General features: G+C 39.5%; 2 protein-coding genes across 4 annotated transcripts; both read left to right on the top strand.

The window, feature by feature from the left end:
- The first annotated feature begins 7,409 nt into the window (after positions 1-7,409).
- LOC127440817 (gastrula zinc finger protein XlCGF57.1-like) lies at positions 7,410-9,353 on the top strand. Its single transcript, XM_051697748.1, has 2 exons — positions 7,410-7,535; positions 7,837-9,353. Exons 1-2 carry the CDS (start codon positions 7,439-7,441, stop codon positions 8,925-8,927), a joined length of 1,188 nt encoding a protein of 395 aa, XP_051553708.1. The 5' UTR covers positions 7,410-7,438; the 3' UTR covers positions 8,928-9,353.
- Positions 9,354-27,497: 18,144 nt separating this feature from the next.
- LOC127440726 (gastrula zinc finger protein XlCGF57.1-like) lies at positions 27,498-137,233 on the top strand. 3 transcript variants are annotated; one of them, XM_051697503.1, is made up of 5 exons: positions 27,498-27,828; positions 85,984-86,238; positions 86,496-87,732; positions 135,424-135,670; positions 135,755-137,233. In XM_051697503.1, exons 2-5 carry the CDS (start codon positions 86,154-86,156, stop codon positions 136,712-136,714), a joined length of 2,529 nt encoding a protein of 842 aa, XP_051553463.1. In that variant the 5' UTR covers positions 27,498-27,828; positions 85,984-86,153; the 3' UTR covers positions 136,715-137,233. The 3 variants fall into 3 exon arrangements, 2 of the variants coding, with proteins under 2 accessions (XP_051553463.1, XP_051553464.1); XR_007897179.1 differs by lacking the exons at positions 85,984-86,238; positions 86,496-87,732; positions 135,424-135,670; positions 135,755-137,233 and adding exons at positions 34,569-34,824; positions 35,096-36,784; positions 59,220-59,690 and having other exon boundaries at positions 27,498-27,898; XM_051697504.1 differs by lacking the exons at positions 27,498-27,828; positions 85,984-86,238; positions 86,496-87,732 and adding exons at positions 114,951-115,048; positions 134,664-134,917 and having other exon boundaries at positions 135,195-137,233.
- Positions 137,234-144,179: the final 6,946 nt, after the last annotated feature.

Below are 144,179 nucleotides of genomic sequence, written 5' to 3'. Positions count from 1 at the left end.
ACCAAACCTCTCCAGTGTTAGAAATAGGATCCTTTTGAAGGCCATTTTGGCATCTAGATTGATCAGAGAAATGGAGCTTGTAATCCACATTAAGTAGTGATATTGGTGTGGGTTAGGGTTAGAAGGGATAGAAGTGATGAGTTCTTTCTATACCATTCTGAGGGAAACCCGTCACGGCCTGGTGCCTTGATTTTAATTTGCCCATTGCTTTATGGAGCTCTTCTACAGGTATTTCTGCAGTCAGACATTTATTTTGACTCTTGCCAATAGAGGGCAGATCTAATGAATCAAGACACTTTTTAACATACTCTTTATTTGCTCCAGATTCCCGTGTATATAGTTCTTTGTAATAGTTTTTAAAAATACTTCCAATATCTTTTGGTTCGTATTTTACTCTATTTGCTTAGGATCACGTGGTTTAAAGGGGTCATGAATTTACCATGATGTCTTGACATACAAGTTCATAGCACTATAAAAACATACTGTAAATTTAAGAACAGAAAACTACTTCATTAGTCCAAAAAAAGGCTTTATTGAAACCAAGGTGCCAAAATGGCTTGTTCTCTTCTTCCTCCTCACTAATACGTCACAGTGAGGTATTACATCAGCACAGGCCAGCCTCTGCATAAACAGATCAACGCCTATTTTATCATCGACACTGCTTAATCCCGCCCACCGGTCTTAAGGTTAGAGTAGAGCAGTGAGATTATTTTTGGAGCAACTGGAGAGATCACGATGGCCACGAAGATGTCAAGATGTTGCAGTGCCAGGTTGTGGGAAACTAGATCTCTTGCATTTGCTTCGCAAGGATCCCAACATTAGTGGCTGACGTTTATTTTTAATGAAGTCCCGGATCGCGTCGGTAAGAACGTGTTTGTTTGCTCGCTTCATTTTACTGATGATTCTTTCAAAAACAAGACACAGTTTGACACGGGCTTTGCAGAGAGACTTAAAAGTTGATGCAGTGCCAACTATATTGGACCTGACAGCGATGTTGCAACAAACAAGTGTGAGTATCCATGTTAATTGTTTTGCTTCGTATGTTACAGACTGTTAGATGTGTACTGAGTGTTTGATTTGATCCTAGTGATTTTAGACGCTCGTGTATTAGTTTTAATTCACAGGGATCTCTAAGCAGCTTATATTTTCTTGTTCTGTTGGCATGATGGCACAATTGCCACAGATGCACCTAAAAAGTACTGATATCAAAATACATAGATAATCTCTTTCCTTTTTAATGAAAACATGACTCATTGTAATGAACAATGTATGTGTTTGTCACTATACTGAATATATGATGAAAGATGATTATGACAAATGACATTGTGACAAACACCGGTGAATGTATCCTGTATACGTATACATGTTGCACAGTATGTGTATCCTTTCACAGTTATAAATGTGATTTGCACCATGTATTTACACTTTATTTGGTACTGTCATGCATTACTCAGCATTTGTAAAACATGGAAATGTTTCACCGTTTGAAAATGCCCCAACTATATAACAAGATACACACCGTTGTGTCACATCTTGGCTTAAACAAGAATAAAAGTAATACCTATTACACAAATAGACAAGTAAATTACAGTGATTACTTAACACACTGTCACAGACTGCAGAATCCATGGTGTTTGTGGAGGGGGTTAATTTTATTCAAATTCGGGATCAGACTCTGGCTCAAACATGTATGGATGAATTCCTACTGTTGTAATTGTTTTTTTTTTAACCATCAAAAGTTTTCAAAACAACCCCACATGCGCGTAATGGCGGGGGTGTTTACATTTATCCACATGCAAAGATGTTACCCAATCACAGCAGTGGGCGTTTACACTTAAGTCTTAAAGAACACATGCCCCCAAAAATGGAGCGTTTGAATCGGAGGCACAAAAACTGGATAGAAAATGACCAATTATTCCTAAATTATGACTACTTTTAATAGACAAATCACACTAACATTATAAGTGGCCCTCAAGGAACATTATAAAATAAAATAATCCAATTCATGACACCTTTAAAAACAGAATTATTTGTTTGCAGTTTCCGCAATCGTCTTGCCAGAAATGTGGTTGCTTTCGGACCCATTTCAAAATAGGTTTGTTTCTTTTTCTCAACCTCTTGTTGTAGTAAATCGTTGATCTTCTTTCGTGTCTCATTTGGTGTACCACCTCTTGATCAACATGTTGTTTGTGCATAAGCTCCAGTCGCTTTAAATCTGAAGTAAGCATCTTGTATTGTGCTGCTTGTGGTTTTATTTTTAGTGGTCATAATCGCTATTATTTTACCTCGTATCACAGCCTTAAGTGCATCCCACAATATAGAGAGATCAACCTCACCATTATCATCCAAATACCTTTTTGATTTCAGCTTTTAATTTGTTCAACTATTGATTTATTATGCAATATATATATAAACGTATATGTCACATTGCATGACGTTGCCCCATTCTCAGTTTGAAGGATACAGAATCACTAGTTCATGCTTTCATATCACGTTTTGACTACTGTAACTGCCTCTTTACTGGCCTACCAGCTAAAAATATTGCCTGATTACAATACATCCAAAACTCTGCAGCTAGAGTTCTCACTAACACCCAAGCGTTCTGCACACATTACTCCCATTTTGTTTAGTCTTCACTGGCTGTCTGTCTCATGCCATATTATGTTTAAAATTTGTCTCCTGACATACAAAGCTCTCAATGATCTGGCACCTCGTTATATATGTGATCTGCTGCATCCATACACACCAGCACGCACTCTTCGTTCTTCTGATTCCAAATTGTTGTCTATCCACTTTTGGTGGGAGATCCTTCAGTGTAATTGAACCTAAACTGTGGAACTCTCTACCTCAGAGCCTCCGTGAAATCTCAATTTCTGTCTTTAAATCTCTGCTTAAAACACATCTTTTCTCAGCGCATTATCTATCTATTACTGATTAATGTTTTCTTTCCCCCTTTGTAATCGAGATTGTAACTTCTGTTGAAATGTATATTAATGTACTTTGTCCTGTTAAAGGTATATGGAGTGAAAAGTGTCCTTGAGCTTGTGGAAAGGCACTATATAAATAAAACGTATATCCCTAGATTTAGTCTCCACAGTGTTTCTCTCTGTCCCATACTGAGAAGAACCATCAAATAGCACTATGATCAGACACATCTGCCACCCCAATTCAGCATTCCTGTATCCTGTGTCTAATCTCTTTTTGCATGAGGAAATAATCTATTCTAGAATACACCAGATGAGTTGCAGAATAATGACTATAGTCCCTCCAAACATCAATTAACCCCATTTCATTACAAGCATTATTCACAAGCTTGGTTATATATTTCTTATTTTTAAGCCTGGTTGTCTAAATCATAATCTAGAACCACACTGAGGTCCCCTCCACATATACAGACACCATCCATTTCCATGGCAATAATATAAAATAGAGATTTGAAATACTGTATCACTTTCTGGTGGGGCATATACATTCACCAAAGTTACCACATCACTATTAATTGCTCCCTTAATAATCACCGCACATTCTTTGTCTTTTTTTTTTTTTTTTTTATGACATTCAAATTTTGTAATATTTGATATTGAAATATATTTGAACTATAAAATGTATTTTTGAATCCAAATGTTTTCAATTAACAGAGTTGTTTCTTGTAAAAAATTTTTTTAAAAAAATTCGGTTATATCTTTAGCCCTTTTAACTGGATTTCCCAATCCATTCACATTTAAGGACATTATCCTAAATTCTCCCTCCCGCACTTGCATCTTTCTCCATTTAATCCTCTTAAAATTATGTACCCACTGACTAGCATTTAAACAAACATGAATATTAAGCAACTACTAAATAAGCCCTAAATTTTAAATAACTGAAAAAATTAATAAAAAAAAAAATAAAAATCAACAACTGGTCTCCAGATGGGAGTATTCACCCTTAACTTGGGGTTAGGGTTGAATGATTTTGACAGTCTAATTACGATTATTTAAAAAATTGTGAATGCGATTTGAACCTCGATATGATAAACCTAAAACAAAAAACGTGATTCCTTTTAACCAAAATTAAACCATGTTTTGTCCATGCTTTACTGCCAACCAGAAATACTGTTCTAGAAAGGGTGTTCTCACTTGAGTCCTCTAAAAAGAACATTACTAAATAAATGAAACGGTGAAACTGAGGGGGTGGGGGGGGGGAAAATGTTGTCCAATTTGTGAAAGGGTCAGTTCACGCATTCTAAGTCCTCATGGTGGCGTAGTGACTCGTCTCAATCCGGGTGGTGGAGGACAAATCTCAGTTGCCTCCTTGTCTGAGACCGTCAATCCGTGCATTTTATCACGTGGCATCTTGAGCGTTACCATGGAGACGTAGCGCGTGTGGAGGCCCACGCTATTCTCCGCGGCATCCACGCACAGCTCACCACGCACCCCACCGAGAGCGAGAACCACACATTATAGTGACCACGAGAAGGTTACGCCATGTGACTCTACCCTCCCTAGCAAGCGGGCCAAATGGTTGCTTAGGAGAACTGGCTGGAATCACTCAGCATGCCCTGGATTCGAACTCACAACTCCAGGGGTGGTAGTCAGCGTCAATACTCTCTGAGCTACCCAGGCCCCACTATTATAATTTCTTATTATTTAATAGTCATTTTATTTCTTTAATTTCTTAACTTAATATGCAGTCCTGGTAAACCCTCAAGCCTTTATTTCGGTGGAAGCTTTTATTTTGAAAATTGAAGTTTCTGTTGTTTGAAGTTGAGTGGACAACAGCATTTTAATGCAGTTAAATGCTCTCATCCTCCTTGCTGTCGTGAGAGTGCACAGCCACTGCTGAGTCAACTGATCAGTGGGAGAGCAAGATAAAGGGGAGCCAGAGACACCAGTTTGAGAGCGAGAGAGAGACGCACATGGCCGCTGTGTGTGCGCGCCTTATGTTTTATGTTGTTTTAAATTGAGTTTGGCATTAAAGTTTCATTGACTGCTCAGCCGGTTCCCGCCGCCTCCTTGCCCATCCCTTACCCCGTTACAAATATAAATGCATATTCTCCAGGAGCCGGGCTAAATGAATTATCAATGTCATTGTAAACTCAGCAAAAAAAGAAACATCCTTTCACTTTCAACTGCTTTTATTTTCAGCAAACTTAACGTGTAAATATCTTTATGAACATAAAAAAGATTCAAGATGACCCTGAACAAAGGGGGGGTCAAAATCAAAAGTAACAGTCAGTATCTGGTGTGGCCACCAGCTGCATTATGTACTGCAGTGCATCTCCTCCTCATGGACTGCACCAGATTTGCCAGTTCTTGCTGTGAGATGTTACCCCACTCTTCCACGAAGGCACTTGCAAGTTCCCGTACATTTCTGGGGGGAATGGCCCTAGCCCTCACCCTCCGATCCAACAGGTCCCAGACGTGCTCAATGGGATTGAGATCCGGACTCTTCACTGGCCATGGCAGAACACTGACATTCCTGTCTTGCAGGAAATCACGCACAGAACGAGCAGTATGGCTGGTGGCATTGTCATGCTGGATGGTCATGTCAGGACGAGCCTGCAGGAAGGGTACCACATGAGGGAGGATGTCTTCCCTGTAATGCACAACATTGAGATTGCCTGCAATGGCAACGAGCTCAGTCCGATGATGCTGTGACACACCACCCAAGACCATGACGGACCCTCCACCTCCAAATTGATCACGCTCCAGAGTACAGGCCACGGTGTAATGCTCATTCCTTCGATGATAAACGCGAGTCCGACCATCACCCCTGGTGAGACAAAACCGTGACTCGTCAGTGAAGAGCACTTTTGGCCAGTCCTGTCTGGTCCAGCGTAGGCGGGTTTATGCCCATAGGTGATGTTGTTGCCGGTGATGTCTGGTAAGGACCTGCCTTACAACAGGCCTACAAACCCTCAGTCCAGCCTCTCTCAGCCTATTGCAGACAGTCTGAGCACTGATGGAGGGATAGCCTACCTCCAAAACCATTCTATAAATAATATTGTACACAGGGTATGTTCCGCTGATGGCACAGTGACGGAATGTTTGGTATTTAACCCTGTGATAAGCTGTTTTAGTAATGTGGTTATTAAAATGCAGTTGGGTTGAGTGGAACAATTTTTGGGCAGATTCCTGTAGACCTCCCTTTTGATGCTTCCGGCCTAAAAGCATCCATCCACTTAACACATATCACACCTCCCTTCTTGGGCAGGCTTCCAGGGCGGTGATGCCCTGCCTTAGGTTCCGCCTAAGGTACCCCTTTTGGCTACTGGAGAGTCTTACTTGTCATTGGGTCATTTGTCGCTTTGTTTCCTCTGGCAATCTCTGATCATTTGGTTTTAGTAAACAGATATTCTCTTGTTTAGGGGAATTGAATATTCACCCCTTCAATAGTAAATTGTTGCTATTAAAGTAAATCTGGAGCACTTTAAATGCGCTCGGTGCACGTTAGCACACCTAAATGAACTCCGAACACATCTGTCACTCAGGGCACCAGATAGATAGAGTTTGTGAGTATGGAGCACAGAACCACTCTGTATTACACGTGGTTTCAATGATCCCGTTTACATGTATCTAAGAAAGCACTACAGAGTTGAGAATTTATTTATTTAATTATATCGCAGTCCTAGCTGTTTGAAAATCGCACTGGGTCGCGATTTCTATTTTATTTTGGTTAATTGTTCAGCCATGCTTGGGGTGTTGAGTCACTGGCTCTGGTGAGGGGTAAAGCCTCACCTGAAGAGAGGGCCCCTTCCTAGTAATGAGATATAACCCACTACAGGTTATTGTGTTCATACTATACCTGTAATGTCTTCCTCAATGTCCATGTCCTCCATCAGTCAGTAAATGCAAAAAGAAACCTTTTCCATTCATCTTAACTGATCATTTACTCAACTCCTGTCCTTAATCAAATTATTTTCATCACCATGGCATTGCATGTTACTCATGTTTCTGGTGTATATTACCATACACTACTTTTTACAACAATCCCACCGGGCTCCTGTGCCGAAAATATTGCAGCTGTTTTCTCACCCATTTTCTTATCTCTGTATGATAAAATGTATACTTTGAATGCAGTAAGTCGCTTTGGATAAAAGTGTCTGCCAAATGTATAAATGTAAATGAATGTTGAATAATCCCCGCTTTAATCCATATAATTGTTGAGGGTATTTTATATGCCATAAAGCTTAGCTATGGTGATAGCATTTCCTACAACAATAGGATATTGTATAAATTAAGGAAACTGGTCACTACTATTTATTTTTATTTTTTGGCAGATGTGCTCCTCCATCACACAGTGATCCTGATTCACTGCTGTAGCGAAGACACTCCCACAGGAATTCAGTAATAAATAATGTGATTATTTCCATCATCCTACAAGTGAAGAAAGAAAGAACGTGGTATAGAATCAACTCCATGTAACCACTGAAGTCTATGGATATACTATTGCAAAAATGCAGTCTGTTAAAGAGGAGTTTAAAGAGGAGAGTGAAGACATCAGAATTACAGAACCATGCAGAATGACACATGAAGATACTGAGAAACAAAGAGGTTGGTGTCCATTCTTAATTCTTCATGACTGTTGAGGAAATTGAGATAAAGCTTCATACAGTTCACTAGATCTGGCAACTGTTGTTTGAAAATTATAGAAACAGTACAATTATAGTTAAACAAACAAATAATACCAGAATCTACATGAGAATGAGAGAACTAACCTTCAGCATATTAAATATCACAAAGGAGATACTCAGCCTTTGCTGCTTACAGGTGTTATGTTGGTGTTTAATTGTATTTCTTTTTTTCAAATTTGTCTCAGGTTACATTTTGTCTCAATTTACTGTTTTTATTTTAGACTTGATAGAAGTAAAAGAGGAAAGGAAAGAACTGAATGACGTGGAGAAGTATGATCATAAATCTGATAATTTAATCACTAGTGAAGTATCTTTAAGTGGCTCAAAGACTGAAAATAATTTCTCACTAAAAAGAACTCGAAGAACAAGAGACAAAAATTCTTTCACCTGCTCTCACTGTGGAAAGAGTTTATGTAATGCAGATATTAAGCGTCACATGAGAATTCACACTGGAGAGAAGCCATTCACATGCTCGCAGTGTGGAAAGAGATTCACACAAGCAGGACATCTTGAGGTTCACATGAAAATCCACACTGGAGAGAAGCCTTTCACCTGCCATCAATGTGGAAAGCGTTTTACACATAAAGGAAGTCTTCAGCGTCACATTAGAATTCACACTGGAGAAAAGCCTTTCACATGTCTTAAGTGTGGAAAGAGTTTCACACAACCAAGCCATCTCAGAGTTCATCAACAATGTCATTCTGGATTAAAGCCATTTAACTGTGATCAGTGCGGCAAGACATTTATGTGGTTATCAAATCTAAAGTTACACCTGACATCTCATGCAAATGAGAGTCCTCACGTGTGTTCTTTTTGTGGAAAGAGTTTTGTTAAATCAGGAAACCTGAAAACACACGAGAGAGTCCATACTGGAGAGAAGCCATACCACTGTACTTCATGTGAGAAGAGTTTTGCACATAAAGGAAATCTTCAGCGTCACATGAGAATTCACACTGGAGAAAAGCCTTTCACATGCTCACTGTGTGGAAAGAGTTTCACACAACCAAGCCACCTCAGAGGTCATCAACAAATTCATTCTGGATTAAAACCGTTTATCTGTGATCAGTGTGGAAAGACATTTACTAGGGCATCAAATCTAAAGTTACACCTGACATCTCATGCAAATGAGAGACCTCACGTGTGTTCTTTTTGTGGAAAGACTTTTGTTGCATCAGAGAACCTGAAAAACCACGAAAGAGTGCATACTGGAGAGAAGCAGTTCAAATGCACTTCATGTGGGAAGAGTTTTGCACATAAAAGATATCTTAAGCAACACATCAGAATTCACACCAGAGAGAAGCCTTTCACCTGAAATTACATCTTTTTCTCTACATTTTGGCCTTCTGTCCACACTGAAGTGCATTTTTGTCCAGCAAAAACTGAGCTTTTCGAAAATGCTCTCCCAAGTGGATAAATGTGAAAACGCCGTCTTCAGGTTTTGATGTGGACAGGGAAAACAAAAGGTGTGTTCGACTTGAACTGCATCTCGATTTGCCAGTTGAAGAGAAGTTGAAGAGAGCCGTCAAGCTGAACACTTGCACTTCTCATCGTCTGCTGAAGCCACACCAGTCACGGAAGATCACGCAATGTTTGTTTTCTTTATTGCAGACGAAGTTGAATACAGATAGACAGACAGATGTTTGAATTTTAAATAAAATAACCAGAAACATTGTTTATTTGAAAAGGTTATGTGCTGCTTAAAACAGTGCCTGTTGTTTGTATAAGAAAATCCAATAAAAGCCTGTATTATTTTAATAACAATAATAGTCAGTATTTTTAATAATGTAATTTTTTATGAATAAACATATTACTATGACAAACATAATATTGCATGATATAAACATGATGTACGGTTATAGTGAGTTTTCGCAGAACTGAAGGCGTCAGAATAAACACCATGGTTATGGCATACTACCACGCTACTCTTATTTCTGCCATAGACAGATATAGAAGTAGTAAGAGTTGTATGTGAAGTATGCAATTGTGAACACAGCCCATGAAATACTTGTAACCGTTGTCATGTTGTGAGTCTGGCCAGTCATGAATGAACTGTGTTGACATTAGAGCTTGTGCAGCTCCCCTGGAGCAACTGCAGAGGCTGCATCAGCCAGTTGCTCTCAAATCGCTCGTGGTACTTTGATGGCATAGGTAACGGCGACGCGGCGGTGCGCCGGTTCGAGTCGGACAAAATTTCTAACCGACATGCACTGCTACAAGTCCAGTGCCGATTGGACTGCGCAGCGCTGCATGAAGTCGAACACACCCATTGATATCTGATAACAATGCTGTATTTGTTGTCATGTGACACAGTCTTTGATCCATCCAACCCAAAACAATCAAGATGGCGGCCCATGTTTTAGTGGCGTTGTTTTGCCTGATATTCACTTTGATAGTGTTGTTAAAGATAAATGTTACTTTGTACAACCTTCAAAGTGTGTTCCTTCAAATGTGACGGGAAGTTTACTTGAAATTGCTGGCTGGCGGTGGAACACGAGGACGATTGGGTTTCAGACCATACATTGAACCAGTAATTTTTGCATGTGCAATAAGGGGATTTAAGTGTTTTCATACATTTAGGTGTGGACGAGCAACTTTTGGAAAATGTTTAAAAACAGCAGTGTGGACGGAGTGTGCTTTGAAAACTGAAACGTGTTTTAAAATGTATCAGGATTAGTGTGGATGTAGCTTTAATTTTATATACAGTGGCTTACAATTAGATTTACTTTCGTGGCTTTGTAGTTTAATTCCTTTCATCAATTAGCCTTTTCTTTTATAATGGTCCAGCAATATATCAACACAAAATTTCTGTAAATGTTCTAGAAAATTGACACCTCAAAATTCATGCGCATTTAAGATTTTTATGTGATGACAATAGCATGCGGGCCTCAAAAAGATTGATTGGGATGCCTGTTGAGTACCATGGCACTAGTCTAATGCCTTTGACCATTGTCATGCATCTCGTGCCACTTAAGTTTTTAAGAATTTGCTCTCTCATTCTGAATTATAGCCATTTAACTCTGATCAGTGTGGCAAGACGTTTACAGGTGCATCACAGCTAAAAGAACACCTGCACATGCAAATGAGAAGCTTTACGTGTGTTCTTTTTGTGGAAAGAGTTTCAATGCCTTTGGAACCCTGAAAAGACTTGAGTGAGTGCATATTGGAGAGAAGCCATACCACTGCACTTCATGTGGAAAGAGTTTCACCCAATCAAGTAACCTACACATTAATTTAAAAATTACTGTCCAAAACATTCATTGTAAGCAATGTTAATTTCAGGGTCAATACTTCTTTAATGTTACTCCAGTTTAGTCAGTTCACTATCTCTGGTGACTGTAGTCATGAAGTCATTAGGGAAGAGAAACAGATGCAGCTCACTGAACAAGGGAGAAGACAGAAGCATGAAAAGGATGTGCAGAGATTTAGAAACATTTTGTTTTTATTGACAGTGAACTCTTATATTACCTGAAAGGCACTCACGTCAAAAGCCAGCAAGAAGAGCCTTTCTTCAGGAGAGAATCGTGTCACCTCTGCAGTGTACTTTGACCATTACATGATCTGCAAACGCAAGATCTAACTTAAAGACCAGGATTCCTCTTGTGGAAATTACTGTTAAAATAGCAACATTTTCCAGTGAAGTGCTGAATGCATACCGTATATGTGATCTACATGTCTTTGAGGACATAAAGAAAGCAGATGGCTGTTTAGTTTGATGTCCACATTTTTCAGTGACAAAGTTAAATAAAAAATGGCTGGAAAGACAAAATGATAATTTAATACTGTGCAAATTATAATGTTATCTAAAGCAATTAAATGTACAGAATATGTAAAGATATGCCAAACATATCCTGCAGCATTAACCTCCTGAGACCTGAGGGTGACAGCTGTGGGCATTTTCCATTCCCCTTTTTGATTTGTAACTAGTAGCACCTAATAAACATGCAAATAAAATAACATTTGCTTTTAGAGCAAATGGTTTCCCCAAAAATCGCAGAAGGGCGTGGGGTCACACGTGGAAAAAGTGCAAAAGAGACAGATAAGCAGTAACCACCCAGATAGCAAACTGACATAGAATAAATGTAGAATCAATGTCTCTCGTGTCATTGAAACTACGCTGATCTCCAACGTTGATTCTACATCTTTTTGCTCATCGATGTCGTTCACGCCATTGAAAACGAACATAAAATTGATCTAATTGGTTTGTTTAACTTGCGTTGAAACCACGTTGATTTCAGTTGGGTAAAACGACGTCATAGATTATACACTAAAACTGTGTTGATTTTATCTAATTGGTTTGCTTACGTGCCATTGAAACGACGTTGATTTCAGTGGGGTGAAACATTATACAATCAATATATTTTCTATTTTTGTTTTTAAAATCCCAAATACTTTAAAATGAATAAATCAACCTATATATTTACTCTTTACTAAACACACAGCACATTCAGTTACTCTATTTATAGAAAATATACATTCACAAATAATTTTTTGAAGTTACTTTTTCTACTGTATAGAAATCTTAAGACTTAAGTCACTTATAGAAACAAATGTCTTCACGCTTTTGCATTAAAAAATGAATGTATAATAACAAATTATAGGCTAATTTAAAGCTAGTGTCAATGTTACAGATTTAAGAGTTAGCTCATCCATAAAATTAAAATGCTGTCATCATATACACACCCTCATGTTGTTCTGAATCGTAGACATTTTTATTCTATGAAACAAAGGAGATAAGGCAGAACATTAGTGACTGACATTCTCAGTCACCATTTTCTTTCATTGCATCTTTTCTTTTAAAGTGAGTTCTTAACTGAAATTCAATATTGCAATATCTTTTGTGATTCACAAAAGAATAACACAGGTTTAAGAGGACAGAGAGAGCGATTTTTTTTTTTTTTTTCCCCTTGAAATATTTTGCATTCCCTCGCAAAAAAAAAAAAAAGATTATTATTTTAGTACAGTAACCATAGTTGAACAAAGGTATTTGTAGTAAAACCATTGTAATAACACAGGACAATGAAAAGTATGGTAATAACATTAGAATTTTGTGGTTCCTCTGGATTTATTACCTTAATTAAACTTGTTACTGCTGAAAAAAGAAATTGAACCTTTATGAATATTAAACCTTGTTTTACTACAGAAACCATTGTTTAACTATGGTATTTGAAAAAAACCTCACCACAAGATTTACCATGGTTAATAAAGTAATGTTTTATACAATATTACTAAAGTAAAACCATGGTTAATATATCACGAAGGAGCGCAAAACATATTGCAAGGTTTTTTTATCTCTCACACAGTAGTCATTTTATAAATAATGTTACCCTTGAAAATAGAGGACAGAGTAAAATAATTGATAAATTATTTTCCTTTGCAAATAACATTTATTTGCAAGAAACCCCTTAAGTAAACCCTTAGTGACAATATGCTTACAGTTATATCTAAAGGTTTTCTTGAAGGTGTAGTTCACCCCAAAAAAATTATAATTCTCTCATTTACCCACCCTCATGCCATTCCAGATGTGTATGACTTTCCGTTGTCTGCAGAACACAAAGGAAGACTTTTAGAAGAATATCTCATCTCTGTAGGTCCATACAATGCAAGTGAATGGTGGCCAGAACTTTAAAGCTCCAAAAAGCATATGGAAGCATCATAAAAGTAATCAATAAGACTAGAGTGGTTTAATCCATGTCTTTTGAAGCGATCCAGTCGGTTTTAGGTGAGAAGAGACCAAAATATGATTCCTTTTTCACTATGAATCACATCAGCAGCCTCCTTGGCGATCATGATTTCAAGCTCGATTACACTTCCTTGCACCATCTAGCACTCTGTGCATACGTCAAGCACTAGGAAGTGTAATCAATGTAGAAATCATGCTCATGCACCGAGACTGCAATGGCAAGATGTACAATGAAAAAGGAGTTATATATTGGTCTGTTCTCACCCAAAACCAACTGGATCACTTCAGAAGACATTGATTAAACCATGAGACTCATATGCATTACTTTTATGATGCCTTTACCTGCTTTTTGGAGCTTCAAGTTCTGGCCACCATTCACTTGCATTGTATGGACCTACAGAGCTGAGATACTCTTCTAAAAAAATATCATTCAATAAAGATCTTGTGTATGTGAGGCGAGGAGTAAAGGAAGGCTTTTTTGGAAGAACCACAGCATTTTCTTGTTCCCAGACTTTGCGAATTTGACAAGAGAGAAACGTGACTGATTCAAGGAATGCAAGAAACTCTTACATCAATGGAAGGTCGCTTTTGCACTGAAGTTCCCGGCCAAATTGAGAATAGATGCTAAGCATGGATGTAAAACATTCACATGACCACAGCAAGTGATGTCCTTTATAAAGTCAATGGAGTAAGTTATTTTGTGGTACTCACATTGCAGCCGAGTGGACCGACTCACTGAACATTCACTTGACTGTTCGAGGATACTGAGCGCTTTTTGCTTCTTATTGTGCTGGTTCCGCCTATTAGCTGGAGTTTGTTTTATAGATTATCTTTTGTTGTGTAATTCTGTCTCAATTTTTATAGAAACACCGGACTTGAGCAATCCAACGGCAAAGTTGTCGCGGGGGCTCTCATAGGCGTACATGGACTGTTTGAATTCAGAGGGATGGATGCCAGTTTTTCTTTTTGCTGTTTGTTTGGTTCTGGGGGAAGTTCGGGGTTTGATTGTTGCACTAATGTTGGAATGTGGTTTTCATAATTTTGTTTTTGACACAATCTAATTTTTCTCAAATTTTTAATAATGTCAAATGTTAATATGGGTGGACATGTTTTCTTTAGTGTTGGCTGAAGTAAGAGCAGGGGAGTCATTACACTGATAAGTAAGCATCTACAATTCAAATATCTCAAACAAATTAAAGATAAATTAGGAAGAGTCATTATAGTTTTAGCAGAAATTCAGGTGCAAAGTCTTATTTTGGCTAATATTTACACACCTAACGTTGATGATCAGGGCTTTTTTTTTATAGATCTTGAAGGGATGTTGCAAGCTGCTGGCACCCCTCATGATACAGTTTGCATACCCTGGCAGAAATTGTGAAATGTTGACATTGATTTTGAAAATATGACTGATCATGCAAAAATATAAAATATCTTTTATATAAGGATAGTGATCATATGAAGCCATTTATTATCACATAGTTGTTTGGCTCCTTTTTAAATAATAATGATAACAGAAATCACCCAAATGGCCCTGATCAAAAGTTTACATACCCTTGAATGTTTGGCCTTGTTACAGACACACAAGGTGACACACACAGGTTTAAATGGCAATTAAAGGTTAATTTCCCACACATGTGTCTTTTTAAATTGCAATTAGTGTCTGTGTATAAATAGTCAATGAGTTTGTTAGCTCTCACGTGGATGCACTGAGCAGGCTAGATACCGAGCCATGGGGAGCAGAAAAGAACTGTCAAAAGACCTGCGTAACAAGGTAAATGGAACTTTATAAAGATGGAAACGGATATAAAAAGATATCCAAAGCCTTGAAAATGCCAGTCAGTACTGTTCAATCACTTATTAAGAAGTGGACAATTCTGAGATCTCTTGATACCAAGCCGAGGTCAGGTAGACCAAGAAAAATTTCAGCCACAACTGCCAGAAGAATTGTTTGGGATACAAAGAAAAACCAAAGGTAACCTCAGGAGAAATACAGGCTGCTCTGGAAAAAGACGGTGTGGTTGTTTCAAGAAGCACAATACGACGATACTGCATGGTCGAGTTGCCAGAAAGAAGCCTTTACTGCACCAATGCCACAAAAAAGCCCGGTTACAATATGCCCGACAACACCTTGACATGCCTCACAGCTACTGGCACACTCTAATTTGGAGTGATGAGACCAAAATAGAGCTTTAGGGTCACAAACATAAGTGCTATGTTTGGAGAGGGGTCAACAAGGCCTATAGTGAAAAGAATACCATCCCCACTATGAAGCATGGTGGTGGCTCACTGATGTTTTGGGGGTGTGTGAGCTCTAAAGGCACGGAATCTTGTGAAAATTGATGGCAAGATGAATGCAGCATGTTATCAGAAAATACTGGCAGACAATTTGCATTCTTTTGCACGAAAGCTGCACGTGGGATGCTCTTGGACTTTCCAGCATGACAATGACCCTAAGCACAAGGCCAAGTTGACCCTCCAGTGGTTACAGCAGAAAAAGTTGAAGGTTCTGGAGTGGCCATCACAGTCTCCTGACCTAAATATCATCAAGCCACTCTGGGGAGATCTCAAACGTGCGGTTCATGCAAGACGACCAAAGACTTTGCATGACCTGGAGGCATTTTGCCAAGACGAATGGGCAGCTATACCACCTGCAAGAATTTTGGGCCTTATAGACAACTATTACAAAAGGCTGCATGCTGTCATTGATGCTAAAGGGGGCAATACACAGTATTAAGAACTAAGGGTATGCAGACTTTTGAACAGGGGTCATTTAATTTTTTCTTTGTTGCCATGTTTTGTTTTATGATTGTGCCATTCTGTTATAACCTACAATTGAATATGAATCCCATAAGAAATAAAAGAAATGTGTTTTGCCTGCTCACTCATGTTTTCTTTAAAAACGGTACATATATTACCAATTTTCCAAGGGTATGCAAACTTTTAAGGACAACTGTGTAATATTGGGAGGAGATTTTAATCTTTTGATTGACTCAGTCATTGATCATAGTGAAGCAAAAGTGTGCCAGCCCCCTAGAGCAACATTGACGCTTCACAGGATGTGTACAATTCTTGGTTTTACAGATATTTGGAGACTTTTGAATCCATCTGGTAGGGACTATAAAAAAAAAAATTCAACAGTCCATAAGATTTTATATATATATATAATCTAAGTCCCTCATTTCATCTGTTGTTGATTGCTCAATTGGAAACATTTTAGTCTCAGTCTCAAACTCGGGTGAGTTTAGAGGTGTTGCCATATATGGAGAAAAGGAAATCATATAGTTGGCGCTTTAATGTATTCCTTTTGCAAAATCCTGAATTCAAACAAATGCTAAAGGCTGAAAGCAACGTTTGTATGGAGAGCAACTGGTCCTCAGTATCCTCTGTGGGCATGGCTTTGGAGGCACTTAAGGCAGTTCTTAGGAGCCGGATCATACAGTATGCCTCATTCACCAAAAAATCCAAAGCACGAGAACTTGTGGAGTTGGAAGGGAATATGAAAAGTGCCGAAGCAGAGCTGAAGCGCAGAATGTTGTCTGATGGCCTCAGAGAACTGACTCGATTGAAATACAGATATAATGCTATTTTGTCGCGGAAGGTGGAGTTTTGGCTATTCAGGGCAAGACAGTCATACTTTGAGTCAGGGGACAAGGCAGGAAAACTTCTGGCTAAATATTTAAAACAGAGTCTTTTTCTACCATTCCCTCAGTGAAATCTGCTTGATCTCTATAGTTCCACATCTTCGTCTACTGATGAGGATATTAGAATCTTTGTGGAACAATTAGAACTTCCTAAACTGACGGCTGAGAAAAAAAAATTCTCTTGATTCTGAGATGACCTTGGAGGGGCTTGGCAAGGTAATTAAGGCCTTGATTACAGGCAAGGCTCCGGGGCCAGGTGGTTTTGCCACTGAGTTTTTAAGATCTTATGCCACAGAATTGGCTCCACTTTTGCTAGAAGTTTATATGGAATCATTAAAGAATGGAAAGCTTCCGCCAGCCATGATACAAGCCCGGATCAGTCTGATTCTTAAAAAGGACAAAGATCCAAGCGAGTGTAAGAGTTACCATCCAGTTCCCCTGATCCAGCTAGACCAGGGGTCGGGAACCTTTTTTCACTAAGTTGCCAATTTTTATTTTTATTTTTGGTTGATGCATTTATTTTGAAAGAGCCATAGCACAAATGAATAATTTAGTATTTTCAAAAACAAAGTTTTTCAATAAAATACAATGTTTATATTGCCCATAGACTATTCAAACAAATATGCAAAAATTAATAGGTAACATATAGCAATATGGAATTGAGTACACGTGTTTGTGCAGGTCTCCATAAAATTACTTCATTTTACAATTGTTCATGAAAAATGTAACTTCCCTTTTGGGCTGGATGATATGTAAAAATATTTTAACGATAATCGCCTTTAAAATATTGTGATATCGATTATATTGTCAACCCCCCTGCCAAGGGACGGTGAATTTATTGATTTCATTTTAAAAATGAAAATTTATTGAAACGCAAACTTAAAACACATTTCTAAATTCAAATGGCACTTTAAACAAAAAGTAAAAAGCAATTAAAATAATGAAGTGATTAAAATATTTTGTATATAACCACCTCCCCAAATCCAAACATTTACCATCTCCAACGGCCCCATTTGCTATCACGCAAGTATCCATCAAGGACACCAGGTGAAAAATTACTAACAGCCTACAAATTAATAACTAACGACAATTATAAATGTAAAGATAATTATAATAATCATCATCATAAATGATCCTAATAACGTCCCTTGTGTTCCCAAATAATGCTGCCAAATGTGTGTTCTTATCGAATGTGTTTGTATTGCGTTTTGGTAATACAGTTAATGCTGCCTAAAGAAAAGAAAATAGAACTAAATTTTAGGTTTAAGGTGAACGTGTTTTGTATTACTTTATTATTTAACAACTTTCATCTCTTTAATACAAATATACCTGTATATATATATTACTGAACCTACAGAGTTGCGTTCACAATGTGTAGGAGCGAACTAATCCATGGAAATAAAGCAAACTAAACTCACAGCACCTCATGAGATGATCGGAGATCATTTGCAGCATTCTTATAGATGACATTATTCTTGCAAACAATTTTATGCATAGTCTTAAGTTTCCATCTTTATGCTTTAACTTCTATCAAGAGATTATGGGAGAAAGATTTAAACTTGGTATTGGAGGAGGGATTGTGGGCTAGGATCCTTAAAAACATCAAGTCTGAATCTAGAGATACAAGAGTACGCCTTATGCAATTCAAGATTTTACATATTCTATTGGACACCCTCTAGATTGTATAGGCTTGGTCTTAAAGACACACCCACCTGCTGGCGATGCCAATCAGAAGATGGGGAAACAACCCATGTTGTTTGGTGGTGTGTTAAGATCCAAGAATTTTGGTTGAGGGTTCAGAGTTTTATGTGTGATGTATTGGGAACTCAAATGTAATTTTGCCCCAGACTCTGTATTTTAGTCGAAGAAGCGGTCATCAATATAGGGAATAAACACAAAAAATTGGGTCCTAAGCAGTGTTATGATTGCCAGACAAATTTTTTAAGGGGATGGAAGTTGGCTGGAGCACCCCCATTTCAGGAGTGGTGCATGGAGATGGTGGCGGCTTTCGAGGAAGTGTCATCTAGAAGACTGGGGAACTTGGATTCGTTTGTTAGGGAATGGAGCAACTATTTGGCGTTCTTGGAGGGCTCTCAGGGATGGGCAGTGGAGAGAGAGATGTAGTTATAAATGTGTGTGATTTATTATAAATTTGTGTGTATATACTCGTGTGACCACAGAAATATTTGTTGAGGGTCAGGGTGGGGTTGGGGATTGGGAGGGGAGGGGTAATAGTGGGGTTTAAATATTTTGTTTTGTTTACCGTATGAATCAATAAAACATTTTAATCACAAAAAAATGTTGTGTTCTGCAAAAGGAAAAAGTCATACACATCTGCGATGGCACGATGTGAGTAAATGATGAGAGAATTTTCATTTTTGGGTGAACTATCCTTTAACGTAAGGGATTCTCTGCAACTGGATCAAGTTCTTTGCACTTGCAATATTCAGTTTGTTGTATTTGCATACATCTAATTTGAAAGAGAACTAGCAAGTATACAGTCATCCATATAAAAGCAGAAAAGAGTCTTGTGTGGTGTAAGTAGGACTGGAACAGACATCTGTCTAGGTTGACACTGGTTAAGGCCAACATTTGTATGTTCTCTGTCTTGAACTGGGGCTCACAGAAAAACAGAAGACCTGCAATAAAAAAAACAAAAAACAATGCAATTCAAATATTGCCATGTGACCCATTTCAGTATCAAATCTTATGTGGTCACAGGAGAATTCCCAGTACTGTAACAACTCTCTGATGCCTATAAAACCCTACAAAGGTTTTCGTATCCTGAGTGATACAGCACTTGAGAGACTAAAGCGATGAGCAGTGAGTAAGTTGGCCAAATTTCTGTGCGGACAGCGACCGCGTGGTGCTTGGTCGGGTGTCATGGACTGAACATGAACTTTTAATTCACATGAAACTGGGGCTACTTTACAAAAACTCCAAAACATGAGTAATTCGATCTACCAGACACGTGTCTACCAAAAAGCAACTTTTTGTAATGTTTAAGCATTCTAAAAGTGCACGGTATACATTTACGTGTAGATACTGTCGGTGTTTCAACTTCGAGAAGTTGCGTATTACAAATTCACCGCATTCAACAATAAATGTCATTTTTAATCATTATTGGACTTTAAATAGCCTGCTTTAAGCAATGTTCCCGTTATTGTGCATAGTCCACAGGTTTGTGAGATTTTGTGTACAGATTAAAAGACAGTATTTTTATGGAGTCTGTTGTCAATTCTTTATAGTGGGGTGTCTGACAGACAGTGGATCGCTTTAATAAACTGCAGAAGACAAAAATGTTGTATGCCATAAACTACATGTTGTGCATCCACAATAATCTTACTGTTATGCAGCTCTGAAGCGACTCAAAGTACTCCAGTTATATTGAAGCTCAATTTGCACCTGGGATACAGATAAGTGGTGTTGCGTCTCTTAATAAATACCTTCTCTTTATTTATTGTGTATTTAGCTGTGTTTTCCTTTTGTATGGCTGTGCTTAGAGTCCATATATCCCTAAGAAATGCATCCACTTACACATTCAATTGTGATATGATATTCCTTTTTTGCCTCAGTGCTGTTGCGTAAAAAGGAAATTTGCAAATAATTTTAAAACCAGTTAACCGCAATTATTTCTTAGACCGTAATCTAACGGTCAAAGTCTCACACCGCAGCATCCCTGTTCTGCACCATGTATGCTTCATCCATGCATTTGCTAGTCTCGCATAGCCAGACCTTTGACTTAAACAGCAAAGGTCTGGGGTCTATCGCAGCTATCATTGGCAAAGAACCACCCACTTAGGCAGGAAAAGCCATCTAACTGACATGTAAAGCAACCAGTCACAGCTGGTTTTATAATTATGTGATGTTCAGGGGAGGGGTTATCGGAGACGGCTCATATATTAATAAAAAACCAGCATAAATAATTAATAAATAATTTATATAATGGCGCGTGAGTCTCCGCGAGGGATTGCATAGAAAACACACAGGAAAATGCGTAGTGAGTGTAAGTACAACACAGAACCTCATTACAGAGTATTTCACAGACATAACTAAATAAACAAAGCAGAATATACAGCTCTGCTCATGGATATCCACTTTACTTTCTGCTATGTGCCTCAAACCAAATGCTGAATATCTTCAAAAAAGTGTTGATGCGACTAACCTGGCAAACTTGGGCAAATTCTGTGATTATTTAGTCCTCAAAAGCGTTCATTTTATTAACACAGAACCTTGTGAACTCGACTCGTGCTTCCACCTGGACCAGCACAAACTAAGCTTTCAGAAATCCTGTAGAAGTCAGCCAATCAGATTTGGTTGAAAAAGCGTTTCCAGTTTTGTGTGCTGTAAGCATCAGATGGTTAGTACACAGACTGTGGGCATGCCATCTGAGACTGAGACTATGCATTTGCAACCCCCCTTTGGTAAGATAAAATCTACAAAGATGGAAAACTGTAATCAAGGATAAGAAAGCCTTTACCATTCATTGTGCTGTGATGTAACTGTTGAGGAGTTCCTCCCTAAAGGTAAAAGAAAAGGCACCAATCACAGTGAAACTGCATTTCAACAGTGGGTCATTCCGTAATAAAATCAAGTCTCAATGTAAATTCAAGAATTATACAGAAATAACAGGTCATTCTATTTTAACTCCACCCTACAGTATATCAAACATTATTTTGAGATATTTGGCATTACAGTGCAATACTTAAAAAGAATACCACTGTCTTCTGAAGTGGAGCCTCTTTGTGGTGGATTTACTGCAAAGACAATCCCTAAAAAAATAAAATAAAATGGGGGTAAGGCACTGCACATGTCTCTCTGAAATAGAGAAATATGTACAGTTGAAGTCAGAATTTTACATACACTTAGGTTGAAGTCATTAGAGCTAATTTTTTTAGGGCTGCCCCCTAATAGTAAACCAAACGTTAGTCGATGAGAAGAGTCTTGGTTGAACAAGCTTTGATTGGTCGGTTGGTCGAGAGCGAGAGAGGAAAAAAAAAAAACTCCACAGGAAACCGACTGGTATTACCGCTGGTTGGATGCTAGGTGGTACTATGGGGTCATTTTTGTTAAAGGAATAGTTCACCCAAAAAAGAAAATTTGCTTAATTTTTCTTTAGCAGAAATATATAGGCTGTATGACTGTCAGGAATTCAAGCCACACAAGTTGTAGTTAGTGAAACCAAGTGTGAGAGCGCTTCCTGCCTCCTCAACGTGACCTTTCCAACGAGCTTACGTCATCCCTCTCATGAGCGTGCGTCACAGAGATGTACGGAAGCGAACATTTGTAGTTAAAGTATATATTGTTTTGTTTCTAAAAATAATCGTTTGGGTTCAGAAGAACTTTATTTGTCAAGTGGAGTTGTGTGGATTATATTGATGCACCCTAAATATGCATTTTGGACTGTCAAAAAGGTTAGTAAATTATCAGCAAATTTTCATTTTTGGGTGAACTATTCCTTTAAGCAGAGTTAGGGTTAAGCCTACACAATAAAGCAAGACACCTTGATTACAAACTTTGAACTTTATTATTTATTTATTTGAACTTAAAATTCAAATGAAACTGGACAAAAATTAAGTGCATTTAAAATGTGTGTTGTATTTCATTGTCCAGGAAAATACATCATGTGTGTAAATAAATTAATTTTGTTCCCTCCTTGATGATTTATATATATATATATATAAGTAACCTTTCCATTTATCGTCAAGCAAGTATCCGTCTAAACATGCAGGCGTAAAAGTACTTGCACAAATGAAGACAAAAAAAATTATAAATGTACAAATAATTATAATGATAATAATCACGGTTCGGGGTGAACGTGTTTTTGTATTATTTTATGTTTTAATCACAGATGTATAGGCTGTAGAGTTGTGGTCACAATGAACTGCTCTGTGGAAATAAAGCGAACTGAACTCAAAGCACCTCCTGAGCTGAGATGTCTGAGGTCATTTGCAGCACTCATATACGATACTATTATCATAACAAAAGAAACAAAAGAAAGAGTGAGAACCTTTTACATGTGCGTGTTCCACAAGATTGCACGCCTCCGTACAAACAGCGCGTCATACATGCGCGTAGACGGCTGTCATCTGTTCTTAATAATATAATAAAGTGTGTTTCTTCAAGCGCGTGTCTGTGTGTCTCTATGGGCAAATTATTTGTAATATTAATTTGATTATAATAATAGCCTAATAATAATAATAATAATAATAATAATAATAATGATAATTTAATACATGGGAAAACAAGCCAAATATCGTCTTGACAATTTCAAAGGCAACAGCGATCACTCTCACCATCGTCGATCCCCGAGATCATCGTCTGTCGGCACAACCCTAATGTGCATTTCTCTCTATAAATTAACAAAATGTTCAGACAGTCTCCTTGCTGGTTTTAGCCTTGTAAAATGTATATTTTAAAGGCTCATTATTACGGTTTAGTATTTCTCTGTAATGTAGAACAGTGTTAGCAATGTTACTTATAATGTTCTTTCTCAGCCCTAGAACTCAAACCATTTTCTGATGCCCCTCAGGACATCTACTTTGCATGACACCAGTAATTTTTCCAGCAATTGTTTACAGACAGATTGTTTCACTTTTAATTGACTATATCACAATTCCAGTGGGTCAGAAGTTTACATTCACTAAGATAACTGTGCCTTTAAGCAGCTTGTAAAATTTCAGGAAATGAAGTAAAGCCTATTTTAGATTCTGATAGGCTAATTGGAGTCAACTGGAGGTGTACCTGTGGAAGTATATTAAGGCCTACCTTCAAAGAGTGCCTCTTTGCTTGGCATCATGGGAAAATCAAAAGAAATCAGCCAAGACCTCAGAAAAAAAAACTGTGGACCTCCCCAAGTTTGGTTCATCCTTGGGAGCAATTTCCAAATGCCTGAAGGTACCACGTTCATCTGTACAAACAATAGTATGCAAGTATAAACTAGGGATGTGCGCTACGACTAATTTGTCTGTCGTTTAAACGGAAGTTTTGTAACCGACTTGTCGACTAGTCTAAAGAGAAACCAACCTTCAGAAAACAGTAAAAAAAAAAAAAAAGTGTTTATGCGACCCATTTAAAATACTTAATCTATTCCAAATCCGATGCTAAATTCCACTGAAAAGGGGCATTTATCTGCGAAGTGCTCACCTTGAATTATGATCATTGTACATTAAATATAGAACATGACACGCATTCACTGAATCAACATTAGCGAATATTTAATAGACATATTTATTGAAAACAATTGAATGAATAGTGCAGGATCAATGGAACAACCATTAAAAGTCTGTTCTAAACGGAAATCACCAAGTGAAAGTTACTTAACATATTAAAACATTCAGAACATTGTTGAAAATAATTAACAGGTAGACTAAGCCAAATCTATGAGAGAGAAAAAAAAAATGCGCTGAAAAGTTGCGCGTATTTCACGACGTGCAGTCGTGCGTTAACCATTGATCTAATATGACAGCTGTTTGGTAAACGTTAACCAATAACAGTTACGATGTGTAAAAAAAATAAAAAAATAAAATAGCTATAGGACAGAAAAAATAGGCCTGTGATGTACCCTGCAATAAACCTAATGTACTCTTAACATGACGTGCACACAGAATAAAAGATAGTTTAACATGTTAAGCACTCTGCACCTCGTTGAAAATAGCATTCTTAATCAGCAGATTAAAAAAAAAATGGCATACCTAGTCTAAAACAGTTATTTTCTAGGCTACTTACTCAAAAGCATAAATTTTTTGATGAGTAATATTAACATGTCGACATGGTCCGGTGAAAGACGGGACTTAACTCACCTGAGGCGCCTGTCCTGCGCTTGAAAAAGCCTGCTCAGCGGAAAAATAACTTACAAGCATGCACAGATTTAAAGAAGACTCAAATGTGAAAACATCCATAGGAACTTTCAAACATTTGGAAAGCCGATTCCCGCACCACCGAAGTGATTTCACAACTACTTTGCTGAGTTTGCTTGTCTAGCGAGAGGACATTTTCCTGCGCATGCCGCGCGAGAAAGGGAAGAAACACGCGCAGCCTGAGGTGAAATTAAACTCTGTATCTGCTCCAGAAATCCTCTTTTAAATAATATTTGTATTATTAATTCTATTTAAAATATGTAACATTAATATGGCAGTAATTTAAGTGCAGCCTCTGTATAAAGCCAAACATAAATGTGTAAAAATTATCATCAGTTTAATGGGGGAAAATACTAACCGACTAGTAATTCCAGTGTCGACCAGCAGCATCAGAACTGTTTAGTCAACTAGTCTCGCACATCCTTAGTATAAACACCATGGGACCACGCAGCCATCATACCGCTCAGGAAGGAGACGTATTCTGTCTCCTAGAGATGAACATAGTTTGGTGTGAAAAATGCAAATCAATCCCAGAACAACAGCAAAGGACCTTGTGAAGATGCTGGAGGATACAGGTACACAAGTATCTATATCCACAGTAAAACAAGTCCTATATTGACATAACCTGAAAGAGTGCTCAGCAAGGAAGAAGCCACTGCTCCAAAACCACCATAAAAAAGCCAGACTACAGTTTGCAAGTGCACATGGGGACAAAGATCTTACTTTTTGGAGAAATGTCCTCTGGTCTAAAATTTTACTGTTTGGCCATAATGACAATCGTTATGTTTGGAGGAAAAAGGGTGAGGCTTGCAAGCTGTAGAACACCATCCCAACCGTGAAGCATGGGGCTGGCAAATGACCAAAACATACCTCCAAAGTTGTGGCAAAATGGCTTAAGGAAAACAAAGTCAAGGTATTGGAGTGGCCATCACAAAGCCCTGACCCCAATCTAACAGAAAATTTGTGGACAGAACTGAAAAAGCATGTGCGAGGAGGCCTACAAACCTGACACAGTTACACCAGTTCTGTCTGGAGGAATGGGCCAAAATTCCAGCAACTTATTGTGAGAAGCTTGTGGAAGGCTACCCAAAACGCTTGACCCAAATTAAACAATTTAAAGGCAATGCTATCAAATACTAACAAAGTGTATGTAAACTTCTGACCCACTGGGAATGTGATGAATGAAATAAAAGCTGAAGTCATTCTCTCTACAATTATTCTGACATTTCACATTCTTAAAATAAAGTAGTGATCCTAACTGACCTAAGACAGGGAATGTTTTCTATGATTGTGGAAAACTGAGTTTAAATGTATTTGGCTAAGGTGTATGTAAACTTCTGACTTCAACTGTACAACTGACATTATTAAACCATATTATTACCTGTCCACCTACTAATCGTCATCCTACAATCATCATATTTAATCCTTTAGTTAAAATACAAATGACACCAACTGCTTCCCAGGTCAGTTTATATAACAATTTATATTACTCGCCATACTCCGTTGGACCTCTGTGGTGCACAATGCCACAGGGTTTTGTACCTAAATTTAAAACAGTCTTTGAGAAGGTAATGACATTTCTATTCACCTTGTGTATCATTTACTCAGTATGGCACGCATGGCATCACTGCAGGCTTGCGTGCGCGTCATAGGACATTCGCGAGCGATAGACAGATAAATTAATAAATAAAAGTTAAAGTTTAGAAAATATGAGTGAAATTTATTATGTTGAAGTTGACAATGTACAACAACTGAAATGAGTCCAACATTGTGAATTATCTAAATTTACCTCAGTTACGGCTGCCTCATGGAAGACTGGCGGTGTGGAAATTTAATTACATTTAATTACAAAGGTGGAATGTTTTTTTAAAACACTGAAGGATAAAACAATTCAAATCTAAAGTGATATTCAACACAAACCATTGTGTAAAATGATGAAGAATAATACATTTATGCTTACCTTTTTCTAGCAATGCGTCCTCTGAAAGTTGGTCCGTTGTAGATTTAAATACTGCGCATGCGCAGAATTAAGTTTTTTTTTTTTCTAACTATGTTTCAACATAGAACAAACATTATGATTTCGACCAAATGGGTCGGCGGTAAATGTTAATGAGTCAACCTCATTTCGACGTTGAATTGATGTTCTTTTTTCAACCTAATAACATACTGATGTACTGACCAAATAGTGAATGTTGATTCAACATTAACCTAGTTTCCATCCACTTTTCGCACTGTTTTGTTATCGACAAAGTGAAAACAAGTCTTCTACCTGTATCCATTCAAATGGCCTTTATCGATAAAAATGGTGTGCATGATGACGTCAAACTAAATAAATAAATAAATAAACACTTTGTCGCATAGGTTTTTGTTTATCGCAAAATAAATCTGTTTTAATAAATCTGTTTTAATAAATCTTAAGCCGTTTCCATACAGAAATGTGTGATTATCGCTAATTGTGTAGCATACCTATGTCCCTAATTTTATTCAACCTTAAGTTTTGGTAAAATGTGGAGAGTATTGAGACAAATCATTGAAATTAGCCAGCTTACAGCCATTTTAATTTCACAAATAAATGCAATCAAAAGTCGAGGAATTGCAGTGTGTGTCACTGTCCTTTTCTGCATATCGCGACAGCGTTTTGCAGCCCTTTTTAGCCTGTCGTGGCTCGTTCGGCATAACGCAGCAGCCGCAATGGACGAGCATAAGAGTTTCTTTATAACCTCACTCTCTTACAAGATAAAGTGCAGTAAAAAAAAAAAAAAAAGAGGCTTCTTGGCAATTGTTTTTGCGGATCTCACACACACTTGACATCTGCCCATGTCTTCTTCGCCTGCAGAATTTCACTACGAAAGTTAAAGTTGAACACGTTAATACAGGTGTCAAACTCTTGTAACAGTCTCAAGCCTGTTAATGATTCATTTTCATGGGTGTAATACTCATCCCTGCCTCCAGAGGGTGATAAACAGCGAGTATTTCACAGAGTTGTGTAGAAATGTGAGACAGAAGAAGAGTGAAGACGCAAGTATTGTTGTTGTATGTTCATGTTGATTTTGTCAATCCATCTAAAGTCCTGATTGAGGAAATTATTTTGTTCATCACTTATGTAAGTTGATATTTAAATATGCTTGTATAGATACTTTTTTATTGTTTAATCTTTGTTTCTCCAGATCTTGTGAGTAACTGCTGGGGATTGGAAATGTTTGTTTGGTGCAGGATTGTTTGAAACAGCCTTAAATGTGTAGGGACATTTTCTTCTTCTTCTTCTTCTTCTTTTTTTTTTTGTGTATGACTGGCCTGTTGTAGACTTTTATTCTCATGAATTAATTTGATTAGGCAATATAGGATTTTGTTCTGGAGATAAGAGATGTCAAGCTCACAAGAGCTGCAAACTTGAAAAGAAATGAGCATAAATCAATATAATAAAGACCAGTAGGTCTATCAGAAAGTTTTACGATACGCTCGAGTCTGATTGTGTGCACACAATATTTTACCATAAAGAGGAGGACATCAATGATAGTTAAAATAAATGACATGTGCAGAATTAGCTAAATGCAGTGCAATACAAGAGCAAATATTGTGCACTGAAGTATTTGAAACCGCACTCTATGGAGCATTTAAACTTCTTTTTGGAGTAAAGGCGTAACCAGAATAATGGTATTAATTGTTGTTGTACGCAGGGACGTGCACAGTCAAATTGAGGGGCAGTGGCCCAAACCAAGAAAAAAGGCACCATCCTCTCCACCAAAAAAATAAATAAAAATACAATCTATACTGTATAATCAGTATTAATCTCGTCAATGAACATCATGAAGATGTTTCCAAACTATTTTATGAAAGCACACTCTTGACAGAAACAATATGAAATAAAAATAACCCTGCAAGATATTAACAGTGTTAGATATAAACAGAAGAATACATATCTAGAGAAACATCTGGTTAGAAGATGTTAGATATGGATTTATATCCAGTATTTTGTTGTGTGTTTCCCCACTTGAGCTGCTGGAGTTGAACGTGCTGAACACCAACAAAATGAAGCACTATAAAACTGGTTAATTACCACATTCACACTGCATCCTGTTTATACATGAGATTAATCACTATATCCACAATTCATATGTACCATTTCAACCTACACTACCAGTCAAAAATTTTGAAACACTTATTCTTTATTTTATTTATATATATATTATTATTATTCACATTTTAGAATAATAGTAAAGTCATCAAAACTATGGAATAACATAAATGGAACTATGGGAATTACGTTGTGACTAAAAATCCAAAATAAATCAAAACTGTGTTATATATTAGCCTCTTCAAAGTAGTCACCCTGTGCCTAGAATTTGCAGACATGTACTCTCGATGTACATGTTCAACCAACTTCTTGAGGTATCACCCTGGGATGCTTTTTAAACAGTATTGAAGGAGTTCCCATCTATGTTGTGCACTTACTGGCTGCTTTTCTTTATTTATTTAGTCCAACTCATCTATTCAAAAATCTTTTATTTTTTTATTACGTTTTAGTTTTGTAATGAAAGAAATTAATATTGTGGCACAATTATATTTTTGTCTACAAAACTCATTTCAAACATTTAAGCATACGCCTTCAGATCAAAAGATTTTTAAGATCATGAGAAATATTTCAGTCAATTGTTTCAAAAGTTTTGACCGGTAGTGAACATCTACACAGACAATGAAGCGAATGAAAGAACAGGTTAACTTGAAATAAATGATGCATTAGTCAGTAGGGATGCTGGGATTATAAAGTATGAAAATGTGAATAAAAACAAAAAGGAGTGATTTGTAAATTATGTTCACCCTTTGCTATATTAAAAGCACTGCAACTACACATTATATGATGGTTTACCTTGTGAATTTCATAGGTTTTTTTGAAAATGTACAGTAATTTCAAATCAGATGATTGCAACACACTCCAAAAAAGTTGTGACAGGGTCAATTTAAGACTAATAACAATTTGACGAGTTGAAATAACAAGGCGATGTGAAACAGGAAATGTTAAACAGGTGAGGCAGTTGTGCCATAGTACTGTATACAGGAGCCTCCAAAACAGCCTAGTCCTTCAAGAGCAAGGATCGTTCAAGCCTTGTCAATTTGCCAAGAGATGCTTCAGCAAATAATCCAGCACTTTGAGAACAATGTTCCCCAAAGACAAATTGGAAGGATTTTGAGCATTTCACCCTCTACAGTGCACAATATAGTTAAAAGATTCAAGGAATATGGTCAAATCTCAGTGCGTAAAGGGCAAAACGAAAACCACTTCTGAATGTGCGTGATCTCTGATCCCTCAGATGTCACTGCCTTAAAAAACAGCATTCATCTGTAATGGATATCATGAACATGGTTTGGGATAACTTTAGTAAACATTTGTTAGTCAGCACCATTCACAGCCGCTTCCACAGATGCAAGTTAAGACTTTACTATGCAAAGCAGAAGCTATACATCAACACTGTCCAGAAGTGCTGCCGACTTCTCTGGTCTTGGTCTCATCTTAGATGGAAAGTAGAACAGTGGAACTGTGTTTTTTGGTCTGAAGCTTTTGAAAAACACAGCTGTCGTGTTATCCAGGCCAAAGAGGAAAAGGACCATCCAAACTGTTATTAGCATCAGGTCCAAAAGCCAGTGTCTGAATGGGCCAGGGGTGAACCAGTGGGCAAATCACACATCTGTGAGAACACCATGAATGCAGACAGATATGTACAAATTTTGGAGCAACATATACTGCCATCCAGCACCATCTTTTCAACTATGTCCCTATATTTTCCAGCAGGACAACTTCAAACCACATACTGGCCAGATTACAAGTGCATGGCTGTGTAAGCAGAGAGTGTGGGTGCTAGATTGGCCTGCATGCAGTCCTGACCTGTCTCCAACTGAGAAAGTCTGGCGCATTATGAAGCACACCATACGGCAACGAAAACCCCATACAATTGTGCAGCTAAAGACCTACATAATGGATGAATGAGGGAAAATTCCACTTTCTAAACTTAAACTTGTGTCTTCAGTGCCCAAATGTTTAATATGTGTTATTAGAACAAATGATGATGTTTCACAGTGGAAAACACTCAACTGCATATCCTGGCAGAAATTGTGAAATTTTGGCATTGATTTTGAAAATATGACTGATCATGCAAAAAAAAATTAAGGATAGTGATCATATGAAGCCATTTATTATCACATTGTTTGGCTCCTTTTTATATCATAATGATAACATAAATCACCCAAATGGCCCTGATCAAAAGTTTACATACCCTTGAATGTTTGGCCTTGTTACAGACACACAAGGTGACACACACAGGTTTAAATGGCAATTAAAGGTTAATTTCCCACACCTGTGGCTTTTTAAATTGCAATTAGTGTTTGTGTATAAATAGTCAATGAGTTTGTTAGCTGTCACATGGATGCACTGGGCTGGCTAGATACTGAGCCATGGGGAGCAGAAAAGAACTGTCAAAAGACCTGCGTAACAAGGTAATGGAACTTTATAAAGATGGAAAAGGATATAAAAAGATATCCAAAGCCTTGAAAATGCCAGTCAGTACTGTTCAATCACTTATTAAGAAGTGGAAAATTCGGGGATTTCTTGATATCAAGCCAAGGTCAGGTAGACCAAGAAAGATTTCAGCCACAACTGCCAGAAAAATTGTTCGGGATACAAAGAAAAACCCACAGGTAACCTCAGGAGAAATACAGGCTGCTCTGGAAAAAGACTGTGTGATTGTTTCAAGGAGCACAATACGTCGATACTTGCTCAAAAATGAGCTGCATGGTCGAGTTGCCAGAAAGAAGCCTTTACTGCACCAATGCCACAAAAAAAGCCTGGTTACAATATGCCCGACAACACCTTGACACGCCTCACAGCTTCTGGCACACTGTAATTTGGAGTGACGAGACCAAAATAGAGCTTTATGGTCACAACGATAAGCGCTATTTTTGAAGAGGGGTCAACGAGGCCTATAGTGAAAAGAATATCATCCCCACTGTGAAGCATGGTGGTGGCTCACTGATGTTTTGGGGGTGTGTGAGCTCTAAAGGCACAGGGAATCTTGTGAAAATTGATGGCAAGATGAATGCAGCATGTTATCAGAAAATACTGGCAGACAACTTGCATTCTTCTGCATGAAAGCTGCACATGGGACGCTCTTGGACTTTCAAGCACGACAGTGACCCTAAGCACAAGGCCAAGTTGACCCTCCAGTGGTTACAGCAGAAAAAGATGAAGGTTGTGGAGTGGTCATCACAGTCTCCTGACCTTAATATCATCGAGCCACTCTGGGGAGATCTCAAACGTGCTGTTCATGCAAGACGACCAAAGACTTTGCATTACCTGGAGGAAATTTCTAAGACGAATGGGCAGCTATACCACCTGCAAGAATTTGGGGCCTCATAGACAACTATTACAAAAGACTGCACGCTGTCATTGATGCTAAAGGGGGCAATACGCAGTATTAAGAACTAAGGGTATGCAGACATTTGAACAGGGGTCATTTCATTTTTTCTTTGTTGCCATGTTTTGTTTTATGATTGTGCCATTCTGTTATAACCTACAGTTGAATTTGAATCCCATAAGAAATAAAAGAAATGTGTTTTGCCTACTCACTCATGTTTTCTTTAAAAATGGTACATAAATTGCCAATTCTCCAAGGGTATGCAAACTTTTGAGCACAACTGTATATATATATATATATATGTGAGAGAGAGAGAGCATATATATATATATATATATATATATATATATACAGGTGCATCTCAATAAATTAGAATGTCATGGAAAAGTTCATTTATTTCAGTAATTCAACTCAAATTGTGAAACTCGTGTATTAAATAAATTCAATGCACACAGACTGAAGTAGTTTAAGTCTTTGGTTCTTTTAATTGTGATGATTTTGGCTCACATTTAACAAAAACCCACCAATTCACTATCTCAAAAAATTAGAATATGGTGACATGCCAATCAGCTAATCAACTCAAAACACCTGCAAAGGTTTCCTGAGCCTTCAAAATGGTCTCTCAGTTTGGTTCACTAGGCTACACAATCATGGGGAAGACTGCTGATCTGACAGTTGTCCAGAAGGCAATCATTGACACCCTTCACAAGGAGGGTAAGCCACAAACATTCATTGCAAAAGTAGCTGGCTGTTCACAGAGTGCTGTATCCAAGCATGTTAACAGAAAGTTGAGTGGAAGGAAAAAGTGTGGAAGAAAAAGATGCACAACCAACCGAGAGTACCGCAGCCTTATGATTGTCAAGCAAAATTGATTCAAGAATTTGGGTGAACTTCACAAGGAATGGACTGAGGCTGGGGTCAAGGCATCAAGAGCCACCACACACAGACATGTCAAGGAATTTGGCTACAGTTGTCGTATTCCTCTTGTTAAGCCACTCCTGAACCACAGACAATGTCAGAGGCGTCTTACCTGGGCTAAGGAGAAGAAGAACTGGACTGTTGCCCAGTGTTCCAAAGTCCTCTTTTCAGATGAGAGCAAGTTTTGTATTTCATTTGGAAACCAAGGTCCTAGAGTCTGGAGGAAGGGTGGAGAAGCTCATAGCCCAAGTTGCTTGAAGTCCAGTGTTAAGTTTCCACAGTCTGTGATGATTTGGGGTGCAATATCATCTGCTGGTGTTGGTCCATTGTGTTTTTTGAAAACCAAAGTCACTGCACCCATTTACCAAGACATTTTGGAGCACTTCATGCTTCCTTCTGCTGACCAGCTTTTTAAAGATGCTGATTTCATTTTCCAGCAGGATTTGGCACCTGCCCACACTGCCAAAAGCACCAAAAGTTGGTTAAATGACCATGGTGTTGGTGTGCTTGACTGGCCAGCAAACTCACCAGACCTGAACCCCATAGAGAATCTATGGGGTATTGTCAAGAAGGAAAATGAGAAACAAGAGACCAAAAAATGCAGATGAGCTGAAGGCCACTGTCAAAGAAACCTGGGCTTCCATACCACCTCAGCAATGCCACAAACTGATCACCTCCATGCCATGCCGAATTGAGGCAGTAATTAAAGCAAAAGGAGCCCCTACCAAGTATTGAGTACATATACAGTAAATGAACATACTTTCCAGAAGGCCAACAATTCACTAAAAATGTTTTTTTATTGGTCTTCTGATGTATTCTAATTTTTTGAGATAGTGAATTGGTGGGTTTTTGTTAAATGTGAGCCAAAATCATCACAATTAAAAGAACCAAAGACTTAAACTACTTCAGTCTGTGTGCATTGAATTTATTTAATACACGAGTTTCACAATTTGAGTTGAATTACTGAAATAAATGAACTTTTCCACGACATTCTAATTTATTGAGATGCACCTGTATATATATATATATATATATATATATATATATATATTTCGAACACAGTTTTTGCACAATGTGTGGACTTTTCAGGCGGTTCCTTACGCTTACCCACCATAGGGAAACTTTCCAAATTATGTCAATGTTAAATTAGCTATCTGTAAAGATTTCACCATGACGCCATCTGACCAGGCTTAAATAAGGGACAAATTGCATTCCGTATTGATTCGATACGCATCATTTCATCTTTAAATATGGGACGATCCTGTATTTTATGGGACAGGTGATAACCCTTGCTCCAGCATTCTTTTGAGGGTGCACCCCCGTAGAACCTGGCCTGTCTGGATTCATGCTTCTGTTACAAATCATCAACATCAAATTAATGGCATTTCCTACAACAAGTGGTTACTCTATAAATAAAGGAATTTTTTTTTTTTTTTTTTTTTTTGGCAGATCTGCTCCTCCAATTCACACAGCAATTATGATTAACCCCCGCAGTGAAACCACCTCCTCTGCAATTCAACAACACATGTGGTGATTATTTTCATCATCCTACAAGTGAAGAAGAAAAACAAAACCCTCAAAGTGTTACCATTGAACTCTACTGGCATACTATTGAAAAAAATGAATTTTGTTAAAGAAGAGAGTGAAGACATCAGCATTACAGAACCATGCAAAATGAAAAATGAAGATACTGAGGAACAAAGAGGTTGGTGTCCATTCTTGATTCTTCATAATGACTGTTGAGGAACGTTAAGGTAACAAAGCTTCATACAGTTCACTAGATCTGGAGGCTGTTAGAAAATCATAGTAGTAGTAAAATTATAATTAAACAAAAAATACTAGTATCTCCATGAATATTACAGAACCTTCAGCATGTTAAACATCACATAAAATAGATACTTAGCCTTTGCTGCTTACTACCTACCATTAAATTGTTGTTCATTTGATTTTCTTTTAATTTACTTTGTTCATTTTAGACTTGATAGAAGTGAAAGAGGAGAGTCAAGAACTGAAGGATGGGGAGGAGAAAATTCACGATCATACATTTTATAATTTCATCACTGTTGAAGAATCTTTCAGTGGCTCGAAGACTGAAATTAATTTCTCGCACAAAAGAACTCGAAGAACAAGAGCCAAAAATTCTTTCACCTGTTCTCACTGTGGAAAGAGTTTCACACAAAAAGGAAACCTTAATGCTCACTTAAAACTTCACACTGGAGAGAAGCCTTTCACCTGCCTTCAGTGTGGAAAGAGTTTTGCGCATAAAAGAAGTCTACACCGTCACATAAGAATTCACACCGGAGAGGAGCCTTTCACATGCCTTCGGTGTGGAAAGAGTATTGCAAATATAAGAAATCTTCAACATCACATGAGAATTCACATTGAAGAGAAGCCTTTCACCTGCTCTCAGTGTGGCAAGAGTTTCATAGAGAAAATAAACTTTAACACTCACTTAAAACTTCACACTGGAGAGAAGCCTTTCACCTGCCTTCAGTGTGGAAAGAGTTTTGCACATAAAAGAAATATTCACCGTCACATGAGAATTCACACTGGAGAGAAGCCTTTCACCTGCCTTCAGTGTGAAAAGAGTTTTGCACATAAAATAAATCTTCACCATCACATGAGAATTCACACCGGAGAGAAGCCTTTCACCTGCCTTCAGTGTGGAAACAGTTTTGCACATAAAAGAAATCTTGACCGTCACATGAGAATTCACACGGGAGAGAAGCCTTTCACATGCCTTCAGTGTGGAAAGAGTTTTGCAAATATAAGAAATCTTCAGTATCACATGAGAATTCACACGGGAGAGAAGCCTTTTACCTGCCTTCAGTGTGGCAAGAGTTTCATAGAGAAAAGAAACTTTAACACTCACTTAAAACTTCACACTGGAGAGAAGCCTTTCACCTGCCTTCAGTGTGGCAAGAGTTTCATAGAGAAAAGAAACTTTAACACTCACTTAAAACTTCACACTGGAGAGAAGCCTTTCACCTGCCTTCAGTGTGGAAAGAGTTTTGCACATAAAAAAAATCTTCACCGTCACATGAGAATTCACACCGAAGAGAAGCCTTTCACCTGCCTTCAGTGTGGAAGGAGTTTTGCACATAAAGGGGATCTTCAGTATCACATGAGAATTCACACTGGAGAGAAGCCTTTCACCTGCCTTCAGTGTGGAAAGAGTTTTGCGCACAAAAGAAATCTTCACCGTCACATGAGAATTCACACTGGAGAGAAGCCTTTCACCTGCTCTCAGTGTGGCAAGAGTTTCAGAGTGAAAGGACATCTTCAGTGTCACATGAGAATTCACACTGGAGAGAAGCCTTTCACCTGCTCTCAGTGTGGAAAGAGTTTCACACAAGCAAGCCATCTAACACTTCATCTGCGCTCTCACTCTGGATTTAAGCCATTTAACTGATCAGTGGGGCAAAACATTTTTGGGTGCATCACAACTAAAGCTACACATGACAAGTCACATAAATGAGAAACCTCATGTGTGTTCTTTTTGTGGAAAGAGTTTCATTACATCATCAATCCTGAAATCACATGAGAGAGTGCATACTGAAGAGAAGCCATACCACTGAACTTCATGTGGGAAGAGTTTCAGCCATTTAAGTAATCTACACAATCATCTAAAAAAGCATTGTCCAAAGTTGTCAAAATGAACAAAGGTAAAGTTAATGTTTCCCATGTTAATTTACCATAACCAATTTTCACAGATACTGACATTTCATTCTGCTCCGGGTGAGTTTTAAACACTGGTTGGAGTTGGGCAAAACCTTTGTGTTGTGTCCGGCGGAGACATTACACTGATGTACACACCACAAACAAATACAATAGCGATTCAGTGTCAATGATCAAGTGATGGAGACAGGACCTCTTAAATAACAAACACATATGGGACTTTTGACAAATATAAAGTACTTCACATACTTTGTAAGTCGTAATTTTACCACAGAAGCACGTCAGGTCTTATAAGCCAAACACACAACATGGTACTGATGGGGGACTGCTTTGGCCAGTTTGTTTGTTGGAGTTCTCCCAAGGAGGATCTGTCGATGCTTTGCAAAATTTTCATATAATTTAAACTTTGTACTCTTTGTAACTGAGCTTGAGCTGCATTAGCTATTGCAGTGTTTCCCAATGCTGTTTCTGGAGACACACCAACAGAACGCATTTTGGAAATCTCCCCGATCTGATGAATCCATTTCAGGTCTTTAGAGTCTTTACTAATGAGCTGATGAGTTGAATCAGTTGTGTTAAATAAAGGAGACATGGGGGGGAGTCACATGATTCCATGCGAGGATCGGATATGTGAACGGCGAGCTCTGCGCATTTTGCTAGTTTTAATACCTTTTATGGTATAAACTGGTGAGATTTGATTCACTCTGTTCAATAACTGTTCTAGGAGGACAATATGTCAAAGAATTCAAAATCCTCGGGCTCTGGAGACATTAAAAGACACTTACGTGCTCAAGTTGATGCTCTCAAGCAGGCCCCGAGCCTGGGAGCTGATTTAGTCGGGAATGTGCCGGAAATGTAGTGAGAGATGTTGAACATGTCGGCAATGCTGACGAAGGTCGTTGCTGACTTGGAAGATCTTGCTGTGATACGTCAATCGATCACTGCCATGGAGGCAAAATTTACTGTGGGGGATGTCGAGAAACGGATCGAATATCTGGAGTCATCGGAGAGGGAATTATCTGCTAATCTGCTAGCAACCAACGTGGATTTGGAGTGTGTCTGGGAGAAGTTGGAGGACATGTAAAACCGTAGCCGGCAGAATAACGTCCATATCGTGGGAGTCCCAGAGGAAGTGGGTGGACGGGATATGGTGGAATTCCTGGATGGGCTCATTCCAATTCTGCTCGACATAGCAGGCCATAAGCTGGAAATCCAGCGAGCTCACAGGTTTCCGGCTTGGCGATCTGCTGAAGGAGACAGCAATTCTGGCCAAAATTCGGAGACCATCTGATAGAGATTTTGTGTTATATGAGGCGATGTATAAAGGAAGGCTTGCTTGGAAGAACCACAGCATTTTCTTGTTCCCGGACTTTGCGAACTTGACGAGAGAAATGTGATCGATTCAAGGAATGCAAGAAACTTTTACATCAACGGAAGGTCACTTTTGCCCTGATATTCCCGGCCAAATTGTGAATAGATGCTAAGGATGGCTGTAAAACATTCACATGCCCACATCAAGCAATGTCCTTCATAAAGGCAATGTAGTAAGTCACCTCGTGGTACTCACGTTGCAGCCGAATGGACCAGCTCACTGAACATTCGTTTGACTCTCTGAAGAATCTGAGCGCTCTTTTTGTGCTGGTTCTGCCTAGCGGCTGGAGTTTATTTTGTAGAGCAACACACCTTCGGGACGGTTTTGTGGATGAATCTACACGCTCTTTGTGCTTAGTCAGCCTATTGGCTGGAGTTTATTTTGTGGAGTATTTCTGGCTAAGTCATTGGAGTAAGTCATTTGCTTGCACTCATGTTGCAGCCGAATGGACCGGCTCACTGAACGTTCATTTGACTGTTTGAAGAATCTGTGCGCTCTTTTTGTGCTGGTTCCGCCTGGTGGCTGGAGTTTATTTTGTAGAATAATACACCTTTAGGACAATTTTATGGATGAAGCTACACGCTCTTTGTATTTATTCTGCCTATTGGCTGGAGTTTGTTTTATAGATTATCTTTTGCTGTGTAATTCTGTCTCGCAAAATTTGTATAGCAACACTGGACTTGAGCAATCCGATTTTTCTTTTTTCTGTTTGTTTGGTTCTGGGGAATGTTCGGGGTTTGACTGTTGCACTAATGTTGGAATGTGGTCTTTATAGTCCTGTTTTAGACACACAATTAATGTTTTCTTACATGTCAAAATGTCAAATGTTAATATGAGTGGATTGTCTCTCTCCACGTGGAATGTGAATGGGTTGGGGCACCCCATAAAAAGAAGGAAGGTTATTTCTCTTCTTAAGTGTAAGAAATACGATATAGTGTTTCTTCAAGAAACACACCTTTCCCCGCAGGAAGCTGAAAAATTTGGGAAGATATGGGGTGGGCATTAATTTTTATAGTGCTGGCTCAAGTAAGAGCAGGGGAGTCATTACACTAAGTAAACATCTACAATTCAAATATCTCAAACAGTGTAAAGATAAATTAGGAAGAGTCATTATTGTTTTAGCTGAAATTCAGGGACAAAGTTTTATCTTGGCGAATATTTATGCACCTAATTTTGATGATTAGGGCTTTTTTATAGATCTTGAAGGGATGTTGCAAGCCACTGGCACCCCTCATGATATAATATTGGGAGGAGACATTAATCTTTTGATGGACTCAGTCCTTGATCATAGTGAAGCAAAAGTGTGCAAGCCCCCAAGAGCAACAGTGGCACTTCACAGGATGTGTAAAAATCTTGGTCTTATAGATATTTGGAGACATTTGAACCCATCTGGTAGGGACTATACATATTTTTCTTTAGTCCATGAGATTTACTCTAGATTTTTTTTATATATATATCTAAGTCCCTCATTTCATCTGTTGTTGATTGCTCAATTAGAAACATTTTAGTCTCAGATCACACCCTGGTGTGTTTAGAGGTGTTGCCACATACGGAAAAAAATAAATCATATAGTTGGCGCTTTAATGTATCCCTTTTGAAAAATTCTGAATTCCAACAAATGTTAAAGGCCAGCTGGTCCTCAGTATCCTTTGTGGGCATGACTTGGGCGGCACAAAAGGCGGTTCTTAGGGGCCGGATCATACAGTATGCCTCATTCACCAAATAATCCAAAGCACGAGAACTCATGGAATTGGAAGGGAATATTAAAAGATCTGAGGCAGGGGCCTGGGTAGCACAGCGAGTAAAGATGCTGACTACCACCCCTGGAGTCGCAAGTTCGAATCCAGGGCGTGCTGAGTGACTCCAGCCAGGTGTCCTAAGCAACCAAATTGGCCCAGTTGCTAGGGAGGTTAGAGTCATGGGGTAACCTCCTCGTGGTCGCTATTATATGGTTCTCACTCTCAGTGGGGCGCGTGGTGAGTTGTGCATGGATGCCGTGGAGAATAGCGTGAAGGATTGACTGTCTCAGACACGGATGCAACTGAGATTCATCCTCCGCCACCCGGATTGAGGCGAGTCATTACGCCACCACGAGGACTTAGAGTGCATTGGGAATTGGGCATTCCAAATTGGGAGAAAAGGGGGAGAAAAAGGTGCTGAGGCAGAGCTGAAGCGTTGAATGTTGTGTAATGGTCTCAGAGAATTGACCCGCTTGAAGTACATATATTATACTATTTTGTCGCTGGAGGTGGAGTTTTGGCTATTCAGGGCAAGACAGTCATATTTTGAGTCAGGGGACAAAGCAGAGAAGTTTCTGGCTAGATATATAAAACATAGAGTGTTTTTTTTCTACCAGTCCCTCAGTGAAATCTGCTGGTGGTGAAAGATTTACCTCGGCCATTGATATTAATAATTCTTTTAAAGAATTCTATCTTGATCTCTATAGTTCTACGTCTTTGTCTACTGATGATATTAGAAACTTTGTGGAACCATTAGAACTCCCTAAACTGATGACTGAGCAAAAAAATTCTCTTGATTCTGAGATAACCTTGGAGGAGCTTGGCAAGGTAATTAAGGCCTTGCCAATAGACAAGGATCTTGGGTCAGACGGCTTTGCCGCTAAATGTTTTAGATCATATGCTACAGATCTGGCTCCACTTTTGCTAGACGTTTATATGGAAACATTAAAGAATGGAAAGCTTCTGCCAACCATGACACAAGCCCTGATCAGCATGATTCTTAAAAAGGACAAGGATCCAAGGGAGTAAGAGTTACCATCCAATATCCCTGATCCAGCTAGATGTTAAAATATTGTCAAAAATGTTGGCTAACCAATTAAGTAAAGTTATGACATATACTTATAGATCAGGTGTGGTTTATTCGGGGCTGTAGCTCTTCTGATAACATTAGGCGTTTCATCAATATCATGTGGTCAGTGGCGAATGATCAGACGCCAGTCGCTGCCATCTCATTTGATGCCGAAAAGACGTTTGATATGGTAGAATGGGATTATATTTTTAAGATTTTGGAAATGTATGGGTTCGGGAATACTTTTATTGGATGGATTACACCCGGTAGCAGCAGTACAAACAAACTGATTAATTTCAGATTATTTTACTCTGGATAGGGGCACCCGGCAGGGTTGCCTTCTTTCCCCATTATTGTTCTGTCTTGCCCTGGAACCATTACCAGCTGCGGTAAGAAAGGAGGAGGATTTTCCAGGGGTGATGGCAGGAGGTGTGGCACATAAGCTTTTGCTTTACGCAGATGATATTTTATTATTCGTCTTCGACCCTACTAGATCTACGCCTTGTCTCCATAGAATTATTAATTCCTTTTCTAAGTTCTCAGGATACAGAATCAATGGGTCTAAATCCGAAGCTTTGGCTCTGACACCGTACTGCTTAGTAATGGATTTTCAGCCGGGCGCCTTCCAGTGGCCCAAACAAGGCATTAAGTATTTGGGCATTTTATTCCCAGCAAATTTGTGTGATTTAGTTAGTTAATTTTGACCCTTTAATAAAAGGTTTTTCAAGCGATGTGGGCAGGTGGGCTTCATCACATTTATCTATGATTGGGAAGGTTAATGTTATTAAAATGAATTGTATTCCAAAATTCAAATACCTGCTATAAACTCTCCCAATGGATGTCCCCCTCTCTTATTTCAAGCAATTTGATAGCATAGCGAAGTCCTTCATTTGGAATGGTAAACATCCCAGATTACATTTCAGTAAGTTGCATAGGCTGATTGACAAATGTGTGCTAAGCCTACCCAAGATTTTGTGTTATTATTATGCATTCTGTTTAAGACATTTGGCTCATTGGTCGCTTCCACCTGAGAGAACCCCTCCCTGGTTTTGTATTGAACAAGAAGTTCTTGCCCCTATTTCGCCATTGCAAAGCCTTTCTATCAAACTAATCAGAGAAGTTAAGTTACACCCCGTTATCTCGCATTTGCACTCTGTATGGTCAAAAGTGTCTAGAGTGTTTAATTCTGACATTTATATAAATATTGCCTCGAGCATATGACTGAACCCAAAATGTTGTACTAATAAGTCCCCTTTCTGCTGGTCAGAGTGGATTGTGAGGGAGGTTAATATGCTCAGTGACCTATATGAGAGTGGAGTGTTGAGATCCTTTGGAAAATATGGTTCAACATTTTGGGTTTCCCAGATCTCAGTTCTTTAGGTATTTACTGCTGTGCCACCTGCTCTGTCCTATTTTTGGGAGAAGCATACACTCCCCTAAAGCTGCAGATACTCTGGGAGTGGTGATTACTGCTTTTGAAAAAGGTCATGAGGCATCAGTGCATTACTCCCTGCTAATTCAGAGTCTGGGGGATGGAGCTTTAACTTCTATCAAGAGATTATTGAAGAAAGATTTAAACTTGGTAATGGAGGAGGGAGTGTGGGATAGGATTCTAAAAAACGTCAAGTCTACATCTAGAGATGCAAGGGTGCGTCTTATGCAATTTAAGATTTTACATCGATTCTGTTTGACCCCCTCTAGATTGTATAGGCTTGGTCTGAAAGACACACCCACCAGCTGGCGATGCCAATCGGAAGATGGAAACACAACCCATGTTTTTTGGTGGTGTGTTAAGATCCAAGAATTTTGGTTGATGGTTCAGAGTTTTATGTGTGACGTATTGGGCACTCAAAATACATTTTGCCCCAGACTCTGTATTTTAGGCGATGGGGTGGTCATTAATATAGGGGATAAACACACAAAAAGTTGGATCCTAGCCAGTGTTGTGATCGGCAGACAGATTGTTCTAAGGGGATGGAAGTCGGCTGGAGTGCCCTCATTTCAAGAGTGGTGCACAGAGATGGGGAGGGTGGCGACATTCGAGGAAATGTCATGTAGAAGGCTGGGGAACTTAGATTAATTTGATAGGAAATGGGCCAGCCATTTGGCATTCTTGGAGGGCTCTTGGGGAGGGGCAGTGGAGAGAGAAGTATAGTTTTAAATATGTGTGTGTTGTTTTAGTTATTAGTTTTGTAGACAAAAATATAATTGTGCCACCATATTAATTTATTTCATTATAAAACTAAAATTTAATAATAATTTTTTTTTTAAATTGATGACTTGGACCAAATAATAAAGAAAAGCAGCCAATAAGTGCCCAACATAGATGGGAACTCCTTCAATACTGTTTAAAAAGCATCCCAGGGTGATACCTCAAGAAGTTGGTTGAGAAAATGTCAAGAGTACATGTCTGCAAATTCTAGGCAAAGGGTGACTACTTTGAAGATGCTAAAATATAACACAGTTTTGATTTATTTTGGATTTTGTTTAGACACAACATAATTCCCATAGTTCCATTTATGTTATTCCATAGTTTTGATGACTTTACTATTATTCTAAATGTGGGAGAGAAAAAAAAATTTATAATATAGAATGAGTAAGTGTTTCAAAACTTTTGACCGGTAGTGTGTGTGTGTGTGTGTGTGTGTGTGTGTGTGTGTGTGTGTGTGTGTGTATGTATATATATATATATATATATATATATATATATATATATATATATGTAATAATTTTTTTTTCTTTTTCTTTTTTCTTTTCCTGTGTGTATACTCATGTGGGAACATGGATGTTTGTTGAGGGTCAGGTTGGGGATTGGGAGGGATAATAGTGGGGGTTAAATGTTGATGCTGTGAATATATGTTTTGCTTTTCTTTGTCAATTGTATGAATCAATAAAAACTGTTGATCAGAAAAAAAAAAATTTAGACATCGAAAACATGTACTGTTGGTGTGCCTTAAGGAAAGGGTTGGGAAACACCGAGTCAGTGATTACCGGACAATTAAAATGAATTATCCTTATGTGGGCAGTGCGAGCGCTAAAAACAGAACAAGACAATGGCCTTGTTCGTAATATCTTACTACTATACTACTATCTGCAGCGCTTTTCATGTGGTGTTCGAAGTGGCACTTGACACCCTGACAAATCATTTGCATTTCATATCCAAATCATTTGCTGATTAATATTGTTGAGGATGAGGGTATTAGAGATTTAATGCGCATTTCAATGGCAACCTATGGGGACTAGTTCTGTATAAAAAAAAAAATCTGGCCTAACTGTCCATATGCTCATGTATGAAGAACACCCGTCAGAATACAGTGATGCCCTTAAAACTGCAAGAAAAGCACATTACACAAAAATTAGTAGTGATGCTGCTGCAAATCCCAACATAATGTTTAAGTCAATCAACAAACTTCTTAAGCCAACCTGTTCTTCTGTTCAGCAGTCTAACAAGTTTCTTATTTTGTTGAAAAAATTGAGAATATTTATAAATCCATTGCTCCTGTTCCCTCATCTAATCCTGTTGAGATTCACCCTTTCAATTTCACTGCAACTGAGTTTGCCAGTTTAGTGATAATCTATAATTTAGTGATAAAACTAGTGATGATCATGAATTGAACTACATTTATTCTTAACCCTCTTCCTACATCTGTTCTTAAGGGGTGTCCGCTATCGATCAGTCCACTCATCATGACAATTGTGAACACTTCACTTATTACTGGGATTGTCCCACTCGCTCTTTAAGATTGTAGCCCTTAAAAAGCCTGGGTGTGATATGTCTGACCTATCAAATTACAGGTCTATCTCAAGTCTCCCCTTTTTGTCTAAGGTCCTTAAACTTGTCATTGTGGCACAACTGCACAGACATCTGTCCCTTAACAAGCTAATTGAACCTTTTCAATCTGGGTTCAGATTGGAGCACAGTACCGAGGCTGCCGTGGTTTGAGTTATGAATGACTTCATCTCAGCTGATTCGGGAGCCTGTTATATTCTGGTTTTGTTAGAGCTGAGTGCTGCATCTGATACGGCGTGTCATAATATTCTTCTTGGTAGACTGGAGAACTGTCTTGAACTTTCTGATACTGTGCTCAAATGGTTCAGATCTGACCTTACGGATCTCTCCCAGTTTGTTGACCTGAGAAACAACAAATATGAAACTGCACAGGCTTGTCAGGGTTTCCCACGGGTCAGTCCTAGGTCCTATACTTTTCAGTATTTACATGCTGTCTCTTGGGTAGATTATTAAGGGAGAAATATGGTTTGGGGTATCATTGATATGCTGATAATACCCAAATTGATATCAGCACAAACTCTGACAGTACATCCACCTCAACAGTTCTTACTGAGTGTTTGCAGGAAATAAAAATATGGATGCAATACACTGATGAGCCAAAACATTATGACCACTCACAGGTTAAGTGAATAACATTATTCATCCCCTAACAAGGGCACATATCAAGGTCTGGGTAGATTAGATGGTTAGAGAACAATCAGTTCTTTTAGTCAACGTTTTGGTTGCAGGAGAAATGGGCAAGAGTACAGACTTGAGCGACTTTGACAAGGGCCATATTGTTATGGCCAGAAGACTGGGTCAGAGCATCTCTGAAACTGCAAGGCTTTTAGGGTTCTCCCGGTCAGCAGTGGTGAGTACCTACTGACAGTGGTCCGAGGATGGACAAACCCCAAACTGGTGACGGGGTTTTGGGTGCCCAAGTCTCGTTTGATGCGCAAGGGCAACAAAGGCTATCCCGTCTGGTCTGAAACAACAGAAGGTCTACTGAGGCACAAAGTCACAAAAAAACATGGTTACAGGAAAAATGTGTCACAACACACAGTGCATCACACCCTGCTGCGTATGGGGCTGCATAGCCACAGACGGGTCAGAGTGTCCATGATGACCCGTGTCCACCATTGAAAGTGCCTACAATGGGCACGCGAGCATCGGAAGTGGACCTTGGAGTAGTGGAAGAAGGTCGCCTGGAGTTTTTTGTAAATTATATTTACCCTTTGCTATATTGAAAATACTACAACTACACATTATATGATGTTTTACCTTGTGTATTTTATTATTGATATTATTTTTTAAATGTACAGGAATTTCAAATCAGATGATTGCAACACGCTCTAAAAAATTTGGGATAGTCAAGTGTTTACCACTGTGAAACATCACTATTTCTTCTAATAACACTTATTAAGCATTTGGACACTGAAGACACAAGTTTAAGTTTAGAAAGTGGAATTTTCCCCCACTCATCCATTATGCAGGTCTTCAGCTGCACAATTATATGGGGTCTTCGTTGCCATATAGTGTGCTTCATAATGCACCACACATTCTTAGTTGGAAACAGATCAGGACTGCAAACAGGCCAATCATCACCCACTCTCTCTGCTTACACAGCCACGCACTTGTAATCCAGCCAGTATGTGGTTTAGTGTTGTCCTGCTGGAAAATGTAGGAACTTCCCTGGAAAAGATGGTGCTGGATGGCAGCATATGCTGCTCCAAAATTTGTACATATCTTTCTGCATTAATGGTGCCCTCACAGATTTGTGAGTTACCCATGCTATGGGCACTGACACACTCCTGGCCCATTCAGACACTGGCTTTTGGACCTGATGCTGAAAACAGCTTGGATGGACCTTTTCCACTTTGGTCCAGAGAACACGATGGCTGTTTTTTCCAAAAACTATTTTAAATATGGATTTGTCAGACCACAAAAACGATTTCACTGTTCTTTTTTCCATCTCAGATGAGACTGAGCCCAGAGAAGTCGACAGCGCTTCTGGATAGTGTTGATGTTTGGCTTCTGCTTTGCATAGTAAAGTCTTAACTTGCATTTGTGGATGCGGTGGTGAATTGTGTTGACTAACATAGGTTTATTAAAGTAATCCCAAGCCCATGTTCATGATTTTCATTAAAGACGCATAACGATTTTTAAGACGGTGACATCTGAGGGATAGGAGATCACGCGCATTCAGAAGTGGTTTTCGTCTTGCGCTTTACGTACTGAGATTTGACTAGATTTCTTGAATCTTTTAAGTATGTTGTGTATTGTAGAGGGTGAAATGCCCAAAATCCTTCCAATTTGTCTTTGGGGAACAATGGTCTCAAAGTGCTGGATTATTTGCTGAATCCTCTGTTGGCAAATTGACAAGTCTCGAATGATCTTTGCTCTTGAAGGACTAGGCTGTTTTTGGAGGCTCTACTGACACAATTGCCTCACCTGTTTAACATCTCCTGTTTCACATCGCCTTATTTCAACTCGTCAAATTGTTATTCGACTTAAATTGCTCCTGTCTCAACTTTTTTTGGAGTGTGTTGCAATCATCTGATTTGAAATTACTGTACATGTTCAAAAAACAATGAAATTCACAAGGTAAAATATCATATGTGTAGTTGTAGTACTTTCAATATAGCAAAGGCTGAATATAATTTACAGATCACTTTTTGGTTTTATTAGCATTTTTCATACTGTACCAAATTTCTTTCATTTGGGGTTGTACCTAAACGTCATTGCAGATCAGGTGGTTGCAGACCACCCCTTAATGGCAATGGTGTTCCCTGATGGCAGTGGCCTCTTTCAGCAGGATAATGTTATGCGCCCTACCACACTGCACACATTGTTCGGTAATGGTTTGAGGAACATGATGAAGAGTTCAAGGTGTTGCCTTGGCCTCCAAACTCCAATATGGGATGTGCTGGACCAATGAGCCCAATGCATGGCAGCTCCACCTCACAACTTACAGGACTTAAAAGATCTGCTGCTTGGTTGATGCATTTTAGTAATAGTAATTACTAGTTTAGTAATTTACTGAGTAGTGCCAAGATTATCAATACAATCCTCTATACGAGGCAATGGAAATGCATCCGGTACAGTAACAGAATTCACTTTGGAAAATCAGTGCAGAAACGGAGTGACCCATCAGCTTTAGGCACTAAAACGCATGGTGAACTCCAAGGGCTATTACTCTTTTTAGCGAAGCCATCCCGGACGAGCCCCCATTTTATGTTACGAACCCCTATTTAAATTAGCCAGGAATGGGAACGTAACACAAAGAAGGACATATGAAACCAAAATACGGTGCATAAACATTTATTAAATAAACAAAACTGTCCATAACACTAAGGAAACAAAGATATTTCTAGAATAATTAACAAAACCACCATTAAGAAAGAACACAAAGAAAGAAAAAGAAGGAAAACAAAACAAAGCTTGGTTGCTGGTGAATCTCCTCTCTCAATCTCTCATCGTGTAGACGATGATGGGGGTAGAGCTGTATCCGACATACACATCAAAGTGCTGCAAAGCAAGCAACATAGCCAGAGTCTCTTTTTCAAATGTAGAATAGTTCAGTTGGTAACGATTAAACTTAGCAGAAAAATAAGACACTGGATGGGATATGCCATCAGCACCATCCTGCAGTAGGACAGCTCCAACTCCAATCGCGCTGGTGTCCACCTCAAGCATAAACGGACACCCCAGGTCAGGAGCAGACAACACCGGAGCACTGCAAAGGAGATGACATTTTGACATTCATCAGTCCAATTAAAAACAACTTTAGGACTGCACATTTTTGTTAAGGGAGCAACCACAGTCGACATTTTTACAGAAACATCTGTAATAGCCAGCCATCCCTAGAAATCGTTGCAACTATCGCCTTGTAGTGGGTACAGGGTACGCAAGGATAGCAGTTACTTTTGCGTCCACAGGACATACCTGACCGTTCCCAACTTGTTTCCCTAAATACGTGATGGAAGCTTTTTCAAAGTCGCATTTCTTCAAGTTTAACGTTAAGGATGCGACTGCTAATTGACTAAAAACATTGTGCAATGTGGAAATGTGATCAGCCCACATAGAAGAATAAATGACTACGTCATCTAAGTAGATGTTACAGTTCAGAACGTCACCCAAAACCATGGACATTAACCTTTGAAACATAGCGGGTGTTTCGTAATCCGAACGCCATCCGCATATACTGAAGGAAGGAATCAGGAGTCACGAATGCGGAAATCTCAGAAGCGCGTTCAGTCAATGGCACCTGCCAATAGCCTTTTAAAAGATCTAGTTTAGTAATGTACCAAGCAGTGCCAAGATTATCAATACAATCCTCTATACGAGGCAATGGAAATGCATCCGGTACAGTAACAGAATTCACTTTGCGAAAATCAGTGCAGAAACGGAGTGACCCGTCAACTTTAGGCACTAAAATGCATGGTGAACTCCAAGGGCTATTACTCTTTTTAGCGAAGCCATTCTGAACTAGATATTCCACTTCATGCTTCATGATCTCCCTCTTACCTACTGGACAGCGATACGCATGCTGTTTTCTTGGAACTGCGTTACCCACCTCAATGTCATGCTGGATGACAGAGGTACCAGACGGAATATCATTAAACAAGTTAGGATAGCTTTCCACCAAATCAATCACATCTTGTCGCTGGTCACTAGACAAATAAGATCATAGAGATGGTAAAACTCTTAACACCTCTGAATTCTTTAAATGACCACTGTTGACCATGGACATTTCCAATTCATCATCTCCATCTTCAGCATCCAGGGTATGAGACAACAAAGACACTCGCTCTACCCTTGGCACATTCTGTGGTTTACGCTCGGAAGGGTTATTTAACTCGTCAGTTTTCTCTGTACGGCATAGATATGGTTTCAGCATATTTACATGACACAAACGTATCTTCCGTCGTCGTTCCGGGGTATGGATTACTCGACTGAAACCGAGTGACTCTTGCCACACTTCACGAACAGCAAATAAAACCAAAGGGACTCCCTCATCCCACTCATTCCCCATCTCCAGGCAATATTTTCGCAGGGTAGATTTCAATGTCTGATGCCATCGCTCCAAAGCACCCTGCGATTCTGGATGATAAGCACTGGATACGACATGTGACACTTTCAGAGCTTTCAATGCATTTCGGAATACTTTAGACAGGAAATTCGAACCTTGATCAGTTTGAACAGTTTTCGGCAATCTGAACATAGTAAAAAACTTTGTCAGAGCTTTAGTGACGGATTTGGCAGTTATTTTCCGTAACGGTATTGCTTCTGGAAATCGTGTGGCAGCACACATAATTGTTAAAATATACTGGGAACCAGATTTAGTTTGTGGGAGTGGACTAACGCAATCCACAAGAAATGGTTCGCCTAGAGCCGGAATAGGACGAAGTGGAGCAGGTGGCACAATCTGATTGGGCTTTCCTACTACTTGACATGTATGGCAAGTTTTGCAGTATCGAGACACATCTGCTTTCAACCCAGGCCAAAAGAAGTGTTGGCGCACCCGATTGTAGGTTTTATTTACACCAAGGTGTCCAGACAAAGGATGATCATGTGCCAAACTCAAAATATGCTGTTGAAATTTCAGAGGTACCACAATCTGATGGACCACATTCAAATCATCCAAATTCTCATCACTCGATAATCAAGCATTGCAGCTACGCATTAACACAGTGTTGTTCCAATAAAACTGATGATTACATGGCGGTGACATTTTAATGTCAGCACTTAAATGTCATTTCTCTGGTGTAGGATCACTCTTCTGAGCATCAGTAAGAACTTCACACGAAATAGGTAAAAATACCTCAGGATCGGGACAAACAACAGACTTTGTGATTGGCTTAGGAGCATCCAAAGACTCAGAAAATGCATCTTTCTTAAAAATATCTGCGAAAACAGACTTGCCTAAATTCATTTAATTCTCCTTAACAAGGTTTTTCGCCTGAGCGCGCATCGTAACTGCACTGACAGCAAACATATTTTGAAAGTTTTGTGCGAGGGCATAATAAATGGAGTATTAGTAACATGCACAAATGACATTACTTTGCTTCCAGCGATATCATTTCCCATGATAAAGTCAATACCTTGCACAGGAAAGGAAGAACAGACCGCTACATTAAAACATCCAGAGACTAAATCAGACGCCACCCAGACGTGACAGAGAGGGACAGGTATAAAACCCATCTCGATACCCTGCACGATAGTGCTGGTATCACACACGGACTACCTGTAAAAAGGCAGAGTATCGGACAATATAAAAGACTGAGATACCCCCGTATCACGCAAGATCTTCACAGCCTTCTGATCCTCAACACGACCAGTCAATGATACAAAACCGTCAAACATGAAAGGTTGAAAACAACCACAGAAATCGCGGGCTGTTGAGAGACCGTTTTCACTAAAACTGAACCGCGAGGTTGAGTCAGCGGAAAATCTTGTCGCTCTTGTTTTCGTTTTAAAATTCGACACTCAGAAATCATATGTCCCACTTTATGACAATAGCCACACTCTTTACGAATTTTCGGGCTTATTTTAGGATCAAAAGAACTAACTTAATTTTCCTTTTGTGAAGTGTATCCAGAATCACACGAACGCTTGAAAAACACAGGTTTGTGCATTAATCCATACTCGTCTGCCAAGACGGCTGCTTGTTGCACAGTACTAACCTTTTGTTCATTTAAGTACAAAGCAGTATGCTCCGGAACAAAAAACTTAAACAAATGACATTTCTAAATTCAAATGGCACTTTCAACAAAAAGTAAAAAGCAATTAAAATAACAAAGTGATTAAAATATTTTATATATAACCACCTCCCCAAATCCAAACATTTACCATCTCCAGCGGCCCCATTTGCTATCACGCAAGTATCCGTCAAGGACACCAGGTGAAAAATTACTAACTAAAGACAATTATAAATGTAAATTATAAATGTAAAGATAATTATAATAATCATCATAATAAATGATACTAATAAATTCCCTTGTGTTCCCAAAAAATGCTGCCAAATGTGTGTTCTTATCGAATGTGTTTGTATTGCGTTTGGTAATACAGTTAATGCTGCCTAAAGAAAATAAAAAAGAACTCAAATTTAGGTTTAAGGTGAATGTGTTTTGTATTACTTTATGATTTAATCACTTTCATCTTTCTTTCTTTAATACAAAGATACCTTTATATATTACTGAACCTGTAGAGTTACATTCACAATGTGTAACAACGAACTGCTCTGTGGAAATAAAGCAAACTAAACTCACAGCACCTCATGAGATGATCGGAGATCATTTGCAGCATTCTCTTTGATGACATTATTCTTGCAAACAGTTTTGAAACAGAGAAAAAGGAGTGATAACTCTTAACATGCGCTTGTTCCACGAGTCAGGGTCCCGTTGCACGCCTCTGAACAAACAGCGAATCAGACACGTGCATTGACAGCTTTTCTTGTCTGTTCTTTAAAATATAATAAAGTGTGTTTCTTCAAGTGCATGTCTTTTTGACTAACAGCATTTCTTGTCATGTGTAACTCCGAGACATCTTACAGGTCACCTACCTGTTGCGGGTAGATGAGCAAAATCACCCATGCATGGAATACCTGCATTTGAACAAGGAGCATTTGGAGGGTGGTGCTGTTTCACACCCTGAGTGCACATAAAAAATAACGAACGTTCATAAAATCGCTCGTAGAAAATGCTCTTAACAGCTAAGATCAATAGTTATTGGGAAACGAGGCCCAGAGATCTATGAATGTGTGTGTCTTGGAGAAGCGCTTTCATTGCACTCGTGAATAGCAGAGCTCACTGCACACACATATCAAATCAGATGCGCATCGGGGGCTTTTCTTTTGTCTGTTCTTCAAAATATAATCAAATTTCGTCAAATGCGCGTCTTTGTGTCTAATTTCTTGTCATATATCACTCTGAGAAGTCTTACAGGCCACCTTCCACAGTGGCCGGTACATCAGCAAAATACACCGCATGAAAAATCTACATTTGGCGGGCATTTCAAACCTTGTTCATCAGGAGTAGGGTGTACGACAAATTCAGGAGAAAGGAAATCAAAACAGTGTCAGTGACTTCAAGCTTTGCAATCGCACCCACGATTTTTTATTGCGTTTACATGACCACACTCGTTGTTGGCTTATTGAGCATAATCAGTGTAAGAATGTGCTTGTAAATGCACTCTTTGATAGAAGTGCACACTGATTAGCTTTAATCAGTTTTTAAAAGATTTTCTTTAATCAAATGTTCATGCTCTTTTTAAGTATTCTGAAGTGAACCATTTGACCTTTCATAGCTTGCAAAACTGTTTGGAAAAAGGTATTGGAAAAGTACCCTATGACTGAGTACTAGCACTCCCAGCTGTTAATGTATTATGATTTGACTCCTTGTGCATTTTGTAATTATGATGGCATAGGGCAGGGGTACTCAAAGTTCCAAGAGGTCTGGTCTCTACATTTCCTTCCCAGCAAAGGACTGGATAATAATATGTACAGTAGCTTACGTGGTGTCAGTAGTTACTGTATATGGCTAAGAAATTATGTATCTTTTCTTGAATAGTTTTTTATAACTTGCCATGGTGGCAGTAATAGAACTTTGTAAAGAAGAAAAAAAAGGAGAAAAAAAAGAGAAACAGTCAAAATAGTCTCTTCAAAACTGGATAGGAATGAGGACATTGGGGGCCCAGAGACAGCTAAAGTAGTGGGGTCTGAGAGATATTTTCTATCAAAAGATTAAATTATTTCATCAAGACTTCATCTATCGAGGGCACTTGGATATGACTATTAAAAGATAAGATCAAACTTAAAAACACCACAACGTTTATTTTCTGGCTAAATGTTGCAATGGAGGCGCATGATAAAGACTTTACTGCAGCATTCAGCATTCACAAGGACATCAAAGCATTGGAGAGTTATTTGTTTGCATTTATTAATTCACATTTCATTAGAGATAATTATCATTTGTGAGTATTTTTATACATACGTATGCACAGACTTTATGAGCGAGCATCATTAGACCGCATATTCAAACAATTGTGACTTCAAAAAACTGTTAAGGCTCTAAACCTGTGCTTTCTTTTAATGTGCTGATAGTTTAGCCCATATTTTCTATTTTTAACAATGATTATCAAAAGTGAATGAATTCATTTATATGTATACCATTTGTCATATTATGTTATATTCTCCTGGCAATAAAAATGTAGGGCTTTACTGGTTGTTTAGATCAGTGTTACTATCAGAAATAATTGGTAATTATTTCTTTAGTTATTAATTAATATTTAAATTAATTAATTGAATCTAACTCATTAAAACCTCATATGGGGCTCCAGTAAATGTAGTGCGCTACATTTAGGAGCGGGTTTGTTTATTAGCAATACTTAATAATTATCAAAGATAATTATTAATTATTAAAATCAATAGAACATTGATGAGAATCAATGTTAGTTTTTTCTAATCCTTTAAATCAACAAATATCAAAGATAATTGTTAACTTAGATGAAACATTCATTAAAATTAACACTAGCTTATTGATCATTCAAATTCAACAATCATCAAAGATAATTATCAATTATCAAAAATCAATAGAATATTAATAAGGATTAACATTGACGGGGCACCACCCTGGAATCAGGGACTAATAACCAGATAGAATAACAGTCTCATTATTAGATTATCTTCTTAGGAAAATCGACATCCGAAGAATATCGATTTTCGGAAAAAAAAACAATGAATGAAGGTTTGAATCCGAGCATTGACATCCCGTCAGCATGACACAGGTGTATGCAAAACAAACCAAAACACTTCTCTTTGTAATATAAACAAAGTTTATTTATGCAGTAATATCAATTAATAATTAATACAATGCAGTCAATAAACTTCCGACTTACAGCTACAAACTAAACAGTGATATGATTAGATATGGAAATCAAAATAATCCTATAACACATGAGGGTGTGTGTGTGAGAGTGTGTGTGTGTGTGTGTGTGTGTGTGTGTGTGTGTACGTGTACAGAGGGACGCACACAAAATGGTGGACGTGACTCTCGTGGAGAGTATGTCACACGAGACTTCCGGCCAGAGAATATGGCCGCGAATGTGGGCGGAGAGAAACCAGTCAATGGTAGCTTAAGGACAAAGCTGAGAATGTTTGTGAGGGGTCGCGTGTATGTGTGTGTGTTAGTACGAGAGAGAGAGAAAATAAAGTGACGGCCCCAAAGCCGATTTCGCGATCGTGGGAGAGAAAGCAGCTGTTAGTTTATCACTCAGAGACACGGTGGACAGCTCGTAAACCACCCCACGGTCTTTGATTCTTTAATGGATAATCTCAGTGTGCCGGTCTCACCCACGATGGCAGAAATGCACAACAGTCCAATGTGGTTGGACTACAATACAGCAAATCAAATTCGTGATAATTAATACCCTGAGTATTAATAATGAGCGGACATGGCGGTCTGTAAACTGTACAAGCAATAACCTTGATACGCAAGAATAACACACTATAATATTCTATCTCTGCCCAGATGTAAACCACTTACTTGAATCATATGAGGATACAGAATGTGTGTTCGGTTCCTCGAGGCTCGGGTGATGACGGGAGGCCGTTTCCTCGCTCTGTCAGCGGGCGTTACGGCTGCTGATTCTCGGCGGGCTGGCGGAGAAATCAGCGACGTCAACTTGATTGAAGATGGAAGAAAAATCTTTTATCTCTTTACTTCTGCAGGCAAAATGGATGAAGATGCGGATTGCTTGGCGGTCTCCTTCGGATCCGTTAGAGTGTTCGGTGGAACACAGAGTAATCTCAACTCATCCAGCGAGATGGAGATTGTATGGCCACAGTTTCAAGTCAGATGTTACTTCCTTGTGCCACAAGGCTGCACCTGAGATCAGCGATGAGCTGCGTCTACGCACGGCAAGCAAAGTTGCTGGAAGCAAATCCTGGAAGCATTTCAGAGGTATTTCTACTCCTGATGATGTCATGGTTGAGGTGTGTTCTGTCGTGTGCCTCATCCAATAGGAGTTGAGAGATCGATCCTTTAGTGAGCAAGGCTTCATGGGATTTGTAGTCTGTTTTGGACTCCCTTTGTTTGATTTTGGCGTGGTTTTTATCAGTAAGATTTATGACTTGATATAGGGGCCTGAGTTAGGTTTTACGACTGTGTTAGTCCTGCCTTTGTCTTCTTCATATTGTTTTTGAACCAGATCGAATCTCCTGCCTCAGTAAGTTTTTTGTTTTTGCATCATTCTGCCGTTCAAGTTAATTATACCACTTATTTTCATCTGTACAAGGATGCCAACATTATGTAGTAAGTTTATTCAGAACTCAGCCCCAGTTAGACCATAACACCGGAGAATGACGTAGAGGCAATGATCCACACTATTGTGAACTACACTCATGCTATTGTAGGCTACTGTATAATGTAATTAAGTTGAATAATAAACTTTATCATGTAATAATGAATGCTGCTGCCCTATACGACTGTATCGCCAATGATTTTACCTTTATAACACAATCGTGGCAACAAATATATGTTAAATACCATGTAAAAATATATACAGTATAATATGAACAAATGACAAACATTGATCTTACAGGACACAGTGTCAGCAGCAGCAACAGAGCAAAATGACTTTTTGTGAATCTGCTGGATGTAGTTTACTTTCTACATGTATCCAAACAGACAATCAGAAAAGTAAAACTGGTCTTGAACCCACGATTAACAGGAAAAGACAGTATCAGTTGACGTGAGTGCACAGACCCTGAACTATCAGTCTACATGTTACAAAGAACTTCAGTTTTTGACTACTCCACACCAACCGCTGTAACTTTAAAGAATATTATTTAAAAACAACAAAATAAACTCACACACAATAAAGACTTAGGACACTAAAGAGACCTTTCTACTGACTCTGAAAAACACCAAAAGAAAGATGCCCAGGGTCCCTGCTCATCTGCGTGAACATGCCTTAGGCATGCTGCATGGAGACATGAGGACTGCAGATGTGGCCAGGGCAATAAATTGCAATGTCCGTACTGTGAGACGCCTAAGATAGCGCTACAGGGAGACAGGAAGGACAGCTGATCATCCTCGCAGTGGCAGACCACATGTAACAACACCTGCACAGGATAGGTACATCCGAATATCACACCTCGGGACAGGTACAGGATGGCAGCAACAACTGCCCCAGTTACACCAGGAATGCACAGTCCCTCCATCAGTGCTCAGACTGTCCGCAATAGGCTGAGAGAGACTGGACTGAGGGCTTGTAGGCCTGTTGTAAGGCAGGTCCTCACCAGACATCACCGGCAACAATGTTGTCTATGGGCACAAACCCACCTTCGCTGGACCAGACAGGACTGGCAAAAAGTGCTTTTCACTGACGAGTCGCGGTTTTGTCTCACCAAGGGTGATGGTCGGACTCGCATTTATCGTCGAAGGAATGAGCGTTACACCAAGGCCTGTACTCCGGAGCGGGATCGATTTGGATGTGGAGGGTCTGTCATGGTCTGGGGCGGTGTGTCACAGCATCATTGAACTGAGCTTGTTGTCATTGCAGGCAATCTCAATGCTGTGCATTACAGGGAAGACATCCTCCTCCCTCATGTGGTACCCTTCCTGCAGGCTCATCCTGACATGACCCTCCAGCATGACAATGCCATCAGCCATATACTGCTCATTCTGTGCATGATTTCCTGCAAGACAGGGATTTCAGTGTTCTGCCATGGCCAGCGAAGAGACCAGATCTCAATCCCATTGAGAACATCTGGGACCTGTTGGATCGGAGGGTGAGGGCTAGGGCCATTCCCCCCAGAAATGTCCGGGAACTTGCAAGTGCCTTGGTGGAAGAGTGGGGTAACATCTCACAGCAAGAACTGGCAAATCTGGTGCAGTCCATGAGGAGGAGATGCACTGCAGTACTTAATGCAGCTGGTGGCCACACCAGATACTGACTATTACTTTTTATTTTTACCCCCCTTTGTTCAGGGACACATTATTCAATTTCTGTTAGTCACATGTCTGTGAAACTTGTCTTAGTTGTTGAATCTTTTTATGTTCATACAAATATTTACACATGTTAAGTTTGCTGAAAAAAAAAGCAGTTGAAAGTGAGAGTACGTTTCTTTTTTTGCTGAGTTTATATTTCATCACGCTTATGAGTGGGTATAACACTTTTAGTCTAACACTGTCGACTAGCCCGGTCAAAAATAACATGGGTTAATGCCGTTAATTGCATTGTTGTTGTTTTTTTCATTGGGGCTAACAAATGAAATTATGAATGTTCACAATGTATTTTCATTTTGATTTTCATGAATATCATTAAAGCATTTTTTCTGTATATCAATTCATGAGCTAACTAAGCTATAACTTTAATACTGCCATTAATTTTGCATTGTTAGATTGCCTTCTACACATCAAAATATAAAAAAATACAATACAAATAATAATATTAACAATGTATCATAATAACTCTCACAATGGTGACAAAAGTGTCCCTTTGCGCCTCCTGGCTGTGATTTTGTGAACGAGTCTCACGTGAGAATTTAATGTTTTCACACGGCGGTACTCACCGCGGTAGTAAGGCTCAATCTGGTTGCTTATGCACTGTAGGAGGCCTTTTGACAGATTAAAAATACTATATGGGGGTTCAGGGGTGTCCGCTGAGAGAAAATTTATAAAAATATCTGAATGGACCATTTTTCATAAAGTGAGAATCTACTAACAACAAACAAACAATTTACATAACAGTGAAGCATTAGCTGTTTGCTTAATTTAAGTACTGTATAGATAGGCTTTCCTTGTCATTATGCTATGATGACATCTCTGATTATTTTTCACAAAATAAGAACAAAAATCAGTTTGTTTATTATTATGAAAGGCTTGTAACATGCTGATTAATAAAGCTAAGTTTAGATGGAAAAAACGTTATAGTCTAAAACCATCACGTTAACTTGTCCTGACACAAACCTGGCTTAGCTGAACCGTCTGAATCACATATCAGACAGATAAAGATGTTTTACTTTGCTGCATTTTTGTATTCTGCAGTGTGTTTATGCAAAAGATGCCAGTATCTGTAGCAGTGTCTCCACTACTGTTGTTAAAACAACCACACCTGCAACTCCTACGTACAGTAAATCAGGCTTCATGCGGCACCTCATGTCTGTAGCGGGGAGAGAGGCAACGCATGTGGAGTGGGAATAAAGCTCGTTGCGCTAGACATGCTTTATTCCCACTCTAGAGAGAAAATTTCTCTCTAGCTCTGAGCACGCTTTATTCCCACTCCTTGCACGTATACACGTATGCTTACACAATCACTTAGCCAGGTGTCAGATAACTAGTGCAAAGATTCAGAGCTCGGCCCGGATTTAATTGTCATTCAGTCCGAATCCGGACCGGAATCCGCCTATTGAGTACCAGTGGCATAGGGCACTGCAAATGATTGTTCTTTTGTTTTATGTATGCTATAGGATGGCCAGGCAGATGGTGCTCTGAGTGGCCTGTAGCAGCTCACCATGGCAGTGTTCGTTATTCATGGGGAAGAAAAACAAAAACCACCTGCCGACTCTGACATTGTTCTCGAAGGAGTGAAGGTTTTGAATGAACTAACTTCAGTTGCCTCTGATTGTGCCCTGCTTCTTGGTTTGATACATGTACTCAACCTGGCTCATCCAAAACATTTTCGATTGACCAAAGTGTTCCTGAAACTACTCTTGCAGCCTGAACAGCACTGGATGTCTCTCAGAGTTCAAAGTCAAGACAGTAGATGACAGAACTCGCAGTAATTTCGGTAGTTTGTAAGAATATGTCTAATGTGTCGAGTTTTTGTCCAGTGTATCTACAGTATACACTAAGCCTGTTGTTATGTGGGGACCTAAACTTGGTGAATGTACAAGAAACAAACCAAGTTATTAATAAAAACAATAAAAAAATTTTTTTAAAAGTCATATTTAAGTCTTTGACATTTTAACCCAACATAAGTCTTAACTTTATAGTTAAGTTAGTGTAAAATAATACATTCAATCAAACCATATTATCAAGTTGGAAATTATCACGTTTATACATGCAGGTAAAGTAAAAAATTTATTTGGAAAAAACTAGAATATGTAAGTTGAGTTGCAGTAAATTTAAGTTATACTAATGAGAATTATGGGATTGACAGAACTCAAATCATTAAAGTGTGTTTGTCCTGTTGAAATTGAGTTGGTCTAAAGAGGTAAATGAATTTGAAAAAACATAACTGTTTTGGGTGTTACCAATTGAAATAATTTTATTAAGTTGATCCAACTGTTCACTTTTTTCAGTGTGGGACCGTTTTGTTCGTAAAGAAATGTTCTGGAGCAAATTCTAAAACAGGACTTTAAAGTTTAGTAGTAGCACGAGTACAATATAAAAACAAACATCTGCAAGCCTCAACATCTAATGCTGCATTCCATTCAACTCAAAGTCTGATTTTCTAACTAAAAAGTGCAATGGAACGCCACTTTTTCAACTCTGATTTTGCCGAGATGCAGGTGTTTTACGTCACACAAACATTTTAGCACCCAGGGAGATATACAAAGCAACTGATAAACATTCAATTTTATTCAAAAATATTGATAAATGAGTACATTTTCCTACATTACATGATATTAAAGCAACAAAAGCCTGTAGAAACAGGTGTATAAAACATGGTAAATTACGTTCTCTTTTGTTAATCGTACACCTGTAGTACAAATGCTATAGCATTGCAGCATAGTTTATCAATTGGATGGCTAATAAACATCTCTGGTGCCAGATGAACAGCTGCTAAGCTAATGGGAGCGTTGCAGTGTTTCCTAACACATCCGGTACGATGTAATGTCTTTATGATTCGATGAGGCCAGCCATTCACTTTTATCTAACTTTAATTTTAATTTTAATGCGTTTCAATTGGGACATTTTTGTATTGTAAATGAGTGGCAAAGGTAACGTAGGATTGAGTATAGAGTTGAGTATTGAGCTTATGTATTTGGAGACAATGCTGTGTTTATTTGTCCTTCACATTACCATCAAAATGAATTTGAATATGTTATAAAAACGAATTGCCTACAAAAACATACCTCAAAAAAGGTGTCTGCAGTAATATGCCTGCATAAAGTACTTACTTTGTGAGTGTAACAAACTTCACAGCAGAAGGGAAGGAAAACACAGGGAAGCGGGTTTTTCCAGGCTCAGGCAAGACTTTTAATCGGCCACTTCAGTGCTTTTCAGCTTCACAAACTCATCAGCTTCTCAGGCACGTAGTCACTTAAACACATTAGCTTTTACGGGCACATAGTTACTTAAACACATCAGCTTAAGAAATACAACAGAATAAACGCAATAGCTTCAGGAGCACCGTGGCCTTCCTTGTGCCAGACTCTCTCTCTCCCTCTCTGCTGGTGGCGTGGCTGCTTATTTGCCACTCTCCCCATGCTCAGTGGAATTAGAAACAGGTGTTAAACATACCGCTTTCTCTCCAGAAGGACGCTTGACCTTGCCCCCGCTGCCACATATCCCCACCGCCTGACTCAGGCCGGGGAGACATCCGGCCTGTCTAACACTACCCCCCATTACTGGAAAGGAAGTCTGCGACAGCCATCTGCACTCCCTGTCTGTGGACCACCTTGAATTTAAAGGGCTGGAGAGCCAGAAACCACCGGGTCATCCGCGCATTGGTATCCTTCATGCGGTGGAGCCATTGGAGTGGGGCATGATCCGAGCAGAGGGTGAAGGTCCGCCCCAACAGGTAGTACTGGAGAGTGAGGACCACCCACTTGATAGCAAGACACTCCTTTTCAAAGGTGCTGTACTTAGTCTCCCTCAGCGAGAGCTTGCGGCTAATGTACAGCACCGGGCGCTCCTCCCCCTCCACCACCTGCGAGAGCACGGCCCCCAGCCCTCTGTCTGAAGTGTCCGTCTGCAAGACAACCTGCATGAATGCCTGTTGACACTGCTCCGTCCACTGGACTGGATCTGGAGCTCCCTTTTTAGTGAAATCAGTCAGTGGGCTGGTGACATCCGAATAATTAGGCACGAATCTCCTATAATAGCCAGCCAGCCCCAGGAACTGTCTCACCCCCTTTTTGGTCTTGGGCCTCGGGCAGGTCGCAATCGCCGCAGTCTTGTCAATTTGGGGATGCACCTGCCCGTGGCCCAAGTGGAACCCCAGATACCGTACCTCCACCCGCCCAATCACGCACTTCTTGGAGTTTGCTGTGAGTCCCGCTCGTCTCAGCGATCTCAGAACTGCCCTCAGATGCTGCATGTGCCGCTGCCAGTCATTGCTGTAAATTATGATGTCATCCAAGTAGGCAGCGGCGTAAGCCGAATGGGGTCTGAGGATTCGGTCCATGAGACGCTGAAACGTAGCCGGGGCTCTAAACAAACCAAATGGAAGCGTCACAAACTGGTGCAATCCAAACAGCGTGGAGAAGGCTGTTTTTTCATGGGAAATTGGTGTCAAGGGGATCTGCCAATAACCCTTTGTCAAATCCAATGTCGAATAAAATCGAGTAGTGCCCAACCGATTGAGCAACTCATCAATGCGAGGCATTGGGTATGCGTCAAATTTAGACACCACATTGACTTCTCTATAATCCACACAGTACCGTACAGATCTGTCGCTCTTAGGAACTAGAACAACCGGGCTGGACCAATCGCTGTGGGATTACCCCCATATCGAGCATTGCATCCAATTCTTCCCGGACAATTTTCTTTTTGTGCTCGGGCAATCGATAGGTACGGCTACGTACCACCACCCCCGGCTCGGTCTCGATGTGGTGCTGGATGAGAGGGGAAAACACGTCTGCAATCTTTTGCAACTTGGCAATCTCTGTGAGTTGATACAGTGGGAGGTGGTCTCCGCAAGTGACCGGGGTGAAATTATTGTGTTTTGTATTCACCTCCAGCCCGAGCTCCGCCCTCTCTGGGACTACCATAGCCAATGTCACAGGACCGCCTCCCTCCACAATTTCAGGAGGTTGAGGTGATATATTTGACGTGCGCCCCCTCTATCGGTTCACTTTACATCATAATCGAGATCCCCCACTCGTCGTGTGACCTCAAAGGTTCCTTGCCACTTGGAACGTAATATGGAGCTCGGTGTGGGAATTAATATCAGTACCTTATCTCCCGGTGCAAATTCCCGCAGCCAAGTTCCCCTGTCATACAGTCGGCTCTGTCGTTCTTGAACTTGGAGCAAATTCTCCTGTGTTAGTTGCCTCAAAGTGTGGAGTTTTGCTCTAAGATCAAGAAAGTACTGTTTGAAGGTCCCTCCTCCCAAGCTTCGTGCATAACATTAAGCACGCCGTGCGGGCGCTGCCCATATAGCAGCTCAAATGGGGAAAATCCCGTGGAGGTTTGCAGGACCTCTCGTACTCTCGTACTCTCGAATAATGGGATCGAGCCATTTGCCCAATTTCTAGCATCCTCGTGCACGAACTTACGAATCATATTTTTAAGGGTTTTATTAAATCGCTCCACTGCGCCATCTGTTTGCGGATGGTAAACGCTGGTGCGGATTGATTTAATGCCCAATAATTGGTAAAGCTTGCATAGTGTCTGTGATATAAAGGTTGTGCCCTGATCGGTGAGTATTTCTTTCGGAATCCCCACCCGGGAGATTATTTTGAAGAGTGCCTCTGCAACACTGCACGTTGAGATGTTGCACAGAGGCACTGCTTCCGGATATCGCGTTGCATAGTCCACTAGGACCAATACAAAGCGATGTCTGCATGCTGACTGCTCTAATGGCCTGACGAGGTCCATTCCAATTCTCTCGAAGGGGACCTCGATCAGCAGAAGAGGGTGCAATGGCGCTTTTGGGGTGGCTGGTGGATTCACCAGCTGGCATTCGCGGCATGCCGCACACCACCTGCGGACATAGCCACCAATGCCCGGCCAATAAAAATGGGCTATTAGGCAGTTCAGTGTTTTTCTTTCCCCTAGATGACCCGGCAGGGGATTATAATGAGCCGCCTGGAACACCATTTCCCGACGGCTCCGCGGTATTAAGAGCTGGGTTGTATCTTCCTTTGTTTGAGCGTCCTGTGTCACTCTATACAATCGCTCATTTATAATTGCGAAATAAGGATATGAAAGGGCGACACCTGGCTGGAGTTGTTGACCATCGATAACTCTCACTTAGTCAAAGGCATGCTTTAGGGTTTCATCTCGCAACTGTTCCAAAGGGAAATCCCCTTCGGGAAATCCCCTGAGCACGGGAGGGGCTGCAGCCTCTCCCCCCCTCACGTCATCCTGACGTGGATCAGACGAAGACGGACCTGGCTCCACCTCCCCTGCCAGAGCATCGCACATCTCACATCTCACATCTCATTGCTTTTGTCCAGGACCGATCCGCGCATATTCTCTTTAATATGTTTCTAAATTCAGGCCAATTAGTCCCCAAAATCAGAGGATGGGTGAGGCGGGAACTAACCGCGGCCTCCACTCTATGTTTTGTTCCCTGGAATTTGATCACAAGGGTCACCACAGGGTAGTTGTGAATATCCCCATGCACACACTTCACCCTCACCATTTTTGCTGTGCCCAAAGCCTCGTGTTGAACCAAGCGTTGGTGGATAGTGGTTTGATTACAACCCGTGTCCACCAATGTTGGTGAGTACCCCCCTTGACTCTTACCGGTATCCGGTATGCTCCAGCCTGATCAGGGGCAGCCTGCGGAGTGTCGGGGATCCAGACCACCGTGCTCAGCTCCATCACAGGGCATTGATCCCAGAAGTGTCCCGGATCTCTGCAACTCCAGCAGACCAGCCCAGGCGCCACGCCCGCACCTGCGTTGGCGGACACTTCCACCTGAGGAGGAGAGTGGCGGAGCACTGTTGATGCTGTGGGTGACGGGAGACCCCGTGCGCGGGGAACTGGCTTCGGTGGTGGGACTCTTTGCCTCCGCGGGGCAGGAATGGGCTCTGGGGAGAGAGCAGAGTGAGAGAGAAGAGGGGAGGGGGAAGAGATCAGGGAAAACATAGGGGAGGGGGAAAGAGAGTGGGTGGCTCTCCGCCCTCTGGTACGCCGCCAAATGGTCCACCGCCAGTCGGACAGCTTCCTCCAGCACCACCTGGTCGACAACTCCCGCGATGTCACGATCCCCTACCAGCAGCCATTTCCGGCAGGCGTCTCGGAGCCATTGGGTGAAAGCAAACGGGCGGCCGGTCTTCTCCAGCTCCATGGACCGGAAGAGCTGCCGGCTGCTTATATGCTGCTCTCCCCATGCTCACTGGAATTAGAAACAGGTGTTAAACATAATCTAGCTAAGGTGCAAGCGTCCTAACCGCTTTCTCACTCTCCAGACGGATTCTTAACCACGCCCCCGCTGCCACAGTGAGTATAATACCACCTAGTTTTGATTTGTGTTGAGTTTTCTTTTTCTGGATACTCAGGGTTTGTGTTATTAAGTTAAAATCGTAGCAATTATTTACTTATTGTGCAGCACTTGGATTTCTTGATGTTGCATCTGTCTAAATATGACTAAATGTGACTAAAATGTTGGGCCTCATGTATTCAGATAGAAGACAAAGGCAGGCCTAACACAGTCGTAAAAACTTAACCCAAGCCCCCACATTCCGAGCCTTGCTCACTAAAGGATCGAACTCTCAACTCCTATTGGATGAGGCACACAACAGAACGTCCCTCAAACATGACATCATCAGGAGTTGAAATACCTCTGAAATGCTTTTGGGATTTGCTTCCAGCAACTTTGCTTGCAGTGCGTAGACGCAGCTCATCGCTGATCTCAGGTGCAGCCTTGTGGCACAAGGAAGTAACATCTGACTTGAAACTGTGGCCATACAATCTCCATCTCGCTGGACGAGTTGAGATTACTCTGTGTTCAACCGAACACTCTAACGGATCCGAAGGAGACCGCCGAGCAATTCGCATCTTCATCTGTTTGCCTACAGAAGTGAAGAGATTAAAGATTTCTCTTCCATCTTCAATCAAGTCGACATTTCTGAGTTCTCCGCCAGCCCGCCGAGAATCAACAGCCGTACCACCCGCCGACAGAGCGAGGAAACGGCCTCCCGTCATCACCCGAGCCTCAAGGAACCAGGTCAGAGTTAAAGGATGGAGGAAAACACATTCTACCTGTGTCCTCATGTGATTCAAGTAAGAGGTTTACGTCTGGGCAGAGATAGAATAATATAGTGTGTTATTCTTGTGTTTCAAGGTTTTTGCTTGTACAGTTTATGGACCGCCATGTCCGCTCATTATTAATACTCAGGGTATTAATTATCACAAATTTGTTTTGCTGTATTGTGGTCCAACCAAATTGGATTGTTGTGCAATTTCGCCATCGCGGGTGAGACAGCAACTGAGTTCATCCATTAAAGAGTCAAATAACGCAGGACTGTTTACGAGCCATCCACCGCGTCTCTGAGCGACGAACTAACAGCTGCTTTCTCTCCCACGATCGCGAAATTGGCTTTAGGGCCGTCACTTCTCTCTCTCGTACTAACCACACACGCACGCGACCCCTCACAAACATTCTGGCACACATTTTTGGCTCGTAGATAGCTTAAATGCTAAAGCCCAGCTTTGTCCCTAAGCTATCGTACAAGCGGATACACGCAGTAACTGGTAGACGCCATCTCCGCCCCCATTCGCGGTCATATTCCCTGGCCGGAAGTCTCGCGTGACATACTCTTCACGAGAGTCACGTCCGCCATTTTGTGTGCGTCCCTCCTTACACACACACACACACACACACACACAGTCACACACACACACACACTGTCAAACACACCTTATGTGTTATAGGATTATTTTATTTCCATATCTAATCATATCACTGTTTAGTTTGTAGTTGTAAGTCGGAAGTTTATTGACTGCATTGTATTAATTATTAATTGATATTACTGCATAAATAAACCTTGTTTATATTACAAAGAGAAGTGTTTTGGTTTGTTTTGCATACGCCTGTGTCATGCTGACGGGATGTCAATGCTCGGATTCAAACCTTCATTCATTGTTTTTTTTCCCGAAAATCGATATTCTTCGGATGTCGATTTTCCTAAGAAAACAATCTAATATTGAGACTGTTTTACTATCTGGTTATTAGTCCCTGATTCCAGGGTGGTGCCCCGTCAATGTTAATCCTTATTAATATTCTATTGATTTTTGATAATTGATAATTATCTTTGATGATTGTTGAATTTGAATGCTCAATAAGCTAGTGTTCATTTTAATTAATGTTTCATCGATGTTAACAATTAACGATTATCTTTGATAATTGTTGATTTAAAGGATTAAAAAAAGCTAACATTGATTCTCATCAATGTTCTGTTGATTTTAATAATTAATAATTATCTTTGATAATTATTAATTATTGCTAATAACCAAACTTGCTCCTAAACGTAGCACACTACATTTACTGGAGCCCCATATGAGGTTTTAATGAGTTAGATTCAATTAATTAATTTAAATATTAATTAATAACTAAAGAAATCATTATTAATTATTTCTGATAGTAACACTGATCTAAACAACCAGTAAAGCCCTACAAAGATGTCAACAGTTTTCATTGACTAAAACTAGACTAAAATACTGAGGGTTTTCTTTGACTAAGACTAAAATGCCCAGACTTTTAGTCAACTAAAACTTGACAAAAAACAAAACAAAAAAAAAACAGGATAACAGTTGGGGGACCCGTTTAGATTTCTTGTGGCGCGGGATTACATTTCCGAGTTGAAGGTGGGAGCAGATGATACTTCAATGAGATGTGGACGGGAGCAGGCGGTCAGAGACTTGCCTGAAAAATCCGATATGGATCTCTTTTTTTATTTTATTAATTATCTGATAATAGCAATAACAAAAAAATAAAACGTTCTTTGAGTACACTTGTTGTCTATTTGTATAGATTTTTCTCTATGTGGAAAACAAATGCGGGATTGCAGGAACGGGAGCGGTCAGGAAGGAAATCAATGCGAGCTGAGAGCGGCTGAACATAGAGTAAAATTCAGTGGGAGCGGGTTTAGCGCCCGATTCACTAATGAAATTATGCAGATCAGGCAACGGCGCAAATGAGCACGTGCAATTCTGATCTTGCAGTCCGATTCTGAGCGCTATATAGCGGAGGATGCCACAGACCACCATATCTGACACAACTTGCCATGATTGTACAGCATCATTTTGATCCAGACACCTAAATCTCTTAAACATGCCAAAAGTGCACTTGCCTATACAGCGCATTTGGATATAGATATACCAGATTATAATGCATTCTGCATCATTTGATGATTATTTAATTAATTACTGCTGATATGACCAGTTGAAAATGTTCACAAACGGTTCTTTTAAATAAAATTCTAAATGCCTACTTTCATTCGAAGTACTAGTGTGATAAAAATTGTGCCAGGCATGTTTTGTAAATGAAGCGCAACATACAGTGAGCCTAATTTGCATAGAAAGAAGGCGTGTTTGTGCGGAAAGGAATGACAATGACTTCATTTAAATACTCAAGACAGCGCAATTTCAGTGCTGATTGCGCCTGCTAAAATAGATTGTGGGTGGTTAGTGAATAAGACGCAGGTTTTTGCGCTGAAATACCATGTGCAAAAGTGGCGCAACTGTTTAATGAATCTGCCCCAGAGAGAGCAGGACAGATAGGCCTACCATTCCTGGCAACCAAAGGGGTCTTACATTTTTACATATTTTTGTATATAAACATCCACTTGACCAGGGGGACTCAATTCAAAACCCATACCAATGAATACATTTGAATTTGAAGATTTAAGAAATATTGGGCATATAAGTATAATTTTAACCCCTATGGGCTATCAACATAGGTTGTGAAAATATGCTCTGACCAACCGTGTGGGTCTCCTGGTGTAACCACTAGCACATTACAGGCCGGTTTCATGTGGGCCCCATTATGAAATCGAAAATGATGCTCAGGCTGGAAGTCAAGCTCAATAACAATCTGAGGGTACAGTCCGCAGTGTAAACCATGAAGTCTGTGAGATAAAATACTGTATCACTCCTTACCATTGAGATTATTTTTTCATTAAAAAAACTCTTTTGAAATAGATTTTCTTTATTATTATATAATTATAATATTATATACATTATATTCTTGCAATTATCTAAGAAACTCAAGTTAAAGGTTTTCCGCCAGCCACTGTCTCACCTAATGCATCGAAATCCAAGCCTGAATCTGCGTTATACATGGGCGGACTTAGAAGAGAAATTGGCCCTGGATTTTACATTGAAACTGGCCTAAAAGTCATTGAGCGGGGGTGTCACTGTCCTTTTCTGCATATCACGGCCCCGTTTCATGGCCGGCCCACCGGGAAAAGTCCCGGTTCTCCCTATGGCCAGTCCGTCATATGCAGTCACCAACAACAATAGCTGCATTGAGTAGTCGCAATGGACGAGCACAAGAGTTTCTTTATAACCTCACTCTCTTACAATATAAAGTGCAGTTAAAGAAAAAAAAAGAGGCTTCTTGGCAATTATGTTTTTGCCGATCTCACACACACTTGACATCTGCCCATGTCTTCTTCGCCTGCAGAATTTCACTACGAAAAGGTAAAGTTGAACACACGTTAATACAGGTGTCAAACTCTTGTAAGAGTCTCAAGCCTGTTAATGATGAACTTTTCATGGGTGTAATACTCATCCCTGCCTCCAGAGGGTGATAAACAGTAAGTATTTCACAGAGTTGTGTAGAAATGTGAGACAGAAGAAGAGTGAAGACGCAAGTATTGTTGTTGTATGTTCATGTTGATTTTGTCAATCCATCTAAAGTCTTGATTAAGGAAATAATTTTGTTCATCACTTATGTAAGTTGATATTTAAATATGCTTGTATAGATACTTTTTATTGTTTAATCTTTATTTCTCCAGATCTTGTGAGTAACTGCTGGGGATTGGAAAGGTTTGTTTGGTGCAGGATTGTTTGAAACAGCCTTAAATGTGTAGGGACATTTTCTTTTTTTGACTGGCCTGTTGTAGACCATAAAGAGGAGGACATCAGTGATAGTTAAAATAAATTACATGTGCAGAATTAGCTAATTGTAGTGGAATACAAGAGCAAATATTGTGCACTGAGGTATTTGAAACTGCACTTTATGGAGCATTTAAGCTTCTTTTTGGAATAAAGGCGTAACCAGAATAATGGTCTTAATTCTTGTTGTATTCAGGGACGTGCACAGTCAAATTATATTCACCCTTTGCTATATTGAAAGCACTGCAACTACACATTATATGATGTTTTACCATGTGAATTTCATATTTATTTATATATATATATATTAGGAGCGTGTTGCAATCATCTAATTTTAAATTACTGTACATTTTCAATAAATAAAAATAAAATGAAATTCACAAGGTAAATCATCATATAATGTGTAGCTGTGGTGCTTTCAATATAGCAAAGGGTGAATATAATTTACAAAACACTCCTTTTTGTTTTTATTTGCAGTTTTTATACTGTCCCAACTTTTTGGAAATTTGGGTTGTAGACAAAAGATACTCATCCTACAATGGGACAGGATGTTCCACTAGTCGTCCAACAACCAACTAGTGTGTTAAATGTTTTTGCCGGTGGTGCTTTTTATGGCTGGGTGTATTCATACAAATTTCCAGATTCTATTAATTATGGGTATATTTCAGTTATAAAGTCCCTTTTGTTTAAATATGATATGAATTATCTCCCAGCTGATGCTGTTCATTATACACGGGAACATCTATCTAGGTACAATTATGAAAATATAAATTTTACTATTTATATTTTATTCGTTTTTCATCATTTTGGTCACATTTTGGCTTTTAAAAAAATTACGAAATATTTGTATTCAATCAGTAAACAAGATATTATATTTCACATATTATTTTATTTTTCACATTTATTGTTTAATTGGAACATTTGTACTGTTTATAAGTATTTACATTGATTTAATGAACACTAAACTGGTGCTAAAACCGGTACTGTCTCTTTAGCAAAGCCAACCTGTCTGTAAATGAGCACGTTAACATGAGAAGGCTCGAATGGTTTTATCTCATCTGTGCCATGCATGATCGTAATTAAATGTCTCTTTTTTTGTTGTTGTTTTTGATCAACAACTGACTGTAGGGAACAGACATGGTTTTAAATGAGACATTTATTCAATGACAAATGGGTCGCGTGGATCTCGTCTTTGGACACGTATAACACGGAACAACTTTTACTCTCAATACACACTGAAAACATTTAGCTGCTGAATACTCCACCACTATACTACACAATTACTGGTGAGTGAAATGTAAACATTTAGTAGCAAGTTTGGTTGCAAATACAGTAAAAGATTGATCTTGGGATTCAAAATAATGTATCGATATCATTCAAATGAAGATTACAATGCATCTAAAAATGTATATTTTTACACATCCTTAGTGCTTTTTAAAGGATGAATTGAGAGATGCTACTTTTTGTAATGTTTAAGTGTTCTGACCACTGATATATAATATAGAACTGGATTGCTCATGAGTTCATATCAGTGAAGCCACTGTGCCACCATATTGCTATGCCCAAACATTCCAGTATCCCTACTGACTTAATAGGAAATCATCTCATTTCAGCGAGTAAACATTAGTCATTCAATCAGCAATTTTATATCTGAAATCTGCATGTACATTCCTACAAAGCAAACGTGCTACACATTTAATTATTAATTTAAAGATGGGAATGTTTCCTGTATCTTGAAAGACCGAGCGAGTTGTTATATCTATATCAAACATTATCCACCTCTAACAAACTTCATCGGTGAACAGATCAGCTGAATGTAAACAAGTTCACTGAAACTGAGGTAAGATACAAACAGACATATTCAGACTTATTTATTGTGAACATCGAAGTGTTTGGTCAGTTACTTGTTTTATGTTTTCATCAAAAAGTACCTTTTTCTAGCGGTCACTTGAATACGAGCGAGCACTCTCTCCGTTTGTCACGCGCAGAGAGGGAGACACGCAAAGCTGGTTCAAATTAAACTGATACGCTAGATTTGGGCACACCAAGATGACCACTTGAACACTTCTGGAGGCTTCACCTCCCGCTGGCAGTTTAACATTTCGTCAGCGATCCAGTTATGTAGATAGATATCAGTGGTTCTGACAGTGCACGGTATGTTTGCGTGTAGTTACTATTGCATTTTAAATCATTATCATTTAAAGTATTGCTTGAGTAAAAAGCATTCAACGATATATTTAAATTTTTGTCATTATTGGACTTTAAATAGCCTGTTTTAAGCAGTTCTTGTTATTATGAACAGTACACGGTTTTATCTGTGAGGTGTTGTGGACAGATTAAAGGACAGTATTTTTATGGAATCTGTTGCTGATTCTTTATGGTGGGGTGTCTGACAGTGTCTGGATTGCTTTAGTAAACTGTTGAAGAAGAAAAAACTGTTGGATGTCATGAACTATGTTGTGCACTCACAATAATCTTACAGTTATGCACTCCAAGCACTCAGAGTAAATTGAAGCGAATCATTTTGTGCCCTACATTGGAGCATCTCTTATTTTAAACCTATTTATTTATTGTGTATTTGGAAGATTTCCTGTTGTATGGCTGCACTTACAGTCCATATATCCCTAAGAAATGCATCCACTAACACGTTCAGTTGTTCAATTGCAGACGGTTTGCTCCCTGATATTTACAGTGCATTGTGGAAATTTTTAAGGAACAAACGTTTCAGTGCACTGTAATGGTTTTGTGATTGAGACAGTCCTAGAAATGGCTGACTGCCTGATCAGTGCCTTGACTACTGAACTAGGGAGCTGATTGAGTTGAACCCAGACAGGGGTCCAAAATTAACTTTTTAGCCTACCAGCCAAGGTGGCTGGTGGATGAAAAAATTTACCAGCCAATCAGATTTCTTACCAGCAAATTTATTGATTGCATTTTATAAATGGCAGACATTCAAGACAAATGAACAATACAGTTAATAAGTAAATAAAGTTTAAACGTGAACTCTTCTTTTAAAGAAGTGTATTATTTTACTGTTTATAAAATATTTATTAAACGAAAGTACGCTTAAAAGTTATTTTTTGGATTATTCAAGGACAGTAAGTTCACTGGTTTTCTCTTGGCTATCCATTAAAGGAGACCTATTATGCCCCTTTTTACAAGATGTAATATAAGTCTCAAGTGTCCCCAGAATGTGTCTGTGAAGTTTCAGCTCAAAATACCCCACGGATCATTTATTATACCATGTTGTAAATGCCTCTTTTTGGGTGGAATCAAAAACACGCTGTTTTCGTGTGTGTCTCTTTAAATGCAAATGAGCTGCTACTCCCCGCCCCCTTTCCAGAAGAGAGCTGTGCCTTTACAGCTCGTGCTTCGGATACTATAGCAACAACAAATCAGAACCAATATGACTGACACCGTAAGTACCGGAGTTCAGCCATATTTGTGGTTTCTCGGTTTGATCGACTTGAGCAACCGTAAACGACGCAAAACATAGGCATTTTGAGTTTGTGATAGTGCTTCTGATGTAGAAAATCACTTCCTGCCCTTCATCTGCATTTCACGCCACAGCAACGCAGTGACGTGACGTCATGTGCAAACAAGCTATAATGACATTCCGTGAATACAGTCAGAGACAATGGTAACTTTAGCTGCATTAGCCGTAGAATCAGCTAACAAGCACATTCGGAAAGGCAATTTGCAAACATTCACAAAATATAAAATGCGATACTTTCATCTTCAGGATATAAAGCTGGAACACGAATAGTTGGTACTGATCCATGCTTGAGAGTCACATTTTTTGAAAATCCTGCTTTAGATTGACCCTCATTCACAAAGCTGTCCGGTGTAAAATGATTTGTACAAACATACACAAATTTTGGTATGTTTTGGGGCACATTTTCTTCAAAAACAAAACTTGTCCACTGCGTCTTCAGTGGCTCTGATGCCGGGAGTACATGAAGACTCTTATGTTCACTTTTACAGCCAACAACAGAACACTTATGACGCTTACGAAGCTGAGACATTATTCTTCTCACTTTAGCTGCTCCAGCGCGGAAAAAAATGGCGGACTGTGTGTCGATCACTCAAGGGAGGATCTATGATAATAGGGTGGAGTCCATCACCAGTTGTGGGCGTGGCCTGCTCTAAAGTGATGTCACTTTAGAGCGGATATGAAAACCAGTCATTTTGAGACACTGTTTTTGATTAATAGAAATATAAGAAAGAGGAGTGGGTGGACTTTTAACATTGTATGGTGGTTGTGTACACACACTGCCGACTCACATTTATGTTCAAACCATGTAAAAGTGAATTTTGCATAATAGGTCCCCTTTAAAATTGGCCTCCTGCACCAAATAATCTCTTGGTGCCACAATGTAACAGCATTGGAGGGGTCATACTCCCTGATTTCTGGTGAAGAGAGCTGCACCATCATAAGGTCTGATAAGGTATCAGACTTCAAGTTTGACTGCCATTCACTTTTGTCCTGTTTCATTATATTAAAGCTGCTTTCACAGTCTGCTGTGGATGCAGGCAGACAGAGGACAAGATCCACAAGGTCTAGGACATCTGGACACTTCTACCCATGCATTCTGTTCACTTCTGTCCAGGACAGCTTCTCCACATCCTTGGTGTCTTGTTAAATTCTGGACATGAGGATTGTCCATTGGTCAGATATCTTGTCCACATCAACTCCAGAGGACCTCAGAACAGTGTCAAAGTGCTCCTTAAAGACATAAATTTCCTTGTAACCAAAATCTGGAATCACACTGTCAGAATCACAACATAAATATCCTATGAGTAACTTTCATATTTTTTAATTCTTTTAAAATAATTATTCATCAGTCATACAGTATAGCATCCTGAACACACCTGCTGAAACATTTGCTGGATCTGGCCAGTTCTTAAATTTGGCCAATCTGGTTGAACACAGTACTCTTTTCTACTCTCGTGAAACCTGTGGTTCATGCTCTCTACCAGTCTGTCAAGCAGCTTCTCCTCTGATTAAGTGAGAGCTTTGCTGTCAGTTCTACTCAGTGTGACACCATGAAAAGTGCGCCCCATTGTTAACTTCTTCATTGGCCCTACTTGTGAAAAAGATATGTTGTTTTAACATACACTAATGATTTACAATCGGTGCATGAGCAGTATGCCATTAACCCTTTCGCACATACGATCAAACCGGTGTGATTACACTAGGCTGGGCTCAGATGTGTATGATCAAACCGGTTTGATCTGCATTTATGCTGCTGTTTACCAGCAGAGAGGGACTGAAGTAGTTGTCATAATGAACTAACTGCTCAAATCGTCCTTTCAACTTCACAATATTTTTAATTTTTTATGTTACAAACATTGAAATAATCAACAAATAAAAGTATGAAGCCTGGCCGGAGCTCCTCAGTTTTGGTGTAGTAATTGTTCGTTTTGATGGATGATGAGCGCTGGCTCAGCGGTTAAGGCTCTGGGTTACTGATCAGAAGGTTGGGGGTTCAAGCCCCAGCACTGCCACTGTTGGGCCCTTGAGCAGGGCCCTTGACCCTATCTGCTCCAGGGGTGCCGTATCATGGCTGACCCTGCACTCTGACCCCAGCTTAGCTGGGATATGTAAAAAAAATAATTTCACTGTATATGTGCAAATGTATAATGTGTGATGAATAAATAAATAAAATGCAAGCTCCAGACGATGGCCATGCAGTTGAATTGTCCCCTCTAAGCCTTGTTACAACACAACTGTTCACGCTAGCCACCATCAGTGGCACATCCAACTAGCTTATCTGTCCACTGATTAGAATTAACCACAGAGGTTATGTGCTCTGCATTAGCTTTCTCTACATCTTTTGATGCCTGCAAATTTCACGTGCACATTTCCAGCTTTGCACAGCCGTACATAAACCATCTCTTCCTCTTTGACAGAAGCGTCAGTTGACCCATCTGACATTATGGCCAGAAATCTTGCATTGTATATTATCTCTCTGAGTTGACGCCTTTCATCCTCAGCCGCAAAATAAAAAAATAAATAAAAAAAAACCCTTGCTAATTTTTCATTTCTGTATGTGTTGCCTACTTGGACTCTCTTCTTCTCAGCCAGTCTACATGGATCAAATTAAATCCATATTATTGAAAACAAGCAACATTTGGCTGTTAATGTTTCTAAAAGCAAGGTTATGTAAATGAAAAAAATAAATAAAATAGAAATAATCAGCCGAAGCGCCCATCACGACCAGTTGACATTTTTACACATTGCGTAGCAATAAACAAACAAAATGAGGTTCCTTCAGGAAATACAGTGCAACATTTAATATAACTGTTACTGATAATTAAATTAATTATGTTACTGTAAGGAAGTCCACTCACTGAAGGAGGCGGGAGCTGGTCAAACGTCCAACTTAAGACACTTTATTGTCAGCACTTTTCAGTGTAACAAAGACATTCAATACCACTGCTTTTCAGCAGCACGAAAACACTAACAGGGCGCTTTTCAGCTCCACATGAACACACAGCTTCACTGGTCTCTCTCTCCCGGAGTCTCTCCCCGTCTGCCGCTCTCATCGTGGCTTTATTTCTCACTTGTTAAGGCTGCTATCACCCACAGCTGGGCAAAATAATTCACTGCATGTGTCCAACCCGGCCTCACTCCACACAGTCACCGCTCTGCCTGCCCTGCTCTCCACATACCCCCATCGCCCGACTCAGGCTGGGGACCTCTCTGGCCTGAGCCTTACTCCCCCCCCATTTCTGGAGAAGAGCCGCTGCCCTTTCGGCCGACCCAGCACTGGATGGTTTTCCCCACCTCCATGAACCCGGAACAGCTCTAGGAAAAGGAGATGGGGAGGAAGGAGCGAGAGAGAGAGCGAGAAGAGCGCAAGAGAGAGCGAGAGAGAGAGAGGGGAGAAAGAGAAAAAAAAAACTCATCGGCTCACGAACACGCCGCACACCCGTTCCTCAGCCAGCTGAAACACCTCCGTTAGCGATGCCAGGTGATGGTACTGGACTCGCTCAGCCGTCCCTTTCGGTAGTCTGCTGATGAGCCATTTCAGAACCACCAGATCGTATATCCTCGGCGTCACGTTCTTGAGGGAGCAACGAGGTCTCCAGTACAGCGTGGTCGTTCTTCAAGTCCCGGGTTTTGACACCAGTGCAAGGAAGTCGACTCACTGAAGGATGCGGGAGCCGGTCAAACATCCAACATAAGACACTTTATTGTCAGCACTTTTCAGTGTAACAAAGACATTCAATACCACTGCTTTTCAGCAGCTCGAATGCACCATAACAGGGTGCTTTTCAGCTCCGCATGAACACACAGCTTCATTGGTCTCTCTCTCTCCCGGAGTCTCTCCCTGACTGCCGCTCTCATCGTGGCTTTATCTCTTGCTCGTTAAGGCTGCAATCACCCACAGCTGGGCGAGATAATCCACTGCAGGTGTCCAACCCGGCCTCGCTCCGCACAGTCGCCGCTCGGGCTGCCCCGCTCTCCACAGTTACATTATTTTGTGCTAAGGAAAGCAGCCTGTTTGCCTTTTTCTCTTGGTCATTTGACTCATTCAGCACGTAGAGTGAAGCCCAAAGTATACTTCATTCAGATGCGTGACGCAGATCTCATCATTAGCTGAATGCTCGAGCACTGAGACTTCGAGTATTTGCCTGTGGTCTCTAACTTTAGTCTGCAAATACTGAATCATCTCTTCAGTAAATTTTGAGGATAGTACTAATTCCACAATGTCTTCAAATTTCTGGCACCAACAATCATGCCACGGTCCAAATCACTGAGATAATATTTTTTCCCCACACTGATTGTTGATGTGAACATTAGCTGAAGCTCCTGACCCATATCTGCATGATTTGTATGCACTGCCCTGCTGCCACATGACTGGCTAATTAGATAATCGCATTGTTGATTGTTGGTGCCAGAGAATTTGATTTGAGTATTTCTGTAAGTGCTGATCTCCTGGGATTTTCACACACAACATTCTCTAGAATTTACTCAATGATGCCAAAAACCAAAAACATCCTGTGAGCGGCTGTTCTGTGGACGGGAATGCCTTGTTGATGAGAGAGGTTAACAGAGAATGGCCAGACTGGTTCGAACTGACAAAGTCTACGGTAACTCAGATAACTGCTCTGTACAATTGTGGTGGGAAGAATAGCATCTCAGAATGCTATTCTGAGATGCGGGTTGGCTCTGTTTTAGTGGCACGAGGGGGACCTACACACTATTAGGCAGGTGGTTTAAATGTTGTAGCTGCTCGGTGTATACAGCTGTGTGCCCAGGTTCTGTGACATACAGAAATGGCATAACCATGGGGTAGTTTCTCTATAAAGGTTTTTCTTTGCTTATTCAATGATAATTCTGCTTCTTTAGCAGTTGCACTGACAAAAACATTACTGTCCATAACAACACGAACCATTTCATCGATCATTTCATGATCGCTTACAGTGTTGCAATGTCTTTGCAATACGCTATTAATAGCCTGTCTCAGCAGAGGTCTTGACAAAGAAAATACCTGAAACAAATTAACCACTATCTCATGTGCAGCCATGTCAGACACATGAAGAAAAGCCAGCATCTTCAAGAAAAAATAGGCTAAATTGCGCTGTAGCTGAAGTTTTTATTGGCTTGTCACACTGTCTATCATCAACATCTAATATGTCTGCACTCTTAGATCACGTAGGATCCTCATAAACAGTCACAGGGGGCCTGGGTAGCTCAGCGAGTAAAGATGCTGACTACCACCCCTGGAGTCACGAGTTCGAATCTAGGGTGTGCTGAGTGACTCCAGCCAGATCTCCTAAGCAAACAAATTGACCCCGGGAGGGTAGAATCACATTGGGTTAACCTCCTCGTGGTCGCTATAATGTGGTTCGCTCTCAGTGGGGCACGTGGTGAGTTGTGCGTGGATGCTGCGGAGAATGGCGTGAAGCCTCCTCGCACTGTCTCCGCGGTAACACGCTCAACAAACCACGTGATAAGATGCGCGGATTGACGGTCTCAGACGCAGAGGCAACTGAGATTCGTCCTCTCAGTTTGAGTCACTATGCCACCACGAGGACTTAGAGTGCATTGGGAATTGGGCTTTCCAAATTGGGGAGCAAAAAAAAGAGATCTGCACAACCTTCTTCTCCATGTGCCCTATATTTGTGAACATTGAATGATGAATAGACATTTTTACTATATAACAAATATTGTATGGGCAGGTGACCATTGCATGGGTTCTCAAATGTTGAGAGCACATGCATGTTAAACAGTCTATGCTGCACAGAGAGAGATGATGAGACATATGCATGGAGAGACATGGATTTTCAGTCCTATAGAAAGAAACTGTTGATTTCTTGTGTTCCAGTGTGTGGATTACTGCTTTTCACCAACATGTAAAAATGAAAAATGTGGTGATTTCGCACACTGTGAACACGGAATGTGCGGGGATACTTAATGTTGCACAAGACGTGCAGTCCCACTACGAAATTCATTAAGTGGGGTTTTTTCCCTTCTATTCTCTACACATTGGTAATAGCTGCTGCTAAGACAATTGGAAAAGAGTGAGGACAGTGCTAGGAGAGTGCGCTCAGTGTCTGCACGCAACTGTGCCTTGGCGCGTCCAGTATATTAGGTGCTCGCACATCTTTGCGAGCTAAATAGAATCGCGCTCGCTCGTCGGATAGAATACTTGGTTCACTCAGTGTAATTGTTGTGCTCTCTCGCTTGTTGTTTTCTTGCACTAATGTTATAAATGCAGCACTGGCTTGATCGGGCAAGTGACAGTTCTAGCAACTGGCCCGAATCTCTCTCACACTGGCCCCGGGCCATCGGGCAGTCCTTATTGTCGAGCCCTGCATCATGGAACTACATTTTGTGCAATCTGAGTAAAGGGGGGAAAAATAAAGTGCTTACAGGATTCTTTAGTTAAATTAAATAAATATATATATATAAAAAATTAAACAGTTATAAACAGACTGTATATATTTTGAGATCCTGCTTTAAAGGTTCACAGTGTAACAGTTTACAGTAGTAACATACGACGTCATTACTTTTTTATGATCTGATCAAAAGAATTACATCTGCCTAATATCAATGAAAAATAAGTGCTTGCAGGATTCCTAAAGAAAACAAATGTAAACAATAAAATAAATACAGATGTTGAACATTCTCAGATCTTTTTAACTTGGATTTCACAGGTTTTTCAGTTTGTTTGTATTTATGTCAGTCATTATTTTTTTAATGTCAAGGTTTTTCTGGAGGAAGATAAGCTGGTCAACATGCTCAGATTTCAGGGCACTTCTATGTGCAGTAACGATGTCTCCTGCGGTGGAGAAAACTCACTCCGCAGAGACACTTGTGCCAGGAATGCACAGGAAACACTATGCTAGTATGGATAGCTCAGGATACTCATGTTCATGTTCTTTCCACCAACTGAGTGGGTTTTCTGGGAGTGGCAAAGGTTTTTCTTTTCTAAACATATTAATCTCAGCTGCAGCAGCATCATGTGCAGATTTTGGTGACATGTAGTCTTTAGAAGTGGCAAATACCGTTCCAAGCAAGTCAGCCAATGCATATGATCTCCTTGGTCTCTTCATGGGTAGCAGGGAGGTGGAGGCAGGGCCATCCTCATAGTTAGGTAGGTGATCATCAACATCCTTTGACTGGTCAGTCTCCTCTACCGGACAGTATACCTCCTCTTGCTGCTGAAAATTTTGTTACAGTAAATTGGCATTAACTATCACAACACATAATCTGAGACCAAATTCATCCTATTGCATATTTCTATTTTGTAAATAATTATCCAAGTACAACTATTAAAACTAAATTAACATCAGTGAACATTTGTATTTATTTATTTTTATTTGTATTAACTGATACACTTTAATGTATGTAATAAAAACATAGACTAATTTATTAATGTATTTATTTACATTCTGTTGCTTCTTTATGGCAGCCACCACAGCATCAGTCATTTGGAGTAGTTCTCTTTGATCTCCATTTCAGAGAGAAAGGGTAGATCCTTAAACCTAGGATCAAGAGCTGATGCCATGCACAGTGTCTCCTTCTTATTGGCATATCTCTTTCCCAGATCTTGTGCTATAGCAGCCTTGATGTCCTTCACTGTCTTTGTATCATCCAGGCTTTCTTCTGTGCCCATGACAAGCTTGGAATAAAGTGGTGCAGTGACAAAGAGTGGGCATGCTCTCTTCTGACATTACCAATGTGGTCATTGGCTTCAGTGCCTTGAGCACTTCCTCGGCACGTGATGTCAGCCTCGCTCAATGTGAAGACATCCTTTTCACTCTTTCTGACCTCTGTTGAAAGGAGTGCTGCATAGATGGTTGGTTGTTGTTTTAAAAATCTTTCTATCATGTCGTAAGAGCTATTCCACCTTGTGACGACAACTGTGATTAACCTGTGTTTTTGTAACTGGAGCAGGTCTTGTAACACGTCTGATCCTGGAGAGTAGTCGCTCCACTGCTGGCAATTTCAGTGCTTTCTGTGAGGCGAGATTCAGGCTATGTGCAAAACATTGTATGTGGGTCATGTCTGCAAGTCCAGCTGCGACATTCATATTGGATGCATTGTCTGTTACAATCACGGGATCTTTCTCTTCCAAACCCCATTCAGTAATGGCCTCCTTTAGTAATTCTGCCATGTTATCCCCTGTGTGGCTGTCATGCATCGCTCTTGTCTGTAGCACATACGAGACCAGATTCCACTCATTCGTTATGTGATGCGCTGTTATCGTTACGAACAATTCAGTGATGTCCAAGCATCACATGTCAAAGCGACCCTCTCAGCTGAGTTAAGAGATTCCAGTATGCTCATTTTTACCTCCTTGTACAAGTTGGGCACAGCGATGTCCGTGATGTGTTGTCGGGATGGTATTGTGTAGCGAGTCTCCAGTGTTTTCACCATATTACAGAAGCCTTCATTCTCTACAACACTGAGAGGGTGCATATCTCTGCAAAAGAAATAAAGTATTGATCGAGTTATTTGGTTGCACACGTTGAGATCGGTGGTAACTTTGTGTGAACTTGATCCAGAGTTAGTTGAAGGGGATCCACTCTTTTAACGTTAGCTGTTTGCTGCTGTTGTTCTGTTAGCTGTACATCAGAATGGTGCCTTGTTACTTGCGCTCTCAGATTTGTTGTGTTCCCCGAATATTTGACGTTGGCATTGCATATTTTACACACCACATGACTTTTGTCAATCTCTTTTGTGCCTTCTCTATAATGAAAGCCGAAATGACTCCACACTTTCAGCTTTTGTCTCTAGTTTGAGAAATCAATGCCTCACATGTCCTCAGCTGACAGCTTCATTGAATTCTACCTGCTCAACACCTGTCTCATGTACAAAAGTAGAGAAGACTCAGGGGTGCAGGCCTTATGGAAAGAATTGCACAGAAAAAGCCACTTTTGAAACAGAAAAACAAAAAGAAAAGGTTAGAGTGGGCAAAGAAACACATACATTGGATAACAGATAATTGGAAAAGAGTGTTATGGATCTTAACCCCATTGAGCATTTGTAGGATAAGCTAGACTGTAAGGTGCGTGAGAAGTGCCCAACAAGACAGCCACATCTATGGCAAGTGCTACAGGAAGCGTGAGGTGAAGTGTCTCCTGAGTATCTGGACAAACTGACAGCTAGAATGCCAAGGATCTGCAAAGCTGTCATTTGCTTAACGTGGAGGATTTTTTTATGAGAACACTTTGAAGTAGTTTAAGTTTTTTTTTCAAATTGTAATAGTAATTTTTCATGTTATTAATGTCCTGACTATACATTGTGATCAGTTAAATACTACTTTGTTGAGTAAAAGTGACAATTTCTTTCCATATGAACAAAATCTGTACATTATTCCAAACTTTTGGCCGCCAGTTTGTATATATGTAATTATATATACACACACACACACACACACACTACCGGTCAAATGTTTTGAAACACTTGACTGAAATGTTTCTCATGATCTTAAAAATCTTTTGATCTGAAGGCGTATGCTTAAATGTTTGAAATTAGTTTTGTAGACAAAAATATAATTGTGCCAACATATTAATTTATTTAATTATAAAACTAAATTTTAATTAAAAAAAAAAAAGTTTTTGAAATTGATGACTTGCACCAAATAATAAAGAAAAGCAGCCAATAAGTGCCCAACATAGATGGTAACTCCTTCAATACTGTTTAAAAAGCATCCCAGGGTGATACCTCAAGAAGTTGGTTGAGAAAATGTCAAGAGTACATGTCTGCAAATTCTAGGCAAAGGGTGACTACTTTGAAGATGCTAAAATATAACACAGTTTTAATTTATTTTGGATTTTGTTTAGTCACAACGTAATTCCCATAGTTCCATTTATGTTATTCCATAGTTATGATGACTTTACTATTATTCTAAAATGTGAAAAAAAAAAAAAAAAAAAAGTATTATAAAGAATGAGTGTTTCAAAACTTTTGACCGGTAGTGTGTGTGTGTATGTATGTGTGTGTGTGTGTGTGTATATATATATATATATATATATATATATATATATATATATATATATATAATATCTTATTGAACACATTTTTAGCACAGTGTGTGGACTTTTCAGGCAGTTCTTTAAGCTTACCCACCCAAGGCAAAATTTCCAACTTATGTCAATGTTAAATTAGCGATCTGGAACGATTTCACCGTGACACAATCTGACCAGGTTTAAATAAGGGACAATTCGATATGCATCATTTCATCTTTAAATACAGGACAATCCCGTATTTTATAGGACAGGTGGCAACCCTAGCTCCAACGTTCTTTTGAGGGTGCACCCCCGTAGAACCGGGCCTGTCTGGATTCATGCTTCTGTTACAAATCATCAACATTAAATTAATGGCATTGCTTGAGTGTCACTTGACACCATGTGAGGAGCAGATGTGTAAACGGTGAGTTTGCTAGTTTTTAATTACTTTTATGTCATAAACCGGTGAGATTCGACACATCCTGCTACATATCTGTTCTTTGAAAGTCAACATTGCAAAGAAGTCAAAATCCTCGGGCTCTGGAGATATTAAAAGACACTTGCTCAAGCTGAAACCTCTGATGGGCCTGCGGACCAGGGACTCAGTTTGGACGGTGCAGCAGGAGAAATCCAACGTCAGCTGTCTAACATGTCTGTAATGCTGATGAAAGTTTTTGCCGTCTTAGAGGATCTTGCTGTAATACGTCGATCGATTACTGTGACGGAAACTAAATTCTTTGAGTTGGTTACAAGATTGTCGGACGTCGAGAGATGGATTGATTATCTGGAGTCATCGGAGAGGAAATTAGCTGCTAATCCGCTAGCGACCAAGATAGATTTGGAGGACTTGGTGGATTTGGAGAACCGTAGTAGGCGAAATAACATCCGAATTGTTGGAATTCCTGATTATGAGGAAGGCAGAGATATGGTAAAATTCCCAGACGAGCTCTTCCTGAGTCTGCTCGACATAACAGGCCACAAGCTGGAAATCGGGCTAGCTCAGAGAGTCCCGGCTCACAGATCCACTAAGGAACACAGGCCCCGATCAATTCTGGCCAAATTTCTGAGATCATCCAACAAAGATCTTGTTACACGAGGCGAGGAGCAAAGGACAGCTTTCTTGGAAGAATCCAAGTGGCCCAAACAAGGCATTAAGTATTTGGGCATTTTATTCCCAGCTAATTTATGTTATTTAGTTAAGTTAATTTTGACCCTTTAATAAAAAGGTTTTCGAGTGATGTGGGCAGGTGGGCTTCATTACATTTATCTATGATTGGGAAGGTTAATGTTATTAAAATTAATTGTATTCCAAAATTCAACTACCTGCTACAGTCTCTCCCTGTAGATGTCCCCCTCTCTTATTTCAAGCAATTTGATAGCAAAGCGAAGTCCTTTATTTGGAAGGGTAAACGTCCCAGATTACATTTCAATAAGTTACATAGGCCGATTGACAAAGGTGGGCTAGGCCTACCCAAGATTTTGTTTTATTATTATGTATTCGGTCTCAGACATTTGGCTCATTGGTCGCTTCCACCTGAGAGAGCCCCTCCCTGGTTTCGTATTGAACAGGAAGTCCTTGCCCATATTTTGCCATTGCAAAGCCTTTCTATCAAACCGGAGAAGTTAAGTCACACCCCGTTATCTCACATTTGCATGTGTTTTGGACAAAAGTGTCCAGAATGTTTAAATCAGACATTTATTTAAATGTTGCCTCAAGCATATGGCTGAACCCTAAATTACGTATTAATAAGTCTCCTTTCTGTTAGTCAGAGTGGATTGTAAGGGGGGTTACTACACTCTGTGACCTCTGTGAGAGTGGAGTGTTGAGATCTTTTGAGAATTTGGTTCATCATTTTGGGATTCCCAGATCTCAGTTTTATAGGTATTAACAGCTGCACCACCTGCTCTGTAGTGCTTTTGGGAGTAGCACACACCCACCTAAAACGGCAGATACTTTGGGAGAGGTGATTACTGCTTTTGGAAAAGGCCATGAGGCATCAGTGTATTACTCCCTGCTAATTCAGAGTTTGGGGGACGGAGCTTTAACTTCTATCAAGAGATTATAGGAGAAAGATTTGAATTTGGTATTGGAGGAAGGAGTGTGGACTAGGCGATGCCAATCAGAAGTTGGAGACACAACCCTTGTCTTTTGGGGGTGTGTTAAGATCCAAGATTTTTGGTTGAAGGTTCAGAATTATTTGTGTGATGTTTTGGGCACTCAAATTTTACTTTGCCCCAATCTTTGTATTTTGGGCGATGGGGCAGTCATAAATTTGGGGGACAAATATATAAAAAATTGGGTTCTAGCATTATGATTGGTAGACAAATTATTTTAAGGGGTTGGAAGTCGGACGGAGCACCACAATTTCCAGAGTGGTGAGCGGAGATGGGGAGGGTGGCAGCTTTTGAGGAGATGGCAGGTAGAAGGCTGGGGTTTGGGGACTTGTTGTTCAGGAAGTGAGGTAGGTATTTGGCAGTTTTGGGGGACTTTCGGAGAAGGGATGAGGAAATGAGAAGTTTAGTTTAATTATGTATGTTTATTATATATTTTATTTTTTTTATTTTTAGTTTGTTTGATTGTGTATTATTTTATGTGACCACGGGGGTGTTAGTTGGGGTTAGGGTGGGGTTGGTGTTTGGGGAGGGATATTAGTGAAGGTTAAAAGTTAAATGTTGATTTGGTGTGTATGTGTTGTTTTTTCTTTGAATCAATAAAAAAAATTAATTACAAAAAATGTATGGCATTTCTTACAACAAGGGTATACTCTATAAATTAAGGAATCTTTTTTTTTTTTTTGGCAGATCTGCTCCTCCAAATAACACAGCAATTGTGATTAACCCCTGCAGTGAAACCACCTCCTCAGCAATTCAACAACACGTGGTGATTATTTTCATCATCCTACAATTGAAGACGAAAAAAAAAAAAAACTCAAAGTTTTACCATTGAACTCTACTGGCATACTATTGAAAAAATGAATTTTGTTAAAGAGGAGAGTGAAGACATCAGTATTACAGAACCATGCAAAATGAAAAATGAAGATACTGAGGAACAAAGAGGTTGGTGTCTATTCTTGATTTTCATAATGACTGTTATAAACGGTAATAAAGCTTCATACAGTTCACTAGATCTGGCGGCTGTTAGAAAATCATAAAAGTAGTAAAATTATAATTAAACAAATAATAACAGTATCTCTATGAATATTACAGAACATTCAGCATGTTAAACATCACATAAAATAGATACTTAGCCTTTGCTGCTTACTACCTACCATTAAATTGTTGTTTATTTGATTTTCTTCTAACTTTAATTTTAGACTTGATAGAAGTGAAAGAGGAGAGTCAAGAACTGACGGATGGGGAAGAGAAAATTCATGATCATACATTTGATAATTTCATCACTGTTGAAGAATCTTTCAGTGGCTCGAAGACTGAAATTAATTTCTCATACAAAAGAACTCAAAGAACAAGACCCAACAATTCTTTCACCTGCCCTCACTGTGGAAAGAGATTCACACAAAAAAGAAACCTTAATGCTCACTTAAAACTTCACACCGGAGAGGAGCCTTTCACATGCCTTCAGTGTGGAAAGAGTATTGCAAATATAAGAAATCTTCAGCATCACATGAGAATTCACACTGAAGAGAAGCCTTTCACCTGCTCTCAGTGTGGCAAGAGTTTCATAGAGAAAATAAACTTTAACACTCACTTAAAACTTCACACTGGAGAGAAGCCTTTCACCTGCCTTCAGTGTGGAAAGAGTTTTGCACATAAAAGAAATGTTCACCGTCACATGAGAATTCACACTGGAGAGAAGCCTTTCACTTGTCTTCAGTGTGGAAAGAGTTTTGCACATAAAATAACTCTTCACCATCACATGAGAATTCACACAGGAGAGAAGCCTTTCACCTGCCTTCAGTGTGGAAACTGTTTTGCACATAAAAGAAATCTTGACCGTCACATGAGAATTCACACTGGAGAGAAGCCTTTCACATGCCTTCAGTGTGGAAAGAGTTTTGCAAATATAAGAAATCTTCAGTATCACATGAGAATTCACACTGGAGAGAAGCCTTTCACATGCCTTCAATGTGGAAAGAGTTTTTCAAATAAAAAATATCTTCACTGTCACATGAGAATTCACACCGGAGAGAAGCCTTTCACCTGCCTTCAGTGTGGAAAGAGTTTTGCACATAAAAGAAATCTTCAGTGTCACATGAGAATTCACACCGAAGAGAAGCCTTACACCTGCGTTCAGTGTGGAAAGAGTTTTGCATATAAAGGAGATCTTCAGTATCACATGAGAATTCACACTGGAGAGAAGCCTTTCACCTGCTGTCAGTGTGGAAAGAGTTTTGCACATAAAAGAAATCTTCACCGTCACATGAGAATTCACACCGGAGAGAAGCCTTTCACCTGCTCTCAGTGTGGCAAGAGTTTCAGAGTGAAAGGACATCTTCAGTGTCACTTGAGAATTCACACTGGAGAGAAGCCTTTCACCTGCTCTCAGTGTGGAAAGAGTTTCACACAAGCAAGCCATCTAACACTTCATCTGCGCTCTCACTCTGGATTTAAGCCATTTAGCTGATTAGTGTGGCAAAACATTTTAGGGTGCATCACAACTAAAGCTACACATGACAAGTCATATAAATGAGGAACCTTGTGTGTTCTTTTTGTGGAAAGAGTTTCATTACATCATCAATCCTGAAATCACATGAGAGAGTGCATACTGAAGAGAAACCGTACTACTGTACTTCATGTGGGAAGAGTTTTAGCCATTTAAGTAATCTACACAATCATCTAAAAAAGCATTGTCTAAAGTTGTCAAAATGAACAAAGTTAATTCCAGGGACAACACTTTTTGTGTAACTAAAGCTGTCAAAATAAATACGTTTGATTAATTGAAAATGTTTACCATGGGAGTCGCGTGGCGCCATGCGAGGGTTGGACGTGTGAACGGCGAGCTCTGTGCACTTTGCAAGTTTTTAATACTTTTTATGTCAAACTGTGAGATTCTATACACCCTGATCCATAACTGTTCTATGAAGACAATATGTCAAAGAATTCAAAATCCTTGAGCTCTGGAGACATTAAAAGACACTTACGTGCTCAAGGTGATACCCCTGACAGGGCCAAAGACCAGGGAATCAATTTGGACAGTGCGTTGGGAGAGAACAACTTTCGTCAACTTTCGAGCATGTCGGCAATGCTGGCGAAGGTAGTGGCTGACTTGGAGGATCTTGCTGTAATACGTCGATCGATCACTGCAATGGAGATGAAATTCATTGAGATCATGAATTCAAGAGTGTCGGACATTGAGAAACAGATAGATTATCTGGAGTCATCGGAGAGGGAAGTAGCTGCTAACCCGCTAGCGACCAAGATAGTCTTGGAATGCCTTTGGGAAAATATGGAAGATATGGAGAATCGTAATCGTGAAACAACGTCCGAATTATTGGAATTCCTGAGAATGAAGAAGGCCGAGATATGGTGAAATTCCTAGAGGAGCTCTTCCCTAGTCTGCTCGACATAACAGGCCATAAGCTGGAAATTGAGTGAGCTAACAGGGTTCCGACTCAGAGATCCGCTGAGGGAGACAGGCCCTGATCAATTCTGGCCAAATTTCTGAGATCATCCGATAAAGATCTCGTGTTATGCGAGGTGAGGAGTAAAAGAATGCTTTCTTGGAAGAACCACAAGGTTTTCTTGTTCCCAGACTTTGCGAATTCAACTAGAAACTTGATAGATTCTAGGAATGCAAGAAACTCTTACATCAACGGAAGGTTGCTTTTGCAATGATGTTCCCAGCCAAATTGAGAATAGAAACTAAGGGTGGCCACAAAATATTTACATGCCCACAGCAAGCATTGTCCTTCATAAAGTCAATGACTGAGTAGGTCATTGTTTGATACTTTCTATGCAGCCGAGTGGACCTGACTCACTGATCATTCACTTGTTTGTCCGAGGAACTGAGCGCCGTCTTTGTTTCTTTTTGTGCTGGTTCCGCCTAGCGGGTGGAGTATGTTTTGTGGAGTAACACTCCTTTGGGACAGTTTGTGGATGAATCTGCACATTCTTTGTTCTTAGGCCTCCTATTGGTTGGAGTTTGTTCTGTGGAATATTTCTTGCAAAACATTGGAGTGATTAGGGCATTTTTTTGCACTCATGTAACAGCCGAGTGAGCCTGACTCACTGAACATTCACTTGACTGTCCGAGGAAACTGGATGCCTTTTTTGTTTCTTTTTGGGCTGGTTCCGCCTAGCGGCTGGAGTTTGTTTTGTGGAGGAACACACCTTTGGAACAGTTATGTGGATGAATCTACACATCTTTGTGTTTATCCCGCCTATTGGCTGGTGTTTGTTTTATAGATCATTTTCTGTTGTGTAATTTCTATCTCACAAAATTTGTATAGAAGCACCGGACTTGAGCAATCCGATGGCAAAGTTGTCGTGGGGACTCTCGTAGGCGTACATGGACTGTTTGAGTTTAGAGGGGTGGGCATGTTTTTCTTTTTTCTGTATTTTTTGTTTTGGGGGAAGTTCAGGGTTTGTTTGTTGCTCTAATGTTGGAATGGGGTCTTTATAATTTTGTTTTTGACACACAATCTATTTTTTCTAATATGTCAAAATGTCAAATGAGTGGATTGTCTCTCTCCACGTGGAATGTGAATGGTTTGGGGCACCCCATAAAAAGAAGGAAGGTTATTTCTTTTCTTAAACGTAAGAAATATGATATTGTGTTTCTTCAAGAAACGCATCTTTCCCTGCAGGAAGCTGGAAAATTTGGGAAGATATGGGGTGGACATGTTTTCTTTAGTGCTGGCTCAAGTATGCCTCATTCATCAAAAAATCCAAAGCATGAGAACTTGTGGAGTTGGAAGGGAATATTAAAAGTGCAGAGGCAGAGCTGAAGAGCCGAATGTCGTCTGATGGCCTCAGAGAATTGGGCCGATTGAAATACAGATATAACACTATTTTGTCGCGGAAGGTGAAGTTTTGGCTATTCAGGGCAAGACAGTCAGGGGACAAAGCAGGGAAGCTTTTGGCTAGATATATAAAACAGAGAATCTTTTTCTACCATTCCCTCAGTGAAATTTGCTGGTGGTGAAAGATTTACCTCAGCCATTTATATTAATGATGCTTTTAAAGAATTCTATCTTGATCTTTATAGTTCCACATCTTCGGCTACTGATGAAGATATTAGAAACTTTGTGGAACCATTAGAACTCCCTAAACTGACGACTGAGCAAAAAAAATATTTTGAATCGGAGATAACCTTGGAGGAACATGGCGAAGTAATTAAGGCCTTGCCTTCAGGCAAGGCTACGGGACCAGATGGTTTTGCCGCTGAATTTTTCAGATCTTATGCTACAGAACTGGCTCCACTTTTGCTAGACGTTTATACGGAATCATTGAAGAATGGAAAGCTTCTGCCAACCATGACACAAGCCCGGATCAATCTGATTCTTAAAAAGGACAAAGCTCCAAGCGAGTGTAAGAGTTACCGTCCAATTTGCCTGATCCAGCTAGACGTAAAAATATTGACAAAAATTCTGGCTAACCGATTAAGTAAAGTTAAGTCATCTCTTATACTTATAGATCAGGTGGGGTTTATTCAGGGCCGCAGTTCTTCTAATAATATTAGGCATTTCATCATCATTAAGTGGTCAGTGGTGAATGATCAGACGCTGGTCGCAGCCATCTCACTTGATGCCGAAAAGGTGTTTGATATGGTAGAATGGGAGTATCTTTTTAAGATTTTGGAAATATACGGGTTCGGGAATACTTTTATTGGATGGATTAAGTTACTTTATAGACACCCGGTAGCGGCTATTCATACAAATGGATTAATTTCAGATTATTTTACTCTGGATAGGTAAAATATCCTATTTTTCCCCATTATTGTTCTGTCTTGCCCTGGAACCATTAGCAGCTGCGATAAGAAAGGAGGATGATTTTCCAGGGGTGATGGCAGGAGGTGTGACGCATAAGCTTTTTTATTATTCATTTTATTATTCGTCTCTGACCCTTCTAGATCTATGCCTTAACTCCACAGAAATACAAATTCCTTTTCTAAGTTCTCGGGAGTTAATTGGTCTTAATCTGAAGTTTTGACAGTGTATTGCCCGATAACGGCTTTTCAGCCAGGTGTCTTTCAGTGGCCCAAACAGGGCATTAAGTATTTGGGTATTTTATTCCCATCAAATTTATGTGATTTAGTTAGTTAATTTTTACCCTTTAATGAAAAGGTTTTCGAGCGGTGTGGGCAGGTGGGCTTCATTACATTTATCGATGATAGGGAAGTTTAATGTTATTCAAATGAATTTTATTCCAAAATTCAACTACCTGCTACAGTCACTCCCTATAGATGTCCCCCTCTCTTATTTCAAGCAATTTGATAGCATAGCGAAGTCCTTCATTTGGAATGGTAAATGTCCCAGATTACATTTCAGTAAATTACATAGGCAAATGTGGGCTAGGCCTACCCAAGATTTTGTTTTATTATTATGCATTCGGGTTCAGACATTTGGCTCATTGGTCGCTTCCACCTGAGAGAGCCCCTCCCTGGTTTTGTATTGAACAGGAAGTTCTTGCTCCTACAGTATTTCGCCATTGCAAAGCCTTTCTATCAAACTAACCGTAGAAGTTAAATTACACCCCGTTATCTCACATTTACACTCGGTATGGACAAGTGTCCAGAGGGTTTCATTCTGACATTTATTTAAATGTTGCCTCAAGCTTATGGCTGAACCCCAAATTATGTATTAATAAGTCCTCTTTCTGCTGGTCAAAGTGGATTGTAAGGGAGGTTAATAAACTTGGTGACCTATATGAGAGCAGAGTGTTGAGATCCTTTGAAAATATGGTTTAACATTTTTGGATTCCCAGATCACAGTTCTTTAGATATTTACAGGAGCTACAACTTCTCTCAAGAGACTGTGGGAGAAAGATTTAAACTTGGTATTGGAGGAGGGAGAGTGGGCTAGGATTCTAAAAAACATCAAGTCTGCATCTAGAGATGCAAGGGTGCACCTTATGCAGTTCAAGATTTTACATCGATTCTATTGGACCCTCTCTAGATTGTACAGGCTTGGTCGTAAAGACACACCCACCTGCTGGCGATGCCAGTCAGAGGATGGATACATAACCCATGTCTTGTTAAGATCCAGGAGTTTTGGTTGAAGGTTCAGAGTCTTGTGTGTGATGTATTGGGCACTCGGGTTTCATTTAGCCCCAGACTCTGTATTCTAGGCGATGGGGCAGTCATCGATGTTGAGAATAGACACATAAAGAGTTGGGTCCTAACCAGCGTCATGATTGCCAGACATATTCTTTTAAGGGGTTGGAGGTTGGCTGGAGCACCCTCATTTCAGGAGTGGTGCTCAGAGATGGGGAGGGTGGCGGCCTTTGAAGAAGGGTAATTTAAAAGACTAGGGAAATTGAATTTGTTTATGGAGAAATGGGTCTGATATCTGACGTTGCTGGGTGTGATTATTATTTTTTGTATTTTATTTTTTTATTTTTGTGTGGGTCTATAATCATGTACGAGCACTGGGATGTTGTTGGGGGCCGGGTTGGGGATTGGCAGGGTTGGGAGGGTTACTTTTTAAATTTATTCCACTACAGATTACAGAATACATGCTGTAAAATGTCATTTGTAATGTATTCCGTTAGATTGCTCAAGGTCAGTAACGTATTCTAAATACTTTGGATTTCTTCTTTAGCACTGGTAGATTTTTTCACTTAAAAACCTAAATATCTTATGCAGTGTTGTTTTAAAAACAAGATAAATCAAATTGATCTTGTTTTAAGGATTTTTAGATATTTTTACAGGAAAACAATACAAAAATTATCAAGAATATGATTTTTGCCCTAATATCAAAGGTCTTGCTAGAAAAAAAGAAATTAGGATCATGCCTGGTAACGTGCATGTAAAATGGCTAGAAATAGCATTTTAGCTTAGCGTAAAGCTGACAATTTACACAAGGTTTATTTCTATTTCTTCTGCTCCAAACTTACTTCAGACTTCTCTGTCTGCTCGTATGAATGTAACACATCATAAGAAAGTGTTTCACTGCTGTTCAGATGCACTTTGGATCACATCATTTATATGTATAAATGTTTTCCATCTGAAATGACTAAATATTAAATGAAACAAATGACAATAAAATGCAAAGTAATCTCTTCAGTAAACAAAATATTTTTTAATGTAACTGTATTCTATTTACCAATTATTTAAATTGTAACTGTAGTGGAATACAGTTACTTATATTTTGTATTTTAAATACGTATTCCCGTTACATGTATTTCGTTACTCCCTAACCCTGGGGATTGGGAGGGGGAGGGGTGATAGTGGGGGTTAATTGTTGATTCTGTATATATATGTTTTGTTTTTGTTCAATATGTAAATCAATAAAAAATTGTTAATCAGAAAATGTTTACCATGTTAATTTTCTTATTCATGATGTTACATAAGTTATCAGGAGTTACCACTTTTCACAGATACTGACATTTCATTCTGCTCCGTGTGAGTTTTAAACACTGGTTGGAGTAGGGCAAAACCTTTGCGATGTGTCTGGCGGAGACATTACCCTGATGTACACACCACAAACAAATACAACAGTGATTCCTTATCAATGATCAAGTGGAGACAGGACCTCTTACAAAACAAACACAAATGGGACTTTTGACAAATATGAAGTACTTCACATCCTTTGTAAGTTGTAATTTTACCACAAAAGCACGTCAGGTCTTACAAGCCAAACACAATATGGTACTGATGGGGGACTGCTTTGGCCAGTTTGTTTGTTGGAGTTCTCCCATGGAGAATCTGTCGACGCTCTGCAAAATGTTCATATCTCAACTTTGCACCCTTTGTAACTGAGCATGAGCTGCATCAGCTAATGCAGTGTTTCCCAGCGCTGTTTCTGGATTTCCATTTTGGAAATCTCCATGATCTGATGAATCCATTTCAGGTCTTTAGAGTCTTTACTGATGAGTTGAATCAAATGTGTTAAATTAAGGAGACATCGAAAACATGTACTGTTGGTGTGCCTAAAGGAAAGGGTTGGGAAACATTGAGTCAATGGTTACTGGACAATTAAAATAAATTCTCATTATGTGGGCAGTGCGAGCGCTAAAAGCAGAACAAGACATTGGCCATGTTCGGAATATCTTACTACTATACTACTGGCTGCAGCCCTTTTCATATGGAGTTCGAAGTGGCGCTTGACATCCTGACATAAATCATTTGCATTTCATATCCAAATCATGTACTGATGGATGAGGGTATTAGAGATTTAATGCACATATCAATGTATACGCAACCTATGGGGACTAGTTCTGTATATTAAAAAATCTGGCCTAACTGTCTATAAGCTCATGTATGAAGAACACCTGACAATACAGTGAATCCCTTAAAACTGCAAGAAAAGCACATTACACAAAAATTATTAGTGATGTTGCTGCAAATCCCAATATAATGTTTAAGACAATCAACAAACTTCATAAACCTGTCAACTTTCCAACCTGTTCTTCTGTTCAGCAGTCTAACAATTTTCTTAATTTGTTGAAAAAATTTTTACAAATCCATTGCTTCTGTTCCCTCATCTAATCCTGTTGAGATTCACCCTTTCAATTTCCGTGCAACTGTTTTCCAGTTTAGCGACAGTTAACATTGATTACATATCAAAACTAGTGATGATAATGAATTCAGCTACATGTATTCTTTACCCTCTTCCTACATCCGTTCTTAAGGGGTGTCCGCTATCGATCAGTCCCCTCATCATGACAATTGTGAACACTTCTCTTATCACTGGGATTGTCCCCCTCGCTCTTAAGATTGCAGCCCTTAAAAAAACTGGGTGTGATATGTCTGACCTATCAAATTACAGGTCTATCTCAAGTCTCCCCTTTTTGTCTAAGGTCCTTAAACGTGTTGTTGTGGCACAACTGCACAGTCATCTGTCCCTTAACAAGCTTATAGAACCTTCCCTTAATAGAACCTTTTCAATCTGTGTTCAGATCAGAGCACAGTACCAAGACTGCCCTGGTTTGAGTTATGAATGACCATCTCGGCTGTTTTGGGAGCCTTTAATATTATGGCTTTGTTAGACCTGAGTGCTGCATCTGATATGGTGTGTCATAATATTCTTCTTGATAGACTGGAGAGCTGTCTTGGTCTTTATGGTACTGTGCTCGAATGGTTCAGATCTTATCTTACGGATCTGTCCCAGTTTGTTGACTTGAGAAACAATAAATATGAAACTGCACAGGCTTGTCAGGGCGTCCCACAGGGGTCAGTCCTGGGTCCTATACTTTTCAGTATTTACATGCTGTCTCTTGGGCAGATTATTAAGAGAGAAATAAGGTTTGGGGTATCATTAATATGATGATGATATCCAAATTGATATCAGCACAAAGTCTGACATTACATCCACCTCAGCAGTTCTTACTGAGAGTTTGCAGGAAATTTAAATATGGATCGAATACACTGATGAGCCAAAACATTATGACCACTCACAGGTGAAGTGAATAACATTATTCATCCCCTAACATGGGCACATATCAATGTCTGGGTAGATTAGATGGTAAGAGAACAATCAGTTCTTTTCGTCAACATTTTGGATGCAGGACAAAGTGGCAAGAGTACAGACCTGAGCGACTTTGACAAAGACCATATTGTTATGGCCAGATGACTGGGTCAGGCCATCTCTGAAACGGCAAGGCTTTTGGGGTTCTTCCGGTCAGCAGTGGTGAGTACCTACCGATAGTGGTCCGAGGATGGACAAACCACAAATTGGCGACAGGGTGTTGGGTGCCCAAGGCTCACCGATGCACAAGGGCAACAAAGGCTATCCCGTCTGGTCCGAAACAAGTCAAAAAATTTTTTTATCATGGTTACAGGAGGAATGTGTCACAACACACAGTGCATCACACCCTGCTGCGTATGGGTCTGCGTAGCCACAGACCGGACAGAGTGCCCATGATGACCCCTGTCGAAAGTGCCTACAGTGGGCATGCGAGCATCGGAACTGGACCTTGGAGAAGTGGAAAAAGTTCGCTTTGTCTGATGAGTCCCATTTTCTTTTACATCACGTGTGTGGACGTGTACGTGTGCGCCGTTTACCTGGGGAAGTGATAGCACCAAGATGCACTGTGGGAAGACGATAAGCCGGTGGAGGGAGTGTGATGCTCTGGGCAATGTCACCTACAAACCCAGGTCCAAAAAAGTTGGGACAGTATGAAAAATTTAATAAAAACAAAAATGACTGATTTGTAAATTATATTTACCATTTGCTATATTGAAAACACTACTACTACACATTATATGATGTTTTACCTTGTGTATTACATTTTTATTTTTAATGTACAGTAATTTCAAATCGGACGATTGCAACACACTCCAAAAAATGTGGGATAGTCAAGTGTTTACCACTGTGAAACATCAACATTTCTTCTAATAACACTTAAGCATTTGGACACTGAAGACACAAGTTTAAGTTTAGAAAGTGGAATTTTCCCCCATTCATCCATTATGCAGGTCTTCAGCTGCACAATTGTATGGGGTCTTTGTTGCCATATAGTGTGCTTATTAATGCACCACACATTCTCAATTGGAAACAGATCAGGACAGCAGACAGGCCAATCTTCACCCACTCTCTCTGTTTACACAGCCACACACTTGTAATCTGGCCAGTATGTGGTTTGCTGTTGTCCTGCTGGAAAATGTAGGAATGTCCCTGGAAAAGATGGTGCTGGATGGCAGCATATGATGCTCCAAAATGTTTACATATCTGTCTGCATTAATGGTGCCCTCACAGATGTGTGAGTAACCCATTGCCATGGGCATCGACACACCCCTGGCCCATACAGACACTGGATTTTGTACCTGATGCTGATAACATCTTGGATGGACCTTTACCACTTTGGAAAAGAGAACACGATGGCTGTGTTTTTCAAAAACTATTTTAAATGTGGACTTGTCAGACCACAAAAAACAATTTCACATTCTTCTTTCCATCTCAGATGAGACTGAGTTCAGAGAAGTCGGCAGCGCTTCTGGACAGTGTTGATGTATGGCTTCTGCTTTGCATAGTAAAGTCTTAACTTGCATCTGTGGATGCGGCGGTGAATGGTGTAGACTAACAATGGTTTACTAAAGTAATCCCAAGGCCATGTTAATGATTTTCATTAAAGATGCATAACAGTTTTTAAGACAGTGACGTCTGAGGGATCAGAGATCACGTACATTCAGAAGTGGTTTTCGTCTTGCCCTTTACGCACTGAGATTTGACCAGATTTATTGAATCTTTTAACTATATTGTGCACTGTAGAGGGTGAAATGCCCAAAATTCTTCCAATTTGTATTTGGGGAACATTGTTCTCAAAGTGCGGGAATATTTGCTGAATCATCTGTTGGCAAATTGACAAGTCTTAAACGATCCTTGCTCTTGAAGGACGAGGCTGTTTTTGGAGGCTCCTTATATACTGACATGATTGCCTCACTTATTTAACATCTCCTGTTTCACATCGCCTTATTTCAACTTGTCAAATTGTTATTCAACTTAAGTTGCTCCTTTCTCAACTTTTTGGAGCATGTTGCAAATTTGAAGTTACTGTACATAAAAAAAAAGTAAAAAATGAATGAAATTCACAAGGTAAAGCATCATATAATGTGTAGTTGTTGTGCTTTCAATATAGCAAAGGGTGAATATTATTTATAAATCACTCCTTTTTGTTTTTATTAGCATTTTCCATAGTGTCCCAACTTTTTTCAATTGGGGTTGTACCTAAACATTGTTGCAGATCAGGTGGTTGCAGACCACCCCTTCATGGCAATGGTTTTCCCTGATGGCAGTGGCCTCTTTCAGCAGGATAATGTTATGCGCCCTACCACACTGCACACATTGTCCTGTAATAGTTTGAGGAACATGATGAAGAGTTCAAGGTGTTGCCCTGGCCTGCAAATTCCCCAGATCTCAATATGATTGAGCATCTATGGGATGTGCTGGACCAACAAGTCCAATCCACGGTGGCTCCACCTCACAACTTACAGGACTTAAATGATCTGCTGCTAATATCTTGGTGCCAGATACCACAGGACACCTTCCAGGGTCTTGTAGAGTACATGCCTTGGCGGGTCGGCTCTGTTTTGTCGGCACGCAGAGGACCAACCGCATATTAGGCGGGTGGTCATAATATTTTGGCTCATCAGTGTATCATTTTCTAAAACTAAACTGATCCTAGACTGAGGTTTTCCTCATTGGCATTCTAGCAGCCACTCACAAATGTAAAAATTTCAAATTGACTCTGGAACACAACTTGGTATTGCCCTCTACTCAAGTGTGCAACCTTGGCATTATTTTTGATGCTCACTTGATATTTGATGCATATATCAAGAGTCTCAAAATCTGCATTTGATCATCTTAGAAATATTGCCAGATTCAGGCATTTGCTCTTGTTACTTGATACTTTTCATGCATTTATTACTTCAAGGGTGGATTATTCAATGCGCTTTTCACAGGTCAACCTCAGTGGCGGACTGGCCATAGGATTTTCTTCCCAGTCCGCCCCTGGTCTACTTGCAAAATCTATTAAACGTTCACAGTATATTCTAGGAATGTAGATGTTTGTTCGGATAATAATATTGGTTAAAAATGAACTGAGAGCTTAACTGAAGAAATGACAGAGACGTGGTTTGATAGGTTTTTCATGTAAGGCATGTTATGTACACACAAGGGTGCTGTCAACAAATAAACCACTAGCTTCCTCTCAGTCTAATAGACAACGAAATATGAAGCATGCGCTGTGTGCACTGTAAAAAGTGAACATGGTGGGTGTTGCATTACTGTAACATTTTAAATGTCCGTCATTTTTTTTTTCTGCCAGATTCAGGTCAATGGTAGGTTGGAACTTTCTTTTAATTAATATACTTGATAAAAGAACATTTGACAATATGTTTTTGTGGTTTTGAGTTGACTAACGTCTTTTTGTGGACACAAATACTAACTACATTAGTAACGTTGTCTAACTCGCATTTAGTAATTAACTGCGTTAAATTATGTCAGTGATTTTACATGTTAGCGCTAGCTAATGTTAGTGTGCAGTTATATCGACAATTTAATGTATTTTCCCATTTGTTTAGTAAAATATATATTGTTTATATTTAGACCCTTGTGAGTGTGTGTGTCACAAGTACTTTAAAGTAGAGGCCTGCACTCCCACGGGACTACTGCGAGACTGCTTTTAGTATAAATAATCCAATCATTCTTTCCTCAGGTGTTAATGTTTTTAGTGCAAAGACGTAACTGTTTGTAAAGATGACTCTAGCAACCAGAGGTGGGTAGTAACGTGCTACATTTACTCTGTTACATTTACTTGAGTAAAGTTTTGGAGAGAATGTACTTTTAAGAGTATGTTTAATAGTGGGTACTTTTTATTCTTACTCAAGTATTTTTCAAATGCATTTTTTTACTTTTACTTTGTTACAATGGGCAACAGTCTTTTCGTTGCATTACTGGTTTTAATTAAATAAGTTTTAATAAATGCATAATTAAGAGATTTTTGAATGGGACATACTACGGTGGAACTTCACAGTTGCGCTCTGTCACTCGAGTCGAGTTCATGACTGCAGCAGCAAGCACGCCAAACAAACACTTTCATCACGCAGTGCCTTCAATTTACACCAAGACAAGCGGATATTTCAAGATTAGAATTGCAGCTCCAACTTAATGAACTCCTTGCAGTGAGTTTTGGCATTTGTGATAACATGAGCATATCTTTGTTGTGGTGATGGTCATGTGCAGGGTGATTCTGTATTTATGGGCTCATATGACCTCAGTTTCTAAGTATACATTTTTATATCAGTGCAGAAATATTTCAGTGTCTACTGTATAATTCCATGTAAACATCCGTGTGTAAATGCCTTTTGCTTTGCCTATCGCATGCGTGCGTGACTACTTGAGTGCATCTCTGCATGTGCACACTGCACAGTAACTTTGCATTTGACAGCTGCGGCGCGTTTTTCTCATGGACAACAGAGAACAAACTTAAATAAGCCTAACACGCTTCCAAATACAGCGATAAGGTGCAGTTTCTAAATTCTTATGTTGAACATGGTATTATATTTTTATTTAGCTATAGTCAAGCTTTACTTTAGATAAATGGATACTGCTGTCTGCCGAGTTGCTATTTTTCTCATTAGACAATAAACTATAGATTTAATATATTTCAGCTGTAACGCACTCTACCAGGAGCCCCACAAAGGATTTTAAGATGAGATGGCCTGAGCTGTACAGGCAGGAAGAGGTATTAACAAAAAAGAAGTGGTTGAAGTAAGGTACTGGTTACATTGGTTTCATACATTAGGTTGAGATAATGCAGTTATACATGTGCAAAAAAACAAACTGAGACTGTTGACAAATTCTTAGTCATTATAGGGGATTGCTCCCTCTTTTAAATGCTCTTTTTTGTTTCATATTAATGCAGTGTTCCAGAGGCTTATGGCTTTTCCCTAGGAAGGGATGATCATGGCCCAGTTATGTATGTACTTGAGTTCAGTGATCAGAGTTATTCATTCCAAAGGAGGAGCTACTCGTGAGAAGTCTGCTGACATAATGCGAATCTTGGATCAGGTAATGTGTGTGTGTTACATTAATATGAACTACACAAGCCTAGTATTTTAGCCACGATATGCTTAATAGTAACTGGATAAAATCAAATCCTGCCATACATTTTTTCCTGTTGAATGTCCGTTTCGCTCTGACAAATATCACAGTATGGAAATTATAGGGATTTCATGGTGACATTAATAATAACATGAATTTTTCCATTTGGCATAAACTTGTAAAGCCCAAAGTATATTTCAATTTTGATGTGAACGCTAAGCATCTGTGTACAGTCAAATGCAAGCCTTTCAAATTATACTCCATCTGACTGTGCACGCAGAAGCAGGGGGTTGGCGCATGCATGCTACAACTGCTATAAGACATCAGACTCTTTCTCTTCAGAAGTTTAGACCCATAAAGATGTCTCTAAATTCCTTCAGACTCGAATTAAACAAATGCAGGTATCCTCTGACCAACTCACACACGTTCTTGATGTGCACATCCACTGTTGACGTTTTTACCTACATCTCCTGTTATTTACTGGCGATTGCATCATCTTCTAGAGTTTCTACCTGACAGCAATGGCTCAAATGTGAGTGTTGCCACATTGTGGACCAACTCATTCGTGCAAATAATTCCAGGCGCAAGCGTATTCTGTGCATTTAATGATGCACGGTTAGAAACATTGAGCTGCATACATTCAGTGCTTGCATACTTTGCTGATGGGCTTAAGATGTGGTAGGTCTTGTGTATGTATAACCAGACAGTGTTGGAATATGAAAACGAATCATGATTGCTTTATCACAGACTGAAAACGTTCATCTTTGAAGAGAGTGTCCTGAAGGCCCTAATCTTTTTCCTGGGACAAAATGCTGATGACCTCATCAAGGAGTACCTTGTAAGTTTCAACAGTGAGTTGGATGTCAGCATATCCTATTGTTTTGGACACACAGCAGTGTAATTGCCCGTGTAGGCATAAAAAAGCCAGAATGGAAACAGAGAAAATTCAGATACATGCCGAAATATGTACTGAAAAATTAAGTGCTTGTTTGAGGAGGATGTTTTGATGTTTCCTTTAAGAAAAAATGCAGTTAAGCTGATGGTTTTTTAATGCAAATATATGTTGACAGAATGCCCTATGTGACGTATTTCCACTCTGCCGTATGCGTTGCAGGTGTACGGTGGTTGGTGACGAACAGTAAAAACAGCCAATTCAGCCTTCATAAAACTGGACCATTGTGATCTTCAACACCTCTTTTCTGCATTTAATTAGGCCATGTATAACAGTAAAAAGTTTTATCTCCACAACAAGGGTTTCATTTAAGCTCTTCATGGTCTTGTCCGTGTCTGCCACTATTTGTTTAAGTAGAATTAAATCACACTTCGATATAATTGGCATACATATGTCATGCCAATTATATCGGAGTGTGATTTAATGAGCCCATTAACATGCACACCAATATGCTGATTACTCCCAAAAATCAGCTTATTTAAAAAACTCGACAAAGCAAGAAAACTGTATTTACATTACATTTTAAATGATCGTGGTGTTCAGTGCTTTTGATGTGAAACTGTGAAGCAGCATGCACATAACACGTGCGTGCACTGGATAAGGCGAAAAGCGAAATCGGACTATTGGGCAAAAATCTACCTATGTCGACTGGTTTATTCTTACGCCTTTTATGACATTACACTGATAAAGGAACACCATTTATTGCGTTTACGTGACCACATGTGTTGTTGGCTTATTTAGCTTAATCAGTGTAAGAACGTGCATGTAAATGCACTCATTGATAGAAGTGCACACTGATTAGCTTTAATCGGTTTTTAAAAGATTTTTTTAATCAAATGTTCATGCTCTTTTAGTATTCTGAAGTGAGCAATTTGGCCTTTCATAGCTTGCAAAACTGTTTGGAAAAAGGTATTGGAAAAGTGCCCTATGACTGAGTACTAGCACTCCCAGCAGATAATGTATTATGATTTGACTCCTTGTGCATTTTGTAATTATGGTGGCATAGGGCAGGGGTACTCAAAGTTCCAAGAGGACCGGATAATAATATGTACAGTAGCTTGCATGGTGTCAGTTGTTGCTGTATATGGCTAGGAAATTATGTGTCTTTTCTTAAATATTTTTTTAGAACTTGCCATGGTGGCAGTAATAGAACTTTGTAAAGAAAAAAAAAAAAGAGAAATAGTCTCTTCAAAACTGGACTGGACATTGGGGGCCCAGAGACAGCTAAAATGTAATCAAGACTTCATCTATCGAGGGCACTTGGATATGACCATTAAAAGATAAGATCAACAGTTTGTTTTAAAGCTGAATGACAGCAGTCCAGTTTTGTGTTGAAATATTTTTACATTCAGAATCTGTATGTATGGGACAAACAGTGGGTATCCATTCAATATAGGCATTCTACCGCCGCAATCATTGCGTGAATGAGACATTAGCAGTTCTAAACCGCTAAGGGGCGCAATAACCATAGAATTTCAACAGGTCAGAGCTGAATTTCTCCCAATGTAATGACCATTAAGTTGGAGGCAAGTTAAGATTGTTTTGCCAACAGCCATAAAAATAAATAAATAAATGAATAAAAAAAGAGGAGAAAGAAGAACAACAAACACCACATTTATTTTCTGGCTAAATGTTGCAATGGAGACGCATGGTAAATACTTTACTGCAGCATTCAGCATTCACAAGGACATCCGAGCATTGGAGAGTTATTTGTTTGCATTTATTAATTCACAGTTCATTAGATATAATTATCATTTGTGAGTATTTTTATACATACGTATGCACAGACTTTATGAGCGAGCATCATTAGACCGCATATTCAAACAATTGTGACTTCAAAAAACTGTTAAGACTCTAAACCTGTGCTTTCTTTTAATGTGCTGATAGACTAGCCCATATTTTATATTTTTAACAAGGATTATAAAATGTGATGTTTTTTTTTTTTTTTTTTTTTTTTTTTATTAACAACTTTTATTGATTCCATATAACAAATAAAAAAAAACATAGGATATTTGGAACTGACAATGGGTTTTTGTTAAATGTGAGCCAAAATCATCACAATTAAAAGAACCAAAGACTTAAACTACTTCAGTCTGTGTGCATTGAATTTATTTAATACACGAGTTTCACAATTTGAGTTGAATTACTGAAATAAATGAACTTTTCCATGACATTCTAATTTATTGAGATGCACCTGTATACATAAAAAAATAAAAATAAAAAAAAGGTTGCAACACATTTTAAACAACAAATCTCTCTCCACTGCCCCTCTCCGAGAGCCTTCTAAAAAGGTTAAATAGCTGCCATTTCAGCCCCATTTCTTAATGAACAAATTTATGTTGCCTAGCCTTCTATATGACAATTCTTCAAATGCCGCTACCCTGCCCATCTCCGCATACCACTCACGAAACGAGGGTGCTCCAGCCGACTTCCATCCCCAAAGGATGACCTGTCTGCCGATCATAACACTGGCCAGGACCCAATTCTTCATGCATTTATCCCCTACATCAATGACTGCCCCACCGCCTAAAATACAGAGTCTGGGGCAAGATGAAATTTGAGTACCCAATACATCACACATAATACTCTGAACCCTCAACCAAAATTCTTGGATCTTATCACACCACCAAAAAACATAAGTTGTGTCCCCATCTTCTGATTAGCATCGCCAGCAGGTTAAATCAAATCAAATCCCTTTATTGTCACTCAACCATATACACAAGTGCAACAGTGGGTTAAAGTCTTGGGTGCAGTTCCAAGCAACATAGCAGTATGACAATTACAATAAACACCTGATTTACACATAACACAGTTTACACATCTTGTTACACAACACAATATACAATATACACCTAATAATATACAATGTACAGTATACACAAAATAAGAAGACTGACTGTATATAATAAAAATAGCTGTTAGTTGATAGTTATTTGCCAGTGTGTTATTAAGAGAAGTATAAAATGTGAGTCCAGTCTGAGGCTAATAAAGTGCGGTGCTGATATATGTATCGTGAGAGATCAAGAGTTCAAAATTCTGATTGCTTGGGGGAAGAAGCTGTCATGAAGTCGGCTGGTGCGGGTCCTGATGCTGCGATACCGCCTGCCTGATGGTAGCAGTGAGAGCCACCCATGGTTCAGGTGGCTGGAGTCTCTGATGATCCTCCAAGCTTTTTTCACACACCGCCTGGTATAGATGTCCTGGAGGGAGGGAAGCTCACCTCCAATGATGTGTCTGGCAGTTCGCACCACCCTTTGCAGGGCTTTGCGGTTGAGGGTGGTGCTGTTGCCATACCAGGCAGTGATGCAGCCAGTCAGGATGCTCTCTACAGTGCTGGTGTAGAACCATGTGAGGATGTGGTGGTTCATTCCAAACTTCCTCAGCTGTCTCAGGAAGAACAGGCACTGGTGAGCCTTCTTCACAACGGCCTCAGTGTGGATGGACCATGTGAGTTCCTCAGTGATGTGGACACCGAGGAACTTGAAGCTGCTGACTCTCTCCAACGGTGCTCCATTGATGGTGATGGGGCTGTGTTTCTCCTGAAGTCCACCACAAGCTCCTTGGTCTTGATGACATTGAGGGGGAGGCTGTGCTCCTGACACCAGTGTGTCAGGGTGTGCACCTCCTCTCTGTAGGCTGTGTCATCATTGTCAGTGATCAGATCTACCACCGTCGTATCATCAGCAAACTTAATGATGGCATTGGAGCTATGTGTTGCCACACAGTCATGTGTGTACAGGGAATACAGGAGTGGGCTGAGAACACAGCCCTGCAGGGCTCCATGTTGAGGGTCAGTGATGAGATGTTGCTGCCCATTCTAACCACCTGGCATCTGCTTGACAGGAAGTCCAGGATCCAGCTGCACAGTGAGCTGTTTAAGCCCAGAGCCCAGAGTTTCTCATCAAGCTTGGAGGGCACTATGGTGTTGAATGCTGAGCTGTAGTCTACAAACAGCATTCTCACATATGTGTTCCTTTTTTCCAGGTGGGAGAGAGCAGTGTGTAGTGTTGATGCAATGGCATCATCAGTGGAGCGGTTGTTGCGGTAAGCAAACTGCAGTGAGTCCAGTGAGGCAGGCAGCACAGAGCAGATGTAATCTCTGATTAGCCTCTCAAAGCATTTGCTGATGATGGGGGTCAGAGCAACAGGATGGCAGCCATTTAAGCAAGTGATTTTGGACTGCTTTGGTACAGGCACAATGGTGGACGTCTTAAAGCATGTGGGGACCACAGACAAGGAGAGGAAGAGGATGAAAATGTCCGTAAAAACACCAGCAAGTTGGTTCGCACACACTCTGCCCGTCACCTGCCCACATTGCTCGAAAACCTTTTTATTAAAGGGACAAAATTAATTTGCTGGGAATAAAATAGCCAAATACTTAATGCCCTGTTTGGGCCACTGGAAGGCACCTGGTTGAAAAGCCGTTAACGGGCAGTGTGCTGTCAGAGCCAAAGCTTCGGATTTAGACCAATTAACTCTGTATCCTGAGAATTTAGAAAAGGAATGAATAATTCTGTGCAGGCAAGGCATAGATCTAGCAGGGTCGGAGACAAATAATAAAATATCATCTGCGTTAAGCAAAAGCTTATGCGCCACACCTCCCGACATCACCCCTGGAAAGTCATCCTCCTTTCTTATTGTGGCTGCTAATGGTTCCAGGGCAAGACAGAACAATAATGGGGAACGAGGGCAACCCTGCCGGGTGCCCCTATCCAGAGTAAAATAATCTGAAATTAATCCATTTGTTTGTACTGCCGCTACCGGATGTCTAAAAAGTAACTTAATCCACCCAATAAAAGTATTCCCGAATCTGTTCCTTTCCAAAATCTTAAAAAGATAATCCCATTCTACCATATCAAAGGCTTTTTCGGTGTCAAGCGAGATGGCAGCGACCAGAGTCTGGTCGTTCGCCACTGCCCACAAGACATTAATGAAACACCTAATGTTATCAGAAGAGTTACGGCCCTGAATAAACCCCACCTGATCTATATGTATAAGAGATATCATAACTTGACTCAATCGGTTAGCCAAAATTGTTGCCAATATTTTTACGTCTAGCTGGATCAGGGAAATTGGACGGTAACGCTTGCGCTCTCGATCTGTGTCCTTTTTAAGAATCAGACTAATCCGGGTTTGTGTCATGGTTGGTGAAAGCTTTCCATTCTTTAATGATTCCATATAAACTTCTAGCAAAAGTGGAAAGCGATTAAAAATACTTAGGCAAAAAGGTGATTGAGAATGAAAGGATGAAAAATATTTATTTATTTGGCATGTTAGGCCAGCAGAGAAGGCTTTGCTGGCCCTGAGAATTCGCCACTGCGTTAAAGACATTACAGCTGATTTTCTGTAAAGCTGCTTTGGAACAATGTGAATTGAGAAAACCACAAATAAAAATGATTTGACTTGTTTAAAATAAAAAAATTCTACTTTGGCAACAAAATCTCAACATTCTCTCTTTGCACGGTCAAACAAACAATTGATAGCCAGCACTGAAGCATTTAACCAATCAGAAATCAGCATAAATTATTCTGATTCAAAGTAATAGCCAGCATCATCCAATAAGTGCCAACCATGTTAAAATAAAATATCTGAATCTATGTACTGATTACAATTGTCCCATGTCTGCCAACCATGTTGAATGGTCCAAACATCATCTGCAGCCAATAAAATATAGCCTCTGAAAGCAAAATTTGTATTTCTCAGTGTGATTATGCACAGTAAATATACATTAGGATTTGTTATGAAAAACTTGCACTATTGTCCACTATAGTGGTCATTGTGTTTAACAGCGTGGCATTTTACGATCATTTTAAAAATGGCTTATCAGATTGATTCAAATAGGCTCCAATGTAAAAACTAAATTAGGTTTCTAACCAGATGTAGTTTTCTTGGAGTTTCTCCTCAAGGCAAACTCTGCTGTGATCAGCGCGATGTTGTTTTGTCACATGACTCTGTGCGTCAAAATTTTAACACTTTACTGACAGCCCAGAGTCTTCTGAACTGAGATCAGTCGGTATAAATAAATGTAAATTTTGCGTTGTGTATAGTGAAGCTAAAACACAATGTTTGCGCCAAAGGGCATGGGGTCGCACGAGGATAAAGTGCAAAAGAGACAGATAAGCAGTAACCACCCAGATAGCAAACTGACGTAGAATAAACGTAGAATCGATGTCTCTCACGGCATCGAAACTACGTTGATCTCGGACGTTGATTCTACATTTTTTGCTCATCAAAGTCATTCACACCATTGAAAACTAACATAAAATCGATCTAATTGGTTTGCTTAACTTACGTTGAAACTACGTTGATTTCAGTTGGGTGAAACGACGTCATAGAATCAACACAGTTTTTGTGTATAATCTATCTAATTGGTTTGCTTACATGCCATTGAAACAACATTGATTTCAGTGGGGTGAAACGTCAATATATATTTTCTACTTTTGTATTTAAAATCCTGAATACTTAAAAATGAATAAATCAGCCTATATATTTACTCTTCACTAAACACACAGCACATTCAGTTACTGAAAATAAAAGCCTTACTTTGCGGTGTCTGAGCTTTCCGACTCATCCTTTCCCATGCAACCTTCACAATATTGATCCTCATTCACAAAGCAGTCCAGTGTAAAATAATCTAAACATAAACGAATTTTTTTATGTTTTGGGGCACATTTTCTTCAAAAACAAAACTTGTCTACTGCGTCTTCAGTGGCTCTGATGCTGGGAGTATATGAAGACTCTTATGTTTACTTTTACAGCCAACAACAGAACACGTATGACGCTTACGTAGCTGAGACATTATTCTTCCCACCCTCCAGCGCAAAATAAAATGGCGGACTGTGTGTAGAACACTCGGGGGAGGATCTATGATAATAGGGTGGAGTCCGTCACCAGTCGTGGGCGAGGCCTGCTCTAAAGTGACGTTACTTTAGAGCAGAAATGAAAACCAATCATTTTGAGACACTGGTTTTGATTAATAGAAATATAAGAAAGAGGAGTGGGTGGACTTTTAACATTGTAGGGTGGTTGTGTACACACACTGCTGACTCACATTTATGTTCAAACACCATGTAAAAGTGAATTTTGCATAATAGGTCCCCTTTAAGTCATTTATTGAAACAAATGTCTTCACACTGTTGCATTCACAAATGAATGTATAATAACAAATTATAGGCTAATTTAAAGCTAGTGTCAATGTTACAGATTTAAGAGTTAGCTCATCCATAAAATTAAAATGCAGCCATCATATACACACCCTCATGTTGTTCTGAACTGTAGACATTTATTCTGTGAAACAAAAGGAGATAAGGCAGAACATTAGGGACTGACATTCTCAGTCAGAAATTCTCAGAAATTAAATATTACAATACCTTCTTTTGTGTTTTGGAACATATGAAGCCCCTTAAGAGGACAGAGAGGGAGACATTTTTTTCCCCTTGGAATATTTTGCACTCCGTCGCAAAAAAAAACAAAAAAACAAACGTGGTTTTAGTACAGTAACCATAGTTGAACAATGGTGTGGGAATGGGGGCGTGGTCGTGTGTCTGTCTGCGGGGTAGAGCAGTAAGGCTTATCACCTGGGCTGTCATTATCATTAACACCTGTCTCTTGTTATAGTGATGGCGGAGGGAGATCTGAAAAGGCTGACAAAGTGCATCAGTCGGTAGAAAAAGGAGGGACCAGAGAGAAACTCTTTCTGTGTGTGTACAACCCAATTGATTGACTCACTTGTGTGTGATTATTTGGCCACAGAGTGCCCTTTTTGTTTGAGTTTTGTGAACAAAGTAGAAGAGTAATAAAGTACTCACGTTGACTGTTTTCGCTGCCTCCTGACTCCTCCATTTGCCCTGAGAATACTATCTCTGTTACAAATGGTATTTGTAGTAAAACCATTGTAATAACACAGGACAATGAAAAGTATGGTAGTATAAAATTAGAATTTTGTGATTCCTCTGGTAATATTACCATAATTAAACTATCGTTACTGCTGAAAAAAGAAATTTAACCGTTATGAAAATTAAACCTTGTTTTACTACAGAAAAGATTGTTTAACTATGGTATATGAAAAACATTACCACAAGATTTACCATGGTTACTAATGTCATGTTTACTACAATATCACTAAAGTAAAACCATGGTAGAGACCAAAATATTTATTCCTTTTTCATTATAAATCACATCAGCAGACTCCTTAGCAATCATGATTTCAAGCTCGATTACACTTCCTAGCACCATCTAGCACTCTGTGTATGCGTCAAGCACTAGGAAGTGTAATTAATGTAGAAATCATGATCATGCACAGAGACTGCAATGGCAAGATGTACAGTGAAAAAGGAGTTATATATTGGCCTGTTCTCACCCAAAACCAACTGGATCACTTCAGAAGATATGGATTAAACCACAGGACTCAGATGCCTTTACCTGCTTTTTGGAGCTTCAAAGTTCTGGCCACCATTATCTTGCATTGTATGGACCTACAGAGCTGAGATATTCTTCTAAAACATGTTGTTTGTGTACTGCAAAAGGAAAAAGTCACACATCTGGGATGGCATGAGAGTAAATGATGAGAGAATTTGATTTTTGGGTGAACTATCCCTTTAACGTAAGGGATTCTCTGCAACAGGATCAAGTTCTTTGCTCTTGCAATATTCAGTTTGTTATATTTGCATACATCTAATTTGGAAGAAAACTTGCAAGTAGACAGTCATCCATATAAAAGCAGAAAAGAGTCTTGTGTGGTGTAAGCAGGACTGGAATAGACGTCTGTCTAGGTTGACACTGGTTAAGGCCAACATTTGTATGTTCTCTGTCTTGAACTGGGGCTCACAGAAAAACAGAAGACCTGCAATAAAAAAAAACAAAAAAACAATGCAATTCAAATATTGCCATATGACTCACTTCAGTATCAAATCTTATGTGGTCACAGGAGTATTCCCAGTACTGTAACAACTCTCTGATGCCTATAAAACCCTACAAAGGTTTTTGTATCCTGAGTGATACAGCACTTGAGACTATAGCAAGGAGCAGGGAGTACGTTGGCCAAATTTCTGTGCAGACGGCGACCGCGTGGTTCTTGTTCAGGTGCCGCGGACTGAACGTGAACTTTTAATTTGCATGAAACTGGGGCTACTTCACACAAACTCCAAAACATGATAGAGTAATTCTATCTATCAGACACGTGTCCCTTGAAAAGCTACTTTTTGTAATGTTTAAGCATGCTGACAGTGCACAGTATACATTTACGTGTAGATACTATCAGTGTGTCAAATTTGAGTAGTTGCGTATTAAATCATCCTCATTATTTAAAGCATTGCTTGAGTACTAATTCAACGCATTCAGCAATAAATGTAATTTTTAATCATTATTGGACTTTAAATAGCCTGCTTTAAGCAATGTTCCCGTTATTGTGCATAGTCCACAGGTTTATTTGTGAGATTTTGTGTACAGATTAAAGGACAGTATTTTTATGGAGTCTGTTGTCAATTCTTTATAGTGGGGTGTCTAACAGACAGTGGATCGCTTTAATAAACTGCAGAAGACAAAAATGTTGTATGCCATAAACTACATGTTGTGCATCCACAATAATCTTACAGTTATGCAGCTCTGAAGCAACTCAAAGTACTCCAGTTATATTGAAGCTCAATTTGCACCTGGGATACAGATAAGTGGTGTTGCGTCTCTTAATAAATACCTTCTATTTATTTATTGTGTATTTAGCAGTTTTCCTTTTGTATGGCTGTGCTTAGAGTCCATATATCCCTAAGAAATGCATCCACTTACACATTCAGTTGTGATATGATATTCATTTTTTTGCCTCAGTGCTGTTCCATAAATAGGACGTTTGCAAATAATTTTAAAACCAGTTAACCACAATTTTTTCTTAGACCGTAATCTAACGGTCAAAGTCTCACACCGCAGCATCTCTGTTCTGCACCATGTATGCTTCATCCATGCATTTGCTAGTCTCGCATAGCCAGACCTTTGACTTAAACAGCAAAGGTCTGGGGTCTATCGCAGCTATCATTGGCAAAGAACCACCCACTTAGGCAGGAAAAGCCATCTAACTGACATGTAAAGCAACCAGTCACAGCCGGTTTTATCATTATGTGATGTTTAGGGGAGGGGTTATCGGAGATGGCTCATATATTAATAAAAAACCGGCATAAATAATTAATAAATAATTTATATAATGGCGCGTGAGTCTCCGCGAGGGATTGCATAGGAAACACACAGGAAAATGCGTAGTGAGTGTAAGTACAACACAGAACCTCATTACAGAGTATTTCACAGACATAACTAAATAAACAAAGCAGAATATACAGCTCTGCTCATGGATATCCACTTTACTTTCTGCTATGTGCCTCAAACCAAATGCTGAATATCTTCAAAAAAGTGTTGATGCGACTAACCTGGCAAACTTGGGCAAATTCTGTGATTATTTAGTCCTCAAAAGCGTTCATTTTATTAACACAGAACCTTGTGAACTCGACTCGTGCTTCCACCTGGACCAGCACAAACTAAGCTTTCAGAAATCCTGTAGAAGTCAGCCAATCAGATTTGGTTGAGAAAGCGTTTCCAGTTTTGTGTGCTATAAGCATCAGATGGTTAGTACACAGACTGTGGGCATGCCATCTGAGACTGAGACTGTGCATTTGCAACCCCCCTTTGGTAAGATAAAAAGCTGCAAAGGTGGAAAATTGTAATCAATGATAAGAAAGCCTTTACCATTCATTGTGCTGTGATGTAACTGTTGAGGAGTTCCTCCCTAAAGGTAAAAGAAAAGGCACCAATCACAGTGAAACTGCATTTCAACAGTGGGTCATTCCGTAATAAAATCAAGTCTCAATGTAAATTCAAGAATTATACAGAAATAACAGGTCATTCTATTTTAACTCCACCCTACAGTATATCAAACATTATTTTGAGATATTTGGCATTACAATACAATACTCAAAGAAAATACCACTGTCTTCTGTAGTGGAGCCTCTTTGTGGTGGATTTACTGCAAAGACAATCCCTAAAAAAAGAGCAAATGAAACGGGGGTAAGGCACTGCACATGTCTCTCTGAAATAGAGAAATATGTACAAGTGACATTATTAAACAGTATTATTACCAGTCCACTCACTAATCGTCATCTTAAAATCATCATATTTAATTAGTATAAAATACAAAAGACACCAACTACTTCCCAGCATAATTCATATGATAATTTATATTACTTGCCATACTCAGTTGAACCTCTGTGGTGCACATTAGTGCAGACACTGCCACAAGTTTTTGTCCCTAAACTTAAAACACAGTCTTTGAGAAGGTAATGACATTTCTATTCACCTTGTGTATCATTTACTCAGTATGGCATGCATGGCATCACTGCAGGCTTGCGTGTGCGTCATAGGACATTAAACGAAAGTTAAAGTTTAGAAAATATGAGTGAAATGTATTATGTTGAAGTTGACAATCTATAATAACTGAATTGAGTCCAACATTGTGAATTATCTAAATTTACTTCAGTTACTACTGGCAGTATGGAAATGTAATTACATTTTATTACAAAATTACAAAGGTGGAATGTTTTTTAAAACACTGAAGGATAAAACAATTCAAATCTAAAGTGATATTCAACACAAACCATTGTGTAAAATGATGAAGAATAATACATTTATGCTTACATTTTTCTAGCAATGCGTCCTCTGAAAATTGGTCCATTGTAGATTTAAATGCTGCACATGCAGAACTCGTCTTCCGGAGGTCGCATTTGTCGGCCATGTACGTCATCGAGGCTGTCTCGTTTCAGAAAAGCGAGTAGGACACTTCGAATGCAGCCTTAGAATGCGACCTTCTTTCACGGGAATTCGGAGGATGTATGAGGTGTATCCTTCATGAGCACTCACAACCCACAATTATTTGCTTCAACGGAAATGTCTAAAAATAAAATGATGCCAATTTGCCCGTAAATATGATGTTCAGATGCAAGGAATGTTAATTTCCAAGTTGAAGTCCCTCAGTAGATGAGTGCAGAGTATATAATATGTGTAATTATATTAATATATAATTAAAATAAACTATTACACTAAAAGTACACATGTAAAATCTATTTTCTTTTCTCTTTACATGATTATAACTCTCCTAAAATGTACCTCATACATTCCCTTCTAAAGGGACTTTGTTCCCTTCTCACTCGAAATTTTCCTGCTTGTTAAAGAGTGGTGTGCTGTCATAGCAACCATGTTACGTTCCGTTTCCGTTTGTCCTACGAAGGCCGTCTCGTTTAAACGAGGCTTGTTTAAAGAGGACGCTCGGTATACTGCAGCCTTCAAAGGACGTGTCCCTACCTAGCATGCAGCCTTCCAAATGAGACACAGCCCATGTTTAAACATAGAACAAACGTTATGATTTTGACCAAATGGGTCGACGGTAAATGTTAATGAGTCAACCTCATTTCGACGTTGAATTGATGTTCTTTTTTCAACCTTAATAACATACTGATGTACTGACCAAATATTGAATGTTGATTCAACATTAACCTAGTTTCCATCCACTTTTCGCACTGTTTTGTTATCGACAAAGTGAAAACAAGTCTTCTACCTGTATCCATTCAAATGGCCTTTATCGATAAAAATGGTGTGCATGATGACGTCATGCTTAAAAAAATCAGTATGGCAGAAATATTGGGATGGCAATGAAATCGGAATACATTTATATAATATACAAAAACATGTTGGTGCTGGGAGGATGGAGGGCAGGAATCGAAGGGAAGAAAATATCATCACTTGTCTGAGAATAGGTCATACTGGCTTAATAATACATTGTATAAAATAGGCAAGCACCCAACTGGGAAATGCACATACTGTAGCCAACCAGAAACTGTCGATCATGTACTATTTCACTGTAGGAAATATAATACTGAGAGATATCACCTTCTTCAGTCACTAAGGAAGGCAAAACATCATGACTTTTCTTTATCAGGTCTCTTAGGGAAAACAGCTGGAAAGATATATGATGACTTTATTAAGTTTATGAAAGAAACTGAATTAGTTAAAAGAATATAGGATGTTTTTTTTTCCTTCTCCTGTGTAATCCTGTAACACACTCCAGTCCAATCGGTGGTAGTAATGCACCTATAAACTGGTTTGCCAAACGTCAATAAACACCAAAGAAGAAGGAGGAGGAGGAGGATTGTTGTATGTTCATACTGATTTTGTCAATCCATCTAAAGTCCTGATTGAGGAAATTCATTTGTTCATCACTTATGTAAGTTGATATTTAAATATGCTTGTATAGATACTTTTTATTGTTTAATCTTTATTTCTCCAGATCTTGTAAATCTGCTGGGGATTGGAAATGTTTGTTTGGTGCAGGATTGTTCTTTTTTGCGTATGACTGGCCTGTTGTAGACTTTATTCTTAAGACTTAATTGGATTAGGCAATATAGGATTTTGTTCTGGAGATAAGAGATGTCAAGCTCACAAGTGCTGCAAACTTGTAAAGAAATGAGCATAAATCAATATAATAAAGACCAGTAGGTCTATCAGAAAGTTTTACGATACGCTCGAGTCTGATTGTGTGCACACAATATTTTACCATAAAGAGGAGGACATCAGTGATAATTAAAATAAATTACTTGTGCAGAAATAGCAAAATACAGTGGAATACAAGAGCAAATATTGTGCACTGAAGTATTTGAAACCGCACTCTATGGAGCATCTATGGAGAACAATGGTCTTAATTCTTGTTGTACGCAGGGACGTGCACAGTCAAATTGAAGGGCAGTGGCCCAAAGCAAGAAAAAGGGCACCATCCCCTCCACCAAAAAAATAAAAAAAAATAAAATCTATACTGTATAATCAGTATTAATCCTTAATGAACATCATGAAGATAATCCAAACTATTTTATGAAAGCACACTCTTGACAGAAATATGATGAAATAAAAATAACCCTGCAAGATATTAACAGTGTTAGATATAAACAGAAGAATACATATCTAGAGAAACATCTGGTTAGAAGATGTTAGATATGGATTTATATCCAGTATGATGTTGTGTGTTTCCCCGCTTGAGCTGCTGGAGTTGAACGTGCTGAACACCAACAAAATGAAGCACTATAAAACTGGTTAATTACCACATTCACACTGCATCCTGTTTATACATGAGATTAATCACTATATCCACAATTTATATGTACCATTTCAACCATCTGCACAGACACTGAAGCGAAAAAAGAACTGGTGAACTTGAAATAAATTATGCATTAGTCAGTAGGGATGCTGGGATTATAAATTATAAAAAATTTGAATAAAAACAAGAAGGAGTGATTTGTAAATTATATTCACACTTTGCTATATTTAAAGCACTGCAACTACACATTATATAATGGTTTACCTTGTGAATTTCATAGGTTTTCTTGAAAATGTACAGTAATTTCAAATCAGATGATTGCAACACACTCCAAAAAAGTTGAGACAGGGGCAGTTTAAGACTAATAACAATTTGACGAGTTGAAATAACAAGGCGATGTTAAACAGGTGAGGCAGTTGTGTCATAGTACTGTATACTGTTTAAGGTGCCTCCATAAACAGCCTAGTCCTTCACGAGCAAGGATCGTTCAAGACTTGTCAATTTGCCAAGAGATGCTTAAGCAAATAATCCAACACTTTGAGAACAATGTTCCCCAAAGACAAATTGGAAGGATTTTGAGCATTTCACCCTCTACAGTGCACAATATAGTTAAAAGATTCAAGGAATCTGGTCAAATCTCAGTGCGTAAAGGGCAAGACGAAAACCACTTCTGAATGCACGTGATCTCTGATCCCTCAGACGTCACTGTCTTAAAAAATTGCATTCATCTGTAATGGCTATCATGAACATGGGTTTGGGATAACTTTAGTAAACATTTGTTAGTCAACACCATTCTCCGCCACATCCACAGATTCAAGTTAAGACTTTACTATGCAAAGCAGAAGCTATACATCAACACTGTCCAGAAGCGCTGCCGACTTCTCTGGTCTCAGTCTTATCTTAGATGGAAAGTAGAACAGTGGAACTGTGTTTTTTGGTTCAAAGTGTCCACATTTCCAAACGTTTTTGAAAAACACAGCCGTCGTGTTCTCCAGGCCAAAGAGGCAAAGGACCATCCAAGCTATTATTAGCGTCAGGTCGAAAAGCCAGTGTCTGTATGGGCCAGGGGTGTGTAAGTGCCCTTGGCATGGGTAACTTACCATCTGTGAGGGCAACATTAATGCAGACAGATATGTACAAATTTTGGAGCAACATACTGCCATTCAGCACCATCTTTTCCAGGGATGTCCCAGCAGGACAACTTCACACCACATACTGGCTGGATTACAAGTGCATGGCTGTGTAAACTGAGATTGTGAGTGCTAGATTGGCCTGCCTGCAGTCCTGACCTATCTCCAATTGAGAAAGTGTGGTGCATTATGAAGCACATCATACGGCAATGAAAACCCCATACAATTGTGCAGCTAAAGACCTACATAATGGATGAATGGGGGAAAATTCCACTTTCTAAACTTACCAAACTTGTGTCTTCAGTGCCCAAATGCTTAATATGTGTTATTAGAACAAATGGTGATGTTTCAGAGTGGAAAACACTCAACTGTCTCAACTTTTTTTGGAGCATGTTGCAGTCATCTGTTTGGAAATTACTGTACGTAATAAAATAAAAAAAAACAATGAAATTCACAAGGTAGAACATCATACAATGTGTAGTTGTAGAGCTTTCAATATAGCAAAGGGTGAATATAATTTACAAATCACTCATTATTAGCATTTTTCATACTGTCCCCAACTTTTTTGGAATTGGGGATGTAGACTTAAGAGACACATCCTACAATGAGACAGGATGTTCCACTAGTTGCCCAACAACCAACTAGTGAGTTAAATGTTTTTAGCGGTGGTGCTTTTTAGGGCTGGGTATCCATACAAATTTCCAGATTCTATTCAGTGCTAAAACCGGTACTGTCTCTTTAACAAAGCCGACATGTCTGTAAATGAGCGCGTTAACGTGAGAAGACTCGAATAGTTTTATCTCATCTGTGCCATGCATGATCGTAATTAAATGTTTCTTTTTTGTTGTTTTTGATCAACAACTGACTGTAGGGAACAGAAAGGGTTTAAAATGAGACATTTATTCAATGACAAATGGGTCGCGTGGATCTCGTCTTTGGACACGTATAACACGGAACAACTTTTACTCTCAATACACACTGAAAACATTTAGCTGCTGAATACTCCACCACTATACTACACAATTACTGGTGAGTCATTTCCTCTCATTGTAGTGGAGGGTTGCAGACAGCGTAAAAGATTAATCTTGGGATTCAAAATTCTGTATCGAGATCATTCAAATGAAGATTGTGATGCATCTGAAAATTTATATTTTTACACATCCCTAGTGCTTTTTAAATGATGAATTGAGAGATGCAACTCTTTGTAATGTTTAAGTGTTCTGACCACTGATATATAATACAGAACTGGATTGCTCATGACGTCATATTGCTATGCCCAAACATTCCAATATCCCTATTGACTTAATAGGAAATCATCTCATTTCAGCGAGTTCACCAATTTTATATCTGAAATCTGCATGTACATTCCTACAACGTAAACATCCTACATATTTATTTATTTATTTAAAGTCGGGAATTTTTCCTGTATATTGAATGCCAGAGCGAGTTATGTGTATCTATATCAAACATTATCCACCTCTATCAAACAGTAAACAAGTTCACTGAAACTGAGGTAAGATACAAACAGACATGTTCAGACTTATTTATTGTGAACATCGAAGTTTTCAGTTACAAAAGTGCATTTTTTTCTCTCTCTCTCTCTCTCCCTCTATCACGCGCAGAGAGGGAGACATGCAAAGCAAAGCTGGTTCAAATTAAAGTGATACGCTACATTTAAATGGCAAACAAATGCGTATTTATTACATGTATCCATGTATGACAACAAAGAGCACATCACTATAAAAACAAGCAAATCCCTGGCATTTAAGGTGATTTAGAAATCCCAGTCTGACTTTAAGTCGAGGGGTAAGGATGTATTGCCCCCTAATCAAGCAGATATTACAGCTTTTTCTACTTGCATTAAAACTTGTGGACCGTTTTCCTGCTTCCTTTGGTGGTTGTTGTGCTGCATTGATAGGCTGAAAACTGGGGCAGGTGAATGCTCCTACATCGCGATCATGGATATTATCCATAATGAGCAGCATTAAACATGATTGTCACTAGAGAGCGAAATGCAACTGTTGGATCTGCTGGTCGCAGACGGTAAAACAGGGGTGTTTTCGACTGTCAGTCATTGACACTCTATGAGAGTTTGGACACACCAAGATGGCCACTCGAACACTTCTGGTGGCTTCACCACCTGCTGGCAGTTGTTCCAGTTCTATATACAGTTGAAGTCAGAAGTTTACATACACTTGGGTTGAAGTCATTAAAACAAATTTTTGAACCACTCCACATATTTAATATTAGAAAACTATAGTTTTGGCAAGTCGTTTAGGACATCTACTTTGTGCATTACACAAGTAATTTTTCCAACAACTGTTTACAGATTGTTTCACTTTTAATTGATTATATCACAATTCTAGTGGGTCAGAACTTTACATACGCTATGTTAACTGTGCCTTTTAAGCAGCTTTGAAAATTCCAGAAAATTATGTCAGGCCTTCAGGCAAATTAGCCAATTAGCTTCTGATAGGCTAACTGGAGTCAGTTGGAGGTGTACCTGTGGATGTATTTTAAGGCCTAATTTCAGATTCAGTGCCTCTTTGTTTGACATCATGGGGAAATCAAAAGAAATCAGCAAAGATCTCAGAAAAAAAATTGTGGACCTCCACAAGTCTGGTTCATCCTTGGGAGCAATTTCCAAACACCTGAAGGTACCACGTTAATTTGTACAAACAATATTATGCAAGTATAATCACCATGGGACCAAGCAGCAGTCATACTGCTCTCTCCCAGTTATGCCCTCCGAAAAACTATCAAAACAGCAAAACGCCAGTACAGGAGCAAGATTGAAGGACAGTTTAACACCACCAACTCTAGAAGCATGTGGCAGGGAATTAACATCATCACGGACTTTAAAGGGAATAAAAACTCCGCCATGAACACCGCTGCCTCTCTACCGGATGAGCTAAATACTTTTTATGCTCGTTTCGAGGGAAATAACACCGCCCTCGCGGAGAGAGCTCTCACGGCCGAAGCTACAGAGGTTAGTTCACTCTCCGTCTCTGTAGCGGATGTAACCCGATCCTTCCGACGGGTGAATATCCTCAAAGCCGCGGGTCCAGACGGCATTCCGGGCCGCGTCACCAGAGCGTGCGCGAACCAGCTGGCTGGTGTTTTTACGGACATTTTCAACCTTTCCCTCTCTTTGTCTGTAGTCCCCACATGCTTTAAAACATCCACCATTGTGCCTGTTCCAAAACAATCAAAAATAACTTGTTTAAATGACTGGCGTCCTGTTGCTCTGACCCCCATCATCAGCAAATATTTTGAGAGACTAATCAGAGATTACATCTGCTCTGTATTACCACTCAATCTTGACCCGCTGCAGTTTGCATACCGCAACAACCGCTCCACTGATGATGCCATTGCATCTACAATACACACTGCTCTCTCCCACCTGGAAAAAAAGAACACTTATGTGAGAATGTTGTTTGTAGACTACAGCTCAGCATTCAACACCATAGTGCCCTCCAAGCTAGATGAGAAACTCCGGGCTCTGGGCTTAAACAGCTCGCTGTGCAGCTGGATCCTGGACTTCCTGTCAAGCAGACGCCAGGTGGTTAGAATAGGCAGCAACATCTCCTCATCACTGACCCTCAACACTGGAGCCCCGCAGGGCTGTGTTCTCAGCCCACTACTGTATTCCCTGTACACACATGACTGTGTGGCAACACATAACTCCAATGCCATCATTAAGTTTGCTGATGACATGACGGTGGTAGGTCTGATCACTGACAATGATGAAACAGCCTACAGAGAGGAGGTGCACACTCTGACACACTGGTGTCAGGAACACAACCTCTCCCTCAACGTCAGTAAGACAAAGGAGCTTGTGGTGGACTTCAGAAGAAAAGACAGAGAACACAGCCCCATCACCATCAATGGAGCACCAGTGGAGAGAGTCAGCAGCTTCAAGTTCCTGGGTGTCCACATCACTGAGGAACTCACATGGTCCGTCCACACTGAAGTCGTTGTGAAGAAGGCTCATCAGCGCCTCTTCTTCCTGAGACGGCTGAGGAAGTTTGGAATGAACCGCCACATCCTCACACGGTTCTACACCTGCACTGTGGAGAGCATCCTGACTGGCTGTATCTCCGCCTGGTACGGCAATAGCACCGCCCACAACCGCAAAGCACTGCAAAGGGTGGTGCGAACTGCCAAACACATCATCGGAGGTGAGCTTCCCTCCCTCCAGGAAATATATACAAGGCGGTGTGTGAAAAAAGCTCGGAGGATCATCAGAGACTCCAGCCACCCGAGCCATGGGCTGTTCTCACTGCTACCATCAGGTAGGCGGTATCGCAGCATCAGGACCCGCACCAGCCGACTCCATGATAGCTTCTTCCCCCAAGCAATCAGACTTCTGAACTCTTGATCTCCCACGATCAAAATACATCAGCCCTGCACTTTATTACTCTTTTATCTCACACCGGACTGTCATAAATTATATTACTGTTATTATATTATGTCTCTCTTAACAACTGACTATCAACCGACAGCCTGAATGTCAATACAGTACAATACTGTACATTCTATATATATATATATATATATATATATATATATATATATATATTTATATATATATATATATATTTTATATATATTTTAATTGTTTAATGTTTATCTGAATAATGTGTATCTATATAGTAAAAAACAAAAAAAAAACAAAAACAGCATATTGTATACTGTACAGTGTATGTTATTATTTGTATACTGTTGAGTGTAATTATGTGTATAACAGATGTTTAAATTGTGTTGTGTTAATTTGATGTTTTAAGTTGTGTAATTATGTATAACAGATGTTTAAATTGTGTTGTGTTAATTTGATGTTTTAAGTTGAGTGTAATTATGTGTATAACAGATGCTTAAATTGTGTTGAGTTAATTTGATGTTTTAAGTTGAGTTTAATTATGTATAACAGATGTTTAAATTGTGTTGTGTTAATTTGATGTTATTGTAAATTGGTATATGTCTCATCACTGTCACGACTGCTATGTTGATCGGAACTGCACCCAAGAATTTCACACACTATTGCACTTGTGTATATGGCTGTGTGACAATAAAGTGATTTGATTTGATTTGATTTGAGCAGCAGTCATACTGCTCAGGAAGGAGACACATTCTGTCTCCTAGACGTGAACATAGTTTGGTGCGAAAAGTGCAAATCAGTCCCAGAACAACAGAAAAGGACCTTGTGAAGATGCTGGGGGAAACAGGTAGACAAGTATCTATAGCCACAGTAAAACGAGTCCTGTATCAACATAACCTTAAAGGCTGCTCAACAAGGAAGTTGCCACTGCTCCAAAACCGGCATAAAAAAGCCAGACTACAGTTTGCAAGTTGACATGGGGACAGAGAGCTTACTTTTTGGAGAAATGTCCTCTGGTCTGATGAAACAAAAATTGAACTGTTTGGCCATAATGACCGTTGTAATGTTTGTAGGAAAAAGGGTGAGGCTTGTAAGCTGAAGAACACCATCATAACCGTGAAGCATGGGAGTGGCAGCATCATGTTGTGGGGGTGCTTTGCTGCAGAAGGGACTGGTGCACTTCACAAAATAGATGGCATCATGAGGAAGGAAAATGATGTGGATATATTGAAGCAACATCTCAAGACATCAGCCAGGAAGTTAAAGCTCGGTCGCAAATGGGTCTTCCAAATGGACAATGACCCCAAGCATAACTCCAAAGTTGTGGCAAAATGGCTTAAGGACAACAATTTTGTGGGCAGAACTGAAAAGGCATGTGTGAGCAAGGAGGCCAAAATCATGCCATGGTCCAAATCACTGAGATCACATTTTTCCCCATTCTGATGGTTGATGTGAACATGAACTGAAGCTCCTGACCCATATCTGCATGATTTTATGCACTGCACTGCTGCCACACGATTGGCTGATTAGATAATTGCATGGATAATTGTTGGTGCCAGACGGGCTGGTTGGAGTATTTCTGTAACTGCTGATCTCCTGGGATTTTTTCTCTAGAATTTACTCAGAATGGTGCCAAAAACAAAAAACATCCAGTTCTGTGGACAGAAATGCCTTGTTAATGAGAGAAGTCATCAAAGAATGGCCAGACTAGTTCAAACTGACAAAGTCTATGGTAACTCAGATAACCAATCTGTATAATTGTGGTGAGAAGGATAGCATCTCGGAATGCTATTTTGAGATGCGAGTTGGCGCTGTTTTGGTGGCACGAGGGGGACCTACACAATATTAGGCAGGTAGTTTTAATGTTGTGGCTGATCGGTGTATACAACTGTGTGCCCATGTTCTGTAACATACAGAAATTCCATAACCATGTGGTAGTTTCTCTCTATAAATGTTTGTCTTTGCTTATTCAATGATAATTCTGCTCCTTTAGCAGTTACACTGACAAAAACATTACTGTCCATAACAACACAAACCATTTCATCAAGAGCCGCTTCATTTACAGTGTTGCAATGTCACTGTAATACACCATTAATCGCCTGTCTCAGCAGAAGTCTTGACAAAGAAAACACCTGACACAAATGATCCACTATCTCATGTGCAGCCATGTTTGACACATGAAGTATAGCCTGCAGCTTCCAAAAAAAAAAAAAAAAAAATTTAGATAGGCTAAATTGCCCTGTAGCTGAACTTTTTATTGGCTTGTGTCACACTGTCTATCCTCAACATCTAATATGTCTGCACTCTCAGATTGCGTAGGATCCTCATAAACAGTCTCTGCAGTTGCAGACCTCCCTTCATCTGCTATGACATCATTAAAGAGATCTGCACCAACTTCTCCATGTGCCCTGGATTTGTGAACATTGATAAATAGACATTTGTGCTATATAATAATTATTGTATGGTCATGTGACCATTTCATGGGTTCTCAAATGTCCTCTTAAATGACCAAAAAGAGTTTTCTCTGAAAAAGTTTGATTGAACCCACATAAAGAACATGTGTACACCACCTGAACTGCTTGACATGTATTCCTGTTATCTTTCTCAGTATGCAACCATGATGCATGAATTTTGAGTGAACTGAATGAAACAAATGTGCAAATGCATGAGTCATATAGACAAGGTAAAGGGCAAACCTTTGAAAAACATCTATGTTGCAAACGATAATGCCTGAGTAAATGTGTCCTGCTAAGTGAGGAGGAATCACATAACCTGCATTTCCAATCCATTATATCCAAAGAGTGTGAAAATAGTTTAAAATTGGTTTTGAATGCTCTGAAAATAAAGTTTATGGTCTTCACAAAAGCTCGTTTACAGCTGCTTGATTATGTTAGAATTCTGACGTCTGATGGTAAATCCATTGAAAGGGTGTGTTCGTATAAGTATTTGGGTATATGGATAGACGACATGCTTTTATTTAATGTACATATTGCTAATCTAGTTAGGAAGCTCAAAGTAAAGATTGGCTTTTATTTTAGAAATATATCTTGCTTTACTTTTAATGCCAAGAAAAAACTTGTGGAAGCTACGTTTCTACCTGTGATTGATTACGGTGATATATTGTATATGCATGCAGCCTCCTCGATGCTACAAAGCATTGATTCAGTGTACCATGCATCTCTACGTTTCATTACAAATGCAAAGTCTCTTACCATTGTATTCTTTATGATTTAGTGGGTTGAACATTATTGACCAATTGCAGACAACAGCATGGGTATATTTTTATCTATAAAGCTATACTAGGTAAACTTCCATCCTACCTCTGTACCCTTCTCTGTCTCAGCATTGGTAATTATCAACTGCATTTTCCTACTATGCTCTTGGACATGGAATAATCTACAGAAAGATCTAAATTTTAACTTATTTATATCCATTGATGAATTTAAGGGCATCAAAATGAATATGGTGAAGGAGTCATGTGACTGTTTTTCGTGAGAGACCACTGTGTTTAAATAGCTGTTCATGTTGATGTTTATAGGTTACATTTTAATATGTTGTGAGTTTGTATGGCAGCTACCTTGGCCAGGTCTCTCTTGTAAAAGAGAATTTTGAAATCAATGGGACTTCCTGGTAAAATAAAGGTAAAATAAAAATAAATAAGCTCAATGGGGTTAAGATCCATAACACCCTTTTCCAATTATCTGTTGTCCAATGTCTGTGTTCCTTTGCCCACTCTAACCTTTTCTTTTTGTTTTTCTGTTTCAAAAGTGGCTTTTTCTTTGCAATTCTGCACCCCTGAGTCTTCTCTTTACTGTTGTACATGAAACTGGTGTTGAGCGGGTAGAATTCAATGAAGCTGTTAGCTGAGGACACGTGAGGCGTTTATTTCTCAAACTAGAGACTCTGATGTACTTATCGTCTTGTTTAGTTGTACATCTGGCCTTCCACATCTCTTTCTGTCCTTGTTAGAGCCAGTTGTCATTTGCCTTTGAAGACTGTAGTGTACACCTTTGTATGAAATCTTCAGTTTTTGGCAATTTCAAGCATTTTTTCCCCCATTTTTTTCAGATTATCATTTTTTTTTTTTTATTGATTCATATAGATGACAAAGAAAAACAAAACGTATATACACTGAATCAACATTTAACTCCCACTACTACCATTCCTCCTCCCCAATCAATAACCCCAACCCGACCCCCAACAAACATCCCCATGGTCACACATAAGTACACACACAAAATATAATAATCATACACATCTAAAACTACACCTCTCTCTCCACAGCCCCTCCCCGAGAGTCCCCCAAAAACGCCAAATAACTACCCCATTCCCATCAAATGAATCCCAGATCCCCAGCCTTCTACATGACACCTCCTCAAAAGCTGCCGCCCTCCCCATCTCTGCATACCACTCCCGAAATGAGGGTGCTCCAGCCAACTTGCATCCCTTTAAAACAATCTGTCTGCCTGTCATAACACTGGTCAGGACCCAATTTTTTTGTGTTTATCCCCTATATTGATGACCGCCCCATTGCCCAAAACACAGAGTCTGTGGCAAAACAAAACCCCAGCACATCACACACAAAACTCTGAACCTTCAACCAAAATTCCTGGATCTCAACACACCACCAAAAAACATGGGCTGTTTCTCCATCCTCCGATTGGCATCGCCAGTAGGTGGGTGTGTCTTTAAGACCAATCCTATACAATCTAGAGGGGGTCCAGTAGAATCTATGTAAAATCTTGAATTGCATAAGATGCACCCTTGCATCTCTAGATACAGACTTGATGTTTTTTAGAATCCTAGCCCACACTCCCTCCTCCAATACCAAGTTTAAATCTTTCTCCCATAATCTCTTGATAGAAGTTAAAGCTCCGTCCCCCAGATTCTGAATTAGCAGGGAGTAATACACTGATGCCTCATGACCTTTTCCAAAAGCAGTAATCACCACTCCTGTATCTGCCGCTTTAGGGCGGTGTATGCTACTCCCCAAAATAGTACAGATCAGATGGCGCAGCTGTAAATACCTAAAGAACTGAGATCTTGGAATCCCAAAATGTTGAACCAAATTTTCACTCATCATATAGGTCACCGAGCATATTAACCTCCCTCACAATCTACTCTGACCAGCAGAAAGGTGACTTATTAATACATAATTTTGGGTTCAGCCATATGCTCAAGGCAACATTTAAATAAATGTCAGAATTAAACATTCTGGACTCTTTGTCCATACCGAGTGCAAATGCGAGATAACGGGGTGTCACTTAACTTCCCCGATTAGTTTGATAGAAAGGCTTTGCAATGGCGAAATAGGGGCAAGAACTTCCTGTTCAATACAAAACCAGGGAGGTGCTCTCTCAGGTGGAAGCGACCAATAAGCCAAATGTCTGAGACCGAATGCATAATAATAAAACAATCTTGGGTAGGCCTAGCCCACCTTTGTCAATCGGCCTATGTAACATATTAAAATGTAATCTGGGACACTTACCATTCCAAATGAAGGACTTTGCTATGCTTTCAAATTGCTTGAAATAAGAAAGGGGGACATCTACAGGGAGAGACTGTAGCAGGTAGTTTAATTTTGGAATACAATTAATTTTATAACATTAACCTTCCAAATCATAGATAAATCGCTCAAAAACTTTTTTATTAAGGGGTCAAAATTAGCTCTAACTAAATTGCACAAATTAGCTGGGAATAAAATGCCCAAATACTTAATGCCCTGTTTGGGCCACTGGAAGACACCTGGCTGAAAAGCCGTCGCTGGGCAGTACACTGTCAGAGCCAAAGCTTTGGATTTAGACCAATTGACTTTGTATCCTGAGAATTTAGAAAAGGAATTAATAATTCTTTGGAGGCAAGGCGTAGATCTAGTGGGGTCGGAGACGAATAATAAAATATCATCTGCGTAAAGCAAACGCTTATGCGCCATACCTCCCACCACCACCCCTGGAAAATCATCTTCCTTTCTTATCTTGGCTGCTAATGTTTCCAGGGCAAGACAGAACAATAATGGGGAACGAGGGCAACCCTGCCGGATGCCCCTATCCAGAGTAAAATAATCTGAAATTAATCCATTTGTTTGTACCACCGCTACCAGGTGCCTATAAAGTAACTTCATCCAATAAAAGTATTCCCAAACCCGTATATTTCCAAAATCCTAAAAAGATAATCCCATTCTACCATATCAAATGCCTTTTCGGCATCAAGTGAGATGGCAGCGACCGGAGTCTGATCACTCGCCACTGACCACATGATATTGATGAAACGCCTAATGTTATCAAAAGAGCTGCCCCGAATAAACCCCACCTGACCTATATGTATAAGAGATGTCATCGCCTAATGTTATCAGAAGAGCTGCTGCCCCGAATAAACCCCACCTGACCTATATGTATAAGAGATGTCATAACTTAATCGATTAGCCAGAATTTTTTACAATATTTTTACATCTAGCTTGATCAGGGAAATTGGACGGTAACTCTTACACTCACTTGGATCTTTGTCCTTTTTAAGAATCAGACTGATCCTAGCTTGTGTCATGGTTGGAGGAAGCTTTCCATTCTTTAATGATTCCGTATAAACTTCCAACAAAAGTGGAGCCAGTTCTGTAGCATAAGATCTAAAAAATTCCGCAGCAAAGCCGTCTGGCCCCAGAGACTTGCGTGTAGGCAAGGTCTTAATTACCTCACCAAGCTGCTCCGAGGTTATCTCAGAATCAAGAGAATTTTTTTGCTCCATCATCAGTTTAGGGAGTTCTAATGGTTCCACAAATTTCTAACATCTTCATCAGTAGACGAAGACGTGGAACTTTAGAGATCAAGATAGAATTATTTAAAAGCATTATTAATATCAATGGCCTAGGTAAATATTTTACCACCAGCAGATTTCACTGAGGGAATGGTAGAAAAAGACTCTCTCTGCTTTATATACAGTATCTAGCCAAAAGCTTCCTTGCTTTGTCCCCCGACTCAAAGTAAGACTGTCTTGCCCTGAATAGCCAAAACTCCACTTTCCGTGACAAAATAGTATTATATCTGTATTTCAATCGGGTAACTTCTCTGAGGCCATAAGATGACATTCGGCAGTTCAGCTCTGCCTCGGTACTTTTAATATTCCCTTCCAACTCCATGAGTTCTCGTGTTTTGGATTTTTTGGTGAATGAGGCATACTGTATGATCCGACCCCTAAGAACTGCCTTAAGTGCCTTCCAAGCCACGCCCACAGAGGATTCTGAGGACCAGTTGGTCTCCATATAAACATTGATTTCAGACTTTAACATTTGTTGGAATTCAGGATTTTGCAAAAGGTATACATTAAAGTGCCAACTATATGATTTATTTTTCTCCGCATATGGCAACACCTCTAAACTCACCAGGGCGTGATCTGAGACTAAGATGTTTCCAATTGAGCAATCAACAACAGATGAAATGAAGGACTTAGATATTTAAAAAAAATCTATTCTAGAATAAATCTTGTGGACTGAAAAATGTATAGTCCATACCAGATGGGTTCAAAAGTATCCAAATATCTGTAAGACCAAGATTTTTACTTATCCTGTGAAGCATCAGTGATGCTCTATGGGGCTTACACACTTTTGCTTCACTATGATCAAGGACTCAGTCTAACCAAAGATTAAAGTCTCCTCCCAATATTATATCATGAGGGGTGCCAGCGGCTTGCAACATCCCTTCAAGATCTATAAAAAAGCCCTGATCATCAGAGTTAGGTGCATAAATATTAGCCAAAATCAACCATTGCCCCTGAATTTCTGCTAAAACAATAATGACCCTTCCTAATTTATCTTTATTCTGTTTGAGACATTTGAATTGTAGATGCATACTTATCAGTGTAATGACTACCCTGATCTTACTTGAGCTAGCACTAAAGAAAACATGTACACCCCATATCTTCCCAAATTTTTCAAATTCCTGCGGGGAAAGATGCGTTTCTTGAAGAAACACCATATCATATTTCTTACACTTAAGAAGAGAAATAAACTTCCTTTTGATGGTGTGCCCCAACCCATTCACATTCCACGTGGAGAGAGACAATCCACTCATATTAACATTTGACATTTTGACATAAAAAAAAAAATAGATTGTGTGTCAAAAATTAAACTATAAAGACCACATTCCAACATTAGTGCAACAATCAAACCCAAAACTTCCCCCCAAACCAAACAAACAGAAAAAAGAAAAATGTGCGCATTAACCCCACACACGACAGCGCCAACTGGCGTCGATCCCTCTAAACTCAAACAGTCCATGTATGCCTACAAGAGCCCCCGTGACAACTTTGCCATCTGATTGCTCAAGTCTGGTGTTTCTATACAAATTTTGTCAGACATAATTACACAACAGAAAATAATCTATAAAACAAACTCCAGCCAATAGGCGGAATAAACACAAAGAACATGTAGATTCATCCACATAACTGTCCCGAAGATGTGTTCCTTCACAAAACAAGCTCTAGCTGCTAGCCAACCAGCACAAAAAAAAAAAAAAGAAAAAAAGAAAGGCCGTTCAGTTTCTTCGGGCAGTCAAACTAACGTTCAGTGAGCCGGCCCATTCGACTGCTACATGAGTGCAACAAATGGTCCAATAACTCCAATGTCCTGCAAGAAATACTCCACAAAACAAACTCCAACCAATAGGAGGCATAAGCACAAAGAACATGCAGATTCATCCACAACACTGTCCCAAATGAGTGCTACTACACAAAACAAACTCCAGCCGCTAGGTGGAACCAGCACAAAAAGAAACAAAAAAGGTGCTCAGTTTCCTCGGACGGTCAAGTGAATGTTCAGTGAGTCGGACCCCTTGGCTGCAACGTGAGTACCACAAAATAACTTATTCAGACCATTGACTTTATGAAGGACATCGCTTGCTGGGGACATGTAAATATTTTGCGGCCATCCTTAGCATCTATTCTCAATTTGGCCGGGAACATCAGAGCAAAAGCAATCTTCCGTTGATGTAAGAGTTTCTTGCATTCCTTGAATCGATCACGTTTCTTTCTTGTCGAATTCACAAACTCTGGGAACAAGAAAATGCTGTGGTTCTTCCAAGAAAGCCTTCCTTTACTCCTCGCCTCGCGTAACATGAGATCTTTATCGGATGATCTCAGAAATTTGGCCAGAATTGATCGGGGCCTGTCTCCCTCAGCGGATCGCTGAGCCAGAACCCTGTGAGCTCAATTGATTTCCAGCTTATGGCCTGTTATGTCGAGCAGACTCGGGAAGAGCCCATCCAGGAATTCCACCATATCCCGACCTTCTTCGTCCTCAGGAATTTCAACAATTTGGACGTTATTCCTCCGGTTACGATTCTCCAAGTCCTCCAACTTCTCCCAGACGCGCTCCAAATCCACCTTGGTCGCTAGCAGATTAGCATCTAATTCCCTCTCCAATGACTCCAGATAATCGATCCGTTTCTCGACATCCCCCACTCTTGTAGCCACATCAGTGAATTTCGTCTCCATGGCAGTGATTGATCAACGTATTACAGCAAGATCCTCCAAGTCAGCAAAGACCTTCGTCAGCATTGCCGACACGTTCAACAATTCTCGCCGATTTTCCTTCACTTCTCAGGCTAAATCGGTTCCCGGGCTTGCGACCTGCTGCTCAGAGGTACCAGCTTGAGCACGTAAGTGTCTTTTAATGTCTCCAGAGCCAGAGGATTCTGAATTCTTTGACATATTGTCTTTTTAGAACAGTTCAGGATCAGGATGTATCGAATCTCACCAGTTTATGACAAAGTATTAAAACTAGCAAAGTGCGCAGAGCTCGCTGTTCACACGTCCGAACCTCGCATGGCATCAAACACCACCAGCAATTTCAATCATTGTATAGCCTTCATTCCTCAAAACAGTGATTGACTGATGATTTTCTAGAGAAAGCTGTTTCTTTTTTGCCATTTTTGACCTAATATTGACCTTAAGACATGCCAGACTATTGCATACTGTGGCAACTAAAAACAAACACAAAGACAATGTTAAGCTTCATTTAACAAACCAAATTGCTTTCAGCAGTGTTTGATATAATGTCAAGTGATTTTCTAGTAACAAATTAGCAATTTAGCATGATTACTCAAGGTGTTGGAGTGATGGCTACTGGAAATGGGGCCTGTCTAGATTTGATCAAAAATGACTTTTTTCAAAATAGTGGTGCTGTTTTTTTACATCAGTAACGTCGTGACTATACTTTGTGATCAGTTGAATGCCACTTTGTACCAATTTCTTTCCATAAGAACAAAATTTGTACATTATTCCAAACTTTTGGCCGCCAGTGTGTGTGTATATATATATATATATATATATATATATATATATATATATATATATATACAGTTGCAATCATAATTATTCAACCCCCCCAAGACAGTAAGGATTTACAAAGGTAAGCTTTTCTGGTGACCCAGAATTTTTTAAGATTACATCTATATCAGTTGAGTGACACATTTGAAGTCGTAGTGTGAATATATAAACTAATATTTCTAGATAGCATGATTTTTAAAAAATACAACCATGTCATAATTATTCAACCCCTATTACATGTAGCTGTTTCTTAAATATGTAAGGCTACTCAAGTAATTGTTTTCAAACAAAATTAAGCCATCACTCTACAATGGCACTTATTTAAGTTTTAAAATTTAAGTTTAATGTTGTAAGCAAAAATGGATTTCTATGCAAAAAATGCAATTAAAAATAAGCTGTCACAAAAGCTAATAGAGGAGATTATTTCATTACATAAGAAAAGACCTTGGCTAAATGTACATTTCCAAGGCACTTCAATTTCCAATAGACAAAGTGGCAGCACCATTCATACATTTTTAAAATATGGTACAACAGCAACCTTCCTGGGTGTGAAAGAAAGCAAAACTTCACTAAGGGAAATGTTGACTTGAATATTGAAGAAGGAATTTGGAAAGACCTGTGGAGTCCTGGAAGAAGGTTTATGGACATATGACACTAATCTAAAAATGAGTTTTAGACCCATGAGTCAGCAGTACATCTGGAGTAAGAAAGGCAAGGTGATGACAAGAACAACACCATCCCCACCGTCAAGCATGGAGGTGGGTCAGTCCTGTTATGGGAGTGTTTTGTGGCTGCAGGAAATGGCTATCCTGACTATGTGACTGACGCCATGGATTCTTTCAGGTATCAGGCCATTTTGGCAAAAATGTGATGCCTTCAGTGTGTAAATTGAAGCTCGGTGATCACTGGATTTCTAGCAAGACAATAACACCAAGGATACATCCAAGTGCTCTAAAATCTGGTTCAGGGATGGGTCGTGGAATGTCCTTGAATGGCCCTTTCAGTCCATCATTAAAGTCCCATTGAAAATCTTTGTTGGGATTTCAAAGAAGCAGTGGCAGCACAGAAACCAAAGAATGTCAATGAGCTGGAAGCTTTTGCTCATGAGAAATTCCAATAGAGAAGTGTCTGAAGCCTGATAACACTTACCTGAAACATTTGATGTTTATTTATTTATTTTATTTTTTTGGATTTTTACCCAATTTGGAATGCCCAATTCCCAGTGCGCTTTTAAGTCCTCGTGGTCGCGTAGTGATTCGCCTCAATCCGGGTGGCGTAGGACAAATCCCAGTTGCTTCCGCTTCTGAGACCATCAACCCGCGCATCTTATCATGTGGCTTGTTGAGTGCATTGCCACAGAGACATAGCGTGTGTGGAGGCTTCACACCATCCACCGCGGCATCTGTGCTCAACTCACCACGTGCCCCACCAAGAACGGACCACATTATAGCAACCACGAGGAGGTTACCCCATGTGACTCTACCCTCCCTAGCAATCGGGCCAATTTGGTTGCTTAGGAGACCTGGTTGGAGTCAACATTTGATGTTATTAAGGGTAAAGGGTGCTCCACGTATGATTGACTTTAGGGGGTTTAATATTTTTGACATGACATTTGTGGGGAGAATTATTTTTTATTTTAAAATTTGGGTAAACTGAACTCTTTGTTCTCAAAATCACTCAAATATGTATTAAAAACTTACTTTGACTGTTTACTGAGGTTTTAGTTGATGTGTTTTAATTCACATCACCTGAACGTATTGCTGGTCAGGGGGGCTGAATAATTTTGATTGCATATATATATTTAAGCAATATCACATGAGCAAGAGTGCGATATGGCCCTATATCAGCACTGCCATAGGTAATCACAGCAGTGCTGATTTAGGGTCATATAGCATGATTGCAAGTGTGATATTGTTTATATACAACAGTTAAATGAATAAGTAAATTCGGCCACAAACGCATTTGTGCATTGAACAACTTTCTTACACGATGGATCAGAATCTGCAGTTGCTGGTTCAAAGCAAATGATGCATCCAAGCCTCTCAAAAATATCACTTCAGAACTACTTGTATCACAGCTTGGGCTGTTTCTAACATTTTATTGGAGAAACAAGGGCTTGTGTGTGAGAGTAAGAGAGAGATATGGAGCGTGTGTGATCACCTGTTGATGATGCGGTAGTCTGTTAGTAGGCTTTCTGAAGATAATGTCATTTTGGTCAAATTCATTCTACTTTCTCAGTGGAAACATAGCCGTCCAAGCGGGGGTATTCCTCCCTATTTCGCGGTAGCCGGTGCGCAAGAGTCTTTCACTATAGAAACCGCAATCTCCTCCGCCATTTTGTCCTCTCCAACGTGGGAAGTCCGGTAAGAGGTAAACGCCTTGAGTTTGTGTAATTAATCAGTCTGTTGTGTCTCTCAGTTGTTGGTTTAAAGCCGTTTAAAGCTATTTCCTAGCTTTAGTAGTGTAGTAGTAATACGAGTGATCACGGAGTGTTGTTGAATAAAAATACTGAGTGACGCTGACACTTCACGTCACCAACTGGCTCATATTACACACAAAAATGGTCTTTTGCCTCCATCTGCTGGCTAAAATATGTAATGTCAAAAATGTAATGTATAGAGACAGATGACTCTTAACACATCTGCACTGCTCTTACACTGTAGTTTAGAATGGCACAAACACACAGTGAAGCGTCCGAGTGCTGATGGGTGTGAGACCCATCTTTAAATACGGGATAATCCCGTATTTTACGGGACGGGTGGCAGCCCTAGATACAACATTCTTTTGAGGGTGCTCCCCCCGTAGAACCTGGCCTGTCTGGATTCATGCTTCTGTTACAAATCATCAACATTAAATTAATGGCATTTCATACAACAAGGGGATACTCTATAAATTAAGGAATCTTTTTTTTTTTTTTTTTTTTTTGCAGATCTGCTCCTCCAAATCACACAGCAATTGTGATTCACCCCTGCAGTGAAACCACCTCCTCAGCAATTCAACAACACATGTGGTGATTATTTTCATCATCCTACAAGTGAAGAAGGAAAAAAAAATCTCAAAGTGTTACCATTGAACTCTACTGGCATACCATTGCAAAAATGTATTTGGTTAAAGAGGAAAGTGAAGACATCAGTATTACAGAACCATGCAAAATTAAAAATGAAGATACTGAGGAACAAAGAGGTTGGTGTCCATTCCTGATTCTTCATAATGACTGTTGAGGAACGTTAAGGTAATAAAGCTTCATACAGTTTACTAGATCTAGCGGCTGTTAGAAAATCATGTAAGTAGTAAAATTATAATTAAACAAATAATCCCAGTATCTCCATGAATATTACAGAACCTTCAGCATGTTAACATCACATAAAATAGATACTTGGCCTTTGCTGCTAACTACCTACCATTAAATTGTGGTTTGTTTGATTTGTTTTTTTCTTCTGATTTACTTTATTCATTTTAGACTTGATAAAAGAGAAAGAGGAGAGTCAAGAACATAATGACGTGGAGGAGAAACATCATGATCATACATTTTATAATTTCATCTCTGCTGAAGAATCTTTTAGTGGCTCAAAGGCTGAAATTATTTTCTCACAGAAAATAACTCAAAGAACAAGAGGCAAAAATTATTTCACCTGCTCTCACTGTGGAAAGAGTTTCACACAAAAAAAAAACCTTAACGCTCACTTAAAACTTCACACTGGAGAGAAGCCTTTCACCTGCATTCAGTGTGGAAAGAGTTTTGCACATAAAAGAAATCTTCATTGTCATCTGAGAATTCACACTGGAGAGAAGCCTTTCACCTGCCTTCAGTGTGGAAAGAGTTTTGTGCATAAAAGAAATCTTCACCGTCACTTAAGAATTCACACTGGAGAGGAGCCTTTCAAATGCCTTTGGTGTGGAAAGAGTATTGCAAATATAAGAAATCTTCAGCATCACATGATAATTCACAATGAAGAGAAGCCTTTCACCTGCTCTCAGTGTGGCAAGAGTTTCATAGAGAAAATAAACTTTAACACTCACTTAAAACTTCACACTGGAGAGAAGCCTTTCACCTGCCTTCAGTGTGGAAAGAGTTTTGCACATAAAAGAAATGTTCACCGTCACATGAGAATTCACACTGGAGAGAAGCCTTTCGCCTGCCTTCAGTGTGGAAAGAGTTTTGCACATAAAATAAATCTTCACCTTCACATGAGAATTCACACTGGAGAGAAGCCTTTCGCCTGCCTTCAGTGTGGAAAGAGTTTTGCACATAAAAGAAATCTTCACTGTCACATGATAATTCACACTGGAGAGAAGCATTTCACCTGCCATCAGTGTGGAAACAGTTTTGCACATAAAAGAAATCTTGACCGTCACATGAGAATTCACACGGGAGAGAAGCCTTTCACCTGCTCTCAGTGTGGAAAGAGTTTTGCAAATATAAGAAATCTTCAGTATCACATGAGAATTCACACTGGAGAGAAGCCTTTCACCTGCTCTCAGTGTGGCAAGAGTTTCACAGAGAAAATAATCTTTAACACTCACTTAAAACTTCACACTGTAGAGAAGCCTTTCAGCTGCCTCCAGTGTGAAAAGAATTTTGCACATAAAAGAAATCTTGACCGTCACATGAGAATTCACACAGGAGAGAAGCCTTTCACCTGCCTTCAGTGTGGAAGGAGTTTTGCACATAAAGGAGATCTTCAGCATCACATGAGAATTCACACCGGAGAGAAACCTTTCACATGCCTTCAGTGTGGAAAGAGATTTGCAAATAAAAGAAATCTTCAGTATCACATGAGAATTCACACCGGAGAGAAGCCTTTCACCTGCTCTCAGTGTGGCAAGAGTTTCAGAGTGAAAGGACATCTTCAGTGTCACATGAGAATTCACACCGGAGAGAAGCCTTTCACCTGCTCTCAGTGTGGAAAGAGTTTCACACAAGCAAGCCATCTAACACTTCATCTGCGCTCTCACTCTGGATTTAAGCCATTTAACTGATTAGTGTGGCAAAACATTTTAGGGTGCATCACAACTAAAGCTACACATGACAAGTCACATAAATGAGAAACCTCACGTGTGTTCTTTTTGTGGAAAGAGATTCATTACATTATCAATCCTGAAATCACATGAGAGAGCACATACTGAAGAGAAGCCATACCACTGTACTTCATGTGGGAAGAGTTTCAGCCATTTAAGTAATCTACACAATCATCTAATAAAGCATTGTCCAAAGTTTTCAAAATGAACAAAGTTAATTCCAGAGACAACACTTCTTGTGTTGTAACTAAAGCTTTCAAAATATATACATTTGATTATTGAAAATGTTTACCATGTTAATTTTCTTATTCATGATGTTACCAAGTTGCCAAGTTGTCAGGAGTTACACATTTTCACAGATACTGACATTTCATTCTGCTCTGTGTGAGTTTTAAACACTGGTTGGAGTAGGGCAAAACCTTTGCGATGTGTCCGGTGGAGACATTACCCTGATGTACACACCACAAACAAATACAACAGTGATTCCGTGTCAATGATCAAGTGATGGAGACAGGACCTCTTACAAAAACACAAATGGGACTTTTGACAAATGTGATGTACTTCACATCCATTTTAAGTTGTAATTTTACCACAGAAGCACGTCAGGTCTTACAAGCCAAACACACAATATGGCACTGATGGGGGACTGCTTTGGCCAGTTCTCCCATGGAGGATCTGTGGATGCTCTGCAAAATTTTCATATAATTTCAACTTTTTACCCTTTGTAACTGAGCATCAGCTAATGCAGTGTTTCCCAATGCTGTTCATGGAGGCACACAAACAGAATGCATTTTGGAAATCTCCCTGATCTGATGAATCCATTTCAGGTCTTTAGAGTCTTTACTAATGAGCTGATGAGTTGAATCAGATGTGTTAAATGAAGGAGACATCGAAAACATGTACTGTTGGTGTGCCTTAAGGAAAGGGTTGGGAAACACTGAGTCAATGATTACTAGACAATTAAGATGAATTCTCATTATGTGGGCAGTGCGAGTGCTAAAAGCAGAACAAGACACTGGCCGTGTTTGGAATGTCTTACTACTATACTATAACTATTTCTGCTATACATAGATACGACAGAAGCAGTAAGAGTAATATGGGTAGTATGCCAATGCAAACATGACCACTGACTGTAGCGCTTTTCATGTGGAGTTCAAAGTGGCACTTGACACCCTGCCATAAATCATTTGCATTTCATATCCAAATCATGTGCTGATTAATATAGTTCTATATAAAAAAATCTGGCCTAACTGTCCATAAGCTCATGAAGAACACCTGACAGAATATTGTGACGCCCTTAAAATTGCAAGAAAAGCACATTACACAAAAATTACAGTTGAAATCAGAAGCCAAATACATTTAAACTCAGTTTTTCACAATTCCTGACATTTAATCATAGAAAACATTCCCTGTCTTAAGTCAGTTAGGATCACTACTTTATTTTAAGAATGTGAAATGTCAGAATAATTGTAATGAGAATTTTTTATTTCTTTCATCACATTCACAGTGGGTCAGAAGTTTACATACACTTTGTTAGTATTTGGTAGCTTTGCCTTTAAATTGTTTAACTTGGGTCAGACATTTTGGGTAGCCTTCCACAAGCTTCTCACAATAAGTTGCTGGAATTTTGGCCCATTCCTCCAGACAGAACTGGTGTAACTGAGTCAGGTTTGTAGGCCTCCTCGCACATGCTTTTTCAGTTCTGGCCACACATTTTCTATCGGATTGAGGTTGAGGCTTTGTGATGGCCACTCCAATATCTTGACTTTAATGTCCTTAAGCCATTTTGCCACAACGTTGGAGGTATGCTTGGGGTCATTATCCATTTGGAAGACCCATTTGCGACCGAGCTTTAACTTCCTGGCTGATGTCTTGAGATGTTGCTTCAATATATCCACATAATTTTCCTTCCTCATGATACCATCTATTTTGTGAAGTACACCAGTCCCTCCTGCAGCAAAGCACCCCCACAACATAATGCTGCCACCCCCATACTTCACGGTTGGGATGGTGTTCTTCGGCTTGCAATCCTTACCCTTTTCCCTCCAAACATAACAATAGTCATCATGGCCAAACAGTTACATTTTTGTTTCATCAGACCAGAGGACATTTCTCCAAAAATTAAGATCTGTGTCCCCATGTGCACTTGCAAACTGTAGTCTGGCTTTTTTATGGTGGTTTTGGAGCATTGGCTTCTTCCTTGCTGAGCAGCCTTTCAGGTTATGATGATATAGGACTCGTTTTACTGTGGATATAGATCCTTGTCTACCTGTATCCTCCAGCATCTTCACAAGGTCCTTAGCTGTTGTTCTGGGATTGATTTGCACTTTTTTGCACCAAACTGCATTCATCTCTAGGAAACAGGAATGCGTCTCCTTCCTGAGCGGTATGATGGCTGCGTGGTTCCATGGTGTTTATACTTGTGTACTATTGTTTGTACAGATGAACGTGGTACCTTCTGGCATTTAGAAATTGCTCGCAAGGATGAACCAGACTTGTGGAGGTCCACTATTTTTTTTTATTTATTTTATTTTTTTTAAGGTCTTGGCTGATTTCTTTTTATTTTCCCATGATGTTAAGCAAAGAGGCACTGAGTTTGAAGGTAAGCCTTAAAATACATCCACAGGTACACCTCCAATTGACTCCAATTAGCCTATCAGAAGCTAATTGCCTAAAGGCTTGACATAATTTTCTGGAATTTTCCAAACTGCTTAAAGGCACAGTTAACTTAGTGTATGTAAACTTCTGACCCACTGGAATTGCGATATAGTCAAATAAATGTGAAAATCTGTCTGTAAACATTTGTTGGAAAAATTACTTGTGTCATGCACAAAGTAGATGTCCTAAACGACTTGCCAAAACTATAGTTTGCTAATATGAAATCTGTGGAGTGGCTCAAAAAATTTGTTTTAATGACTTCAACCCAAGTGTATGTAAACTTCTGACTACAACTGTATTAGTGATGGTGCTGCAAATCCCAACATAATGTTTAAGACAATCAACAAACTTCTTAAGCTTATCAACTTTCCAACCTGTTCTTCTGTTCAGCAGTCTAATAAGTTTCTTAATTTGTTGAAAAAAATTAGAATATTTACAAATCCATTGCTCCTGTTCCCTCATCTGATCCTGTTGAGATTCACCCTTTCAATTCCCTTGCAACGGTGTTTTCCAGTTTAGTGACAGTTAACACTGATTACATATCAAAACTAGTGATAATAAGGAATTTAGCTACATGTATTCTTAACTCTCTTCCTACATCCATTCTTAAGGGGTGTCTGCTATCAATCAGTCCCCTCATCATGACAATTGTGAACACTTCTCTTATTACTGGGATTGTCCCACTTGCTCTTAAGATTGCAGCTATCACACCAGTCCTTAAAAAGCCTGGGTGTGATATGTCTGACCTATTAAATTACAGGCCTATCTCAAGTCACCCCTTTTTGGCTAAGGTCCTTAAACATGTCATTGTGGCTCAACTGCACAGGCATCTGTCCCTTAACAAGCTAATAGAACCTTTTCAATCTGGGTTCAGATCGGAGCACAGTATCGAGACTGCCCTGGTTCGTGTTTTGAAAGACCTCATCTCAGCTGATTCGGGAGCCTGTAATATTCTGGTTTTGTTAGACCTGAGTGCTGCATCTGATACGGTGTGTCGTACTATTCTTCTAGATAAACTGGAGAGCTGTCTTGGATTTCTGGTACTGTGCTTGAATGGTTCAGATCTTATTTTAGTATTTACATGCTGTTTCTTGGGCAGATTATTAAGAGAGAAATATGGCTTTGGATATCATTGATATGCTGATGGATACCCAAATTGATATCAGCACAAAGTCTGACATTACATCCACCTCAACAGTTCTTACTGAGTGATTGCAGGAAATAAAAATATGGATGCGATACACTGATGAGCCAAAACATTATGACCACTCACAGGTGAAGTGAATAACGTTATTCATCCCCTAACAAGGGCACATGTCAAGGTCTGGGTAGATTAGATGGTTAGAGAACAATCAGTTCTTGTAGTCAATGTTTTGGATGCAGGAGAAATGGGCAAGAGTACAGACCTGAGCGACTTTGACAAAGGCCATATTGTTATGGCCAGACGACTGGGTCAGATCATCTCTGAAACGGCAAGGCTTTTGGGGTTCTCCCGGTCAGCAGTAGTGAGTACCTACTGACAGTGGTCTGAGGATGGACAAACCACAAACCAGTGACAGGTTGTTGGGTGCCCAAGGCTCATTGATGCACAAGGGCAACAAAGGCTATCCTGTCTGGTCCGAAACAACAGAAGGTCTACTGAGGCACAAGTCACAGAAAATTTTAGTCATGGTTACAGGAGGAATGTGTCACAACACACTGTGCATCACACCTTGCTGCATATGGGGCTGCATAGCCACAGACCAGTAAGAGTGCCCATAATAGCCCCTGTCCACCATCGAAAGTGCCTACAATGGGCACACGAGCATCGGAACTGGACCTTGGAGCAGTGGAAGAAGGTCACCTGGTCCGATGTGTCCCGTTTTCTTTTACATCATATGGACGGCCGTGTCCGTGTGCGCCGTTTACTTTGGGAAGTGATGGCACCAAGTGTGATGCTCTGTGCAGTGCTCTGCTGGGAAACCCTGGGTCCAGCCATTCATCTGGATGTCAGTTTGACACTTGCCACCTACAACCCCAATTGCAAAAAAGTTGGGACAGTATGAAAAATGCTAATAAAAACAAGAATGAGTGATTTGTAAATTATATTTACACTTTGCTATATTGAAATCACTACAACTACACATAATATGATGTATTACCTTTTTTGTTTGTTTTTTAAATTTCAAATCCGATGATTGCAACACTCTCCAAAAAAGTTGTGATAGTCAAGTGTTTACAACTGTGAAACATCACCATTTCTTTTAATAACACTTATTAAGCATTTGGATAATAAAGACATAAGTTTAAGTTTAGAAAATGGAATTTTCCACCATTCATCCATTATGCAGGTCTTCAGCTGCACAATTGTATGGGGTTTTTGTTGCCATATAGTGTACTTATTAATGCACCACACATTCTCAATTGCAAACAGATCAAGAATGCAGACAGGCCAATCATCACCCACTCTCTCTGCTTACACAGCCATGCACTTGTAATCCTGCCAGTATGTGGTTTGGCATTGTCCTGCTGGAAAATGTAGACAGTGAAGACAGTAAAGACAGTGCTGGATGGCAGCATATGTTACTCCAAAATTTGTACATATCAGTCTGCATTAATTGTGCCTCACAGATGTGTGAGTTACCCATGCCATGGGCACTGACACACCCCTGACCCATACAGACACTGGCTTTTGGACCTGATGCTGATAACATCTTGGATGGTCCTTTTCCACTTTGGGCCAGAGAACACGATGGCTGTGTTTTTCAAAAACTTTTTTAAATGTGGACTTGTCAGACCGCAAAAAACTATTTCACTGTTCTTCCATCTCAGATGAGACTGAGCCCAGGGAAGTCGGCAGTGCTTCTGGACAGTGTTGATGTATGGCTTCTGCTTTGCATAGTTAAGTCTTAACTTGCATCTGTGGATGCGGCAGTGAATTGTGTTGACAAACAAAGGTTTACTAAAGTAATCCCAAGCCCATGTTCATGATATCCATTACAGATGAATGATGTTATTTAACAGTGACGTCTGAGGGATCAGAAATCACGTGCATTCAGAAGTGGTTTCGTCTTGCCCTTTATGCACTGAGATTTGACCAGATTTCTTGAATCTTTTAAGTATATTGTCCAATGTAGAGGGTGAATTGCCCAAATCCTTCCAATTTGTCTTTGGGGAACAATGTTCTCAAAGTGCTGGATTATTTGCTGAATTATCTGTTGGCAAATTGACAAATCTTAAACAAACCTTGCTCTTGAAGGACTTGGCTGTTTTTGAGGGTCCTTATATACTAACACGATTGCCTCACCTGTTTAACATCTGTTTCACATCGCCTTATTTCAACTCATCAAATTGTTATTTGAGTTAAATTTCTCCTGTCTCAAATTTTTGGAGCGTGTTGCAATCATCTGATTTGAAATTACTGTACATTAAAAAAAAAAAAAAAACAATGAAATTCAGAATGTAAAACATTATATAATGTGTAGTTGTAGTGCTTTCAATATTGCAAAGGGTGGATATAATTTACAAATCACTCCTTTTTGTTTTTATTAGAATTTTTCATACTGTCCCAACTTTTTTGCAATTGGATTTGTACCTAAACATCATTGCAGATCAGGGGGTTGCAGACCACCCCTTCATGGCAGTGGTATTTTCTGATGGCAGTGGCCTCTTTCAGCAGGATAATTTTATGCGCCCTACCACACTGCACACATTGTTCGGTAATGGTTTGAGGAACATGATGAAGAGTTCAAGGTGTTGCTCTGGCCTCCAAATTCCCCAGATCTCAATCCGATTGAGCATCTATGGGATGTGCTGGACCAACACGTCCAATCCACGGCAGCTCCACCTCACAACTTACAGGACTTACAGGATTTGCTGCTAATGTCTTGGTGCCAGATACCACAGGACACCTTCCAGGGTTTTTTAGAGTCCATGCCTCGGCAGGTCGGTGCTGTTTTGTCGGCACGCGGAGGACCAACCGCATATTAGGCAGGTGGTCATAATATTTTGGCTCATCAGTTTATAATTTTCTAAAACTAAACTGCTCCTAGACTGAGGTTCTCCTCATTGGCACACCAGCAGCCACTCACAAATGTACAAATTTCAAATTGACTGTAGATAACAAATTGGTATTGCCCACTACTCAAGTGCACAACCTTGGCATTATTTTTGATACACACTTGACATTTGATGCACATATCAAGAGTATTTCAAAATCTGTGTTTGATCATCTTAGAAATATTGCCAGACTCATTCTCAGGCATTTCCTCTCGTTACTTGATGCTGAATGGCTTGTTCATGCATTTATTACTTCAAGGATGGATTATTGCAATGCGCTTTTCACAGGTCAACCTCAGTGGTGGACTGGCCATAGGATTTTCTTCCCAGTCCACCCCTGGTCTACCTGTAAAATCTATTAAACGGTTACAGTATATTCTAGGGATGTTGACAGTTAACTGATTAACCAGCATTAACAATTTGTTCGGCTAATAAATTGGTTAAAAATGAACCGAGAGCTTAACTGAAGAAATGACAGAGACGTGGTTTGATAGGTTTTTCATGTAAGGCATGTTATGTACACATAAGGGCGCTGTAAACAAATAACCCACTAGCTTCCTCTCAGTCTGATAGACAACGAAATATGAAGCATGTGCTGTGTGCACTGTAAAAAGTGAATATGGGTGGGTGTTGCATTGCTGTAACACTTTAAATCAATTTAATAAATTTTTCTGCTTTGGGGACTTTAATTCAATATTGTACTTTCAGCTTAAACACTTAAAAATGAAGC

This window comes from Myxocyprinus asiaticus, chromosome 5 (genome assembly GCF_019703515.2).
Source record: "Myxocyprinus asiaticus isolate MX2 ecotype Aquarium Trade chromosome 5, UBuf_Myxa_2, whole genome shotgun sequence".
NCBI classification, from domain to species: domain Eukaryota; kingdom Metazoa; phylum Chordata; class Actinopteri; order Cypriniformes; family Catostomidae; genus Myxocyprinus; species Myxocyprinus asiaticus.
Note: the sequence above shows the minus strand (reverse complement) of the source record. Positions and strands in the feature narration are given on the sequence as shown.

Coding starts and splice junctions, on each gene's coding strand:
- LOC127440817 (XM_051697748.1), top strand. CDS start 7,439: ATGCAGTCTGTTAAAGAGGAGTTTAAAGAGGAGAGTGAAGACATCAGA. Junction 7,536..7,836: donor AGATACTGAGAAACAAAGAG/GTTGGTGTCCAT, acceptor TTTTTATTTTAG/ACTTGATAGAAGTAAAAGAG.
- LOC127440726 (XM_051697503.1), top strand. CDS start 86,154: ATGAATTTTGTTAAAGAGGAGAGTGAAGACATCAGTATTACAGAACCA. Junction 86,239..86,495: donor AGATACTGAGGAACAAAGAG/GTTGGTGTCTAT, acceptor CTTTAATTTTAG/ACTTGATAGAAGTGAAAGAG. Junction 87,733..135,423: donor CATCTAACACTTCATCTGCG/CTCTCACTCTGG, acceptor CGCTCACTTAAA/ACTTCACACTGGAGAGAAGC.